The 144179-nt window shown below is 41.6% G+C and overlaps 1 protein-coding gene across 1 annotated transcript; it reads left to right on the forward strand.

Moving 5' to 3' along the window:
• The first annotated feature begins 58654 nt into the window (after positions 1–58654).
• On the forward strand, positions 58655–118610 carry DHX15 (DEAH-box helicase 15). The gene is made up of 14 exons (XM_079778470.1): positions 58655–58872; positions 65060–65498; positions 70745–70938; positions 89120–89279; positions 91388–91606; positions 97334–97501; positions 100657–100743; positions 104433–104582; positions 104972–105080; positions 105596–105787; positions 108610–108732; positions 112303–112493; positions 115748–115917; positions 117353–118610. Exons 1-14 carry the CDS (start codon positions 58802–58804, stop codon positions 117468–117470), a joined length of 2391 nt encoding a protein of 796 aa, XP_079634596.1. The 5' UTR covers positions 58655–58801; the 3' UTR covers positions 117471–118610.
• Positions 118611–144179: the final 25569 nt, after the last annotated feature.

Raw genomic sequence — 144179 nt, forward strand, 5'->3', positions numbered from 1 at the left:
TGGCCCATCTCATGGTTTGGGGGGAAGACCACAAAATGTAATATATGTTAAGGTACTTTGGTAAGTGTAATACACATGTAAATGCTATTGATATTCAATATAAGTTATTAGCTGGAAACACTCAATGAATTTCTCCTCAAAGGGCATCTGTGTTTGACAATATTCTGAACAGATTTCTAATGATAAAATATCAGGCACTTCCTTACAACGCCATGCTTTCTACTCAATGTTTCTGTTTCCTAGTAGTTACATGGTAAAAACTTCCAAAACTGCCATCACAGGGGAAACAGAGTGCAGGGCTATTGTCTGAATCTGTAAGGATGATGAGCTCCAGGATGGGGAGGAAAATGCAAACATGAGACCATTACATCTATGAGATTCAACCCAATCTGGGACAGGAAAGGGAAGGAGAAAGAGAGGCAGGGAGGGAGGCACCTGTGTTGTGTGTCTCTGGCAACAGAAATGATTATCAATGGTCCCAATTATATTATTTCCTTCAATTATTTCCTCCAAGGGAAACGCTATAGAGAATCAGGGAGAAATTCAAGGTTTAAGGACTTTCCAGTGGGGCAGAAGTAAAAGGCCTTTGTCATTTGCATGAAACTAATCCAGGTAAATTCTAAATCAAACCTTTTCCCTTTTGTGGAACAAGTTCAAAGGGCAACCTGCTGCCAAGAGTCTCAGTCTCTCTCTCTCTCTCTCTCTCTCTCTCTCTCTCTCTCTCTCTCTCTCTCTCTCCTCTTGTGAAAGGGAGGGGATTCGCTGTCATAGAAAAACACTGCTGCTGGAGCCAAGCAGAGCTGGGCGCAGACTTTTGCTCTGCCACTTATTTCTAGTTTGATTTTAAGAAAACCTATCAGATTTTTTGAGATAATTCCTGTATCAAGGGTTTGTCAAAAAGACTAGGTACAACAATATGCCTGTTGGCCTGCCTAGCACATAGTAGGTATTCAATAAATGTAAGTTTTTGTTATTAAAATAGACCAAATCATCCACCTCCCCTAGTGATTTAGTGACCGACGTGCTCATTTCTGGACAAAAAAAGAAACTTTACAAAGAGAACGCGATTTAAATATCACTGTCCCTGGGGGGGAGGGGTTTTTCCTGGCCGCCCCACCCATTGTAAACCCTCCTGGTGGCCTCAGAACTGGGCATGCATTTGTGTGCTTGGGCTTCTTTCTGTCTTTTTAACCAAAACATAAGCTCCAAGAGGGCAGAGAGCTTGCTTGTCTTGCTCATGGTGGTTCAGTGTGTGACACAGCCTCGCCTGCCACATGCTCAAAAATAGCTGCTGGAAGGAAGGGCAGGGAAGGAACCAGGGCCGCCTGAATGATTCATAAACCCTTTAACACTGACAGCCCCCGCATCCCACTGAGAGCTCTGCATCCTGAAACGCAGGTGCCCCTGGGAGAGGCCATGGTTGACTGAAATGCGTTCTGACGCGTAAAGGACTCCTAGGAGATCCCTGCTGCGGAGGAGTCTCCAGAGGAGCGGGGCTGGGTGCTGGGGGCAGCGACAGAGCTTGCCTGGCTGCCACCTGGGCACAGGAATCCAGGTGTGCAAGTGGGTTAGGAAGAAGCCCTCCCCAACCCAACCTGCCCAGGCAGAACCCAATTTGCATGCCTCACCCACGCCCTCGGTGCAGCATCCATCTTCCTTTTCATCAGCGGTTGTGGGGCAGGGAGGAAAGTACCTTTCAAGACCAGACATGAATCTTGCAGTAAACAAGCTTTACTCTGCCCTGTTGTGTGGGTTTCAGCCTTTCATAACACCCAAGGGCAGATGCAGGGGGCGGGGGGGGGGGGGGGGGGGAGGGGAGACTGAAATAATGCACAGTAAGCTTCCATGCTAGGCTGGGGAACACTCTAGCTGTAAAAAACAAACAAATAAAAACGCATGTAGACCTACATTCTTTGTTTGCTAGGCCTCCTTCTCTGGTGCCATCCCTTCTTCCTGCCAGTTCTCTCTCTCTCTCTCTCTCTCTCTCTCTCTCTCTCTCTCTCTCTCTCTCAGGAAAGGACCTGACATTTATGAAGCATCTATTATGTGCCTGGCACTGAGTTGCTGGGAACACCTACATGTATCATTTCATTGAAACTTCCCAGTTAGCCACCTAGCAGTCCTTGTCTCCACCATATACTCAGACTGAGATTTAGCAGTTCATCCGTCTGAGATCCCACGCCTAATCTCTCAGACTTGGCTAGCCAAACTGCTTAAATATTTTGAATGTCATTCAAACTGAAGATAAATGGGTATGCTATGTTCTTTCACCCATTAGTGTCATTTCCTCTGGAAATAATCAAAGATATACACAAAGACACAACCATGAGACCTAATTACAGCATTATCTTTGATGGCAATAACAGGGATTGGTCGAGTCAATTATGAAACACCTATGAAGTGAAATACTTCATGAGTAATGTGATTGTTTACCTATTGCCAATGAAACATATTGCTGACTTGTTATTTAAGAGAGAAAAAAAAAACAGGTTTCAAGCACTATGTAGAATACTATTTGGCAAATAAATATACAGGCAAATATATATGCACATAAAAATCCAAGAAAAATGTAAAAAATGAATAGTTTATCTTTAACGGTGGGATTACAGGTACTTTTTATCTTCTTTTGCTTCTCTGTACTAGTATATTTGAGTATGCTGCTACAGTGAGCTCGCCTACCTTGGGCAGTTTGTTTGAGTTTTTCCTTTTCAGGAGTAATTTTTAGAAGGATTAGAAAGCTGCTTTCTAAAACTTTTTGCTTGAGGGCCCAGAATTTGGAAACATCTCTCTTCTTTTTCAGCCACTACTGAAAGGAGAAAGAGAAATCCTAGCCAAACGCTGACAGTTGGCCAATATTGTTTCTTTTGGCAATTACACTGTAAATCGCTGATTAAAACGTAAGTGCCTGCAAACAGAAACGTGTCCTTTCTTCCGCTTTAATCCGTGTCCTTTTTGGTGATCAATGACTATGCCCGCTTGTTTGATTTCTTCCCTTGACTCCTCTGGTTTTGGTCCGGGGTGGTGGTGAAGTTTTTTGGGGTTTTTTCCTATTTTACACAGAGGTTTATTCATTTGGATCCTTTTTAATTATCATTTGTGAAAATTTGGAAAATTCAGGCAAGACTGAAAGTGATGTTTTCTCTTTGAATAAAATTTGCGTTTGTTGAGTGAAGTGTCCATGTAAGCAAATGAGGTGGGAGGGGTATATTCAACCTACTTGGGAAAATACTTTTGAACTCTTTACAAGATCCTTTTGTGCCCAGTTAATTAATGGACTGATTACAAATGATTATAATTCATTGAGTCGATTTGGCAGAATTTCCTGCTGGCAGCACTCAGCTTCCTATGAGTTTGTGCGACTTGCCAGCATCGAAAGGGACACATCTATTTCGCCTTACAAAATATTCACTAACTCTGAACCTGTCCAGAATCTGACTGGGTCTTCCATACTCTTCCCATTTTTCAAATTTTACTGTGCTTCGGAACCCAACCTACCCCTCTTTAAAACAAAACCATGCTTTTTAAAACACAAAGGTGTTTTTTTCTTCCCTAAAAAAAAATATAGAACACAAGGGATGAATGAAAGTACTGCTCGTGTTCATGGAAGAAAAACAGCACCACAGTGTAACCAGGAAGGCCCACCCACACCCAACTCTCCCATCTCCACGAACAAGAGCGAAGGACTCCTGCCAGACCTGCCTTGTTTCTGTGCAGAATAGACTCCACTTGCACTTGCACTGTCACATGTCCAGACCCATCCGCAGGCCCGGGGCTGGGGCCTCCTCGTTCAATTGATGGCGGTTGAACGCTGTTTGGAGCCTCTAATAGGACAGCCTCAGACCTTTCACGGCCACTTAGTACCAAAATGCCAATTTAATCGCCTTGTTGATTTTCTGGTTTTGCAGACTGGCTTGTTGTGTTCTGTTTGCCAAAAGCAAACTCTTTCATCGTCTTCCAGCTGACAACATGCTTATCAGGTAACGACTTCCTTCACTAAAAACCCAGCACTATCCTATCTAATAATAGAGTAACATGTAAATTACCATCACTCCGCTAAGCCCACGATTGGGCGGCGGGAGGCTGGGGGGCGGGACTCGGGGTGGCCTATCTGGCCATTGAGAGGCACGGATCTGCTGCCACTGAGGGGGGCTACCCTGCTGTTGAGAGGCCGCTGAGGGGGCCTGCTGCGGACACCCAGCTGCACCTCTCAACGTCAGGGTAGCCAGGTGTCTGCGGCAGCCCCCCTCAGCGGCCGCGGATCATCAAAAGTGGGGGAGCTGGGTGCCTGTCTGCTCCGGCACCAGGCCTTTCAGAAACCTCCGCCGAGCCAGAGGCTTCCCAAAGGCCTGGTGCACCAGCGGACAGGCACCCAGCTCCACCGTGAAAAGCGAAAGCGTGTAGGGGACCCTACACGTGCATGATTCAATCATGCACTGGGCCTCTAGTAATAAACATAAGAATTGACATTAAGAGCACGTGGAATTGAGGACGGCCCCTCAAGATCTGTACTGACCAATAAAGTAGCCAGCAACACAGGTGGCGATTTACATTTAAATGACTAAAATTAAATAAAATTTAAAATCCAGTTCCTCAGTCACACTAGCCACATTTCACATTCTCGATAACCACACATGACTCGTGGCTCCCACACACAGCACAGATGGAGAATATTGCCATCACTGTGGAAAGTTCTATTGGACAGCACTGATCTATATGAGACAAGACATGCAATATCACTCGTGAAAGGCCTCCCTCAAAATATACCCTGAGTGGCCAGATTATTATGATCTCTGAACCCATAATAATCTGGCCACTCAGTGTGTGTGTGTGTGTGTGTGTGTGTGTGTGTGTGTGTGTGTGTGTGTGTATTAGAAGCCTGGTGCATGAATTCATGCATGCGTGGGGTCCAGCCAGCCTGGCCATGGGGAGGGGACATGGGCGGTTGGCCAGCCTGCCTGCTGGTCGAACTCCTGGCCGAGGGGACAATTTGCATATTAGCCTTTTATTATATAGGATATACACTGAGTGGCCAGATAATTATGCTTTCAGAGATCATAATAATCTGGCCACTCATTGTAGATGTATGTTTTCCTAGTAAATGTGGCTACAGACACCTTCCACTTCATATAACACTCTCGTTCAGAATATAGAGCATAATTGGAAGAACAGGGGGTATTCCAGGCACCTTCCAGCCTAGTTCTCATTGTTGTGGAGCAAGTCACCCCAGAACTTAACACCTTAAAGCAACAGCAATCACTTGATTATCTCTCCAGGTTCTGGGGCTGGGCCCAGAGGCGGTTCTTGGGTCTGAGAGGCGGTTCTTGGGTCTGAGTGTGGTTGCCAATGGTGGCTGGGGCGGGAGTCAGTCTCCTCCCCAGTGTCTGGAGACTGATGTGACTGAGGGCTGGGACCTGGGCTGGGTGGGGCCTGTCCTGGAGGAAGTGGTGACACCTTTCAGGACCTGGCCCCGGGAAGGTGCCTCAGCAGCACACACAGAAGTCCTCACCCTCCCCGATTCAAGAAGAAGGACAGCAGGAGAGTTACCATTGTGTTTCGGGGTGTGGGGTGGGCAAGCTTGGGAACCACCATCTGCCGCACCTTCTCAGGCCAGGCCAAGTGTCCCTCTCTGCATCACTGCCCTCCTGGGCCCTGGCCCTGGCTGCAGATGGGAGCCCCAGCTGGGAATTGATCGCGTTCAAGGAAAACGAACCGCATAACTTCTGCAGTGCTATTTCCTGCCAAAGCACGGATTCTAAATCTTCCCTGTGCCATGGGTCCCTTCGGCAATGAGGTGGAATCTATGGATGGACTCCTCGGGATCACGTCTCCACGGGGGTAAAATAAAGCCATAGGATTGCAAAGGAAATCAGTTCTATGGAAACCAGTTACCAAAATGGTTAGTTAAATCATAATTTAGTAATATCTAGCAAGCTCTAGCAACAGGTCTAATGGGTATTATGATTTCAAAATGCTGATGAACCTGGGTGATATTTTGAGATATCTGTTACAATTATATGTGATATAGAAATATCTGTGATTTCCATTGATGACATATTCACAAATTCTGCTAAAACTGTTGTGCTTTGTTACCTACATCCATCTTTAGAGGAAATGCTAAAATCCAGGTAAAGGCTGGTGAAAATGAAGATGTGTTTTTTTTTTTTCTCTCATCAGGTTGTTGCTCCCTGAATCTGTTTTGCTTAGGAGCCTCTGAGCTGGGGGGACGGAGGGGGCAGTTGGGGAAAGGGGTTGGGGTAGGAGTCCTTTGTGTACCAGAGCACCAGAAAGAGCTTTGGGAAGTGCAAGGTGCGTACGGGCTGGATGGAGGGCTGAAAAGGGCTACCCTGCTCGGGACAAGAAAGTAACAGGAATCTGAATGGGAAGGAGAAGTTTCTGGAAGGACAGAAAGCTGGAAGAAATAGTCAAAGTGGAGGCCCGAGGGGGAAATTCTTGGCTAGGATGGCCAAGGAAACACTTAGGCCTTGACTGGGATCACTAGACTAGATTTTGCCTCCTCACCCCCAGGCCGTGGCTTGAAGTTACTTATTTGTGGCCACACCGTGAGCTACTTCCCTTTTCCTGCCAGTCTAGACTTTCTTCCAAAGTCTGCAAGCGGAGTTGTTACCACAGCACCTTCCCTGAGCCGGCTGGTCCAGTCACTTCTGTGGGGGCTTGAGGGAGCTAATGAACTACATTGCTCTTCTCGGTGCCCAAATCAAAATCAGAGAAGAGCCAGGAATGAATGAGTAGCAACATCCGCTTTGTTGCTACTAAAATCTGGAGTGGAGGGTACAGCTTAGATGTGGGCTTCCTGCTTCTCCCTGCCTCTACCACCACCTCACCCTCATTCTCAAGCTGGGCACCTGCAGGGACAGGTGAAGCCTATGGACCAGACACACCTCTCCAGGAGTGCTGCCTGGCACTGGTCTAAGGAAGGGGAAGAGGGGTATTGGCAGGAAGAGGGAAGAGGAAGGCAAATACACACACACACACACACACACACACACACACGCATACCTTTTGTATTCTTGATGGACTACTTCCTCCCCATCTAAAAACATAGACCAATGGCTGTCGTTTACCAACCAGGTAACTCACTCCATCTCCAAGGAGAGGAGTAAGAGGCATGATAAGAGGCCCGGAGTGCTTAAGGAAAACTCGTCGTGAAATCTGAGAGACGGAGACAGAGACATAACCCCCCTCCAACACTCACACTCTAAACTCTCCTACCCAGGTATACATAATAATTAAAATCTCATTATTATTTTTATTTATTGTTATTATTAAAAAAAACAAGAGAAAGATCAAGAGGGCTCCTCCCTACCTTGTGATGGGGACTGGATGAAACATTTTAATGCATAATCTCATTTAATATTTATAACGATCCTCTATCATAGCTGGGTGAACCATATGAGATTATTGACTTTAGACTTACAAAAATGGAAGTTTGGTGTCCTTTGACCTAGGGACTCCCCGTCTCACAGGCAAGGTCACTGAGATTTACAGAAGTTAAGTGACTTGCCAAGGACCACATAGCTAGCCAGGGAGCCATCTGAAACTTAACTTGGCCCTGGCCCAGAGCGCAAGGTTTGAACCGCTGCGGTAAGACAGAGGTGCCCTGTGTACCTGGAGGTGCACCTGCAGGATTCTGAGTCCCATTCAAAGAATAGCAACACCCAGCTTCTCTCTTCCAGAACTGTGCAAGGGTCTGAGGATAAAGAGGTAGATAATGTACAGGTCTGCCTTGAATGGTACCTGGCCTATAGCAGGTGCTCAAGGAATACATTTTAACAGGCTAATTAAATCCTCCAGCCTTACATTGTCCAGCCCTTTACAGTTAACAAGGCTCATTCTCACCTATTCTTGGAGCTGGTGTGCCTCTTTGTTAAGTGCCTGATGCAGGGCTGAAACTGATGACTTGGCCTGCCTCTGGAGGAAAATCTCCCCTGCTCAGAATTAAGCAGGTTTGCAATAGAAATCAAGGTCAGAGTGGGAGTAACCTTGGGCCAACTGAGAGAAAGGAAATGCTAGTGACTCAGATGCAGGAAAATAGCAGATTCCTTTTTGCATTTTTCCTGGGCATGAATTCACCCTGGAGAGCTTGTCATGACTTCAAATCACTCCTGGGAAACAGGTTCTACATCAGGTACAATCCAACTGGGGATCCACCTCCTTGGGGACTCTGGTGGCAGTAGGACCCTGGGGCACCAAAACCCTGCAGCCCAGGCTAGGAAGGCTGTGTCTGTGGCATTTCAGCCCTTCACTCCCAATTCCCCAATACTGGGGTCTGGCCAGAGGACCACCCCAGCTTGGCCATTCTGCCTCCTAAGTACCTTCAGGGTGTAGCCACTGCTATTGCTACTGTCAACACCTAAGTCCAGATGGCGATAGTCTCTACCCCACATTTTTGATCTGTTAAACAACAAAAATCAGATTGTGTCATCATCTCTCTCCAGACCCTTCAGAGTGATTCCCCACTAACCGTAGAATAAATCCAGACTCCCTCACCTGTGCCTGACTAACCCCACAGCTCACCTCTTCCTCCCCAGCCCCTTCTCTCACAGCCAACTAGGCTTCTTTTACTGCACACATATGTCATTCTCAAGAGAGCCTTTCCTCCAGGCTGCCATGCCCACTGTACCTCTGCCTGGAACATTCTGCCGTCTCACTCAGCTTAGCCACTGCAACCTCTGATACTTTCCCAGGTGCCCCTTTGGGCTCCTATGTTACCCTGCATGTCTTGCATCCTAATGCTTTCACAGTCCATTGTACTTTCTTGTTCCATTCTCAGCCTCTCTCACTGGTTTGTCTGATTCATAGGAGGGTTTCAGTATATGTGTTGAATGAAGAGATAAATAAATGAACAAATAAAGATGAAATTAAAGATCCATGCGCCAGAGGATTGAAAGGTCTTTAAAATATGTAGCCAGTTATGGACCTGAGAGAACTTTAGTTCTGCCCTGGGAGAGAGACAGACAGTACCCAGGCTCAAATGACACACATATATCTGGATGGATCCCAAAACCCATGAATGGCTCAGCACCCACCAGGCCATGAGGCATCAGGGCTGGGTTCCCATTGGTAGTGGCTATAAATCAGGATTCACTCTTCATGCTGCAGTTTTAAGCCGTTCAACAACACCAGGCCTAAGTCTCATCAGAGATGCATACGACTTCTTAATTTGCTTTTATTATTCATTTCAAACAAGGTGAAAGCAAGTTTTCCCCGATTTAAATGAAGACCTCGATTTCTTGGCTGTCTAAATGAACGCGAGATGGGAGCAGCCTTTTTCAGGGACCGTTTTGCTTTAACAACGTCATTGCTGCCGTGTCCTCAAGGGCAGAGGCTAAGGTCCTGTGTAAACCCTACGGAGACCAGTGCTGCCCACCCTGCAGAGACCAGGAGACAGGAAGTAATTGTTGCTCACTGCAAAGAATCTGGATGTTGGCATTTTTAGACAAAATCACTAAAAGCTAAGACTAAAAAGTTATTTATGCCTTAAGGACAACAACAGTGCTTTTAAAATCTATATTTAATATATAAACGAAAACTCAGGAAATAAAGTTGCATTACATAAAAGTTCACACAACTAATTTTTATGGGAATGCCTTCTACAGCCAAAAGATATGATGACTAAAGCTCTGCTGAGCCAAAAGGGAGCATTTCCAAAGTGGAAACATCCCATTAAAGACCCCAGAGTAATCCTGCCGATCTCATCCATTAGCCTTGATGTCACAGAATGAATCAATGTCAGAGAGACTGGGTCCCAAGCCACTGAGTGTTGTGAGAAGATAATAAACATGCAGTATGCATGTATTCACACTTGGCCTTGTTCCACAAAGCTTTTGGAAACAAATAAATTAAAATAGTAAGACTTAAACAAAAGAATCAGAGAAATTAGCCATGCAGATGGCATGTCAGTTTGGATTGGGGGTGAAATAGAGCATAGTTTAAAAAACCAAAAAGGTTTATGCATTATTATAGACTAGAGGCCTAGTGCATGAAATTCTGGCATGGGTAGGGTCCCTAGGGCTGGCCAGCGATCAGGGCCGATCAGATTCCCCACCTTCCCGCCTCCCTGCCTCCCTGCCTCCCTGCCTCCTCCTTCCCTCCCTCCCTCAGCGCCCCACCACCGCCATCACCGCTGATTACCTGCCATGTTCCGCGCCTCCCCCTGGTGATCAGCGCACTTCATAGCGAGTCATCAAACTCCCAGTCTCCCGGTCGAACTCCTGAGGGGACACTTTGCATATTGGCCTTTTATATATATAGGTGAGCTGCAAATTTAGTGTTGAGTTTTCTAGTGCCCAGCATGAGAAGGGAATATAACTAATGACAGTCAACATAGTACCACAAGTTGTCTTTTAGATCTGCACATCATAGGAGTAGCCCTTGCCAAAGAATATGTCCATTGTCTAAGAACATTGAAAAATTCCAGATACTAACAAGACAGGTATGATGAAGTTCTACTTTACCTTAGTGAACCGATCACTTCTTGCTGCTCCTTGTAAAGGTGACAATGTAGTATGTCCCTTGTAGGTCTGTCCCAAAGCTCTGATTGGGTTCATTCATTCAACATACATTTACAGAGAGCTCCCTCTGTGCCAGGCACTCTCCTGGTATGGTGGGCTGTGATGTGCTGCCCAAGGCCCCTTCAGGCACAAAGTGTTCTCCTTTGGCTCCCAAGAGACCTGCCAGCGTCCAGCCCTGCTGACCACTCGCTTCAGGAACTGCCTGCAAAGATGGGAAACCCCCTCACCAGGGGTGGCCCACATGGATGACTGATCAATGGGGGGATATAAAGGCCCAGCCCCCTTTTCTCAGCGTGGGACAATTATGAAGGGACATTGGGGCTTCAGAACACCCACAGAGTTGTCTGGGAGCTCCATAGAGACTGCATCACAGCTCAACTTCCACCTCTGCCCAGTCCTGCTTCCTTCCTTTCCTTGTAGAAAGGCACCAATCTCAAGAGCCCTTCCTAATAAACCGCAGGTATACTACATCCATCTTGGAGCAAACTTGTAGGGAAGAAAGAAGAGAATCTATACCTGGTTTTAGTTACTTCCTGTCCAGGAAGTCATAGCAGAAGAAAGGAGGGAGGGAGGATGCTCCAGTGTCCCGGTGTTCAGGAGCCCAGGTGGTCCAGCTTCCACTATCCTTCACCTTTCTCCCCACTTTCCTCCCTGCTGGGCACCCAGGGTTCTTGGCTCACTCCCTCATTATCAAAAACTAATCTTGGGCTAAGTTTTCCTACACTTTAAATGAGAGAAATGGAATAAATGGTTTGTAAGCTCTATAATTATGATTCTTTGCGCATTTTAAAAGAGTCACGTTCCTTTAAATCTCAACCACTTATTTTAGAGAGTGCCAATTTATGCAAATGCAAACTAAAGGACATCACAATATACTATTTATTTTTTCAATACAGTATATTTTTGTAAATACATTTTACGTCACCGTCATTGAACAACATTCAATGAGCGCCTGCCAGATGCATCGTGTTGCACTTGAAAAATCTGCAATTGTTGAGATGTTGACATGTTTAAATTTGGCTCATCTTACATGAAGCAAATGAGAGTGCATAACTTAGATTGGGAATTACATTCGTGCTACAGGGCTGTTGTTTCTTCTTTCTCGTCTTCTTTTTCTTCTTCTTTCAAGCTGCCAGATGGTGTGGATCAAATTATTCTAGGCTGCAGAGAGCCTGGGTTTCTGCAGATGAGCATGACTGTCAGTGCAGACTTCTGTTTCCATCACTGCCACTCACAGTGGTGTAATCTGCTCCCACCAAGAAACCCTAGCCATCCATGCTGCTCAGGTATGAGGGTTGTTCCGGCAACAATTTTAAGTGCACTTTGAGAATTTCTGGAATAAAACTTTTGTTTTATCTCTTTTACTTATTTTGTTAAACTCTGAGAAATATAAAATTTATCTTTAGTTTAAAAATAAACTGAACTAACAAGATGCACTAAGACTTAGTGATTAAAATCCCAGCTTGAAGTGTCAGATAGACAATGATGATAGACAAATTTTATTAAGAATTGTCTATCTATTAACTTATCTATCCTCACAATAGTGTCTGCATTTCACAGAGGAGCAAACCGAGGCACAGAGAAGGACAACTTGCCAAAGGTTGCTAATAAGAGGGAGAGCCAGGATTTTAACCCAGGCCATTTGGGTTATATAGACCATGCTCTGAACTGCTTCCCTCTACTAATATGTGGTCAATTAATATCTCTGTGACTCCACATCCCCATCAAAAAACAGGGGTACGGACATCATCTTCAATATAGGGTTGTCGTGAAGTAGAAGCAAGGAAAGCGTTTGGCTCCCTGCCTGGCACATAGTAAAGACTAGAATGCATTTATCACAATTACATTTCACGGGGGCTCTATTCAGGAAAATGCATATATCCCCTCAATATACCATTATTGAATCTAACTTGGAAACCTGATCCTTGATGAGCTCAGAACTTTGTTCCTTAATAACACTTAACCAAGAAGGATTCTAACTGTTGAGATGAGCATGGCTCTGCTGTGTGTACATGTGTGCTCACACCCTCCAGAGCAACCTGGGAGTCTCATGCTCATGTCCTCCAACCTCCAAGATACAGAAGAGACCAAAGCATGAACAAGGGCGACAGAAACATTCAGCTCCATCTTTTCAGTACTGAGTTCCTACTCTTATACTTGCTGGTGAGAAGGTATAAACTGGTATAGGATTTATGCAGAATGACTTAGCAGTGTCTGTCAACACTTTAAGTGCACACACCTCATGTCCCAGCAGTGTCACTGGAAGAAATTATATCAAATGTGTAATAGTCACTTCAGCAATATTTATTAACACAGAAGATTGAAAATCATGTTGATGTCCACCCAGTATGGTATGGCTATACAATAAAATGACAATATTTCCAATAAAAGAATGAGATAGCTCTCTGTGTTGACAAGGAACAATTAAGTGAAAATGCAAGGTGCAGAATATTATTATTCATGTAAAAATAGATATTCATATACATACACATGCACACATATGTGTATGCATAGATATACATAATTTTATATACATATATACATTTTATATACATATATACATATATATATATACACACATATATATACATATATATATACATACATATATATAATTTTAGTCTGTTTGGAGTGCTATAACAAAAATTACTCAGCCAGACATGGCTCAGTGATTGAGCCTCAACCTATGACCCAGGAGGTCAAGGTTCGATTCCTGTCAGGGCATGTGCCTGGGGATGTGGGCTCGATCCCCAATTGGCAAAGGTGGAGGAGTTTTGTTGGGCAAGAAAAACTTTCTTCCTCTCTGCTATGCTATGTCCTCCTATTTGGAGTCTGAGTGACAGTACATGAGAGCACCCCTTTCAGGGCTTCCTGACTTCATTTTAAATGAAGTTCATTTATTTTTAACTGTTTATTACATGATATATATATATGTATATATATATGTATATATATATATATATATATATATATATATATATATATATATATTACATTATATACATACTAGAGGCCTAGTCCATGAAATTCGTGCGTGCATGGGGGGAGGGGGTCCCCTCAGCCCAGCCTGCACCCTCTCCAAGCCGGGACCTCTCACAATCCGGGACTGCTGGCTCCTAACTGCTCACCTGCCTGCCTGCCTGATAGCCCCTAACTGCCCGCCCCCCCCCCCCGCCAGCCTGATCACCCCTAACCGCCTCTGCCTGCCAGCCTGATCACCCCACCAGCCTGATTGCCCCCAACTTCCCCCCCCCCTGCTGGCCTGGTCGCACCTCACTGCCCACCCTGCCGTCCTGGTCCCCCCACGCAGCCTGCTGGTCAGTCGTTTGGTCATCCCTCGCTATCCCCCTGCCAGCCTGGTTGCCCCATGCAGCCTGCTGTTCGGTTGTTACTGTGAGGGCATTGTGACCAATTTGCATATTACCTTTTTATTAGTATAGATATGCCCAGGGGATGTCTGGAAGAAGATTTAATTTTACTCTGTTTGCCCCTGCCAGAAGTAGGCTCCACAGTAATGGGGGTCACTCTAATCCTGTTCTTACTGTTTCTCCAGCATCATGAACACTGCTTGGTTCAAAAGAGGTGGTCGTTTGAATATTCCATAGTGTTGGAGAAGGAGGAGAGAAAACACAAATGATGATGGGGGGAAGAAAAGGGACAAGGCAGGAACCAGAGTGCAATGCTGTGGAAGGCACCAGCATAGCTTCTACTGCTCAGAACTGGTACGAGATGAAAGCTTTTTCCCCAAAAGGAGCTCCGATACCTTCCACCAACTCCTCCCCACCTTCTGCCAGACGCCTCCCAGAAGCTGGACCACAATTTGTGGGGTGTAACGTCGCCAGAGGGAGATGGCATCTCTGTAAATGAACTGATTTTTGATGGCTTTGTGCCCCATTTACCAGATCTGTGCACCCTTTGCCAGTGCTGCAAACAGGCAACAGAGAAAAAAGGAGTCTTTGTTTCATCACAACAAAGGCCTGCTCCCCATGAGACTGAACAGCAGAACTGCCATTGTTTGAGTCATTGCTGAGCTATACTCATTCTCCCTCCCACTGTGGATCAAGTACACGTCCCTGCTCCATGATGTTGGGCTTAGTTTCATAAGGCCAATGGAATGTGAGTTATAACATGGCTAAAGGCCTTAAATGCACCAGCCTATTTGGCTTAGTTCTTGACTCTGGTGACCCCCCAAGGAAAAGCATACCCTGCATGACCACTGCCCTTTCACCTGGGAGTCAACCTGGAGCCTGTTCCACAGAACCCACAGCCTGAAGCAGAGTCACCCACTGAATCCAGCTTCGATCACCCCAACAGCAGTCCACCCACAGGCCTGAAAGCATGAGAATAAATGCAGGTTACAAGCCATTGAGTTTGGGGTGGTTTGGTAAGCAGCATTATTGTGGTGATAGATGGTTGCTTCATTGGTAATACTTGCTCCAAAGTCAGGCATGACCTTTAATAATGGTGCTTTCCCTGCTAGCTATTTGGCCTTGGGTAAGTTAACCTTTGAGCCTTAGTTTTCTAATTTATAAAATAGAAGTAATATTAGTGTTACTCTGGGCGTTGTTGTAAGGATTAAATGAGATAATCTACATAAAGGCACCTGGCCCAGAGTAAACATTCTATAAGTCAGAGGTCACAAACTGGAAATGTGTTTTCAAAAAATTCCATCAGTGATCTCTATTGGGATCAACTCTCAACTGCCAACTGGGGGGTTGCATGTGAAAAAATAAAAAATCTAGACTGCAGGGAGTGGGGGTGGGCTTGAAGAAGTCAATGGAGGAAAGGGGGCATATGTCATACTTTCAACAATAAAGATTTTTGTAAAATCTAGACTTACATCTTCTCTAAGAAAATCAGATCTGGGGACACTGGGCCAGCATTCCTACATGGCAAGAATGGATAGACCAAGGAGAGGGGGCAATAAATCTCTGTGTGAACAGCAGAAAATCTGACCCCCGGGGCTTAAACAGATAAGGGGTCAATTTTTCTCATGCAGCAAGAAGTCCGAAAGTCAGAAATCCAGGGCTGGTGCTGAGGCTGAGCAATGTCATCACAGACTACTGTCCTGCTGTTCTGACACCTTCAGCACGTGGTGTTTGGTCCTACTTATCTTAGGGTGGCTACTGCACATCCGGCTACGGCATTTGCTCTTCAGGCAAGAAAAGAGGGTGGAGAAGGTGAAGGGACCAATCACATAATCTCTCCTAGCAAGGCCTTGTGTTTTTACATGGAAAGATCTCCCAGGGACTTCCCTTACATCTTAAAGATTGGAAGTGAGTTGTATCTACCACACCTAGCTGTAAATTTGGCTGGGAAATTGAGCATTTCATTATTGTCTCCATAGTTTACAAGGGAGGGAGCTGGAAAGGTGTTGAATAACCCGAACTGGAGTATCTCAGCTTAGCACAGACCCTTCCCAGGCAGGTTTATCATTTCCCTTCCCTCCATGGCCCCTGGTCTGTGTTTGCAGCTCCTGACATACATGGTACCTGTTCTCATTATTCCCAGCAAGTCGAGCATGGTTTCAGAGGATGCTCTTAAACCTCTCAGCTCTGCCTAGGCCTTTCTAAGCTCACAGCATATCTGAATTTCCAAGGCCTCACCCTCCCCAGATAGTTTGTCCCATTCTTCGTCTTTAGCTTCTCACTGGGGGTGGGAGAAATATACAATATGCTCAAAGAAACAGCAGAAAGTTTCTGGACCACCACTTGAATGTAGCTCTGACCACACTAGCCACGTTCTTGCCGTGGCCTTGGCTAACGCTGAGGAAGTGGTCTTTTCCCTCTACTCCATTTGTCCTATTTTTCCTTCTGATGGACTTTGATAGTTTCATATCATTTTTCAAAGCAGACTATTGAAGTTCCAGGAGGTGACCTCTATTTATGACAATAAAATTCGTGATTTATAGGAAGTCAGCATCCCACAATCCCCCACACTCCCCTTTTATCCCTAACTCCTGTCAACAAAGCACCCAGCATCCGGTACGGTTCAAAGGTCTGAATTGTGTTGCAAAATAAATCATTTTTTAAATCCCAATGGTAATGTATGGTGGGAGCACTCTTAACTTGAACTGAGCAGGGAGGAAGAGGGCTGGCGCAGCCAACCTTGGCTGTGATATTACTCAAGTTGATGTGGGGCAGAGAAGATTGGATAATTTAATGTCAGTGACACCGTGAGGGGGTATGAGGGCGGGGGGGGGGGGGGCGGTGTATGTGAAAAATTCCAAGTTCCACTAGAAAATAAAGAAGGTAAAATTTAGGTCCCATCAGCCCTTGCTTCTTTTTCCCTTCAGCTCCCCCATTGGCATTCTCCCCATTTTCTTTTCTTCTTCCTTCCCTCTCTCCCTCCCTTCCTGACTGCTGGTCTCTTTCTATGTCTACTGTTGAAGGCCTCAGCAAATGTTTCATTAAGTTGGGGCCCTATGTTATGTTCAGTGTTGACATTCTAATACTTGCTTATTCACATGCACTTGATGTTGTACTTTCGATCACAACATGCAAACCTAAATCTCTGGAGCGTGCAGAGATTTAGCCCAAAAGCTGTATAGAGTCTGCCTCTTCGGGGCAAATTGGCACATTCCAGGTGGCACTCACTCCAGGAGGCTCAGGAAAAATAGAGAAGAAAGGGTTGTCCTTAGTGAGGTAGGCTTGACTGCTCACTGGTACCAGCTCACTTCAGTTCAACCAAGTTGTTTTAGCTCCCACTATATTCAGACACAGAAGTAGGTGCTGGGGATACAACGATCCAGAAGATGAGATGGATCCTGCCCTCAGGAAGTCCGCCGTAACTGATCCCCAAGTAAATTATTTACCTCTCCAGAAGAACTCTAAGCGCCCCAGCACAATGCTTCTCACACTTTAACGTGCGCTCAGATCCCCTGGGCTCCTGTGAAGATGTTGATTTGGATTCAGTAGACCTGGGAGGGGCCTGAGGTCCTGCAGGTCTAACAAGCTCCTGGGTGATGCTGCTGGTCTGGGCCTCACGTGCTGCAGTGAGGTTGTAGGGTTGGGTATCAGCTGTGAACAGGAAGCCTCGAGGGATGCGGGGGGTGAAAAGCCCAAGGGAGCAATTAGAAGCTGCTTGTCTGCACCTCAGAAGCATGTGGCTTTCACTCGGGAAGTATAAACAGCCGTCCCGGTTTTGGCCATCCTGCTACAATCGCCTGTGTCACCACAAACCAAAGGAGCATTTTTCAGCCGTGGGCTGAGTGATAGCACAGTTTCAAGAGGCAAACATTTGAAAAGGAAGCAGCAAACCATTGTTTAGGGTTTGGGGGTTAAGTGCACTCCTGTTCTCCTTAGGACATGCTTCTTTTTTGTTTTCCTTGGAAAAGGAGTTTTTCAGTGCACTGCAAATTCTGTAGTTCTCCTGTTGTAGAAGACCGAAGAAACCCAAGCGACGCTAGAGACTTAGCGTTACACAGCTTTATTACACCAGCGGTCTCAGAGGAGTTGCCTCCAAAGTCTGAGCAAACCAATAAGGCGGAAGCCCTTCTTTTATCCCCTTTTGGTGTCTTTGTCCCCCAAATATGGTTGGGGCTTCCGGACCTTTTGTGGGCTTTGCAAAAAGCCCCGTGGGTTGGGATGGGGGTCTTGAGATCATATCTAAGGGCCTGACCTGGCGCCAGCGCTGATAACCCCCTCCGGGGGTTGTGTATTGTTCATGGTTTATGGCCTCTGTAAAATGTGAGCATTTAGGTAACAGGTCTTGCAAGGCCAGATTGTGGAGAAAGGGGAAGTGACTTAATTATAGGTTATCAAGAATGTACATTAGGTTACTGCACAGATTCAGATTGCTAGTCCCCCCAAACCTCAGGGTTACATTGGAATTAGCCTTTTAGCCTTCTCACTCAACCAACACCCTTTTCTCCGTAGTACCTCCCGCACATAAAGTTACTATACTTGTCAGAATTTATATGGCACTGCATATACAGTAGGCACTCAATAAAAGCTTTAACAGTCCTGAGCAGAAAACACATGGAGGTTGCATTTGCCATTTACTTTTTAAAGCCTGAAGCTAGACTCTAGGGCCTCTTTTGTACTTCTGAATCTCCACTTAGAAAACTTTTTCTTTGCTTTGCTTATAAAGGATTGTGACAGGAATGCACTGTGTGAAAAACCATTAGGAGATCAATGAGTTTCCTGTTCATCAGACTCCAAACGTGTACTATTGTGTCAGCTACCTATTGTCATGGCTAATGCTGTGTGACAAACAAGCCCTCAGAAGCAATATGAGTATTATTCATGCATCTGGTGGTTGGCTGGGGGATTTTGCTGATCTGGACTGGACTCAGCCACTTAACCGAGGTTATCCAGTTGTCCTGATGGACACATGGGGCAACTGGACTCTGTTCCATGTGTCCCATCTTCCAACAGGCTCTCCCAGGCATGTTTTCATAGGAGTTGTGGAGGGGGGCAAGAATGCAGAGACATGCAAGTGATTTTTTTCAAGCTTAGGCTTGCATTATGTCTGCTGAAATCCCATCTGTCAAAGAAAGTCACACGACTGGGCCAGAGTCACAGCTGGGAGGGAGGGCTCTTCAAGGTTCCATGGTGAGGGCATGGGTACAGGGAGGGGAGGAAAACCGGAGCTGTGAATGCAATCCAGCTACCACAGCTTTCACATGCAACAGAGTCACTTTCCGGTTCATAGTTAAGCTGATCCAAGCAACATCTTTGCATACAGCAAACATCTACCCTTCTCCGCCCTGGGAAAGGCCGAGCAGCTGCAGAAAGTCCAGGGAAAACAAAGGCATCGGAGAGGAGGGGGAGCAACCGCGTGTTTACTGACAATGCTCTATTCATAATCCACATTTAATTCAAACTCAAAAGGATATATTTACAATCTGCCAGGTTTTAATATTCCACCCTCCCCCCTTAAGTGGCTTCACTGCAGCCATAGAAATATCAAGCATCCTGCCTCTTTCAAAAGCAAGGGCCTGCGCTTGCCAGGTAAACAAAGGGTAATGAAACAGCAAATGGCAGAGTGTCCGGTTGTTGGAAGGTGTCTAGCAGGATGCCACGGGGACGTGGTTTCATTCTGCTCTCATTTAACATCTTCATTAATGACCTGGAAGAGGGAGTAAACAGCACATTAGTTATAATCACAAGTGATGCTAAATTGGGATTTGTCGCCTGTACCAAAGGAAGGGAGACTGAGCAATTAGAGGGATCCAGCTTGGATAAGGCCAATGGCACCAAGGAAAACATCGCAGCACATGGCTGGGGAGGGAACAAGTCATTTGGAAGCAAGGAGGCCCCAAAGCAAGGAAGCTACCTGAAATCCTTTCTGGAGCAACCCAAGGTATTCACAAATAAACCACATTTGTTGGGGGAGGGGAGGGAGTGTAGATCAAGGAAGTACATCAAGAAATTAGATACAAGCCTGGCTGGCATGGCTCAGTGGCTGAGCATTGACCTATGAACCAGGAGGTCACGGTTTGATTCCTGGTCAGAGTATATGCTGGGTTGTGGGCTCGATCCCCAGTAGGAGGTGTGCATGAGGCAGCCAATCAGTGATTTTTCTCTTATCATTGATGTGTCTATCTCTCTCTCATCTCCCTTCCTCTCTGAAATCAATTAAAATATATTATTTTAAAAAATGAAATTAGATGCAAGTAAGCTGGAGAGGAGAGGGGAGGAAGACAGTCATGGTTTAGAGCAGTGATGGGCAACCTTTTGAGCTTGGTGTGTCAAACTTCGCCAAAAAACTGAGCATAACTCGGGTAGTGTGTCACTTTGAGGAAAAAACATTATTTCACAAATGTTTCATCCTCAGGAGCAGCAAATGTTTCATCCTCAGCATGCGGCCGCCTCAGCGGCCGCGTGTCATCAGAAATGGCTACGCGTGTCAGTGCTGACACGTGTGTCATAGGTTCGCCATCACTGGTTTAGAGTATGAACTTGGGGACAGGGGTACTTGCCTGTTTTTCCTACACAGCTTCCTTCTCCCACCAGGAGAGTAGCTCCCCAGCGCATGCATTTGAGTGGATATGTTTTCTGCTATGTCCCAGCTCTTGGAAGAATGCTTGGGACATAGCAGCCACTTACTAAATACTTGTACAATGAATGCCCGAATGAATGAATGAGGAATGCGGTGTGACTTCTGAAGAAGGAATCAATAGAGGCTTTCTCTCCATAAGATACAAACCAGTAGAGACTGATTAAAACAAAGACACAAAACAAAAACTGGGTGGGAAGGAAATAAAGTGAAAATCAACTAAGCTCTCTAGAGAGCAGAGACCCTGTTGGTTTGATTTTACAGTGCTAGTAGTAGTAGTAGTAATAATATTAATAATGGTGGTTGTAGGTGTCTAGCACTGTTCTAAGAGCTTTGCCATGCATTATCTCATTTAATCATCCCAATGAAGCTATGGGGGGGGGGGGGCGTCTATCACTGCCCTCATTTTACATATGAGGTACAGAAAGATTAAGTAAAACTTCCAATGTCCTATAGGGATCCTGGTGGGATTTAATTCTATGTAATCTTAGCCCATGCTCTTTACTACTCTATTACATTGCCTGCCACACTGTTTTAAGGGAAAGAAGAGAGATGTAGGGGAGGGGACAGACGGGCATAGAGGAAGAAGGAAAGGGAGGGGGAGGGGGAGAGAGAACAAAAAGGAAAAGTAAACAATCAAAACAAGGCAGTCTTTCCCCAGCGTGAACCTGGGACCAAAGACCTAACTCGGCCCTTCTCCCTGTAGCTGGGTTCACACTGAATATCATTCTATAGTATTTACAGATAGATGTTTGGGGGGGGGGGAGGGGTCAAAATGCCCCTTAATTCTAAACTGAGTTCTTTATCTGGTGCTCAATTGAAGAAACCATCTGTAGTCTTTATTTTCTTCTTTATTACTTTATTTCTCATCGCTCTTTCAGGAGTAAAAAATTTGGACCTTTTTTTTGTGTATGTACTCGTTGTTTCTCTGTACATTATTCATTGTTTTCTGCACCTGACTACACGCTCTGTCATTTGTACATATTGAGAGTTGAGAACATAGAACCACAGATACTGTTCTATACTTTATGAGTGATTTAAGGGATCATCAGGGGTAACTTTTTTTTCCTACACTGTGATATTAAAACAAAACCCCATTGTCCTGGGCTTCTCCTCCTTTGAAACCACTCTAAGTTACTTAACATTTTTGCCATGGTTCTCATTTTTAAATAATTGTCCTTGTTTTGCCTGATGTTTATGTGACTCCTTGAAAGTCATGAATTTGACTTCTGTAATCACCAAGCATCCGTAGAGGCAGCATGGTCTGTGGTAGGACAGACTGAAGCTCAGGCAGAGACCAGTTCTGGCTGAGAGAGAATCCTGGAGGCATCAAGAAACTGGGTCCAGCCCCCAAGGACCCAACGGTGCTCTGGTTCCTGAAGTATTTCCCTCTGTTTCTACAAGCTTCTTCCCCAAATTACTGTATTTATCTATTTGTTTGTTTTTTGTCTATTCAAATTGAGTTCCTGTCTCTTACAATTAAACAGTTCCTTAATAATGCAATATTAAGTTGGTCTGTCCAATTTTAAACAGTCTATGTTTTGATTCTGGGATTCTAAAGCCAGCTTCAATGGGAGCAGGGGGTCGATTTAGAAGTGTTCCAGGTTACAATGGGAAACCATTGTTCCAGGTCATTTTCATCTGGTGTTCAACTAGAGATTACTAAGAATTGATTCTACCTCTACATTTAATACCTAAGTGGTAAAACTATGCCATCAAAAAGGAGTTCCTAAGGCTGATCCAAGGTGATTCAAAATAAAAATAATACAAAAACATTTTCCAAAGCATGGTCCTGTGAGAATAGGGCGGCCATATAATTTACCCTCCAAACAGGTCCACTCTGGGGAATGAAAGGGGGTGCCTTAACCATTATGCACGGACAATCGGTATAAAACAGAACTGGTCACCCTATGTAAAATACACCTTAACAAAGGGGGTTAATTGGCCCAAAAAGTTTGGGAAGTCTTCATACTATCGTTCCATTTTTAAGGATCACAACACCCCTTCTATTAAAAGCTCTGAGTTCTGTAGTGAAGAAACCCACTGAATGTCATCTAAAACAGCATTTTCCAACTGATTTGATTATGGAATCTTTATTTTTAACAACACTTACTACTATTCCAGGGACTCGGTGTTCCATAGAACATGCTCCAGAAAATGTTGACCTTAATCAGATACAGTGTAATCTACTACCTGCATGAATAGCCTGTATCTGGAGGCCTCCAAACCAAACATAACTTCCTTCCAGCTCCCACTTGCCTGAAATTACTACTATTATTCTCTTCTTTAAGGAGCTTTTAAAGGATATGCACAATGTAACAGGGTTAGGCATTATGTCATCTGGAAGCAATAACTCATTAGCTAGCTAAACATTCGTGATAATTAGTTTCTCTGAATAGTCACTTACCTCCCATAGATTCTGAGTGGAGAATGGATCCCCAGGAATTGTCTTCATGGGAGGAATGGGAAAAAGGGGTCTGGAGCATGGGACACTGGCCTGACCTGTGCAGTACTTTAAGGGAGGGTTCTACAGGGGTTGGCAAAAGTAGGTTAGTAATAATAATTATTATTATAATTATAGTAATAATTATAATAATTATAATTAATAACATAAGAATAAACTCTGTGTTTCACATACTCACAACTATAAACCCAATTTTGCCCAACTCTGTATATTAATACGATTCCCAACCTTTACTCCACCAAAGATCACTTTTCCTGCTCCCCCATATCCCTAATTTAAAAAAATGTTGCCTCCAAAAAAAACTGAACTTATTCAACAGTAGCATTTGTAACTTTATTATCACCTATTTTTTTTCACCTGCCCTTTACGTTCCTAATTCTTAGAATGTTCTTTCCCAACTTCACCCATGAGGTTCTAGAAAGGGCTTCCATAATCTTCTAAAACCCCACCTTTCTGGACCTACAAATTAATCTAGGAGTGAATCTCTGGACCAAGCTGGGCCAATCAGTGTCCTTCCCTGGGATTTTTGACATTTGAATCAGAATAAGCAAGTCTCAATCCCTCTTGGGCTAACAAAGTTGTTGGATGTGGGCCTGGGAGGGGCCAGCAGCCATAGTTTGGGCCACAAGGAGGTAGCCTTAGAGCAGGATTTCTCAACTACTATTGGCATTTGGGATCAGATTAATTCTTGGTTGTGGGGGCTGTTCTGGGCACTTTAGGATGTTTAACAGCATCCTTGGCCTCAACCCACTAGATATCAGTAGCACCCTCCCCCCAGTTGTGACCAACAAAAATCATCTCCAGATATTGCCAAATGTCCCCTGGGAGGTAAAATTCCTCTCCAGCCCTGGCGGAGAGCCACTGGTCCCGACAATAAAGTGCACCCATACCAAAGAGCACAGGTGACAGCTAGGGAGTGAGAGAGTGTCCTGGTGACATTTAAGGCCTCAATTCCAGCTGTCCCTGAGGCTCAGCACACCCCAGTGCTTGCTGTGGATTAATTTCATGAGCCAATTAGTTCCATCTCTTTTCCTAAGCTGGCTCAAGTTGAATTTCTGTAGTTGCACACAAGAGCACTGTGTTCATCTATAATTTCCATTTTGATTTTGACAAACTGAAAATAGCTCACTTCCTTGCTCTCCTCCTGTGTCCCCTCCCTTACCCGGGTCCATGATTACATTCAAAGACCCCTGTGAGTCTTGCTCTACATCTGTACTAGACTGAGAGGTTTGAGGCATGAGCACAGAGGTAGAAAAATGAGCCCTGTGCCGGATGTAATCTACATACAACCAAAACACTTCCTCTCCTTTCTCCAGTAGCAGTAGAAGTGGGCTTGCCTAAAGAAATTTTCTTGATTGGGAAGGGGAAAGAATTTTTTTTTTCTTTCATGGTGGGACTGAGCTAAGCGAAAGTTAGAACGACTAGAAAGCCAAAATCTCAGTACTGAAGGAAGCCTTTTCCTAGGGCTGTTACAGGCTATAGGGAATGCCCTGGGCACCAAAGCCAGTGGGCATGCCTGCCGGGCCTAGGGAGAGGCTGGGTCCTGTCTTGCCAGCTCTGAGCTCTACAAACATTGCCTTCCTGAGTCACCAGGCCCTAGGCCTCTGCAATAGAACCCCCACACCTGCCTAGATTGAGCTCACTGACTCCCTCCTCCAAAGTGCATTGGCCCAATGCAAGGTAGAGCTTTCATAGGCCCATCTTCACCCTAGCTTTGGAGCTTAGAGCCGGGTGCTTGGGAAAGGACACAGACCAGTACTCAGTCAGGACACACCAGGATAGCCACAGTCAATATTAGACTGCTTCCACACTGGTGGGGAAATAGATCCTCCAGAACTAAAGGATTAATGCTGCCCAGCAGTGGGCCCAGGACCTGCTTCTGAGCAAGGCTGCTTCCATTCTGATTGGTTCATGCTGGTGTCTTACTGGCTGTTACATATTTTGAATATTGCACTTGAAAGGGACAACAGGGGGAAAGGGTTGGGAGGGTGGCAAAGACTTCATTTATTTTCCATTTCTGCCTTGGAATGGTCCTGCACTGTTGCTTATGCTATATCGATGTGTTTCTTCTGAAAGCTTTGGATTTGCACCAGAGATGGGACAACATTGACTCCTGCCCAAGGCACTCATGGTCCAGCAGGGGAGAGAAGAGGTGCTCGGTGGGCATGGTAAGCAGGCATAGGTGATGGAGAAGGTGCTCGAGCTGAGTTTTGGGGACTCAGAGCACGGATTCCTTTGTTTCCTCTAGCAGTCGCTCTGGCCTTCTGCAGTGTCCCTGGAAGGTGGGACAATTGGTATTGTGCATCCATGTTCTGGTTTGGTCCTTCCTGATGGGCTCACATTGGCAAGCCCTTGGTAGGAATATTCAGCTACTCATCATCCTGGCCATGTCCAGGTTTTGCTGCCACCAAAGCCATGTGTGTGCCATGAGACTGATGTGATCAAATGGAGCTAAATTTAAACTGGAGAAGGTTCCTTTATGGCTATTTCCTTAGATTACTTCGACTCTTTCTAATTTAGGCATGGCAAAGTAGAGAAACTCAAGCATCCCTCCTTAATTCAATTTGTGCTCAGGTCAAGGAGAATAAACCAACCGTTGTAAGGCTAATCCTGAGAAGGCAAAGAAGAGGGTTAGGGTAAAGGTGAACAGAGTTCATTCTGGTCAAAATATAAAAAAAGTGACCCCTTCAATAAATGCTCTCTCTCCTTCTTCCTGAGCCCATTTGCCCTTCCACAGTACCACCCCATCCCTCAGCAATCTGGCCCCATTAAAGCAGGATCCTATGTTCATGCAACAGTCAACTATTAACTGATAAGGCTGAACAACTCCCAGTAGGTATTTGCATTTTAATAGAGAATTATTGAAGAGCACAAAGCTTTCAGAGCCCAAAAGAACAATGCACAGAATTAGAGGCTGTGAGGTGGATATTTGGGGACACAGAAAATTGTCCTAGTTGTTCTCAAGTTTTAGCAAGTCTATTTTGTCCCCCTTATAAGAGACACCTATTGCCCAACCTTCTTCTGAAGTTGACCCCTTCTACCCCCACCCCAGCCATGTCTGCTAACACATTAGCCATCAGTGGTTTATCTGTGGGGAATCTAAGAAAGAGAACTGTTTTTATTTAGTGAAAATTCCAATGGGCCATTCTGGTTAAGCCCTCAGCACATAGCCTGCCTGGGTGGGAGGGAAGAGAGGGAGACTTGAATTGCTTGGCTTAAGAAAATATCAAGAAGCGAGGATAGCTGGGTTGGGGACTATCTGCTAAAATGGAGGAAGTAAGAAGAGATGCAAAAAAAAAAAAAAAAAAAAAAGAATGAAGAATCCTATATAATAAAACCCTAATATGCAAATTGACCAAACAGTGGAATGACTGGTTGCTATGAACTGACCACCAAGGGGGCAGACGCTCAATGTACTATCTGCTCCCTGGTGGTCAGTGCACTCCCTCAGCCAAAAGCCGGGCTGAGGGACGCCCCCCCCCCCCCCCACACACACACCCAGTGCACAAATTTTGTGCACTGGGCCTCTGGTATTGAGATAAGACCTTGTTTCTATATGAAAGACTGACCAGTAAGTAGTTCATGGTACGAGAAAGGCCAATGACTTTTTTAATTAGGGATGTTTAATGTTTGATTTTAAGTTGGGAATATGTGTGCTCTACTGAGTTAAAAACAACGCTCTATACCTTCAAAATGTCAGAAAAAGTTTACTATCCTTGTGTCAATGTGGACTTTTAGGGAAGAACATATTTAAGTAAGCAATGCTAGCTGCGGCAACTGATACACCTTAACACAACACAGGTTTATTTCTCTGGTCACAGTCCAGTGAGAACAGGACAGTCATTTGGTGGCTATGCATCTGAAACACATGGCCTCCAAGGTCAAAGACCTGCGTGGTGGTAAGAATGAAATCAACTGGGCAACGTGGAAAAGGAACAGCGTGCCTAAAAAAGGAGGCCATAGAACGGAGATTGAGAATTTGGTGGAGGCAAGAAATTAAAGCCAAAGGTGAAGAGAGGAATTTAAAGCCACAGAGACTCGTAAAGGATGCTGGGAACAGTGCTGGTTCCCAACAGAAATGTGATAGGAATCTGAGTTGATCTCTAAATCTTAAAGGACATAATGACTGCAGGGGGAGGGAACTGGGGATGTCTAGATAGCTAACACTGAGTCACTCTGAGACAGGGTGTTTATCTGCCCCTCCCCTGACCCTACTTGGAATATGCGACTATTCCAGATATTCTGGCCATCTTTACTGTGGTTGGGGAAATAATTTCCCAGGAAAAATGGGAAGCTGAGCCCCAACATTTCCGCTCTTGGATACAAAACCACAAAAGAACACAAGCTGCAAGCTGCGAACCATTGGGCGTGAAGTGCTGGCAGCAGCAGCATCCTTGGGTAGTGGTGCGAGGCTCGTCTGCAGGAACGGGACACAGGAGGGACGTGCCAGACCTCGCCCAGAGGGAGCTCGGCTTTCAGACCAGGTTCCAGGTGAAAAGAGAGCCTTTCCACCAAAGAGGGTTCAAACACTGCTCACATGATCACACATGGGCTTGGGCAGTGGTCGGCAAACTCATTAGTCCACAGAGCCAAATATCAACAGTGCAACGATTGAAATTTCTTTTGAGAGCCAAATTTTTTAAACTTAAACTTCTTCTAACGCCACTTCTTCAAAATAGACTCGCCCAGGCCATGGTATTTTGTGGAAGAGCCACACTCAAGGGGCCAAAGAGCCGCATGTGGCTCACGAGCCACTGTTTGCCGACCACGGGGCTTGGGGAAACAGACCAGAGAGAGGGGGAGAATTATGAATACTACACAGGACTTCCAAGGCCTCTGCTCAGCTGCAGGAACCCAAGCTGACCCAGGTCTGGCCAACAGAGAGAGAATCATAGCCCAAGAAATTAGATCCAAAATGTAGAAAAACCATAGGAGAGAAGCCGAGCCTCCCTAAAGAGAATACATAAAAAGGATTTTGAGCATTGTGGATTCAAGCAACAAGGTCTATCTGCCAATAACACTAAAGGCAGGGGTTGGCCATCGTGGGATCGTTTTTTGTCCTTCCCCTGCTCTGCTCTGCATCCTGCAAGGTGTGTGTGTTAGAGGTGAGATGGGCTGACTCCTGCGCTGTGGTTCTCAGGCTGCCTGGGTCCAGCCGCTGGGAGGCAGTGGTGGGAGACAGGAGGGAGAGGAAGGGAGAAGTGGGCTTCCCTGGGCTCTGGGGAGCTCCCAGCTGCCAGCACAAAGCTGTAACTACAGTGCTGTTTGCACAAAGATCATTTAGACACCGTGTCCAAAGGTGGGGGAAGGATTAAGTAAAACGATGGTACACTCACATGATATAATATAAGGCAGCCATTAGGAGTTCGATTTTTGGGAATTTGTTAATATTATAAAGTGCTTTTCTTCTGATATTGATAAGAAAAGAAGAGTCCAAAATTAAATATATAGTATACATGAAATATATTAAGGTATGCATACAAGAAAGCCTAAAAGGAAATATAGGAAAACATCTTAGTAGGAGTTGCCTCTATGTGGTAGGATTATGTGTTTTTCCCCTTCTTTTTACTTTCCTTTGCATTTCCAATTTTTCTACAATGTGCCAGCACTTCTTTTATAGTTAGAAAATATAATTAAAAATAAAAAGAATAAGGAAAATGTCCCCATGCAGGATGAGTGACTAAGTAGGCGGTATCTCATGTTTGCTCTGCCTGCTACGTGTTTCAAACTCAGTCCCAGGTTCTGCAAAAACACTTCTTGAGAAACAAAAAGACCAGCTAAGAATGGCTTCAAGACCATATTGTAGCAAGATCCTGTACCTGGAACCCTGCTCCAGCCTCCATTGTCTATCTGTCAATATCTTATCCATCCTTTAAAGTGGATAAGTTAGCAGAGCCTGAGACAAGGGCTTTGATGCAGGTGGCCTTTTTGAAGAGGAAGGCGATAAGGCGTATGTTAATTTAGCTCAGAGCCTAAATAAATATTATCCCCACTCCCTGCCACCCAGGCTTAATCAGGTGGAGGAACAGTCTCAGAACTGTTTACTAGTAAAGGACTGGTTAGTGATTACAAGGCGCTGTAAAACCTTCAGAAGGAAGGAGAATGTTTGGGGGACTATTTGGGTTTTTGTGGGTATGGCAGTTTTTAAGTTATTTGTTTTTAAAAGTAGTACTTTTTAATGAAAACAACTTGCCCAAAAATCCATCACAGAATTACGAGACTCATTAAAACAAAGTTTAATGAGATAAAAACAAACAAAAAAAAACACTCTCACACAAGCATCCAGGAATGTAGCACGGGAACATAGCATAATCAATCGCCTGTTTTTGGCTTTTCCCAGAGATATTTTTCTCTTTTCTCATCTATTGTCTTGTGCAGGGAACTGTGGCCCCTGTGCTTTAAGAATGAAATTGATGGGATAAAAAAAAAAAAAGAAACCAATGATTTAAACCATAATTTCCAGCTCTCTGTCAAAATTGCCTATCTTGTCTTTGATATATTTGAGCATATTAAGCATAATTATTTTAAAGTTCAGACAAAAAAGGTTACTACAGACAGTCACCTGGAGCTCAGGCCCTAGGAGATCGTGGGAACAGCTGTGTAACCTGTGGGGCAGGGTAGCTCCGCTAGGAATGGGAAAGTTGGGGGACTGATGCTCGGCTCTCCACCTGGGTTGAGAGTTGCCCCTGGAGGCATTAACGCTGACACCTGCAGGCTGCCCTGCAAGAAGGTGAGCAAACTTCGACAGCACGGGAGGAAGGCTGGAGCAGGGGAGCGAGCAGCCCCTTGAGGGGAGAGGCTGGCAGGCTGCCCCCCACAACTGCGGAGAACTCAGAACTCGGAAGTGGTCCTGGTGAGAAGTGGGCCAGGCATCAGCAGCAACGGCCAAGCCTCACTGCGTGCCCACACCAAAGAAGCTTTCAAATCTCTTATAAAAGCAACACGCGCCCCCTTCACCGATACTACCAGAGCCCTTTTGCTTCTGATGCCCCTACTTTCTGTGGGCGCTTACGTACCTCTCTATGCCTCAGTTTCCTCATCTGTAAAATGAGGATAAAAGTCCCTGTGGTAGGTTACAAAAGGGGCCACAGTTCTTCACCCCTCTGGTATCCATGCCCTTGACAGCATAACTTTGCAGCTCCTCTCAACAAGAGATGGAGCCACTGCCCTAGCTGGTTTGGCTCAATGGATAGAGTGTCCACCTGTGGACTGAAAGGTCCCGGGTTCTAGCCCAGTCAAGGACACATATCTCAGTGGCAGGCTCGATCCCTGGCCCTGGGCAGGGCATGTGCGGGAGGCAACCAGTCGATGTGTCTCTCTTAGATCGATGTTTCTCTCTCTGTCTCTCCCCCTCCCTTCCACTTTCTCTAAAAATCAATGGAAAAATATCCTCCTCGGGTGAGGATTAACAAAAAGGGGGGGGGGGGTGTTCCCCATTCCCTGAATCTAGGTTATCCTCATAAGTTTGCTTTGGCCAAGTGCACATGCAGCAGAATTGATCGTAGGCCAGTTTTGAGGTTCGGCCCCCAGAGGTTTGTGTGCTTCCACGTGCTCCTTGGACTCCTGCCTCTGCCCTGAGAATGAGCCGGAGCTGGGCTGCCGGACAACGAGTGAGCCGGTGACACAGAGCCCAAGTGTCTCATCTGAGACCTTAGACCAGCCAGCCCCCAGCCACCCAGATGCACAAGAGAACCCAGCCCAGGTGCCTCAGCCAAAGGCAGCTGCCCAGAAGCACAAGCTCCCAGCCGATGCACAGCCTCATGAGCAAAAAGAAACGTTATTGCATGCCGCTGAGGTTTCATGGTCGTTACACAGCATTATGACGGTAATAGATAGCTGCTACAGCACCGATTTCACTCAGGATTAAAAGAGCAGATCAACACGGGCAGGATTTAGCACAGCGCCAGGACCATGACAGTCTTTCCTTAAATGTTAATTGTTCTTGCTATAATATTAATGCGCTGTCGTAGTGTGCCATGTTGTTGGATTATTTATGTATATGTCGGTTTCTCCTACTAAACCAGGGGCTCCTGGGTGATGGAAAACCAGGTCCAGTTCATCCCTGATGACACATTTCCCACTCAGGAGCCCATCATTCCAGAGGGAGACAGATGTGTGCCTCAAGTCTGCCGTGGGGACTAGAGATAGCCAACGTCCAGAAGTGCTGAACACAGGGCTGAGCGAGAAGAAGATGCCCAGTCATGATAAAGCCGAGCATCCCCATGTCGGGGCACTGCTGTGGAAGGTACGCTCTATAAGGACCAGGTTGACCATCACCCCCTCCTCGTGGAGCCACAGCCAAAGGAATGACGGGCTAATTTGGCCGTTTTACAGCCATAGCTGCGGCTCACGCTTTAATGCTCTCTCTGCCTCCAGAGACCAACCATCACATGATGAAAAACTAATTAGAGCAAGCCTGGTGCCCAGAATAAGCAGCCTATTAGGGAAATCGGAGTCAAATGAAAGCAAGAGGACATCGATTATAAACATATCCTTAGCAAGTATTTATTTTGGCTCCCCTCCCCCAAACTTTCCTAAGGGAGGTTATTGTTTGAGAAAAGGCCTGGTAAAAATCAGAATGTTTTTACAGTGTCTCCTGATCCCCAGAGAGGATCCCGGCATGGAGGCCCAGCCAGCTGCATGGCGTGAGCTCCCAGCAGGCAGCTCGTGCTGAGCTGGACAGCAGTGTAACAGAGACCCAGACAAATTCATCTTCATTTCATTTCTTCAACAGCCTCTCAACTCAGGTCAAGTCCGAGGCAACCCAAGCGGTTCTACTAGGGGCAGGGAGAGGTGGTGGAGAGCACGTGGGCTAACATGGATTCCATTCCCAACTCCACGACCCACCCGTGGGGGGGACTTGACCTAATTACTTAATTTCTCTGCGTCTCAATTCCCTCATCTGTACAATAGAGATAATGAGAAATCACCTTGCTGGTCCGGTCTGAAGACCGAAGAAGAGACGCCAAATGTCTGGCTTCTCATGGCAGGTGTGTAGGGGCAGGGTAGCCTTGTGGCTAAGCAGTCAAGTTCACAAGCCACTTGGCCTGTGTTTCTATTCCAGCTTTGACTCTTGTTAAGGATCCTTACTTAGCCTATCTGTGCCTCGGATTCAGTAAAATCAGTAAAGGGTGGGGGCAGATTATTGCTAGCTCTTAGACTGTTGTGAGGATTGAATGAGTCCGCATGTGTAAAGTCCTGGGAGTAGTGTCTGGTACATGGCAAGCACTTGGTGTTAGCTGTTCTTCTTCTTCAAATAGAATTAGTAAAAGAAATCTCTGATGGCCAGAGACCTCCTCCTCATCTCACTTTGGTCCAGATATCAGCTGCAACACATTAGCTCGTGGGCACAAATGGCAAGACTGGATGTAAGCAAATCGTAATTCAGGAAGTCACGATTCCGGTTTATAAGCAGAGAAGCACAATTCGATTTTATAGGCAGCTGGGCTGCTAACTAAGAGGAAGCCCTTCATTACAGCACCTAACTTAGGAGACCTGCCTCATGCTCCCTTGTTCGCCTTGTTTTTTCTCACTACTTCTCTCGCAACCTATCACCCATCCATTTCTCTGCGTAGTGTTTGTTTCCCTGTCTCTGTAGAGGGTTTGTCATTTGTCTAAAGACCTAAATACTGAAACTGCTCCCTGGCTCTAGAACTCACACATCTGGGCTTGAAGTAAAAACGGTGCTCAGCTCTCCAGGCTGCGGGGAGGGGTGGGGGGAGGGGAGGGGAGGGGGGCGGATCCTGAGGTTAAGGCAGAAAGGCTTGGGGGGTAACAGGAGTTTGGGCTGAGAAAATGGTCCGTAGGATTTGCCCAAGGGAAATGAAAACCTGTGTTCATATAAAAGTATTCGTACAGATATTAGCAGTGGCTTGATTCATGATCACCAAAACCTGGAAACAGCCCAAATGTCCTTCAACTGGTGAATGGATATGCAAACTGTGATACAGGCTCACAATGGAATACTGTTCAGCAATAACAAAGAACAAACCACCAATCTCTCTCTCTCCCTCTCTGAAATCAATAAAAAGAAAAATTTTTATAAAGAAAAAAGAACAAACCACTGGTACAAGTGCATCATGGGTGCATCTCAAATGTGATAGCTGAGAAGAAGCCAGATGCAGAAGGCTACAACTTCTGAAAAAGGCAAAACTATAGGGATTAAGCCCTGGCCGGTGTTGCTCAGTTGGTTGAGCATTATCCCATGCATCAAGAGGACTCCGGTTTGATTCATGATCAGGGTACATGCCTGGGTTTCAAGCTTGATCCCTAGAAGGGGTCATGCAGGAGACAGTTGATCGATGTTTCTTTCTCACATCAATGTTTCTCTCATTCCATTCCTTTCTCTCTAAAATCAATAAAAATTTTTTTAAAAAACTGTTTTATAAAATTAGATCAGTGATTGCCAGGGCCTGGGTTGGGGAATGGGGTTGGCTACAAAGAGCCCTAGGGAATTTTAGGACTGACTGGAAATGTTCTATACACTGAATGTGGTGGTTACACAACACATGTGTTTGCCAACACTCATAGATCTCTACACTAAAACAGCTAAATTCCACTCCATGTAAATTAGACTTCAGGAAACCTAACTGTAAAATAAAATGGTCCATAGGGACCATGGAGCAGCAAAAAAAGAACCTTAGCATTTTCCAAAGACAAAGAAATACCTTTATTTGTTCCTGTCTTTTATTTTTACTTTAGGCATTTTTTGACATTCTTGCTAGCATTCTTAAAATATGCATTTGTAAACTAAGGGCAAGTAATCTCATCACATGTAATAAACTAGCATAAGAAAATACTTATTTTCCCAAATAAAATCAGTCTTTTAGGAATAACTGAGTATAAATTCTACTGGGCAAAAGCTATTACCCATGGAAGATGATACCTAGGATGGGATGTAGGTATTTCAGACTCTGGAGTAGAGGGGATAAGGGCTGTTAACATGTTTTGTCCAACTGACTGCAATGCACAGTGACCTCAACACCTAGGGAAACTGGTCCCACAAAACTAGGGCAAAGTCAAATATAGACAAATGCCAGATGGATAGTCCTAGAAGAATAGCTTTGTCCAAGTGAAAGATGCCAGCATGGATAACAATGCAAGAAGTCCCATTCAGAACACGCCAAACTGCCCAGCGTCTAGCTTTGCAGAAAGAGACCTGGTTTTCTCAGTTCATCACAAATGAATAAAAGAGTGTGGATTGATTGATTGTTTCACCATTAAAACACTTTATCAACTTAAAACAAACTTTACAGATGAATCACTAGTGTCGGCTTTTCAAAGAACACAACAGCTCCAAAAAGCATCTGGATAAATGAGTAACCCAACGCTGGGTGGAGTAGGGAATGGCAGAGCGATACAAGCCACCAACATTGAGTGTTTGCTAAGCACAGTCATCCATGATCGGGTCTTGTCCCACCACAGTCTATTAGGAAGATGTCATTATCACCATTTTACAGACAGCAACTGCAAATGATGACTTCTGAATTAAATTCGGAGAGAGGTGAGGGGAGGCAAGAGGAGAGAGAACAAAATCATAAAGAGATGGGCAGAAGTGTGCTGTTTAACAACTTGCTCTGGGATAGAGAGGGCTGGGTTATGGCACCTCTACCATGGCCAAGTTGACCTCCACGTGTGGTCAACCAGCTTGCAAACTTCTTGACAATTTGACAATCAGCTAACCCAGTGGTCGGCAAACTCATTAGTCAACAGAGCCAAATATCAACAGTACAACAATTGAAATTTCTTTTGAGAGCCAAATTTTTTAAACCTAAACTTCTTCTAAAGCCACTTCTTCAAAACAGACTCGCCCAGGCCATGGTATTTTGTGGAAGAGCCACACTCAAGGGGCCAAAGAGCCGCATGTGGCTCACGAGCCGCAGTTTGCCGACCACAGAGCTAACCTGAGAGCTACTGGTAGGAAAATTTTTGGTGAAAAATATGTGCAGAGAAAAGCTCAAAAGAAACCTGGGTAAACTAGAACGCAGGATTGGGACAGCAGGGTGAATGGAAGAGGAAAGAGACTGAGGATATGGGGGAAATAATAGGGGAAGACAGAATTCAGGGGACAGATTTAAGACTTGCTGATGAAGATGTGAGGCCAGCGGAGGTCCTGCTAGGGAGTTAATAAAGGCAGGAAAGCCCCGAATTACCTTTTCGGTCCCATGGCCCCCAAAGTTTAAGCTGTGGGTGGACTGGGGGACTGAACAGAAGCCCCAGCTTAAGGAAAGGCCAATGGATTTGCTTCTAGTGACTAAATGCTTGTATTTATAAAATACAAGCATTATTTTTCAACATTTTAAAATTTGATTACAAAAATACTTTATACTTATAAAAAATAAGAGACCATAAAGTAAAAAGCAAAGTCTCTCATGCCTTTCTCCTCTCAGTCCGTTTCCAGAAGTGGCCATTGTTAATACATTGTGTATTCTTCCAGATAGTTTTTATATAAATGCAGTCATGTACCGCATAACCATGTTTCTATCAATGACAGATCGCATATATGACCGTGGTCCCATTAGATTACAGTATCTGCCAACCAGCAAATCTATGATGAAAAGAAAGAAACAAGCCAAGCAAACCACCATGAACACAGTTCTGAAAAGAGCGACACCTCTTCCAAGAAGAGCCTCAGGCTGGTCCTACAGGATGTGTGCCAGAACAAGGCCTCGTTACCTTAGGAGAGGACAGCTCCCTGGGTGTGATTGCCTCTGAAGGCCTTCCAGGGGACAAAGTGGAGGTGGGAGACAGTGAGTGATGCTGATGACCCTGGTCCTGTGCAGGCCTCAGCTAATGTGTGTGCCTTTATCTCAGTTTTACCCCCAAAAAAGCTTAAAAAGTAATAAAAAAAAATCAAATAGAAAAAGGCTTATAGACAAAGCCAAGTGTTATTACAAAGAGTCAAAACATTTTTATAAATTTAAGTTTATAAAGTTAAAAAGTTACAGGAAGCTAAGCTTAATTTGTTGAAGAAAGAAAAATTTCAAAAAAAGAAATTTAGTGTAGCCTAAGTGTACAGTATTTATATAGTCTACAGTAGTGGACAGTAATGTCTTAGGTCTTCATATTCACTCACCACTCACTCACAGACTCGCCCAGAACAACTTTCAGTCCTACAAGCTCCATTCAGGTGTACCATTTTTTATCCTTTACACCGTATTTTTACTGTACCTTTCCTTAGTTTAGGTAAGTTTAGATACACACATACTTACCTTTGTGTTACAATTGCTTACAGTATTCAGTACAGTAACATGTTATACAGATTTGTAGCCTAACCTAGGTGTGTAGTAGGCTTTACCATCTAGGTTTGTATAAGATCACTTTATGATGTTCGCACGACAAAATTGCCTAACAATGTATTTCTCATCATTAAGCAGCATGTGACTGAACATGCAAAGTATGCTTTCCATATATACACTCTAAAAAATTAATGGGGGGGGCTGGGTGGGAAAAGATCAACCAAAGAACTTGTATGCATATATACATAACTCATGGACACAGACAATAGTGTGGTGAAGGCCTGAGAGGCGGGGGCGGGGGCAGAGGCAGGCTAGAAGGGGTCAATGGGAGAAAAAAGGGGACATATATAATACTTTCAACAATAAAGATTTTTTAAAAAAAGAAAAGAAATGGTGGGACATATGACATAGCCAAAAATATTAACATAGATATCAAGTCTACAATCCATATAAATAAAATAACAAAATAATTTATTTGATGCAGAAGTAAAAAAATAAATAAATAAAATAAGTGGAATCATATTGTACCACTGTTCTGAACTTGCTTTTTTTTTCAATTAATGATACAATAGACACTTTTCCATATCCTTCTATTCCAGTGTGTTCTAATTGAGCTGTATAGAAATCCATTGCATAGCAGCTATATTATCCTATCTAATAAAGATGGAATATGCAAATTGACCATAACTCCGTGACAAATATGGTGGCGCCCACAGCCAATAAGGAGGGAATATGCAAATTGACGTGACAAGGTGAGAGGCGGAAGGCGGCTCTGGGCCGGAGCGAAGGCAGAAAGGCGGCTCCGGGCCAGAGTGAAGGAAGGCCTATTCTTGCCTCTAGTAGTTTAATAAATCAATTCTCTACTGATAAACATTCAGGTTGTAGCTAGAATTTATTGTTTCAAACAATGAAACAACAACAAAATCCTTAAACATATTTTTGCATGTTTGTTCTAATTAAAATTTTTTAAAAATATTTCTTTACTAGTCTCCAATGCACAAAATCCATGCACATTAAAAGGGAATTAATTAGAGGAAATATTTTAATATTGCTATTTGCCCTTTCTCTATAATAGAAGTGTCAGAGATGAAAGAAAATTAGTAAAATGTCTATAAAATCTCCCTCCTTTCAGAGTCTGGGGCACGCTGCAGGACCTAGAGTCAAGTCCCCGCCCACCACCCACACGTGCTTCGAAAACGCAGGAGATCCAGACCCGGCCAGCCCCACCTCCATTGGGTGAGACCCAGACCCGGCCAGCCCCACTCCCATCAAACCACTCTGGGCGGGGGGTGCAACCTCAGGTCCTCCAGCCCGGTGCCGGGCAGGGGGCACGGCGTGAGGTCTCCCGTCAAGTCCCACCAGGCGGGGGCGCAGCCTGAGATCCCCTGGCCCGGCTCTGGGGTGGAGGGGTGTGGCCTGAGGTCTACTGTCAAGCCCCGCTAGGCAAGGGGCATGACCTGAGGTCCCCCGTCAAGCCCCACCGGGCAAGGGGTGCGGCCTGAGGTCCCCTGTCAAGCCCCACTGGGTGGGGGAAGGGTGCGGCCTGAGGTCCCCCGTCAAGCCCCGCGGGGCAGGGGGCATGGCCTGAGGTCCCTCGCCCTGGCCAGGCGCCATGCAGCCTCAGGTTCTTGCTGTTCAGTTGTGACATTACGGTGTCCTGGCTAATTTGCATATTCCTCTGTTATATAGATAGATTGATTTCAGAGAGGAAGGGAGAGGGAGAGAGAGATAGAAACATCAATGATGAGAGAGAATCACTGATCAGCTGCCTTCTGCATGCCCCCTACTGGGGATCAACCCCACAACCTGGGCATGTGCCCTTGACCAGAACCGAACCCTGACCTCCTGTTTCATAAGTCAATGCTCAACCAGTAAGCTATGCTGGCCGGGCCTAATTTAAATTTTTATTAATTACAACAAACATGCCCCTACACCCAATTTTTTTAAATCCTCACCTGAGGTTATGTTCTTATTGATTTCAGAGAGAGAGGAAGGGAGAGACAGAAACTTCAATGTGAGAGAGAAACAGCAACTGCACCCCTTCCGGGAATCAAACCCAAAACCTGAGTATGTTCCCTGACTAGAAATTAAACCACAGTCTTTCACTGTATGGGATGAGGCTCCAACCAATTGAGCCACACTGGCCAGGGTAACTTGCCTATAATTTTATGTTTCTTTTCACCCTTTACTAATTGTTTGGGAGTGTTTATTCCCCCTCTCTGTAGTAAACATTATATGTCATCTTGCTTTTTTTTAATTTGTTAATCTGATAGGTAAAAAAGGTAATGTCATTAGTTTATTTTTATATTCTTTTATTATCTTTTTACATATTTATTAGTTCTTCCATGGATTTTGTGTTCATATCCTTTGTCCATCTCCTATGAATTTTATTGCTGTCTTTAAATTCGGTGTTTATATCCTTTATACATCTCTCTATTGGGTCATTAATCTTTTTCATATATCAGTAGATTAGCATGAACTCTTGGCATATGAAAGAGGTTAGTCCTTCATGTATTACAAACATTTTTCTTTCTGATTCTCATTTGTCTTTTGATTTTGTCTATAGAGGGTTTTTTGTTTATTTGTTTTTGCTGCATGGAAATTTCAGGATTTAAAAAAAGTTTTTTAATAATCTTATCATAAGTGGTTTCTTAATTTCATGTAATGCTTAATATGGCCTTCCTTACTATTTTTTAAATTTACCCATGTTTTTTTCTAGGGTTTTGTTGTTGTGTAGCATTTCTTTGAAATTTTAAGGCACTGAATTTCCTTCCATGAAAAAAAGTGGTGTACAGACCTTTGTCAAATGGCTTTCCATATTTTACAACATACTTTACCAGATAGGACATTTTTTTACCACTACTTTTATGAGGCTAACTTTATCGTATAATATGTTTATATATACTTCTGATCATTTCTGAATTTCCCATTCTATTTATTTAATAGAACCTTTCTGTTTCCATATTAGTTCATAGCATGTTAATTACCATAATTTAATAAAACATGTAAAAATTTGATAGGGTTATTTTCCTTCGTTATTTCTGTTTATCTGTGGGATTGTCTTCTGGTTTTTATGTCATTTTTGTTTTTACTTTGAAAAACAAAGTTTTAAGTTTTTTTAAAACCCTGCATTCTGACTGGCATTACACTGAATTTATAAATTAATTTCAGGAGAATTCCTATCTTTTTAATAATATTTATATCTTTTTAATTCCTAGGCATAAAAGAACACATGCCATCAATGACTTCTTTTTTTTTTTTCCATCACCAGCCAACACTGTCTTCTTGAACAAAGTGTTCTTGGACAAATTATTGCATTATGTTGCATATCTTTGTTTAAGAGCTTGAGGAGGGAGATCTTTTCTATTGTTCCATAATTACTATTTACATTTGTTTTACTCTGAACTAATTCATTCTATAAGCAATTATGAGGCACCTATTGCATGTACCACACACCATGTTAGGCAATAAAAAGATAGTAAAGCAAAGACATGGTCCCTGATCTAACAGCTTCTCAGGTGGTCATTTCTAGTAGAGAGGATAGTCATATAAATAATTGCAGAATAATGTAGTGACTGCCATAATAAGAACAATACAATATGTTATTGAATGTAGAATCATAGCATTTGAAGAAGAGCTTACTTTTCCTAAGAGTTGGTTAGGGGCTACCAAAACATTGTGTGTTAACTAAATTTTGAGGAAAAGAGGGTACTGGTTAATAAGACTATTATCCATTCCTGTATCTATCGGTGTGTGATGTTACTCAAAAATACTGTTTTAATTAAAATTTTTTTTAAAAAATGAATATGACAGTATTCATGAAAAATTGGATTTTATATATAAGCAAATATTTATATATAGGACTAATTCTTTAGTATAGATATGAATTTATGATGGTTATATGTGATGTAAATTCCATCCCAGCCAGATTTATTAATTTTCATGGTACAGAGATTCAAAAATTTTAGATGGTTAAAGCTGTCATTTCCCATTTAATTTCTCCTATTGTTTCAATCTTTCGAAAACTACCATCTCTACAAAGGTTTGGTAAATAGGGTCCCAGTTTGGCCACCACATTTCAGTAATCACAGGAAATTGCTGAATAGCATCCAAAAATGATGAGAAATGAAAAGTAGTTTTCCATTTTTTCGTGAGTAAAAATTAAAATAGAACAGACCAAAGAGAGAACTTGTGCATTGTCTCCAAGAATAATACAGAGCATAATGAGCAATGATTTTCCATGTCCAATAAATTTTGATGAAGAGAAAATGAGTTTACAGTTGTCGATGAATACGGAAAAGAACTTATTTACTATCAGGTTGCCAGAACAATGGAAAACACTTCAAAATAAGATGAGGGCCTCCATTCCCACAGATTTTCCTAAGATATTAGAAGTCATTTATACCAATTGATTTACAAACTGGAATTCTTACTTGGAGTGTCTTGGGGAAGGGAAGGGAAAAGGGTAAGACTCAGCAGGAGGCCAAGGACAGGAGTCTATTGGTTGAACGTAAAGATCTGGAAAAACTGGTCTATCCAGTTGACAGACAGGGTGTTGATAGGTGGGGTGCTGACCCAGCTGATAAGCTCAAGGTCTCTTCTCAGCATTGGCTGACAAGAGTAGACAAAGGGCAAGTCACATTTTTAGAAGTAATAATTTTGGTCACAGTTTGGTGATTTTGTGATCTGTATTAATGCATGTTTGGCCTTGGACAAAAGGGTTCACAGTAGACACTTTTCCCTGCAAATCCAAAATAGTCACAAATGGTTATAAAAGTGAAAATCCAAAGGCATTGAGAATATAAACATTTTAAAGGAGGGAATAAGCATGTTTTTCTGTGGTTTAGGAATGCTATGCTGGAGAGAAAGTTAGATAAAAATAGTTTAGCACACTCCCAAATTCCCAAATTAACCAAATTTCTTTTCATAGGGCAAAGTCTGGTCTTTAGTGACTTTGAAAATAGGCATAAAAAATGTATATTTTACATTTTGAAAAGTCTTTAATTGAGTAGAAGATCCATGGTAAAAGGAGATTAGTTTTTTTAGCTGCATAAGATTTTCAATGAGTTCCCTAAGGATGTGGGTGGATATCTTTAATTTTAAGTTTGGGTGGATTAGTAGAAAGGAAATGTGGTGTCAGGCATTAGAACCTCATTTTTATTATCTAGCATTTATGCAATTCATTTCCTCTGTGAATTAAAAAATGCTTTATAATATCTTAGTATGAGAGCAGTGGTCCATTTAACCAGCTGGAGCTGGAGATATTAGAGGAAGGCCAGCTGGTGGCCCAGCCAGGCCTCACAGGTTACATTATATTGATGGGGTCACCAGAGCCCAAAGTCCAGTAACTCAAGTTCATTAGATTCACTCAGACTCAGAGACATTGACGCACACTAATAAACCTCAATTCTCTGAGGTCAAGAATGGGGAAAGTGAGTACACTCATCTGCCTTTCCTTTCTCACCAAATCCTGTGAAATCAACCAAAGGAGGACTTTTAAAAAGAATAAATCTATAACAGTGTGGGGAAACAATAAAAACCTTCATGAACAAACCAGAAATTTGGAATTATTTCTGAAAGAGAAATGGGGAAAAAAATCCTGTAGAACATCACAGCTCAAAACACATGCAAGAGAGAAATCGTAGCACTGGGAAGACTGTTTTGAGGGGTGCTCCATGCTTTTATTCAACAAATATTTGCTAAGCACCTATTGAAAGATCAGACAGAGGGCCGAAAACCAGGACTACAGGCTTTATTAGAGGAGAAGGACCCCTGCCGGGCTGCCCCGCAAGGGGGAGTAGCAACACACACAGAGGGGAACTCGCCTTCTGAGAGGAGGAATGGGAAGGGATGGGGCTTAGGGTACTCAGCACGCGCTGATTGGTGGTTTCATATAAGGCACGTGATTAGGCACTTAGGTACTTAGGAATCGAGGGCTTAGGGTATTTGGCAGGTGCTGATTGGTGGTTCAATGTATAGTCCATATAAGGTACCTGGTTAGGTGCTCAGGAATGTCCAGGCCACAGGTGCAGTTTGCGTCATACTCCATCCATCAGTTGGGGGAAGGGAGGATCTATCACCTATTATGTGTCAGCCACTCTTCTAGGCATTTGGATAGTCAGATCAGTGAACAAAACAAGATTCTTGTCCTCTTGGAACTTATGTCCTAGTGGGATGAGATAGACAAAGAAGGATACTCACTAAGCATTTCAGTATATCAGGAAAGGATGACTGCTATGAGTAAATGGGGGGGAAGGGAGATATGTCAGTGTGGGGTAAGAGGGGCTGTTTATTGGATGACGTGGTCAGGGCAGACCTCATTGAGAAGAAGAGGGTAGAGTTACCAAGCAGCCATCTGGAAGAAAGACATTCAAAACAGAGGAAGCAGTACGTGTGAAGACCCCAGGATGGGAGTGGTGTGTCTATCATATTCTAGCAACTTCAAGGACGCCAGAATGGCTGTGGAGGAGTAAGCTAAGAGGAGAGTAGAAGGAGATGAGATCCACAGGTCAGAGGGAGCTGGATTGTGTAGCCCTTGTATGAACCTTGGGTTTAAACTAAACAAAATGGGGTCACTCTCAGGGGATCTGTGTAGGAGAGAGAGGGGACTGCAGATTTTTGAGCAAAGGAGTGATTTGATCTAATATATATTGTAAAGGGTTTGACTCTGGGTGTCATGTTGAGAATAGACTGTAGAGGGCAAGAACAGACACCGGATGACCAGCAATGCAGGTGAGGGAGGATGGAAGACGTGGAGAGAATGAAAGCAGTCAACTCTGACTATATTTTGAGGGTAGAACAAACAGGATCTCCTGATGCATTGGGTGTGCAGTGTGAGAGAGAGAGAAAAAAGGCACAGGTGACACATTTTCTGGCCTGAACAACCTGTTAGATGGGTTAGCTGTTGTCCCCACTGAGATAGGGACAGCGGCAGGTAGAGTGAAATTTAGGAGAGGGGGGCGGTAGTCATGAGTTCCATTTTGGATGTGTTGAGTTTGAGATGTCAATTGGACAGCCAAGTAGAGATGTCAATAGGCAGTTATCCAGGATGTGGCATTTTGGAGAGAAGTCTGGGCTGGAATATATATTTGGTAGTTATTGGCATATGTATGATGTTAAAAGCTACAATACTCGATATGGTCACTACCTGGGACAATACAGATACCGAAGAGTAAAATAAGGTATGTGCCATAGCCAGTTTGGCTCAGTGGATAAAACATCAGCCTGTGGACCGAAGGGTCCCGGATTCGATTCCGATCAAGGGCACATACCTCGGTTGCAGGATCCTTCCTGGGCCTGGCCCTGGCCCTGGCCAGGGCGCATGCAGGAGACAACCAATTGATGTGTTTCTCTCACATCAATATTTCTCCCTAAAAATCAATGGAAAAATATCCTTGGGTGAGGATGAGAGAGAGAGAGAGAGAGAGAGAGAGAGAGAGAGAGAGAGAGAGAGAGAAACCAGTTGATCATCTCAATAGATACCAAAAAGGTTTTTGATAAACTTTGAATGCTCATTCCTGGTTAAGAAAACAACTATAACAACAAAATTCTTAGCAGGCTAGAAATATAAGGAAACTTTATTTAAGAGAAAAGAAAAATACCTCAATATGTAATGAAAGATATTGTGTTCTCTAGATGGAAGACCCAAAATATATTTTTTTCTGCTTGATATTTCTCAAATCACAAAGCAATGCAGCCTTATTGTAACAAGTGAAACAGTACAATGATGTGTAAAGTAAAAGTTAATCATCATTTTATCCCCATCTAAATTCCCTTTGAAGTAGCAAATGTTAACAACCTGGCATTTATTCCTTCATATCTTTTCCATGGCTCATTCAGTACTGGTATTACAAGCATTTACAGCCTACAGAAATTGAGGGCTTTTTGTTTGTGCTTTGTTTTGACAAAACAGAATCATACCATACACATTACCAGCTTTTAAAAATTTAATAACTTATCATGAACACCCCTGCAAATATGTAGATGTAGATTCAACTCTAGTTCTTTCCCAAATATATATCATATATGTACCTATACATACATTATACATATATACTATAAATATGTGTACATATATAATGTATATACTGGTAAATGCATAATTTTGTATACAAATTATGCATTTACGCACACACTCATATACATATACTAGTTTATCACTGGGAACCATAGTATACACAATTCTTGGCATCTTGCCTTTCTCACTGAACCTCTTGTAGAAATCCTTCTAATTCATGGGCAGTGGTTCTAATTCCTTCTTCTTAATAGCTGCATAGTACGTGATGGTGCAAACACACAGTTTGTTCAACCATCTCCTTATGGGTGCATAGTCACTTTGTTTTTAGGTTTTATTACTATAATTCTGCAATAAACAAGTTTCCATTTAGCCTTCTGTACTGGTTCTTTTATTTCCACTGGCTACATTCCCAGGAGTGTAATCATTGGGTCAAAGGGTATACGGATTCTTTATTTCAATAGATGCTGCTAGACTATTTTTTTCTCAAAGGGCAATAACAACTCACATTTTCACAAGCAGTGCATGAGATTGCAATAGATGATCTCACTCTTTAATTTTGCCAGTCTGACTTGTGTAATGTCTCATTATTACTTTAATTTGCAGTTCTCTGACTGCTAGTGAGTTTGGGTACCTTTTAATATGTTTATTAGCCATTTGGATTTGCTGTTCTGTGAATTGCCTGTTTATACCTTTTGCCCTTTTAAAAATAATAATAATAATTCTTTATTGCTGAAAGTATGACATATTGTCCCTGCTATCCCCCATTCCTTTTGCCCTTTGTAAAAATAGGAAGGATTTATATTTTTCTTATCACTTGGTAAGAATGTGTTGTATGTAAAAAATATTAACCCTTTATCTGTTATCTGCATTGCATATCTTTTTCTAAATGTATATTTTGACTCCTGACTTTGTTTATAGTATCTTTTGCTGTATAAAAGTTTTAAATTAAATATGTTTACTATCTTTTACTAACACCAGAAAACTTTCCAGATTTCTGGTGTTAGTAAAAAAGGCATTCTCTGACCCCTAGATTTGCATGCAGTCACCTAAATGTTCTTCTAAGATTTACTGTTTACGTTTAAGTTTTTAATCCACTTGGCATTTATTTTTGGATTTGTTGTGAAATTGGGATGCAAGTTCATTTTGTTCTAGATGAATAACCAGTTATGCCAGCACTATTTATTAAGTAAACCATTCTTTCCCACAGAATTGAAATACTACCTTTGTCACATATTAAATTATGATGTATACTGAGGTCTATTTTTGGATCTGCTCTTCTGTTCCACTGATTTGTCTACTCTTATGCCAATACTATGTCGGTTGTATTACAGTGATTTTTATTGCAGTGCCTTTCAGTTGAAGGCAAAACTCTCATTATTTATCTTCTTCATAGTTTTCTTTGCTATTTAGGCATTTATATTTCCATATAGATTTTAAAATAATGTTATCCAATTCCTTCCACCCCTCAAAAAGAAAACTGCTGGAATAATAAATGAACATATTTATTTAAGGAAGAATTGTGTGGTTTTAATATGTAAGAATTTCTGTATTTATTTCTTTTTTAAAATGCATTGTCTAACATAATATATTTATTTTTTTATTTTTTATTTTTTGGTTAATCTTCACCCAAAGATATTTTTCCATTGAATTTTTAGAGAGAGTGAAAGAGAGGGGGAGAGACAGAGAGAGGAAAACATCCATGTGAGAAAGACACATTGATTGGTTGCCTTCCTCACACACCCTGAGCAGGGCTGAGGATAGAGCCTGCAACTGAGGTACATGCTCTTAGTAGATTCCATGGAATCTAACCCGGGACCTTCAGTCTGCGGGCTGAAGCTCTACCTACTGAGCCAAATCCGCCAGGGCTGTATCTATTTCTTTAAAAAAGAAATACCATGATCACATCTTAAAAATTAACAATTTCTAGCCCAGCTGGTGTGACTTAGTGGTTGAACGTCGACCTATGAAACAGATCACGGTTTGATTCCCGGTCAGGACACATGCCTGGCTTGTGGGCCTGATCCCCAGTGTGGGGCGTGCAGGAGGCAGCTGATCAATGATTCTCTCCCATCATTGATGTTTCTATCTCTCTCTCCCTCTCCTTTCCTCTCTGAAATCAATAGAAATATATTTTTTAAAAATTAACAATTTCTGAATATAATTAAATGTCTATTTCAGGTGAGCTGCTTTCCGTGAATCCTCTAAAGGTGACCACTAAGTTTTTGTTCTGTTAAGAACTTGTGGGCATAAACAGATTGGATGTGTCTCAGTCCAGTATAGTAATTATTTTTATGTTTCACGGCCTGTGGGAGCCTCTTCAGGTTGGCTTGTGAGGCCATTGGACACAGCCCTGGGGATCTCTGAGGTCACACCAGAGAGCAGGAAGCTCAGATGCTCCTGGCAGGCAGTGTGTTCCCTGCCCTCAGCCCTGTCACGGCTGAAATCCTTGGGGCCTGCTGCCTTCTAGGAGAAATGGGATTTAGGACAGCCATCTGGGCACTCGGTATTACTGGTTTAGCCACTGTTTCTGGACTTTTTCAGTGGACAAAATACAAAAATGGAATTTGTTGGTAAGATGACATATGTCATGAGTTTATACTAATGATTGCAATTCAAATTAAAGACCACAGTGTTTTTACTTAGCTCATTGTTCTGCTTTCTGTCACACTGAAAAATGTTGGTTGTTGGCAATCCCAACAGAACTACTGTTTACTTTAAGCCTCTGGTATAGCGCAGTCTCAGAAATAATGACTCTACACTGTCTTTAACACAGGAGATTTCTGAGCTTCAGATCTTTTCCGAAATTCTTTTTTATGCCCTTAGGGCATATCCCACTAGGGATGGGCTATCAAATTACTGTGCTTTAAAAGTCACTTTAAATTGGTTCTCCCTGTGTAGCTGGGCCACCAGCCTGATTCCAGGTGGGTTAAGTTCATTTGCTTTCTTTTACTTTTAGTGTTTAGGGAGCGCTCTTTAAAAATGTAAGTTTGATGTATAATTGTGTAAAATATATATGGTTTTAAACTCAAACCTAAAAGTGAGGTAGATAGTCAGAGAAGTCCAGCATCTGTCTCAGCTTGTGCACTACTTCCCACACAGGAAGAAAACTGCTTTATAGTTAATAAACATTGCATTTTTTAATTTAAGTTGTTATAGATTTATGCACATACACACGCTGTCTATGTGCATGTGTACCTTCTCTTTGTTATGGTAGAAAACCACATATACTTCTCTTCATCTTGTTTTCTCATATAACAAGCTGTCTCGGAAATCACTCTGTCTCCTTAATCTTTACCATTTTAGTGTTTTTATCCAGTGGAGTGCTCCTTCTTTCCCCACCCCCCACTCCTGCCAGCTTCTCAGCCTTGACTTGGCCAGATGTCCTTCCATTGGGTCTTGTGTATGTGTGTTGTTTTATTTGTTTTTTATTTTTTTCTTTATTAATTAAGGTATTACATATGTGTCCTTATCCCCCTTTTACCCCCCCCCCCCACCCCACCCCCACTCATGCCCTCACCCGCTTGGTGACTGTGTCTATTTGTTAGGCTTATATGCATGCATACAAGTCCTTTGGTTGATCTCTCCTCCTTACCCCCACCCTCCCCTACCTACCATCTGAGGTTTGACGGTCTGATCAATGCTTCTCTGTCTCTGCATCTGTTTTTGTTCATCAGTTTATGTTTTTCATTATGTTCCAAAATGAGTGAGATCATGTGACATTTATCTTTCTCTGAATGGCTTATTTCACTTCATAATGCTCTCCAGTTCCATCCATGCTGTTGCAAATGGAAAGAATTCTTTTCTTTTTTACCACACCATAGTATTCTATTGTGTAGATGTACCACCATTTTTTAATCCACTCATCTGCTGATGGGCACTTAGGCTGTTTCCAATTCCATTGGGTCTTCAAATGCACATTCCAATCTTATGTGTCCTCCCTTTCAGGCCATTAATAGCACTAGCAGCTGAGAAGTTATTTTATAAAATCAACTTTTCCCATCCAACGGCAAGGTATATGCAAATGAAAAATATTAGGGGCCAATGATCATGGAGCCATAACCCTGCCTATTACACTGGGCTTCTTAGAAACATTTAACATTTCCTTCTTAATATGCTAATTATTCTTGGCTTAAGATACCTGGTTTTGACGGTTGATTCCTTTGTCATCTTTGCTGGTTTTGGTAGTTGATTCTTCTTAGTTGCCATTACTGACAAGTGAAAGGAGGACACCAGAGCCTGCTTCTCACTCTCCTTCTCAATGTGGATGAAGTGATCTCACCTAGTTCCATGTTTTTATTTTTTATTATTTTTATTTTTTATTTTTTAAATATATTTTTATTTATTTCAGAGAGAGGAAGGGAGAGGGAGAGAGAGATAGAAACATCAATGATGAGACTCATTGCTCAGCTGCCTCCTGCACGCCCCCCACTGGGGATCGAGCCTGCAACCTGGGCATATGCCCTGACCTGGAATCGAACCCTGACCTCCTGGTTCATAGGTCACTGCTCAACCGCTGAGCCGCACCAGTTGGGCTTCATGTTTTTAAATAACATTTTTTTGCTGATGACTCCCAAATTTACATCCCAACCCTAAGCTCTAGACACTTGTTCAGCTGCCCACTTGATATCTCCATTTGGATGTCTAATAAGCATCTCAAACTTACCATGACCAAAATAGAACTCGTGATTCATTCCCTCCAAGCCACCCATCACAGTCCTCCCATCTTAATAAACATCCATCCAGTTGATCAGACATCCTATATTCTTCTCCTTTCTCTCTGCTATCCTGAACTTCTGCTGGACAACCCATTAACATGTCCTGTTGGCTTTGTCTCTAAAATATATCCCAAAACCAATTACATCTTATGTGCATTATTGACACTATCCTAGGTTTAGTCACCATCATTTCTCACTTGGGCTACATCAATAACTTATATACTAGTCTCTCTGTTCCCACTTTTGCCTTTTCCCCCCATAGTTGAGTCTCCAACAGCAATTGAAATGATTGCCCACCCAGCATAGCTCAGTGGTTACGTGTTGACCTGTGAACCAGGAGGTCTCAGTTCGATTCCTAGTCAGGGCACATGCCTGGGTTGCAGGCTTGATCACCAGAGTGGGGGGTGCAGGAGGCAGTCAATCAATGACTCTCTCTCATCATTGATGTTTTTATCTCTCCCTCTCCCTTTCTCTCTGAAATTAATACAAATATATTTAACAAGTACAACATAATATTGCTCACTTGTTTAAAATTTTCCAATGGATTTTCATCAAGATTAGTATAAATCCAGCCCTAGCCTGTTTGGCTCAGTAGGTAGAGCGTTGGCCTGCAGATCAAAGAGTCCCTGGTTCAATTCCGGTGAAGGGCATGTACTTTGGTTGCAGGCTCCTCCCCAGCCCAGGCCCTGGTCAGGGTTTGTGCAAGAGAAAGCCAATCAATGTGTTTATCTTATATTGATGTTTCTGTCTTTCCCTCTCTCTTCTACTCTCCCTAAAAATCAATGGAAAAATATCCTCGGGTGAGGATTAACAACAACAACAAAAAGATTAGTATAAATCCAAACTATTTAGATGACCCATGGGCCCTACACAATCTGGCTCCTGTCTACCGCAATGACCTCAACTTAACCCACTCCCTGATGTTCACTACCTCCATCCACTCTGGTCTTCCTTTTTTTTTTTTTTTACATTCATACTCATTTCCTTCCTCATACATGCTCTTTACTCTGCCTAAAATATCCTTCCCCAGTTCCTAAAAGGCTCAGTTCTTCTTATCTTGGCTCAAATGACATCTTCTAACCAGCTTATCAGTGTAGCTTCTCATACTTTCAGCACTTCTAGTCACTCTCTATCATCCTATCCTGTTCTATTTTCTTCATGGCACTCACCAATATCTGAAATTATCTTATTTATTTCATACTTATTATTTGTTAACCTCCACCAGAATATAATTGCTACAAGGTCAGGAACCTTTCTATTTTGTTCACCATTGTAGCCTTAGCATTCAGACTAGTTCTTGATGTATAGATGGTGCTAAAAAATATTTGTTGAGTGAATGCATGTATATATTAAACATTCAAACTTTCTGACAATTTATTGAGAATTTTTTTGGAGGCTATTTATATTGAAAATAAAGAATCCACCCTAACCGGTTTGGCTCAGTGGATAGAGCATCAGCCTGCGGACTCAAGGGTCCCGAGTTCGATTCCAGTCAAGGGCATGTACCTTGGTTGCGGGCACATTCCCAGTAGGGAGTATGCAGGAGGCAGCTGATCGATGTTTCTCTTTCATCGATGTTTCTAACACTCTATCCCTCTCCCTTCCTCTCTGTAAAAAATCAATAAAATATATATTTTTTAAAAAGAGCCGAAACCAGTTTGGCTCAGTGGATAGAGCGTCAGCCCGAGGACTGAAGGGCCCCGGGTTCGATTCCGGTCAAGGGCATGTACCTTGGTTGCGGGCACATCCCCAGTGAGGGGTGTGCAGGAGGCAGCTGATCGATGTTTCTCTCTCATCGATGTTTCTAACTCTCTATCTCTCTCCCTTCTTCTCTGTAAAAAATCAATAAAATATATTTTTTAAAAAAAAGAAAATAAAGAATCCAACCATAATATCTTAAATTGAGTTTCCCAGGAAGCAGACCCTGATACTGAGATTAACATACAGGAAGTTTATTAGGAAGTGCTCTGGGGATCAATGCCAGTAGAAGGGAAGGGAAGAAATAGAATGGGGCAGAAAGAAAAGGTTGGCTGTGAGAGTCCCCAAAAAAGCCTAAGTCAATCCCAATAGAAACTCTAAAGCTAGGATCGCCTTTTCAATTTGGCCCAGATTGTGAAGGGGACCAGAACTTATACACCCATGATGATTAGACATCAGACATAGGCTACCCTGGGAAGGAAGTGTGTCATTGGGGTCATCCACAGACACCACCACTGCAGTAGGTCTCAGTACTTTAATTAACACTCATCATCTCCCTCCTCTACTAGCCACCTATTTTACCCTCACACTCAGCAAGCATGCCTGGTGCTCCTGGTCACTTACCTTGTAGAATGACCCAGACCCTCAACTTTTAAGAGTCTGAGTCCCTGGTCACTATGCTATTCTCAGGCTATAGCTGTTACATGTGTCTATTTACTATCAAAATTGCACAAGAGAGTACTAAGAGATGCTCAGCTGGATCACCTATGTGGAAAACATATTATTTTTTTTTGCCCCCACTGTATAACCACAGCCTTACCTCCTCCTTGTGACCAGGACGAATTACTTCTATCAGCCTAGTTCTTCTGCAGTATGTGATATGAACAGTGGATCTCATAGTCATGTGCCTGTTCCAGCATTTCCTTTAATGTTAAGTTCCTTTGTCTGACACAACCATATGAGTCATTTTATACTAGAAGGTTAAACATTCTATATGCTATTGGATAATGGTACTGGCTGAGGCCCTGCAGGCAGAAAAGGCAAATCCATAGAATATGAGTCTATTTTTGTCATAATGAATGACTACCCCTTCCAGGGTAAATGGTATCTGATATAGTTAACTTATCACCAAGTGGTTGCTTGATGTCTCTGAGCAATTGTATCATCTTGGGCACTCACAGTAATTTTTGTTGCTAGCAGGTTGAACATTCAGTGATGGCAGTAGCTACATCAGCTTTGTTAAGTGGGACCCATGCTTTTGCATCAATATATAGCCTCAATCCCAGCTACCAAGCGAACAGTGGTGGATGATATGAACTACCTGCATGCTATCTGCTCTTGCAGCTTGCTGTGCCTCTTGTCTTATTGACGTTCAATCCTAGGTGCACCTCTTCCATCTGACTCTACCCCTATATTTTGGCTTGGAGAGTGTGATAGAACATAGCTCACAGAGTAGTCCTGGTGTGGCAGGCACAGGAGTAGTGGCTGATGGCAGAGGCAGGCTTGTTTCAGCTGAATAATATGTGGTTTTCTAGTGCCTCTTTTATGATGGACGCTCTCTGATGGTCATTAACATGTGAAATAAAGGCCCTCACATTCTATGCCAACTTCCATATATTCATCCACATGGTTTTACTCTTGTCTTCATTGTCCCCCGATCTTCCAAGCTTTCTGCTTCCAGATCCCTGAGAAGGTGACCTAGCTATTCAGTACTGCCCATGAGGCCCTGTGCGTTATAATTTCAGGCCACTTCCCTTTCTAGACAAAGTGGCTGACCAGGTGGGAGGAGTTCCCCTTACCACATCTTTCAAGACCGTACTGAGTAGGGCAGTAGTGCAGCTTCATCCATTTCTAGCTCATACCAACAAACCATGTTGAGCCATCGTGAATCAAGCTCAGGCTTTTTATTTCTGACATCAACTGATGATCAAGGATCCCCCCATGCAGTAAGAGATGCGAGCTGAGCAGTGATGTACTGGTAAATATTTAACAACCAGTTTTCTGAAAAGGAGAAAAATATCTAATTTGTAGCATTAGCTAATTTTCATGGTGTAGACGCTTCCACTATGGTCAGTTTCAAACTACCAATGTGATGTCAATGTCCTGAAGGTTTAGCAATGAGTTCTCATGAGCTGGTACAGACTGGCTCGAGCCCACCACTAGAGCTGAGGGAGAGGTGCTGTGTAACAGTGGTGGATGATATGAGCTACCTGCATGCCACCTGCTCTTGCAGCTTGCTTGTGCCTCTGATCTTATTGACATTTAATCCTAGGTGCACCTCTTCCATCTGAGCCTACCCGCACATTATGGCTTGGAGAGTGTGATAGAACATAGTTCATAGAGTAGTTCTGGTGTCACAGTCACTTGATGTTCTATGGTGAGGCATTTGTCTTTATCAGGACGTAGTGGTACTCTAAGAAGTGTCTTTTGAAAGGTGTTTAATTCTCTGTTGCAGTTCATATGGCTTTGAATCCTATGGATCTATACTGTGAGTCTCCTGTTGGGGCTTGCATAAAATCCACATGTCATCTTTTTCTACTACTGATACCCCTAAAGTATATGGTCTGCTGATCTGTGTGCAAGAAGTCAGCTGCTTGCCTGGCATCCTGGACCTGTTACAGAGTCTTTTCCTGCTATGTTCACCACTCCGCCCCCCGCCCCCACCCCCTAAATGGCATCCTTTGCTGTCAGGTGGTATTGAGCTAGAGAAGTACTTCTGGAAATACATTGCTTCCAGAATCTGATGAGGCCTATGTAATAGGCATTGTGCTGCCTTGCTCATGATGGAAGCAACAAGATGCAGTAATTACTCCCTTATTTTGGAGGGGCTGTTATGGCATACCCAAGATCACTGGACTCCAATCTTCAAGTGACTTCCTGTTCATTTGGTCCAACTAGCATGATGTCATCATTTTATTGAACCAGTGTGATATTCTGCGGGATGTCCAGCTGGTCTATATCTCTTCAGACTATGTGGTGACAGAGGACACCTGAGTTAACATAGCTCTGGGGCAAGGATCTAAACGTATACTGTTGCATAATCCAAAGGAATGTGAATTATTTCAAATTCTCTTTTTGATAGGGATAGAAAAAGAGTTGATTTGTCAGGTCATTGGCCATGTTCATGCTCTTGAGTCCATGCTAATCTGCTCTAGCAAAAGTAACGCAACTGACACATCAACTGCAATTGGGGACACTATTTGATTAGGTCTGTGATAGTCTATTGCAATTCTCCAGAATCTGTCGGATTATGAAGAGGACAGACTGGTAAGGTAAATGGAGATATGATGTGACTACCACCAATCTTTTAGGTCTTAAGGGAGGCAACCATTTTTACCTTTTTTTAATGGGCCAAATATATATAACATAAAATGTACCATTTTAGCCATTTGAAGTATGCAGTTCAGTGGCATTAAGTACATTCATGTTGTGCAAGCACCACCACCGTTCATTTCTAGGACTCTCAGCATCTCATTTCACTCAACATAATGTCTTCATGTTTCATCTATGTTGTACATGTGACAGATTTTAATTCTTTATTAGAGTTAAGTAATATTCCATTTCATGTACATGTCACATTTTCTTTATTTATTCATCTGTCAATAGACATTTAGGTTGTTTCCACATTTTGGCTATTGTGAATAATGCTGTTATGAACATGGGTATACAAATGTCCGTTTCAATTCTTTTGGGTATATACTCAGAAGTGGAATTGCTGAATCATATAGTAAGTCTATATTTAATTTTTTGAGGACTCATCATACTTCTTTTCATTGTGGCTTTTCATTTTATATTCCCAATAGCAAGGCACTTAGTTCCAATTTCTCCACATCCTTGCCAACACTTACAGGCTTTTTGTTTTTTATAATGGTCATCCTGATGGGTGTAAAATGGTTTTTCACGGTGGTTTTGATTTGTAGTTATCTAATGATTTGTGATATGGACTATCTTTTCATGTGCATATTGGCCAATTCTTTACCAATTTTTTTAAGTGAGTTTTTTTTTTTCTTTTCTGCCTTCCCTGGTTTTAATTGAGCATTTTATGTGATTCTATCCTATCTCTTCTCTTACCATATCAATTATACTTAAAAAGTTTACAACCCTAATCAGTTTGGCTCAGTGGATAGAGCGTCACGGGTTTGATTCCAGTCAAGGGCATGTACCTCGGTTGTAGGCTTCTTCTCTGGCTGTGGTCGGGGCATGTGCAGGAAGCAACCAATCCATGTGCCTCTCTCACATTTATGTATATCTCTCTCTTTCTCTGTCTCTCCCCTTCCCTTCCACATTCTCTTTAAAAAACAATGGAAAAATATCGTTGGTTGAGGATTAACAAAACAAAAATATTTTACATTGCCTTACATTTTAACTTATTTAAGTCCATCTAAAATAACACTATACAGCTTCATGCAATGTACAGGTAACTTAGAATATTCCAGTTCCTCTCTCATTTATCCCTTAAGACTCTGCTGTTATTTATTTCCCTTATCCATTTGCTATACTCACCCAATACATTATTCTATTATTACTTTAGCAATAAACTGTTATCTGTTAGATCAATTAAGAATAAGAAAAATAAAAAAAATATTTTACCTTTATTTATTCCTTCTCCAGTGTTTCCCTTTCTACTTGTAGATGTGTGTTTCTGACTTATATCATTTCCTTTTTCCTAAAGAACTTCTTTTAATATTTTTTTCAAGGCATTCTTCATTTCTGTTACAGTGTTTTAAAATTCTAACATTTGCTTTAAAGTTTCTATCTCTCTACTTATATTACCCATCTTCTCTTGTACTTTATCTACTTTTTCCACTAGAGCCCTTAGCATATTAATCATAGTTATTTCAAATTCTCTGTTGGATTCCAATTCCAAATTGATTGGAATTTGGATTGGAATTAGAAATCTGGCCTTAATTCCAAAATATGTCATATCAGAGTCTGATTCTATTTATTACCAGCTTTGTCCTTCAGACTTTGTTTTCTCTTGTCTTTTAAACTGCCTTGCAATTTTTTGTTGAAAGCCTGCAGGATGCATTGGGTAATAGAAAATTGAAGTCAACAGTTGGCTTTGTGTTAATGAGGTTTTATGTTAACCTGGATAGAAGTTGGGCTATGTTTAACGTTTGCTGTAACTGTAGGTGCTAAAGTTTTCAATGTCCTTATTTAATCTCCCCCCGTTGATGGTGGGTTTTCCTAGAAATTTGTCCTTAGAGTCTGCATCTTACAGCTCTTTCTGCTGTAATCCATTGTTCTTATACAGGAACCCTATTGGTGTCTGGTAAGGAGTGGGGAGGGAACGTGTTATGGTGTTGTAGACTCCTTGCTCCTAGGAACATGGCTTCTCCTTTAATCAAAGTATTCCAGATCCAAAAACTTGTTGTAGAACCAGTACTAAAACGGAGTCACTTACGTTGGGGACAAAATGGAGTTTGTCCATGCAGGTGTATTAAAGGAAAATGAAACTCAACCTTACCTAAGGAATTTACAGCTCTCCTCAGAAATCAGCAGAAGACTCCAGCCAATTTCCAATATCAAGTCTGTTCACGCCATCTCTGGATTTTCTTGTTCCTCTGACTCAGCTACCCTAATCCAAATAAGAAAGGAGACCACTAGGCAACCAATAACTAAAAAGCCAAGTAACTTCTGCATTTGTCCCATAAAAGAACCCTTTACTAGTCTTTGAGCAACTCAGAACTCATTACTCCAGCAGTCTTGAGTTTTCCAGCTTGCCGGTCAAAATCCTTGCCATGAACACATCTTTCTGCTTTGTTTTACTCTGTGCAGGTTTTTGTCATGGTTCAAGTGCAGAAAATGCCAGTTTTCATTGAAGCAACTGCTCTCAGCCTTTTGATCACCCATTCCTAACTTATTTTGGTTGTTCAGATAGAGAACTTGCTTTGATGGTTGCTCATCCAATTTGCCCCAGAGGCCATGTTCTAATTACCATCTCTATTTCCTCTGTGGGACAGGGCCCTTTGACTATATTCCCACCGTAAAGCATTCACCTGGCTTCTGATGTTTAAATGTTGCCATGTGAACTCTATGTTACAGGCCCCTATCATCTCTGCTGATCTCAAGGAGCCCAGTTCTGAAATGTCATCTTCTGTCTTCATCCTGAACTACAGGGAGAGCACTGCTGAATTTCTGAGTGATGTTGATACTTCCCTCACTAGAAAATTCCTTATTGCTTTGGTAAGTGGTATATTCTCTGAACTTTCCTGTAGAACATATTCATATGCTGGGTTTTCCACCTTTATATAGGTATTTTCACTCTAGCACATTCACTTCTTTGAGCTACTTAATCCCCTCTTACATTGTTAACCAAAGCAGTTCTGGCATTGCTGCCTAACTTGGTGTACCTGGCCATTGCTTTTGCCACGCTTCAAGATGACATCCTAAGTGTGTTTTCACCATTGCCTGGGTTCCTTGTATATGTTAAATCATGTATCCTGTGCTACTATTGCCAAATTGATAAATTCTGTCTTATTTAACTTTATGTTCCACTTCCCCCTCTCTTCTTTATCCAGAACCTTCAGAATTCATTCCCATTCATACTTTCCTGGCACCTGCTGGTACTTCTTGGTTAGGTTCTACAGCTTCTTTGTGGTTGCTTTCCAATATTATCAGCCCAGGAAGTCCCTGGAATATCCTATGTTGTGACTTAAGCCTAATTATTGCCTGGTATATCCTGAGAAAGGTGTGTTTTGTCCCACAGAGAGGAGTCCTCTGATTATCTCACACGGAAGGAGAATTAGCTTTCAACAGGGAGGAGTGGGGCATTTTGGCAGGCTCACCAGGTGGAAAGGAATCTAGGAATTTAAAAATTTTCTGGTCTAGCAAATTAAATGTCCCCATCCCATGTGTCAGAGGCCCACTCTTTCCCAACCAGGGCATTAACCTTGATATTTCATGCCTGCCTATGTGGAGAATTTCATCTTCTTTGGAAGTTTCCACTTGGCCTTATGCTACTGTTATATTTGAATCCTGGGAATGGCCATCAGATTTCTCTGTCTTCCCACCACAGCTACAATATTAAGGTTGTATTTAACCTTAGCAATTGCAGTTCTGAGGATTGGATAAGTTCCTGATTACGGTCTTCCCAGGCATCCAAACATTCATTTTCCATACTACATAGATCATCCAGCTTGGTTTGGTCAACAGATCTTTTTCTTGTGCATTTTTTCTGGGGATGAATGCAATTGAGCAAGCAGATAGGGTTTCGGGGAGAGATCCACAAAAGTCATAAGAGTCATCTTACTCCCAAAACTTGCTACGACTTTAGGGACAGCTCTGATGGCTGTGAGACTTCTGGACCTTCCTCTGCCTTAGAGTCCACATCGATAAAATAACACCTATCTTGCAGGGTTACTGAAAGAATGAGGATAGGGGTAAGGTTAAAACACCAAGGCAGTGTATTAAAAAAGCACACGGGGAGGGGCGGGGAAGCTAATTATGTCCTTACTACCAATTTTCTCTATTCCATATTAATTTTAAAATACTAATAGGTTGAGCATATGTTGTTCAGATTGGGTAAAAAAAAAAAGAAGGAAAAATGGGTTATAGCTAGTTTTGACATTTTTCTCAGCTCATTTTCTTCACTGCAATTGGGAGTGTCACGGCGGTGGCTTCAAGTTCTAGAACCGGAGTTATAAAATAGTTGGGTTCCAGTCCTGGCTCTGCCCCTCACCAGCTGTATGATCTTGATGGGTTTCTCAAACTCTCGGAGTGTCAGACTCTCCTAATGCCAGGGTACTACAGATAGATAGGGTTTCCTCACTGGGACTGCTCGTTTTCCTCTCTCAACTTCCTAATCAGAGGGGCGTGAAGGCCTTTGGGGATCACCCGCTTAGCAGCCGCTCAGGTGCCAGACGAGCCTGGAAGAGAAGCAGGGCGGGCCTGGAATTCCCGCCTCCGGTACGTGCGCGCCCACGTACGCACGTACGCACGGCACGCTGCGGAAGCGCGTACGCAGGCCCAGCCCTCGTCGCCGCCGCCATTTTACCTCCTGGTTCCGGCCGCACGGTGTAGGCTGTTGTAGCGGGAGGGGTAGGGCCCCTCCAGAGTTAAGTAGCAGCCGTTGACTGCGCCGATAAGGCCGCCAGCTTCCCTTTTTTACTCCCTTCGTAATCGCACGCCCGAAGATGTCCAAGCGGCACCGGTTAGACCTCGGGGAGGATTACCCCTCCGGCAAGAAGCGTGCGGGGACCGATGGGTAAGCCAGGCCGGGGGCGCGAGGCAGCGGCTCGGGCTTTGTTGGGCGTCCCGGCGGGGAGCGGGCCAGGGCCAGGGCCAGGGCCAGGGCCAGTTTGGCGGAGTGGGGGCCCGGAGCCCGGCCCTTTGTTTTCCTTTGGGCTCGGTTTACTAGGGCGGGTCGCGGGGAACGGCGCCACTCCGGGCACTCGGCCGGGCAAGGGCGCGGGGAGATGTGTGTTGCGCGGCCACCGCCCGGCCCAGTCGGGAGGGTGAAGAGGCCTGTGGTGGCCACGAGGGCGCCTCTCCCCGGATTGAGCCCAGCAGGAGTCACCGGGAGGGGAGCGGGCGGGAGGAGAGTGCGGACCTCGTGGCCTGGGCTCCCGGGGTGAGGCCTGATGCCCGGGGAGGGGATGGGGCGGGAGTATTGGCTTCCGAGGGCATCCGGCACTTCTCTGCCCGAGCGGCCGGGGAGAGGGCCTTGGGGGCCGGTGGGGGCCCAGCCAGGGGAAAGGAGGAGGGCGGGAAGTGAGAGCCGCGCGTGGGTTCTCGGTGGCTGGCATGGGGGTGGCGGGAGTTGAGTGAGGCCTGCCAACGGGGGAAGGGAGAGGAGAGGGCCGGCCGGGAGAGGCGAAAACGTGGAGTATACCTGATGGGCTGGGAGGCTGGTGACTTGGGGCCTGTGCTTTTTATACTTTGGCGGGAGAGCGCGTGCCTCTCCGTCCATTCAAACTGTACAAAGTAGACACTAGGCAAACTTCCGCTTTCTGCCCACGCTCCCGCCATCTCCTTTATTTCCTGCTTTGACCCAAACAGTGGCTATTGGGCATTCCTGGGATGGGAATTAGGAGGCATCGTTTTTGCCAATAAGTTATTTTATTATTATTATTATTTCTACCCCTCCCGCCTTCATTCGTAAATAGCTTTTGAAACAAGAAGACCCTTTTCAAAAAATGTTTTTAGTATTGCTGGCAGAACATCGCCTGTGGAGAGTTTGAGAGTCGAAATACTACAGAGACTCGTGGTGTTTCAGATTCCTTTCCCTTAGCGTTTCATGAAAGGTACAGATGAATTTAACAATTGCATCAAAATCATTTCTTGTTCAGCGTGAGCTTTTTATTCCTGGAAGTAAAGGTATTTATTTGGATAATTCCAGCAAAACCACAAAAGTCTGGGTATCCAAATACTTTGCATAGTTTTATGGTTTTATTGTGTGTATTTGTTTCAGAATCACTGTTTCAGGTCATCTATATAACTTTTGTGGATTTTTGTTCGCCCAAAGCCGTGTCTAGAGTATAAGCCAGGACAGGTTAAGGGTGTGCTTTTTGACACTCTCCCTTGTATTGAATACAGGAAGCAGAAGTATGTAGCATTTTAACCGTGTAAATTTCTTAGTTTACAATGTTAAACTTTAGTCTTTCCCTCCCCCCCCCCCCCCCCACAAATACACACAAAACTTTAGAGTATTAGAGCTGCTTGTCATACTGTTTAGAATTGGAAGTGACTTTAAACGAGAGTGCAATCAACTCCACTTCAGGGATGAGAAAGGGAGACCCAGAGTTGTTAAGGTGGCTTATGCACACTTACACAGTTCACACCGCTGGATTTCGATCCTTGATTTTTTATTTTCATTCTTGGCCTCTTTATTACAGCACACATCCTATGACTAGTTAAGAGTCATTAAAGCCTATTTTAGGGATCAGTATGATGGATCAGTAAAGTGGGGAACACTTGGTTTTTGGTTCCTGTGAAGCAAAATTGTCATCTGGCTCAGATGCAATTGATGTCTGTCTATATGTGCACCATTAAAATGCTTTTCTTGGCAAGTGGTCCCATTGCACATGGGTTGCTCCCTCTCTCTTGCAGAACTGGTAGCTTTCTAGGTCAAAGGTGATGACCTTATGATTGATTCTCTTGGTTATTATATGACTTCTACCTGTAATAAGGCCCAAGTTCTGAGATATTATGGAGGGACATTTGTATAGTTATTTCTGTGTCACCTGAATATCATCTCATAAAAACGAATTTTCTTTAGCAGTGAGCTTACCACGTTTATTAGTGCTCGGTTTTTTTCCCCATGTATGTTTTATAATTTAAAAGTCACTTCTGCCCTAGCAGGGATGGAGCGTCAGCCCTTGGACTGAAGGGTCCCGGGTTCAATTCTGATCTGTTGCAGGCTGGATCCCTGGCCCTGGTGCAGTGCATGTGGGAGGCAACCAATCAATGTGTCTCTCACATCAGTGTTTCTCTCTCCCGCTCCCTTCCTCTCTCTCTAGAAATCATTGAAAAAAATGTTCTCAAGTGAGAATTAACCAAAAAAACCCCACTTTTGTTGACTGTCATGCAGTCTTGCAGATTATTTTTTTTAAGCCTTAGTATTAGCAGGTGGTTTTATCTGAGAGGGTAGGCTTGTCAGTATTGTGAACTTCACTGCCAAACATGGCTGTACCATTTCCCCAGTACTGAGAAGGGAAGATGATTGATTCAGGGGAGATTTCACTCAGATTCAAGCTCCCAAACTATATACAGGATGGGGCTAAAGTAGGTTTACAGCTTTGAACATGCAAAATAGTTTATTCTTGTATTATTTATTAGTTATTGTATTATTTTCCATACGAACAACTTATAAAACTACTTTTTCTCCAGTCTATAGATTTACTCCTGTGTAGCTTTATTTATTCCTGGTATATTTTAATTTTGGGGTCAGGTGGATAAGTTAAAGGTTTATGATAGAAACTGACCTCATTTTTCCCCCATCGTTCCACAAGTTTATACATGTAACCGAAAAGACAACTTACTGTTGAAGTATGGGGGAAATTTTTTGAAAATAGGGACATTTTTCACTTTGATGTTAGTTTAGATGCTTTATATGTATAAGCAACAATCACTACAATCCTCTGATGTAGGTGAGATTAACTTGCTCCATACAGGAAGATATAAACAAAAAGACGAGTAATTCCATGAAATTTTCATCTGTCTTTAATCCTCTGATGAACTTTTTAAAAATATTGAATATTTGTTCATCAATATGAATTATAATATTTAATATCAGTGGGATGTTTCAATATATGTTTATTTATTTAGAAATATGTCAAACTATAGAATAGGACTAAATTAACATTTTCATTGGCTGCATAATATTCCACTTGTGAACCAATTTCCTGTTCTTTGAAGCTTTGGTAATTTCCCAGTCTGTCATTTTGTAAATGAAAAGTGTGATGAACATCCTATATGTACATGTTTGCACACTTACATCCTTATGAGAAGTTCCTGGAAGGAAGATTACTCTAGTACCTGTTATTCCATGTGGAATTTTAACATGGTATTGTAAATTAAAAAAACAAAACACCTTGAATGATAAGCAGTATTTCATTTAATTCTTGAAATACCCCACAGGACATATGAGTAACCACTTTTTAAAGAGGAGGAAATAAATAACTAGTCATCTAGTTAGCTTAATTGCTGAGCTAGGATTGTGCTGAGAGAGTACAGAACCACCTGTTCAACAACTGTCATATATTCCCCTTGCCAGTATTTTGGCTAAGTGATTATAAAGCACTGCTTTAATGGTTTTAAACCATTATACCTCAACTAGTGTATCTTCATAACAATGAAACTCCTTTATAATAAAAGAGCCTAATTTGGTCTAGCTATGTTGGCTTAGTGGATAGAGCGGCATCCAGTGGATCAAATCGTCCCAGGTTCTAATTCCCGTCAAGGGCATGTGATTTGGTTGCAGGTTCCTCCTGCCCAGGCCCTAGTCGGCTTGTGTGGGAGGCATCCAATCAATGTGTTTCTCTCACATCAATATTGTAGCTGCTCCAACCCCCCCCCCCCCCCCCCCCAGGACCTATGGAGTGCTACAAATGTGAATTGTTTTTACTTAGATCAGTTGTTCTTTAAAGATTCTTTTATGTTCTGTGATATTTAAAGATATCCAGTCTTTGAACCATCTGTGGCTACAGTGCTTCTTATTTTGCTGGGCATATTTCTATTATAAACTGTTCCTCATTCACATTTGGGGGACAATATAAATACTTATTTAATTAATGAGCACCTTAGACCAGAGGCAGAATGAGAGAAGCAAAGAAAGGATAACTAATGGAATATTTCAAAGATAGGCTAGGAAGCTCAAGATTTGAATTGATACTTCATCTTGTATATTTATTAAGTTTTCCTTTTTTTCTTTGAAATCCTTTTTGTGCCAAATGGGATGAGAGACTTTCATCCCAGCTTGTATGTCCTGTGGTGTGCATTGGGATATATGTATGTGAATATAAATAAATTCCCATGGAATAAACTCTTCTATACTAATAATAGACAAATTTGTAAATTGACTGTACCTCCACGACGCCCACAGCCAATCAGGAGCATGTATGCAAATTAACCCAGCAACGATGGCGGGCCTGTGGGCAGCATGCACACGTGCAGGCGCCGGGCAGGTTGGGACGTCCACCCGCCCTCCGCATAGCTGGGACGATGCAGTGGGCATCCCCGGGACCCCACCCGCTTCAAGCCTGTGGCCGGGGCCCTGGGGACGCCACTGGAGTGTCCGGTCCTGTCAACCCGGCCTGAGGGCAGCTGGAGTTCGCAGTCCTTTTGGTTTGTGCAGACCTTGGACCAGAAGCGGAAGCCCAGAGTGCAGGGAGCACCAGGAATGCTGGGAATCGTAATTCTTATGGCAGACGCGTTGTGGGATCTCCTAGACACTAGAACAAAGTGAGCATGGAGCAAGTTTCTGTTCTGGGTGGGGGATGGAGGGAAAGTAAAGGTGAGAGACATAAGTAAAGTCACAGTATCGAGGAAAAATTAAAGGGAAGATATCCTGCAACTTCTAGGAAATCTCCACCAATGGAGCAAAGAAAAAAAAGGTCTCTATTATTCTGTGAGCACCAAACCAAACTGGGTCGGGGTCTCAGACAATTCGCTCATATGATTGCAAAGACAGACAGAAACTCCCGGATTGTAGAGGGCTCCCCTGAGGGCTCCCAGATTGGAGAGGGTGCAGGTCAGGCTGAGGGACCCACCCCCCATGCATGAATCTTAGTGCACCGGGCCCCTAGTGTATATATATAAAAAGCCAGTGACAGGAACGCTGTAATGACCTGTAGCTATGACACCACTGCGGCCAGCAAACTGGCCCTATGGGTGGTGGGGCCAGCTGGCCAACCTCCTGTGGCCCTCCACCCCCTGACCAACCCCACCCCTAATGGGGCCCCACCACCCCGATTTGCCCACAGCTTCTCCTCCACTCGGCCTCCGATCAGGCAGGGCTGTCTGGCCAACCTCCTGCCGTCCTCCCCACAGGCCCGGCCCTGATCCGCCCTGATTGGGGCCAGGCTGGCTGGACCCCACCTGTGCACGAATTCCTGTACTGGGCCTCTAATTTGTATATATTTGGGAAGGACAAAATCAAATTGGTTAGTTTATTTCTATAATTGGGGAACCATCCTTCCTCCTCTTGGGTTTAGCATTTTAGCTGTATTCTACCAATTGGGGGTTACTGTTGCCCAGCTGATGTGCTGTTACAGAGAATTAATGGTCTTCCACTCTGCTTCTGACAATGAGGGTATAGGAGATTTGTATAATAAAATGTTTTAATTTTAGTTTTTCTTATACAGCAATGTATGCTTATTGAACAAAATTGGGAAAATGCTGAGAAGTATAATTCATATTACTATAATGTGAAGTGGAATTGTCTTTGTGTCTAGAAGCAGTATTCTTGCTAAATTTTGAACACAATGTTAAGTGCAAAAAATACCTTTTTACATACTTGAAGAGGACTCTGGGAGTTTTTGATGTCATCCTTTCTTTTTATCTTTTTCTTTTTTTTTGCCTGATTGGCTTCTATCTTTTACCCACCCTGCCCTCAGTATTGAACTTCTACCTAGGAAGGAATTTTATTTTACTTGCAGAAGATTGAGTTCTTGTGTTGTCTGATGGCTAAAGGTTGTGAAGAGACTGTCCCTTAACCGAATTTGAGGTGTCATCAAGAAAGGGGGAAGGATGTTTTATGCGTGAGGCATGGAGAGTCCTTGGTTATAAGTTCTCTTTTATTCTGGTACTTATGTAATTCATTGAGTTTTATATCAGTGTATTGATTTGGTTTTTGGACATTTACTTTGTGAATATAACACTGCTGTGAACATAAATTTTGCATAAAATTCAGAATGTGAATTCTATTTTTTTTTTTCTTTCTTTTTTTTTAGGAAGGATCGGGATCGTGACCGGGATCGTGAAGATCGGTCTAAAGATCGGGACCGCGAACGTGATAGAGGAGATAGAGAGCGGGAGAGGGAGAAAGAAAAAGAGAAGGAATTGCGTGCTTCCACTAATGCTATGCTTATCAGTGCTGGATTACCACCTCTAAAAGCTTCCCATTCTTCAGCTCACTCAACCCACTCAGCACATTCAACACATTCAACACATTCTGCTCATTCAACACACACCGGACATGCAGGACACACATCACTTCCACAGTGCATTAATCCGTTTACCAATTTGCCCCATACTCCTCGATACTATGATATTTTAAAGAAACGGCTTCAGCTCCCTGTTTGGGAATACAAGGATAGGTTTACAGATATTCTGGTTAGACATCAGTCCTTTGTACTGGTTGGTGAAACTGGGTCTGGTAAAACAACACAGGTGAGTTACTGTATACCATGCTACAAGTTTTATTAATGTTTAAGTTTATTAAATGATGTTTATTTGATCCTCCTGGTCATTCTCATTGTCTGCTTCCTGGTAGGGTATCTTGAAAAATGGCTGCTTTGGTGTTTCATACTTTTTAGTGACTTTCAGAGTGGGAATCCAGTAGGGAATACCTATTTTCCGGAGTCTGTAAGGGGAAATAGCAGTGCTGTGTTTTTTTCTGGTTTTGTTACATTAAGGATGGCAGAGTGGTGTTCTCCCTCCCACTTTGACTCTGGGGTAGTACAAAATTGGGGTTAAGGTTTATTTTCTAGTGCTTGGGTGAAGAAATCTGAACCTATGAAATGGTTTCCACTTTTGTCATTCTTGCTTGTTTCTTTGCATTGATTTGTGTTTTGTTTAGTAATTGTTTTGAACCATGTGATTATTATCTATTTTTAAAATGGAAGAGCTAAAGTTAAAGTCTCTTTATTCCTGACCTCCATCCACCTAGATATGCCCTACACACACACACACACACACACACACACACACACACAAAACACACACACACATCTAAAAACACTTATTAGTATCTTAGTATCTTGTTAGTAATACATCCAGGGCATTTTCAAACATGGGTGAGCCATTTTTGCTGGGTCCATGTTATTGACATCTAGGCTGCTCTAATGGTTGCTTTGTATGAGCAAGTATTATCTATAGGATAAATTCCCAGAAATGGGAGTTGCTGGGTCAGAGGATTATTTGTGTAATTGTGATACATAAAGCCAAATAGCTTTCTATAGGTAACATATCAGTTTACCTTTCCATGAGCATGCATGACAGCATATGTGGGAAACCATTAGCGTGTTCTACTGAACTTGAAGCTTTACAAATCTGATAGGTGAAAAATGGTATTTTAGTGTGATTTTAATTCACATTTTCTTGCTAAGACTGAGGTTAACCATATTTTCATATGTTCTAACTTGATCCATCAGTTAAAAATTTCAACTTGTAATTCTTGGCCATTGTAGGAAATTTGGAAAATTCAGGGAAGTGTTGAGATGAATTTAATGATTACTTACAATTATTAATATGTTGTGTTTCCTACTGGCCTGTTTTCCATGTTACGTACCTATGATACATGTTTACATTTAAGCATACTGCATGTACAAGTTATCCTTATTTTAAATTACATATGCCACAAATATATCAGTTTGAGTATTTCATGGAAGTATTTTGAAGGCCACAATAGCAATTTATGTAGGGAGCTTTTATTAAAGTCTAAGCCATAGTAATTTTTCTTTTTAAATGAAGGAAAACTTAGTGTTGATATTAGGAACTGAAACTTGGTTTACTTTTATCACCTGACAGAAATTTAAAGAATTAAATACATGAAAAGATATAACTCTGAAGCTTATTAATATCAAAGTATTTTTAATAATCAATTCAACTAGCTTATGTTATTTGCATAGTATTAGCACCCATTTAATTAGGTAAAGCCAGGCACTGTGTACTTGTTATGTATTATTTAAGTTTTTCAACGTTTCTGCAAGGAAGTTGTTAATCACCATTTTATGGATGAGCAAAATGAGGTTTAGATTTATGAGAATATTAGAGAGGTTTAGTGGATTTTTCTGGCTTACATAATAGATTTAGATGGGCTCAATATTTAACGTTTTCCCTTTGTCTCGCAGCCAAAGTTGTATTTATTTCATACTGCTATTCTGTGGTCTTTCATGGTTAAATTTTATTTCAAAGATGAGTTTCTTTAGTTTTTTTGTTTTTTTAGATGAGTTGAGAGGCAGTTAGTGTAGAGAAAGGTCCAGTCAACTCAAAACAGGTTTATGATTATTTTGATTAATTTTTTTGTTTGTTTGGAGATTTAAAATATTTGGATACTTAGGATTGCAGGGGATTTGAGGGGAAACTGAACAGTTAAATAATGAATTTCACCCAAATGCTCTTTGGTATACTCTTAGTAAACTCAGAACCATTAAGAGTAGTCAGCCATTTTTTGTTTATCTTATTGTGCCTAGCAGAAAAATGAAATTCTCCAAACAGAATCAAATAATGACTAACTTGATTGAGATTCAATAAAGACATTTTACATTGCAATTCAGTATGCACACGTGGTTCCCGTGTATAAGAAACTAAAGCTAGTTCAGCTAAGGGACAGTATGAGCAATGGCACAGGTTTAGAGAATGGAAAGCATTGTATGCCCTGGACAGAGTGTAGGATGTTTAGAGTGAGATGGGGTTGGTGAGACTGGAGCAGTAGGTTGGGCCTTAATATATCTTGCTGTAGATTGAGGCACCATCAGCTTTTCTTTTTTTTTTTAATCTTTATTATTGAAAGTATTACATATCCATCAGAGCTTTATAATCGGAGGGGAATGACAAGGATTTTTACAAAATGTCCTGTCTGGTAAGAATGTTGATGACAGACTACATAGGAGGTTAAACAAAATTTTGACTCTGTATGGGGTAGTAGAGTGGAGAATTAACGATAGCTAGGAATTAAGGTGTAACTTTTTATTAAGTAGGGGGCCTGGGAGAAATTAATAAATATTTGGAGGAAGGTGAAATAGTTTTGGTTTTAAACTTGTTGAATTTGGAATAGCAATAAAATATTCTTCAGGTGGAAATGACTACTAGGTTAGAGTTAGGATTGGCATTTGATGTATTATAGGTAGTATTAGAAGTCAGAAGAATAAGACCACTCAAGATGATATATAAAACAAGAAGACTAGAGGGTTGAGGATCTGTTTTTAGGAAGGTGGTCACACATGGAGGAAGGAAGGAGCTGAAAGAAAGAAATAGTTTTAGAACATCTGATCCCTGGCATGAATAGCCAGTAGCCTGCATATTTCAGGACCTACTTCCTTTCTCGATGCTATTCTTAGAAATATGAATAGATGGATTAACTTAGCGACTCTTCAAATATTGTCTGGGAACCTGTGAAAGTCCTTGGAACTTACAAAGTTCCTGGGATTTTATTTGTACACTTACACACAAAACAAAAGTATTGCAGAACATTCAAAATAGAGCAGATTAAAGAATCCAGTTGTCTTCTGTTAACCTAGACATTAGAGATAAATGTAAAACATGTATTCTTGCTAGACGTTTTTTGCTTTGGAAGATGTTGTTATTTTCATAGAAAATGTATGTTAACGTGGTATGAATTTTTATTAGGAATTAATATTTTAACTTTCATTTTAATTTCCTAATACATAAATCTATTAGTTGTTTGGCATCCTAAGTTATTTTAAGAGTATAAAGAGTTTCTGAGATCAGAAGTTTAAAATGGCTGAAGTAGCCAAAACTGTTTATATTTTATTTTTAAAGTGGGGGTAAGCGATCCATTTCACTGGGGTGAATTTTAAAAACCTATGAGCATTCTTGCTTTGAGAATTTTGAAGTAATTTTAAATAGCTTTAATTGACCAGTGAATTTTTTTTATTTCATTTTGTTTGGCTTTATGAAGTACTTTTTGTGTTTGTGAGAGGCTTGCTGAAATGAAGTGACCATCCGACCGGTAGCTATGATGCACAATGACCACCAGGGGGCAGATGCTCCTGCAATCTTATATCTATATCTATATATCTATATATATCTATATCTATATATCTATATCTCCTTGCAGGGAAACCATTTAAACTTTTTGGCCTGTAGGTTTTATAGACTCAGAGAGCCACTTCTCTTGTAGTTGAGTATTTTTATTCATTTACAATCCTTTAAAGATATGCATTGCTCTGTCTGGTTTGGCTCAGTGGATAGAGCATCAGCCTGAGGACTGAAGGGCCCTGGGTTTGATTCCTCTCAAGGGCACAGGCCTGGGTTGCAGGCCCGCTCCCCAGTATGGGGTGCAGGAGGCAGCCAATCAATGATTCTCCCTCTCCCTTCCTCTGAAATAAAAATATTTTTTTAAAAAAGAAATGTATTGTTGTGTTCCTAGAGAAGCAGTGTAACCACCCTTCCCTCTTTCAGATGGTCAGTAACAACACATCCCAAAGTTATAGAAGTAACCTAACTGAAAACAATAATAGTACAGCAGTCAGTATTCTTTAGATATCATTGTACAAATTCTGTATTTAAAAAAATCCTCCCACATGCTGCTTCTTTTTTTTTTTTTTTTTAAGCATTAGAGTCTGATGGGTTTTTGAAAGCTTTGATGGAGATCTATCATGTCCTTGTTTCGGTGGATTCCCATTTAATGTAGAAAAGTGCCTAGAGTTTTCCCATGTGTTTGGTGTTTTTTTTTTTTTTTGGTTGTTTTTTTTTTTTTTTTTGGTTTTTTTTTTTCAGGTAATGAGTGAAGAACCATGAAATTATAGACCTAGTAGCTTTTATTGATGATGAAATCGGGAGGAAATGCCCTGTTATCATGGCAGTCAACCAACTTGTGCTTGCTGGTTTTTCCTCCTTTCCCTTGGCTGCCCTCCTTTCTTCAGGGAAATGCTGCTGCTTCTCTGGGTCCTGTTAAATCTCTACAACAGTGACTGAAATTGACTTTTAGTATGGTACCTAAGGTGTTGCCAGTTTGCATCCCTCTCCTAGATTCTGCTGGCTTATGAAACAAATTTGAATTGAATTAAAAGATAACAGCTATATAATTATAAGTGGATATAATTTCTAGTTTCCTGCATTTTGTAACTCAAATTGTATAGGAATTTAAGTTATAGTTTCTTTGATTTTTCTTTTTTTGAAACTAACCTTTCTTATAAAGGAGAATTTTTTCTTAGTTGGATTTTTCCCCAGTGAATAGAGAAATGGTCAATGGTGGAACTATTGACACTGTACAGTAGGGGTGGGGAATCTTTTTTCTGCCAAGGGCCATTTGGATATTTATAACATCATCCTCAGGCCATACAAAATTATCAACTTAAAAATTAGCCTGCTATATTTGGTCAAACATGTAATTAACTCACCCCTAATACCTTGGCAGGGCCAGACCATATGATTTTGAGGGCCTAGTGCTGCTGTGAGCCGCATGTTCCCCACCCTTGCTGTAGAGCATATTCCGGAAAGCCTCAGTGGACCTAGCCTATTCAGGAGTACAGTTATGTCAGTGTTAGTCAGTGACCCTTCCTTGGCTTAGAGTGCTCATTCTATTATAAGTTTGAGTCATAAAAAATAATTTGTGGTGTGCCTAATTGAATTTTGTGTTCAATTATTCGAATGTGGTAAAGTACTTAATGTTAAATATACTTGATATGCAGGCAGAGTAGAATTAATTTAAATGTGAAATTATTTGATAGATTCCACAGTGGTGTGTGGAGTACATGCGATCATTACCAGGACCCAAGAGAGGAGTTGCCTGTACCCAACCCAGGAGAGTGGCTGCAATGAGTGTGGCTCAGAGAGTTGCTGATGAAATGGATGTGATGTTGGGCCAGGAAGTTGGTTACTCCATTCGATTTGAAGACTGCAGTAGTGCAAAAACCATTCTTAAGTAAGTACTATCTTTAAAAATGGACACTTTCTCTGAGTTTTCTGGTGGAGTCTCAAGTCACCCAAATTTAGAGTAGACCTTAGACTTACTAGATAGCGTTTTATTATAGATTCTGTTTCTTGGTAGTAATACATGTTCAGTAGACATTGACGTTCAAAGGTCAAATTTTAGTTGGTGCCAAATTTTAGGTGAAATTTTATATCATTTAAATGTAATAGAAAAATAGACATACCTTAGTAAAGGGCAGTTACTTTTAGAAAGAATGATGTGGGATGGAATACGATTTATTTAGGGGAGAGGGCTTCTAATGTTAATTATATAGCTACTAGAGGCCCTGTGCACGAAATTCATGCATGTGCCGGGGAGAGGGGGTGTCCCTCAGCCCAGCCTGCACCCTCTCCAATCCGGGACTCCTCGGAGGATGTCTGACTGCCTCTCACAATCTGGGACCACTGGTTCCTAACCACTCACCTACCTGCCTGATTGCCCCTAACCCCTCTTATTGCCTGCCTGATGGCCCCTAACCACCTCTGCCTGCCTGCCTGCCTGATCACCCCTAACTGCTCCCCTGATGGCCTGATCGCCCCTAACTGCCTCTGCCTTGCCCCACACCCAGGACCCAGGATTCCCTCCTCCAGCCGGTCGCAGGCACCCGGGACTCATGCTTTCCTCCCTCTGTCCGGCTGCAGGCACCCAGGACCCAGGCTGGCTTCACCCGGGCTGCAGCCGCAGGCGCCCAGTACCACGAGGCGGGTGGCTTGTCCCTCTCCTGGGCCACAGCCTGGCTGATCTCCATTCCTCTCTCGCAAGCTCATTTGTGCCTGGCTGGTCCCCATTCCTCTCTCCCCAGTGTTGAGTGTCTTAAGCCGTGATGGATTGACAATGTGAGGGCATGGTGACCATTTGCATATTAGCTCTATTATATTGGATTACCACACATGTTATGAACTAAAGGGAGGAATCTTTTGTTCTGTAATACACTCTTGGAGTCTCCTCAAAGTCCTCATTCCCCTTCATTATTGCATGACACACGATTGACTTCCACATTGAGCTTTCTAACATTTTATTTCGCTTTCTTCATATTTTGTTTTCTTCTTACTTGCGTTCTGCATAAGTTGTGATATATGTTGCCTGATGGTAATTCTTTTGAAAAATCTTCCCCTTTTATTGCTGTTTATTCTGTATATATTTGACATTTAAATCATTTTCTAAAAATGATTTGTCACCACGCAATCTTCCCCTAGAGGTTGTTTATAAAAGACAATTTTGGAACACATTATATGGGCAGTAACGTGAGTCTTTGATGGCAGAAATATCTACAGTGTTATGGGGGGGAACGTTATATATCATATAAATTTTTTAATGTATGCAGAAGTACAATAGAGTAATGAACTTAAGTGTATTTATCTTTAATCATGGCCAGTCCTGTTTCATGCATATCCCAATCTTTTCCTATCTCATAATTTGAAGCAAATCCTAGACATCATACTGTTTCATCTGTAAATACTTCTGTGTATGTCTCTCAAAGATAAGGTTTTAAAATATAGTAACTGATATCACAACTTAAAATTTTTTCTTAATAAAAATACCCAGCTAGTTTCTTTGATATATATTTTATTTTATTAGAACTTGAGATTAATGAATTCAGTATCATTTTAATAGCAGTTGAACTTTTATTTACTTAAATCAGCTTGTCTATGACTTAAACCTTCATTGAATAAACCTTTTAGTCTAGTGATAATCACAGGCTTGTGGTTTTATATTACTTTAAAATGCGATAATGTCCAGGACTTGTAGATAATAAAGGGCAGCTTTTACTCATTTTTAGGAGGAATACTCTGACATTTGCTTCACTATGCATTGGACTTTTCTTGGGAAGCCATAGTGGAGCAGGGAAAACAGAATTTGGAAAATGGGAGATGAGAAAATTATATGCAGTATTGGGGCAGAGAGAGACTGGGTGTGTGTGTGTGTGTGTGTGTGTGTGTGTGTGTGTGTGTGTGTGTGTGTGTGAAGTGGTGGGCTTTCAGATGTATACTTGTGAAAGAATCTGGTTCCATTACTAGGGATTAACAAGTAACAGATTTGATAGCTCCAAATGAAGGTATTTTTGACATTGTGATTATTTTTTTAATGGAATGGTTTCCAGAGGCTAAAACTAAACTTAAAAAAATATTTACTCTAGACAGGGTAAGGTTATTGGGATTTCTTTTCAAATCTACTGAAGAGCTAGAAGCTAACCTAGTGATGTCTTTAAGTGATGTTAAGTCCTGTTTAATAGTACTGGTCTAGTGATAGTTTTCACTAATGGTAATACTCCATTAAAAATAGTGTTTATGAATCCCTAGATATATTTTGTATTGTCATCTATCAACTCATCTTGAGAACATAGATGTTAAAAACAGTTAGAGCCTTAACTAAATGAATGAAAATTGGCTACATAATTAGGTAGGAAAAGTGAATACATCAGATAACCATCAGTACCTTCCATTAGATATTTTCATATATAGGTTTTAAATATTTATGTGAAGCCTTTAATTTTTTACCAAAGGAGGATGGTAAAGAGGACTAACTTCTGAAGTTTCTGCCTGACGGACTCAGAATTTAACCATTACCTTTTTTTCGTTCATGTTTGACAATAATAAGTACTATTTAAATGAGTTTGTTTGAGAGTACTTTAGCTAAATTAGTTTATCTTTAAGTCATCTCTATACAGATTAAGGGTCCAAAGATAGTTTCTTCAGTGTTTGGGACCCTATACATAAATTTTAGGTTCTAGGTCTAATATGTATCAAAATAAGAGCCCAGGGCAACACTGCTACAATAAGGAGCTGACTGGTACAGAACCTTTAAGGTTGAAATTGGGGAGGATTATATAGGTGTTGCTACAGCAGATTCTTTGGGGCCCCTGGAAACAAGTTTGAAGCACCAACTGCATATGGCCTATGTAGAGATTTCAGAGTGGTTTTCAACACAGCAATCTCATTTCAAAATAGGTGGCTTAAGGAAAGAATCAAAAGGAAATAGATCCTAGAACACAGGCTTCAGAATCAGTGCCTGGTTGTGTGCCAGCTCTGCCACTTATTAGCTGTGATCTTGGCTACATTAATGAACTTCCCTGTGCTTAGTGCTTTTTCGGAAGATGGAGCTAAAAATAACTATTTCATAGGGTTGTTCTGAGATCAAATATGTTAATTTGTGTACAACCCTTAAAGTAATTCCTGTCACCCAGCAAGTGCTAAGTCACCATTGCTACTCTGCTGCTGCTGATGATGGTAAATTTCCGTTGTGAGAAATTATTAGGTCTTATTACCAGTTAACTTAGTTCTCCCAATTAATTAGAAAGAGGTTTATTAAACCAACTTAGTGAAGTCCTTTTAACACAACAATTGGATTACAATTTGGAGGATTTGACTTGAATTAGACCTTGATATTACTTGTCACTATGAAATGAATCAATGAATCCAAATATTCTTTTAAGGCTGGAGGTATGATGTGGAAATAGGCCTGGTATTTTGGAGGTCATTAGTTATATAAACATTAATTTTAAACTAATTTATTGAACATCTGTTAATTAGTGGTAGGCTTTGTTTTAATTTAAGTGTAGCACTGAAGTTAAAGGTAGTTTTACTGGATATTTAGAAAGGGATTGGGGCAGAGGTAAACACTGTACTCACTCTAGAATTAGAAATCTATTGGCTTGTGTTAATTTATAGAAAGCTAAGTTGATTTCCTAAAGGTCTGCATATATTATTACACTAGAGGCCTGATGCACGAAAGTTGTGCATGGGTAGGGTCCCTAGGCCTGGCTGGCGATCAGGGCCAATCTGTGGGGTGATGGTGGGGGCGGGCACTGGCACCTGCCTTGGCTGGCCTGGGGGCTGGGGGCAGCTCCTGCTTTGAGCATCTGCCCCATGGTGGTCACTTCGCATCATAGCAACCAGTCGTTCCACCGTTGGGTTGATATGCATATTAGGCTTTTATTATATAGGATACAATTTGACCTTTGTGCTTATAAAGCTGTGCAAGATATTAGTTATAGAAGGTCTTTTGTTTAGAGTGCCAATGTCTTTGAAAATGTAAAACAACATAGCTTTCTATAAATTCTCTTGTGAGGATAGTTAGGCATTTTCTTCAAAACCTGTGAAAATTTGAGGAATGGTGGGTTGTTTGGTTGGTTTTTTGATCCTCACCAGAGGATTTTTTTTCCCCATTGATTTATAATAGAGGGAGGGAGGGAGAGAAAAACATGAGTGTGAGAGAGACACATCGATTGGTTGTCTCCTGTACACATGCCTCAGCAGAGGATCTAACCTGCAACCCAAGTATTTGCCTTTGACCAGGAATAGGTTTACAGACCAAATGCTCTAACCACTGAGCAAACCAACCAGGGCTGGATAATGCATTTTGAGGGGAAAAATTTTTTCCTTCTAACTCTGAAATACATACTTGAATGTATTTTTTTTAAAACATCTTAAAATTTTATTTATTTATTGTTGTGTTAATCCTCACCCAAGGATATTTTCCCATTGATATTTAGAGTGGAAAGGAGGGAGAGACACAGAGAGGGAAACACCGATGTGAGAGAGACACATCAATTGGTTGCCTCCTGCATGTGCCCCAACCAGGGCCAGGAAGGAGCCTGCAACTGAGGTAAATGCCCTTGACCAGAATCGAACCCAGGACCCATAGGCTGACGCTCTATCCACTGAGCCAAACAAGCTAGGGATTGAATGTATTTTAATTGCAGAAATAAAGCTGTGTGCTTTGACTGCTGTATTTTGTCTACTTTTTGTCCATTTTTTGTTGTATTAGGAATGCATTAAAACATTGAAGATTTCAATTTATTCAAAATAATTTATGTTGCCTTTCCATGTGTCTGTTTACATCTACTAGTTTGTTCTCATTGTAAATTCTCATTTTTATAGTAAGACTAGTGTTGCCTCATACTGTAATGATTTCCTAGGAATATGTCATATTGAACTTGAACCTGTGTAAATCCTTGTTTATCCTTTACCAATGAAAAGAACATTAAGTATATAAAGAAACTGTTACTAGTGTCACTGGCACTTTGCCTTGGTTGGGGAGGTAAGCTGTAAAGCAGTTAAGTCTATCCACTGAGCCAAACCGGCTAGGGCAGTGGTCGGCAAACTCATTAGTCAACAGAGCCAAATATCAACAGTACAATGACTGAAATTTCTTTTGAGAGCCAAATTTTTTAAACTTAAACTTCTTCTAACGCCACTTCTTCAAAATAGACTCGCCCAGGCCGTGGTATTTTGTGGAAGAGCCACACTCAAGGGGCCAAAGGGTCACATGTGGCTCGCGAGCCGCAGTTTGCCGACCACAAGGCTAGGGCAAGATTAGGTTTTAAATAGGGTAGAAGTTTCCATGCTTCCTTGATTTGCAGCATGCTTAATGTCAGTAATTTTTTTTCACAGTACCCTAGGTCTAAAGAAATAATTCAGAATTCTATTTATGTAGTAGTTCAGTCTTAACAACTTAAGTATTTATGTTCTAACAACTTAATAGCACTTTAAACAAATACCACACATAAGTTGAAAGAAAAACAACAATATTTTAATTTCATTCTTAACCACCATTATTTACTAATGTGATATCTGTGCCAGTGGAACACTGCAATTTCTTAAATGTTGGAATCAGATTGGGCACTGCCACCTTTATTTTCTGTACTGATTTTTGTCTCATACAGTTGACCCTTGAACAACCCCGGGGATTAGGGGTGCTGGTCTGTCATGCCCATGTCAAAAACTAGGTATCCACAGGGGATTGGTTCCAGGGCCACCATCCCCCCACCGATAGCAACAAATGGCAAAGATCACTGTATATTTTGTATCCGTGGACTCCCAACCTCAGATGGAAAATAGTGCAGGTATTTAAAAACCTGTATAAGTGGATCCATGCAGTTCAAAACTATGTTGTTCGAGGGCCAGCTACACTTTTCTTTTTAATTAAAAAAAATTTTTTTATTTAGATTTCAGGGAGGAAATACCACCACACCATGTCACTTGCCCCTTCCAATTCATCCTCAACCCAGGAGCCAAAATGATCCTTTAAAAGCACAAATATGACCCTCTTTAAAGATCCTGTCGCTCTTTAGTGATTTCCCATAGCTTGTAAGTGGTAGGGAGTGGTAACACCCAGAAGGTATAGCATGATTTGGATCTAAGACAATTTTTTTCCTTAATATGTTCTTATTGATTTCAGAGAGAGAAAGGGAGAGGGAGAAAGGGATAGAAATATCAGTGATAAGAGAGAATCATTGATCAGCTGCTTCCTGCATGCTCCTACTGGGGATTGAGCCCACAACCTGGGCATGTGCTCTGACCAGGAATCTAGGGAATCTAACCCGTGACCTCTTGGTTCATGGGTCACACTCAGCCACTGAGACATACCAGCTGGGCAGCTGTACTTGCTTTTTAATCATAGCAACTATCAAAAGTCCAGCTTTTCAAAGATGACATCTTGAAAAGGAATGTACCATGATACACAATTGAAAGTCTGAACTACCTCATGCTAGTCCTGTGGTATCACATGTTGAGTATGGGAAACTAATATAAATTGCTTTGAATCTTTGAGGGTGCAGAACATAGTTATTCTTCTCTGGAAATAGGCTATCATTTAACAGATTGAATACGTACATTTCCTTTATTGCTTAAGTAACCTATTTATACCCAAGAAAGTAGTTTATTCTCTTGAGGATGGTATAGCCTACTACATACCTAGGTTATATGGTATGTGTGGTCTGTTAACATTTTTACACAGTGCATGACTACATACATCTTAAGGTTATACAGCAATCTAAACTCAGATTGTGCTGGGGGGTTATACATAAGCATCCTTAAGATCTTAATATTGAACTACAAAGGTCTTGTGTGTTTTTTTAAAGCTGCTGTATTCACATGGATCAGGTTTGTGAAATTGTCTTAACTTCATAGACCTATATAATTGAGAAATATAGTCCTGTACCACCACAGCAGGCATATAGTGATAGCCATTTTAAATCCAAAAATAGCTAGATAACTTCATTTGAAGCTGACATGTATACTTAGATGATCAATTTTTTTTTGTACCTGTGGCCGTACAGAAGTAACATTGGAAGAAATTGTTTTGAATGAAGGGGGATAATTTGATAACTTTTTTTTTAAAATTGATTTTTTACAGAGAGGAAGAGAGAGGGATAGAGAGTTAGAAACATCGATGAGAGAGAAACATCGATCAGCTGCCTCTTGCACACCCCCTACTGGGGATGTGCCTGCAACCAAGGTACATGCCCTTGACCGGAATCGAACCTGGGACCCTTGAGTCCGCAGGCCGATGCTCTATCCACTGAGCCAAACCGGTTTCGGCATAATTTGATAACTTTTATCTGTAGTTATTGAATAAGTATAGTAGCATTCACTGTGACCATGTTTGAAATTGTTTTCTTTTTTTGGTAATCAACCATTTTATAGTGTTGACATTGTGAAGGATGGTTAGGGTGCTTAGTTTTACCATATTTAGTAGTGAAGAGAGTTGTGTTTTAAAATTCATTGTACTATACATAGTCTGTCTTCTAAAATAGTTCTTGATAAGTGAAAGCTGTTTTAGCTTTGTCGTTCTTCTGTTTCTTACTGTTGTCATTCAAAAAGTATTTTACCAGTAGGTGCTAAACACAAAAATATGTTACATGGTAGGGAAAATAAAAGAATAGTTATTATATTCTGGTGTGGTCATAGTCTCCTTCAGAAGTCTTAATCTATTATAACTTTGAAGAAATTATGAAATACAAACCCATTTGTGTAGGCATTTTAGTGTGGGTGGATTTTCTTTAATAGAGGCACTCGTGATTTGACTGGATTGTAGTGGGTTAACCTAAAAACTTAGTGGTAGATAGGAAATTTATACACACCTCAAATATTTTATTTTTCCTTTTTATCAATTTATTGATTTAGGACCCCCCTGAATGTGGGGCCTTTGTTTGGAGTTCCATTATGCGGTAAGATGTCTAGTTCTATTTTATATGTTTTTATTGATTTCAGAGAGAGGAAGGGAGAGGGAGAGAGAGATAAAAACATAGATGAGAAAAATAGCAATCGGAACATCAGTTGTCTGCTGCACATCCCCTACAGGTGATCGAGCTATAACCTGGGCGTATGCCCTGATCAGGAATCAAACTTGTGACCTCTCAGTGCATAGAATGATGCCCAACCAACTTAGCTACATCTGCTGAGCTAAAATAGTCTAGTTCTTACAGTGAAGTATAAACTTGAAACGCTTGCAAAATAAACAGGTGTTGCTTTTCTGGAATTCCAGACTCCTTTCACTCTTTTATAGTTGCCCTCATCCATTTGATAGTTTTTATTTGTGTGTGAGACTCATCTTTTTAAAACTTTTCTGAAGCATACAACTTAGGATATGCAACAATGTTTTTCTGTGCTAAGTTTGTTGCTTCATGTCAAATATAATTAATCCAACTGGTAGGGATAGAAATGTAGCTATAATACTACAGTATGTTTTATAGAGGGTAAGGTTATCTCGGTTTATTAGGTGAAAGTTAAGACTGTAGTACAGAATTCTATATTGAATACTTTCCAAGTGCCAGGCAGTTGGTATACTAAGTGCTTTATATATATTGTTTTGTTTAACACTAGCCACCATATTCTCATTTTACAATGGAGCATTAGAGAAGTTGAACTTGTTCAAGGTCAGACAACATTAAGAAAGCAGGAACTTGAACTTATGCAACAAGGATGTCTTAACCACTGTATGTGTTATTCCTTTCCATCCTTGCAAATCTCTATGTGTAAGTATTTGTAAATTTTTCCTAGGGAAGGCAGTAAACCTAATTACTCAGAATAACTGATGCCAGTCATTTATAATATATACTTCTTAACCCTTTGCACTCGCTTTTTTCTCGATTCCTTTATTCTAATAATAACCGTGTCAAGTCACACTCGACATCCGAGTGCAAAAGGTTAAAGCAGATACTAAGAATTTCTTTGCATCGTGCTGAGGCAAGTTTTAGATTATTTAAAAACACAGTTTTTTTTATCTGCATGTTTAGTTATTCAGGGTAACACCTATACTTTGAAAAGTAACCAAATCTTAACAGTATTGGAATAGCACTTCATAACTAGGATTTTCAGAAAAAAATTAACTTCAGAGTTTATATCAGGGCTGTTTATATCAAGACATACCGCTCCTGCCCTAGCTGGTGTGGTTTAGTTGCTTTGGTGACCTTCTGTGCACCAAAAGGTTGCAGGTTTGATTTCCGGTTGGGGCACATGTCCTGGTGGAGGTCTTGAGGCAGGACGGGGGGCAAGAGGATGTTTGTAGTTCACAGTGTTTCCCTCTCTCTCTAAAAATCTTAAAAGAAAAAATACAAACCGATGCTGGTTTCACTTACATTGAATTTTGGGGACTGTTCTAGGACAATAAAAATAAAGTTGCCTCATTCTTTTTAATGGCTGCATAGTTTATTTAATTCTATTGATGGAGACATAAATTTGCAGTTTTTGTTATTAAAAATTGCTGCTGCCACCATGGCTGGTTTGGTTCAGTAGATAGAGCCTCAGCCTGCGGACTGAAGGGTCCCAGGTTTGATTCCGGTCAAGGGCACAGGCCCGGGTTGCGGGCTCGATTCCCAGTGTAGGACGTGCAGGAGGCAGCCAATCAATGATTCTCTCTCATCATTGATGTTTCTATCTCTCTCTCCCCTTCTTCCTTCCTCTCTGAAATCAATAAAAATATGTATTTATAAAATTGCTGCTGCCTGTAGTACCTCTTACAATCTTATACATATGCTGTTTTTCACACATGCACAGTTGTATAACTGAAATGAGTTTATTACAAATTAAATTGGTTGGGCCAAAGGGTATGTTTGAATTTTATTAACTGTTGCCAGATTGCCCTCCATAGAGATTTTACCTACTCTGACCAGTAAGAAATGCGCAAATGGGCATCTTTTTTTGTACCCTTGCCAACACGGTGTTGTGGAACTTCTTTTATTTTTGTCAGTGTCATAATGAAAAATGGAATCTCATTATTGTTTTAATTTGCATTTCTTTTATATGAAATTGAGCGTCTTCATATATGCTTATGAGCCCTTAGTATTTTTGCAATCTGAGACTTTCTTTCCAGAAGTATTGCTGCCTGGTTGACAATCATTTGTAAGGTTCTATTTAAAATCCATCCCAGCTGGTTTGGGATTTGGCTTAGAGCATCAGCCTGCAGACCAAAGTGTTGCTTGCAGGTTCAATCCCTGGCCCTGGGGTGTGTACAGGAGGCAGCCAATCGATATCTCTCTGTCTCTCTCTTTCTCTGTCCCCCCCTCCTTACTCCCTTCTACTTTTTCTATAAATTAAAGGAAAAAATATCCTAAGGTGACTATCCTATCTAATAAAAAGGTAATATGCAAATTAACCATCACTCCATCACAAAGATGGCGGCTCCCAGTCGGTGGGAGGGGTGGGCAGCTACTGAGAGTGGGCAGCATGAGCCTCCTGGTGGAATGCTTGCTTTATCACACAACAAGGCAAGCGTTCCGTGCCCAGCCTCGGATGGGCCGCTGAGCCCCTGGGCCCCGGAGAGCCTCTGGGAGCCAGTACAGAGCGGCCAGGCCCCTGTGCACGGATTTGTGCGCAGGGCTACTAGTAATAAATAAGTAGATAGATTGCATCCCAATAACACAGAAGGTAAATTTGAAAAAATTTGTGGTATTATAGGATTAATTAAATTTAATGTCTTCCTATTTTTTTGCCTGTATATGGTTGTTTGGGCTTTTTTTTCATGATTTATAGGAGCTTTTAACAAAATTAGCATTCTGTATATAAGATGCAGTTTTTGTTTAGTTGGTATTTTGCTTTGTTTATAATACAAGGGAGGGCAAAATAGGTTTACAGTTGTGAGTACACAACAGTTTATTCTTTCTTTCTTGTTTTAATTTCTTTATTGTTTAAAGTATTACATATGTCTCCTTTCTCTCCCCTCCCTCCCCCTGATTGACCTCTCCCTGGCTACTCCCACCCCCCAGCACATGTCCTTACCACCACCACCCCCCGCCCGCCCATTATCTGTGTCCATTGGTTATGCTTATATGCATACATACTAGTCCTTTGGTTGATCTCTTATCCCCACCCCACCCCCATTCCCACTCTCCCCTACCTTCCCTCTGAGGTTTGACGGTCTGGTCGATGCTTCTCTGTCTCTGGATCTATTTTTGTTCATCAGTTTATGTTGTTCATTATATTCCACAAATGAGTGAGATCATGTGATATTTATCTTTCTCTGACTGGCTTATTTCGCTTAGCATAATGCTTTCCAGGTCCATCCATGCTGTTGTGAATGGTAAGAGTTTTCTTTTTTACAGCAACGAAAACTGTTTATTCTTATATTATTCATTATGATTAAAACCTTCTTTTGCCCACTCCTCTACTTAATGCAAGTATTTAATTAACTTTTTTTTTTAATCCTCGCCTGAGGATATTTTTCACATTGATTTTTAAGAAAGACAGAAACACATAGATTGGTTGCTTCCCACATGAGCCCTGACCAGGTCCAGGATAAAACCCTCAACCCTTCAGTTTGCAGGTCAATGCTCTAACCACAGAGCCACAGGTCAGGACAACAACGTATTTTTTAACATTGGATTGTACATCATACCCTTCTCGAGATTTTAAATCTCTATATTCTGGTATTTTGTCTTAAACATCTCTGATAAATCAGGCATTGGAAGGGTTGGTAAGTTTTAAGAGGGATTTAAGAAGGCTCACCCCCTCCCTTCCACTCCACCCCACTGCATTCCACCCCCCTGCACCAAATAGCATAGCACTAAGTTACTGCGGATTGCTTCCCCACATGGACAGTTTTTTTTATTACTCATAACTTGAACATTAGTCAATATCATTTTTAAAGTTATGAATATGTGGTGTATTTTAAAATTTTTGTGAATACAGAACTATAAACAACACATTTGTAGTACATAATGTTTTATCATGCTTTATTTATATCACAGTTGCGGATGTTTACTGGGGTCAGGGTTGGCTGTTAGCTTGTAGTTGTACTATGCTATCTGTGTGTGCCCATTGCAAAAATACATAAATTGATACTACTCAGCACACTGAGTTTCTTTTGGTTTATTCAGTAAACAGTTGTAGTTGGAAATAAAAACTCGTTCTGACTTACTCCAAGGATTTTTTTGTTTGTTTCACCTAACTACTTTGTTTAATCTACCTCTTGTTAAACTTGATTTAGACTAGTGCTTCTGAAACTTTAGCAAGCATCAGGATCACATGAAAGCTTATAGAACAGATTGCTAGGCCCTGCCTTTAAAATTTCTGATTAAATAGGTCTGGGATGAGGTCCAAGTTTTGTATTTATAATCAGTTCCCAGGACATTCAGATGACTTTTAAGTGAGTCTTTGTCCCAAAACAGTTAGAAAAACACTGGGTAGTAGGTACCCAGAAAAATGCAGACTTTGGCTATCCTATGCAATTTTTGTTTACTTCATTATTTTTTTTAAAAATATATTTTATTGATTTTTTACAGAGAGGAAGGGAGAGGGATAGAAAGCCAGAAACATCGATGAGAGAGAAACATCGACCAGCTGCCTCCTGCACACCCCCTACCGGGGATGTGCCCGCAACCAAGGTACATGCCCTTGACTGGAATCGAACTTGGGACCCTTCAGTCCGCAGGCCAACGCTCTATCCACTGAGCCAAACCGGTTTTGGCTACTTCATTATTGAAACTTCAAAACTATATAATTACAATTCTATTATTGTAACACCCTATTCTTGTGACTCGCCCCTCAGACTGGGTAAATTATTTCATTACTACTATAAAATGTAGTAAAAGTTAACTTAGGTCCATAGTCGGCAAACTGCGGCTCGTGAGCCACATGCGGCTTTTTGGCCCTTGAGTGTGGCTCTTCCACAAAATACCATGGCCTGGGCAAGTCTATTTTGAAGAAGTGGCGTTAGAAGAAGTTTAAGTTTAAAAAATTTGGCTCTCAGAAGAAATTTCAGTCATTGTACTGTTGATATTTGGCTCTGTTGACTAATGAGTTTGCTGACCACTGACTTAGGTAAAGGAAAATGACTATGGTTTTTATAGGACCACCAGTACCTGGTTCTGCCTTTTTTTCTGTGCTGTTTCAGGTTCCTTTGGTTTTTTTATTTGTGTTTTGTTTTTGTTTTTTGGCAAAAGGGTTCATGCATCTAACAGTACAGAGAATTATCAGCTTTTGCTATCTTTATATATAAAGAGGTAATATGCTCATTGGTCCTAACAGTGTCACAGTAACGACCAATTTGCATATTGACAGACCAGCAGGAGGCTGCGCGCACAGTAGGTGCGGGCGGCTGGAGCCAAGTTCTTGGGGGTCTGAGGAGAGTGCCTGACAGGAGCCCGGACTGCAAAGAAGAAAGCGGAAGTGACCACGGGGAGCTCTTCCAATATCCCGCACGGACACCCTACCCCAGCCCCCGCACTCCCGGGGGGACGGGGAGGCTGACTGGACGGTAGAAGACCCAGCCTCGGGGGAAGCTGCAGCCCACACCTGCAACTCCCGATCTCTTCCCCCTCCACCCCTACCAGGGGTGCCCACAACAATAGCATGCCAGTGACCACCCGTCAGTACCCCCGGGGCCTGCGGCCCACCACTGCCGGGCCCCCTCTGCTGGGGCCGGGCATGCCTCTCCTCCCTACAACTCCAGACCCAGGTGGAGGCAGGCCTGAGCAACCCACCAGGGTCAGACCCTTCCCCCCGCCCCCGACAGCAGCACCGCCATCTCCACAGCTGAAGCGTGCTGTACCTCACTGGGGGTGCGGCTAAACCCACCCTCCTAGCCCGCCTGGCTCTGCCCTGTCCCGGCCCCACCCTGAGCAGGTACAGCTGCGAAACAGCCATGTACAATTTAAAGAGTGGCACCAAGCGGGAAGGTTTAAGTGGGGGCAATTCGAGAATGAGAGAACAGTGAATTTTTTTGCATTATGTTTCTAGGGGGCCTCAACTACAGCGTATCCTACAAAATAAGAGGCTAATATGCAAATGACCGAATGGTGGAATGGCTGGTCACTGATACGCGCTGACCACCAGGGGACAGGCACTCAATGCAGGAGCTGCCCCTGGTGGTCAGTGTGCTCCCACAGGGGGAACGCCACTCAGCCAAAAGCTGGACTCAACACCTGGTGAGCACAGCAGCAATGGTGGGAGCCTCTCCCGCCTCCGTGGCAATGCTACGGATGTCCGACTGACAGCTTAGGCCCACTAAGCCATCAGTCCAACATCCCCCCAGGGCTCCCGGACTGCGAGAGGGCACAGGCCAGGCTGAGGGACACCCCAAGTGCATGAATATCGTGTGTGTAGAGGTCTGGTGCACAAAATTCATACACTTGGGGGGTCCCTCAGCCCAGCCTGCTCCCCGGGCCTAAGCTGTCAGTCGGACACCCTTAGTGCTGCCATGTAGGGGGGAGAGGTTCCCGCCACCACTGCTGTACTTGCAGCCATGAGCCCGGCTTCTGGCTGAGCGGCGATCCCCCTGGGGGAGCACACTGACCACCAGGGGCTAGCTCCTGCATTGTGCGTCTGCTCCCTGATGGTCAGTGTGTGTCATAGCAACCGGTCATTCTGCCGTTTGGTCAATTTGCATAGTAGCCTTTTATTATATAGGATGTGTATGTATGTATAAACACACACATATCTATCTGGGACTTTCTGGAAAGTGTTATTGTAGGAGGGGCCCAAGATTGGAATTGGTAAACTGGTACCTAGTCTTGGTAAGCTATTGAACTGGATTTGAGACCTTGGAAAAGTTAACTGCTAATAATTTGTTTTCTTCACTGTAAAGGCAACCAATTTGTATCTTAAAGAGATCTTCCAACTATAACAATGTCACTTTCTCCTGAAACTATTATAAAAATGGCAGTCTTCTCATATTAACTGGTGATGTAGTACATAAGTAGCATCTCTGTGAATTGGATCTCCCTGGGTGATGATCAATTAAATAATGAGGAATATCCAGGAGTCTGTCTCTGGAACCTAGAAGTAAGAGGGTTCGGGCTTATGCATAGTTGTTAATAAAACAAGGAAAATAATGGTGTCATTAATCTAATATACAATATGTATATAATCTACCATTTGTAACATTTTCCTTCAGAAAAGTGTAAAAATGAATATTTGGGTCAGCTCTGCTTTTGAATGCCTCTATATTGTGGTTGTCTGAAGCTTGATGAATGTGAGAAGGTAAAAGATCAAAGTAAAGAGAGTGGCTTTTTTAAAATGAGTTTTAAGGAGTTTTCAAGTTAAAGTTTGATCTTTATCAGTTGTCACTTTTTCTCACATTTTTAATATGTGAAATTTATATTCATTTTATAATCTACTAGAGGCCTGGTGCATGAAATTCGTGCACGGGGGGGGGGGGGCGATGTGTCCCTCAGCCCAGCCTGCACCCTCTCACAATCCAGGACTGCTGGCTCCCAATTGCTCGCCTGCCTGCCTTCCTGATTGCCCATAACCACTTCTACCTGCCTGCCTGGTCACCCCCTAACCACTCCCCTGCCAGCCTGATTGATGCCTAACTGCTCCCCTGCCAGCCTGTTTTCCCCTAACTGCCCTCCCCTGCAGGCCTGGGTCCCCCCCAACTGCTCTCCCCTGCAGGCCTGGGTCCCCCCCAACTGCCCTTCCCTGCAGGCTTGATCACCCACAACTGCCCTCTCTTGCAGGCCTGGTCCATCCCAACTGCCCTCCCCTGCTGGCCATCTTGTGTCCACATGGGGGCATCCATCTTTGACCCCATGGGGGCAGCAGTCTTGTGTGTTGGAATGATGGTCAGTTTGCATATTACTCTTATTAGATAGGATGGAGGCCTGGTGCACAGGTGGGGGCCAGCTGGTTTGCCCTGAAAGGTGTCCCGGATCAGGGTGGGGGTTCCCTTGGGGCTGGGGCAGCCTGGGCAAGGGGCCTGTGGTGGTTTGCAGGTCTGCCACGCCTCCCCCCCCCCCCCCGCCCCAGGGACCCAAGCTGAGGCCCTGGTATCTGGGATTTATTTACCGCCTATAATTGAAACTTTGTAGCCTTGTGTGGAGGCCTAGGCCAGCCAGGGTGTGCAGAAAGCTTGGCTTCCTCCATCGCCGGGGGCAACTCAAGCCTTCTGCTCTCTCCAGCTCCATGGTTGCCACCATTTTTGTTGGGATTTATTTATCTTCTGTAATTGAAACTTTGTAGCCTTGAGTGGAGGCCTAGGCCAGCCAGGGTGTGCAAAAAGCTTGGCTTCCTCCATAACTGGGGAAACCCAAGCCTCCTGCTCGCTCTGTGGCCGCACCCATCTTGGTTGGGTTAATTTGCATACTCACTCCTGATTGGCTGGTGGGCGTGTCTTGTGGGTATAGTGTAGGTATGGCCAATTTGCATATTACTCTTTTATTAGATAGGATGAGGGTCTTATAAACTGTTGGTGCTTTGGTTGTCACTGCCTATGAATTCTTGAACTTGATCTAACTATGTATTGTCACTTCAGTTAAATACTGTACATATTTTGAACTACTTGTTGAGTTATTTGCTAATTAACATGCCTTCAAAAATATCACACTAGGATTCCATATTGAAATAAATAGGCTTGGAAACGAAGCACAGGTTGTACATTTCATCATATTTAAGCTAATATTTGTTGGAAGAGTGACCAATTCTCTTTTTTTTTTTTTGCCATGAAAAGCAACAGTCAAGAGCTTTGTTGAATCTAAGGAAGGAAGTTACCTACAAGAAGATGAAGCTATTATGTTTTGTTATTAATGTGCAAAAGGATTGCTTAACTAACATCTAAGACAGAGGAGATTACTAAATGTCCTCAAATAGATCAAAGACAACTAGAGATTGTAATGTAACTGATTCATGCTACACTATCATTAAGACATTGAGTCATAGTTTAATTGACACTTTTTCTTGCATGGTCTTAATATAAAATAATCTTGCGGATAATGCTGTGTCTATTCCAGAAATGTGTTCAGTTGAAATAAAGAACATTCATTTCTCTTGTACATTGTCAGTTTGTTGAACTTAATGCTCCTACAGATGGCATCAGCTAAGAATATCAAGTTGGTCCATGAAAGATTAGGTTAGACTAATTTATGAAAAATAGAGCCAAAATAGTGAAGTCATAAAGATTACTTCAGATTTTATTCCACTTTTAAATCTGTGAATAAAATCATAGATTTATATTTAAAGGAACAAGCTGTGACATCGGCATTTGCAGGCAGAATTTATGTTCAGGCACCAAACTAAAGGTAGTTGTTTTGTATTAGTGACAGTAATAGAATGGAATGGACAGGAGATGGCTGACCCATACAACCATTCTGCAAACCACCCTTCAACTAGTTCCTGGATTCTATACTAGCTGACTTCTCTTGAATCATCCCCTAAGTCTGGTTTCCCTCTCTTTGGTTCATTAATCTAGCTGGTGTACATAGCTCTTCCATATACTGTGTATTTGTCATCATTTCTTTATTACTAATGCTGCTCTTCATTCTATGAGTGTATTTTTATGCTGCTTTTTTTTTTTTTCCTCTGTGCCATTGAGTGACAGCTGCCACTGGCACAATCCCAGGGCAAGGATGCAATCAAGGGTTTTCTTTCAGCACCAGCTACCAAATCCCGGCCCCACTGCCTGGGGGAGGACCTGTGAAAGTGCTGGAATTTTTATGCTTCTTTATTATTGCTTCATTGAATTGGGTAGGGCAGGAGAGAGATGGTATACTGATGTGCTCTCTTAGCCCTTTTGAACCAGGAGCCTGTTGTAGTGCAAGTGGAGAATTTTAAAGGTTTTAAAGAAATGCACGTTTGCATGTAGTAACATATGCTTCGATTTTGCTTTGGCATTTGTGTGAAACCATCTGACCATTATATTTTGTAATCAGACTTGTTTTCTCCATGCATTTCAGTATTGCAATCATACTTGACTAGGTTTGGTAATGTATTAGCTTGTTTGATATACACTGTTAAGTTTTTTTTCTTAAAGCTTAATTTTGCAAATGATTATGGAACAATAGCACATTTGTCTTGGGCAAAGGTTTTGGGCAAATTTTGATTTACTTGATGTTTTTACATTTCATTTTTATGTCACAAAGTTTAGTTTTAAAATTCCCTAAGTGAAACTTGACCAACCACATTCTTTTTGAATACAGATACATGACTGATGGGATGTTACTTCGTGAAGCTATGAATGATCCCCTCCTGGAGCGTTATGGTGTAATAATTCTTGATGAGGCGCATGAGAGGACATTGGCTACAGATATTCTCATGGGTGTTCTGAAGGAAGTTGTAAGACAGAGATCAGATTTGAAGGTGAAGTAATTTCTTTACTCATTTCATTCATAAAGCATATGTTGTAGATAGTGCTGTTTTTTTAATCTATTTTGCTTTGTCTTCATTTTAGATTTGAACGATACTTCTACTTTTGAGTAATATATTTTTAAGCCAAACCTTTTCCATTTCTAGCCCACCCAGGTTTTTTTTTTGGTTTTTTTTTTTTTTCAGTTTTTTAACAATCTAACAGCAGGGTAGTTTTATAACCCTTCTGCTCACCGTACCCTTTATTAAATACAGAGATTTCTAAGGATCAAATCTTTATCCATGTCCCAACACAGTGCTGGTGAGTGGGAATAGCTATACCCAACCCACTTCTTAGAAATTCATTTTCTTATCCTAGTGTGTTTGTTCTTTCCGTCTGTTATACCAGTTGTGCTCTACCAGTTTTACTATGTTGATAAGGGCTTAAAACTGACTAAATGTTCTGACTTAATTTTCTAATATCTGAGTATGTTTTTCTTATAAAAACTAAATTATGCTTTTAAAGAATGTATTTGAAGAACTGTGAATATTACCTTTATTGTTTAAGCTTTATTAGTTATTGAAGTTTTTGGGAGAAAGGCAAATAGAAATCAAGTAAAAATTAATTCTGTAGTGTAGAATGTTTTGGGGGGGGGGGTTCTATTTAAGTAAATTTTTAATGAGTTATATAATGTATAATTTACATAGAAGGATGGTAATTACACAGTCGTGCACCTGCACCTGAACAACCTTTTGTAGTTGTGGCTTTTAAAGAAGGAAACCTATATTTATTTTAGGAATCTATCAAGGAAATCATGCTTATTAAAAGTGATTTAGAAGAAAGGATAAAGTTTATATCTGCCACTGATTCTTTTTATTTTTATTTTTTCCCATATGCAAGGTTCTTGTGTTCTGTTTTAGTAAACGGAGCAGTAATCATACCACATATTAATTACTAGAGGCCCAGTGCACGAAATTCGTGCACGGGGGCGCGGGGCCTCAGCCTGGCCTGTGTCCTCTTGCAGTCCAAGACCCCTCGGGGGATGTCTGCCTGCTGGCATAGGCCCACTCCCCATGAAGCTGGCAGGCAGACATCCCCCCAGGGTTCGTTAGCACTGCCATGGAGGTGGAAGAGGCTACCACCACCACTGCTGTGCTCCCCAGCCATGAGCCCAGCTTCTGGCTGAGCGGCACTCTCCCTGTGGGAGCGCACTGATCACCAGAGGCAGCTCCTGTTTTGAGCGTCTGCCCCCTGCTGGTCAGTGCACATCATAGCGACCGGTCATTTCGCCGTTCGATCTATTTGCATATTAGCCTTTTATTATATAGGATGCCTTTTACAAATCCCTTTTACATATTATGTAATTTTATAAATTTTTGTTTTTAAGGTATTGCTTCATGAAGGTAATATGGTAGTCCATTTATTGGATATCAGGTTTATGTCTCATTTTATTAAATGTAAACTAGAGTCCCAGTGCATGATTGAATCATGCACGTGTAGGGTCCCCTACACGCTTTCGCTCTTCGCGGTGGAGCTGGGTGCCTGTCTGCTGGTGCCGGAGCAGACAGGCACCCAGCTCCCCCACTTTTGATGGTCCGCGGCCACTGAGGGGGGCTACCCTGCACCTCTCAACGGCCACTGAGGGGGGCTGCCGCGGACACCTGGCTACCCTGCCATTGAGAGGCGCAGCTGGGTGTCCGCGGCAGGCCCCCTCAGCGGCCGCGGATCTGGCCGTTGAGAGGCACAGGGGGCAGGAGTCCCGCCCCCTGCGCCTCTCAACAGCAGGGTACCCCCCTCAGTGGCAGCGGATCCGCGCCTCTCAATGGCCGGATAGGCCTCCCCGAGACCTGCCCCCCAGCCTCCTGCCGCCCAATCGTGGGCGTAGCGGAGTGATGGTAATTTACATGTTACTCTATTATTAGATAGGATAGCTTACTGTAGCTCAATTTTACTATATTTGATTTTTTTTTAATCATAATTTATTGGTACGAAGACTTGTAGATTTTTTTATGACTGGTACACATTATAAAGAACGGGAAACATTACTTGTTTTTTCTTTAAGACCACATTAGAATCCTTGATAACTTACTGTTTTGTTTTTGTGTGTTTTCTTTTTTGCCAGGTTATAGTTATGAGTGCTACACTAGATGCAGGAAAATTCCAGATTTATTTTGATAACTGTCCTCTCTTAACTATTCCTGGACGTACACATCCTGTTGAGATCTTTTATACTCCTGAACCAGAGAGAGATTACCTTGAAGCAGCAATTCGAACAGTGATCCAAATTCATATGTGTGAAGAAGAGGAGGGGGATCTTCTACTTTTCTTAACTGGTCAAGAGGTATCGTCATTATTTGCTTCATTATTTAGCCATTGGCATATTCTATATGCAACAACTTTTAACTTAAGAAATTGGCATATATTAACCATTTTTAAATCCCAACATTAAAATTAGTTCTTCAACATGATTGTATTTATATATCAAGTAATATAAACCTTTTTATCCATGCACTCCTAAGAATACTTTTTTATACCATTAGTGTTTGAGTTCTCGTTATCCTAAGAATGTTAAGTGCTTTTAGAATTTCAAGATTTAACAGTTTTGTCTTGGTTTTGGAAAGATTTAGATGGTCAGTAGTGTGTGGTAATTTGCACTTTTGCTGAAGTATGAATTTTAATCACAGCTGATGTGAAATCAGGTTATGATAGTTATTTAAGCTTGTGAGCGAGCGAGCTTGGGTAACTTGGGTGTCCATCCACAGTCCAAGAATGTTTTTGTCTTCTTCCACATGCTCGCTGAGGATTGGAAGGAATCACTGAAATTTCTTAGAATTTATCTCATTTTAAGATATGAATTTTAGCCCTGGTGGGTATGGCTCAATTGGTTAGGCCGCGTTCAGTTCCGGTTGCCGGTTCAATTCCTGTTCAGGGGAACATTTTTAAAAATCTTTTTTTAAAAGGTATGAATTCTCAGGTACAGCAAACTCGTTTTTTAAGGTTTTTCTTAGAGCTTGTCATTTGTTCTAATGGGCTTTTTGAATTTCTAGAATGTGCTTCTCAAACTAGTAAACATGCAGATCACTTAGAAAACTTGCAGATTCTCATTCAAAGGTCAGGCGGGGCCTGAGATTCTGTATTCTTAACAAACTTCCAGGTAATGCTGCAGTTCTCAAGGGATAAGTAGCAAGGTTCAAGAGTGAACAGTGCTGTCCCTTTAGAACTGTCTTCAGTGCTGGGGATATTCTTATCTCTGCTGTTAATATGGTAGCCACCAATGACATGGCTTTTGAGTATTTGAAATGTAGCTAGTGAGAGGAGGGACTGAATTGCAGTATTTTAGAATTTTCATTAATTTTTAAATTTAAATATCTACATGTGCTGCCCCCCTCTCTCTCCTGTTTGTATAACTACTAGTTAAGATTTGCTTTTACATTTTTAAAGAGTTGTAAATTAAAACAAGGAATATGCCGCATGGGTGGTATATGGATACAAAGCCTAAACTGTTTTAGCCCTTTATAGTGAAAGATCTGACCCCTGTTCCAGAACATTTTTGCTCAGGTGTGGTCAGTGGATTGCCTGCCTAGGAGCGTAGAGTTTGCTAAAGCAAAGGAGGTTCTTGACCCAGATCCAGACTTGCTGAAACGGGTGAAATTTGAGAGTGAAATATAGGAATCACATCTTCCACAAGCTCCTCAGGCCATTTTTATATTTCCTTAGGTTTAAAGTTCTCTTCTCCAGAGAAATGTTTTAGTGGCTTTGGTACGTTATTGCCACCACCTAAACAATGTTGAGGGAAATTGCCCTAGTTATCTCAGAGGTCTGCTGTGTTACTGCCTGTCTCCACTAGAATGTGAATTATTCATTTGTATTTATTTCTACAGGGATCCTTGATATATAATATTTGAGTAATTTTTTTGTCCATTTCTTCAGTATTGTCTGTATGACTTATAATTTGTGCCCCATTGGCTGCAGTTTCTTTTCTGTAAATTTTTTCAATTTCAACACTATTTATGTTGAAGACCAATTAATTCTTTGTTGTGGGGTGTCGTTTGCGTTGTAGGGTATTTATTAGAATATCTGGCCTCTATCCCTAGATGCAGTAACACTCCCTCCCCTGGTTGTCATAACCAAAAATGTCTACAGACTTTGTCAAATGTCCCAGAAGGGATTAAAAATCACTCTTGGTAAAGAATGAATCATACTTGTTTTGAGGGGGGGGGGCGGGGGGAGGAGAATAAGATGTGTTGCAAATTCAGTTTTTACAGATAAACCTCTGTTAATATTAGTCTTCCTTTCTATGTATTTTGAATGAAAGAAATTTTGTATATTGTGTAAGCAAGAGTACCACATGCTTTTTTGATGGCATATAAACCATATTTTGTTGAGATATTCATTTTGTCCTTTTGTGTCTGGTCTTTATAGTTTCTCACTTCTTCCAAAATGCATAGCATATTTTCTTAAATGACTACTAAAAATAATTACTTTGTTCAGGTAACCAAGCATATTAGAATTCTATCAGAAATATCAGATGTCCTCGTGGTGAGGACCTGAAAGACTTTTATATGAGTTGACTAGAGGCCCGGTGCACGAAATTCGTGCGGGGGGTACCTCAGCCCGGCCTGATCTCTCTCGCAATCTGGGAAACCCCCACCACCACCACTACCAGGGGATTTCCGACTGCTGGTTTAAGACATCCCTAAACTGGCAGTCAGACATCCTTCTAGCAATCTGGGACCGCTGGCTCCTAACCACTCTGCCTGCCCACCTGCCTCATTTTCCCAACCACTCGCCTGCCTCATCGCTCCTAACGACTCTCCCACCTGCTTCATCGCCCCTAAGCCCTCTGCCTGCCTGCCTCATCGCCCCTAACCGCTTGCCTGCCTGCCTCATCACCTCTAACTGCTCACCTGCCTGCCTCATTGCCCCTAACCGCCTCTGCCTCAGCCCCCGCCCACCATGGCAGCTGCCTCTGCCTTGCCCCCACCACGGTGGCGACGTCCAGAAGGTTGTTCGGCTGTCCAGTCTAATTAGCATATTATGCTTTCATTATTATAGAAGATATTTTGTGCCGTTGATATTTTGGCAACTTTCCTATAGCTCAGGGAGGGAAAGGAGCAAGCTCCATGGTTTTCAGTGTGTTCTAGAGCGGGAGTATAATCTGTCTTCCAATGGAGTGTCATGGTAATGACAGCCCTTTAGGTGACTAGTCTTGAAGACCTTTGGGGAGCAATTAACAAAGAGCCTAATGTACTTTGTCTCATTGATTGTGTAATAGTAGCCCTGATTTAAAGATAAGTAAAACTAGAGGCTCGGTGCAGAAATTTGTGCATGGGTAGGGTCCCCAGGCCTGGCTGGCGATCAGGGCCAATCAGGTTCCCGGCCTCCCCACCTCCTCCTTCCCTGGCACCCTCAGTGCCCCTGCCATCGCACCTGGTCGCCCGCCATGTTCTGCACCGCCCCCTGGTCAGCGCAGGTCATAGCACATGATCAAACTCCTCAGGGGACAATTTGCATATTAGTCTTTTATTATATAAAATTAGAGGCCCTGTGCACGAAATTCGTGCATGGGAGGGGTGTCCCTCAGCCCAGCCTGCACCCTCTCCAACCCGGGACCCCTCGGGGGTTGTACAACTGCCAGCAGTCGGACATCTCTCTGCAATCCAGGACCACTGGCTCCTAACCGCTCGCCTGCCTGCCTGCCTAATGCCCCCAACTGCCCTCCCCTGCAGGTCAGTTCACCGCCAACTGCCCTCCCCTGCCGGCCTGATCTCGCTCCTAACTGCCTCTGCCTTGGCCCCCACCACCATAGCTTTGTCTGGAAGGAAGTTGGATGTCTGGAAGATGGCTGGTCAACCTGGTCTAATTAGCACATTATCCTTTTATTACTATAGATAGGGTAATTATTCCTCCTGTTCTTGACCTTTTGTTATTTTTTCTTAGTTAAATGGTAGATTCTGGGAATTCATTATTCATAAACTTGAATAGCATCCATAAAGTGTATCTTGTGAAATTTTAAAATGATTTTTAAGATCATATAATTACCATTTTGACTACTTAAACAATAGTGCCTCTATAATCAGCTGACTTAATTTGGAAGAGACCAGTTTTAATTGGTGAGATATTGGGGAAAGATTTGAATTGTAGAATGTTTCTTATGTTATACTAATGCTTAAATTAGATAAGGGTGTAATTGAAATAACCAATTGTTTGTAAATGCATACTTGAAGATGTTAAAACCCTTCCTTCTTTAAGCAACGTTCTTTTTAATTTTGCTGAGTAAAACGTCTTACATATCTAGTGAGTTCAGATTTTTTTATATTAGTGGTGTCCAAATTAATTTATATATGATCCTTTTAGAAGTGAAAGTCTTCTCAAATCAGATATTTATGTCTGAAATTTCAGTATCGCTCATGACTGAGCAGATGGTTGCTTTATGTTGATGACTGAGTTTTGTGGTCTTCTGAACAGTGTGTCAACTTTATCAAAGTTGTGTAAACTTTATGAGAAAATGTTGTTGCAGTTTAGAAACGTGTTTATTTAAAAACATCAGTGGTGTTTAGAGATGTCTTTATATCCCATAAAGTAGGGATTTCATTTTAGCTCCACATATGCTTAGCAGATTGGATAGTCTAGTCCCCTCAAGTAAAGCTGGGATTATTTTCTTGTTAAAATTCTGGAATCTGCAAATTTACAATTTGTCACACTTAGCTTTCTAATATTGTATGTGAAATCTGGTGTTTGGTGACTTCTAACAATTTATTTTCTGTCCAAATATATGACTAAATTAATAAAGTTGTGACTATTCAGGATATTTTCAGCCATTTTCCCTTTTTTATTGTAGAGAATCTAGTTTTGCATTTATATTCAAACTTTTTGATTTGGAAGATACCTAATTTTGTGTTTGCATACCAGCAGGGGGCATTCTAATCTCTCTACAGCATGTGAAAACGGTACTTTTTTTAAAAAAAATTGTTTCATTTGTTACATTATTTATCTTTCAGAGAATAACATTCTTTGATTTTATTTAGAAACTTTAGGTCTCAAAGGGAACTGTTAACATTGAATCCTTGATAGTTTTCTGTTTCTATACCTGTTGTTTAAGAAAACTAGTATGCTTGAAATGATCCCAAAAATTTTTTTTTAAGTATCCAAGAATTTTGCATGCTTTAACACCAAAAGTTGCACTTTGACTTAAAATCATTTCAAGGAAAATTCTAGTTTGAAATAATGAAAATATGGAATAAGTTTATCTGATAACTTTTTTCTTTTGTAAAAATATTGCCTTTTGAATAAAAGATAATTTTTTATAAAGATAGCTTATGATTGGGCCCTTCACTGGACAGATTGCCAAATCATTTGTTCAACATACTTCTGAGTTTAACTGAATTAATGCTTCAGTGAAATTTAAAACACATCTCCCTCCTGATTTTTAACTTCCTTTGCCAACTGCTAGAGCCTCTACCTACCTTACCTTTCTGTGACTCTCACACTCTCAGTATTCATTGTGTGTCCTCTCTTTAAACCTGGATTTGAATGTAAATGTATTGAAATAGTTTTCTGTGGTGGGGACATGTTTGAAGGTGCTCTAAAGATATTTAGGTTAGCCTAGTTCTTAAATATGTTGATACTGTAAAAGGTGTATGTTCTCATTAGGAACAATGAAACAAGTCTTCCATATAATTGCATTAGTGATAACAGGACATTACAGCCTAATTGGCTTCTTTAAAAATCTAGCACATCAATTTCTTTTAGGTTGTGAAAATTGAAAAGGTTATGACTGCAGTTAAATATTCCTGAGTGAGAAATTCAATTTTAGTACAATTTGTTGAGAATTAATTAGGACATCCAACTTTGAGAAAATGGATGTGGAGTGCCAATAAGGCAGTTGTATGTTTGTTTGGCTACAGAAATCAAAGTTTTTAAATTATTTTAGAAATCCCAATGAAATTTGCTAAATTAGTTTGATTACTAAATTGAAATATGCCACATAGAAATGGGATTGTGATAAATACTTAAATTGTTTTAGGGTGTATTTGTTTTGTTTTCAGACTCAAACTTTATTTTGTAGGAAATTGATGAAGCCTGCAAGAGAATAAAACGTGAGGTTGATGATTTGGGCCCTGAAGTTGGTGACATTAAAATCATTCCATTGTACTCTACACTCCCACCTCAGCAGCAGCAACGCATTTTTGAACCTCCGCCTCCAAAAAAACAGAATGGAGCAATTGGAAGAAAGGTAGCATAGAAGTGCTCTGTATAAACATTTTCTGTATATTATGAGAATTTTTTAAGAGGTCAAACTATATTGAATTACAAAGAACTAAGTTATGGGTCATTGTGAACTGGTTTATACACTACAAAATAGTCTATAGTTCAAAAGTAAATAGAAAAAATATAGTTAGGTGGAATTTTTGTATACCTCTTGACCTGAGAGAAAGAGCACTAACTACTTTTCACCTTAGCAAATGGAGGTTGGCTAGGGTGAGTTATGGCCAAGTGCTATCTTTCTATTAAGTCACATGGCCAAAACTAAGCACTTTTTCTTCAGTGCCTTGGCTTCTGCTTAGAATTTTCTTTAAGCTCTAACCAAATATCATGTCCACAGGTATGAACTGTTGATTGCACAGATCTCTACTAACAGTAGCACAAACTACACTGTATAAATATGTGGATTTCTCAAGTGCCAGAACTGTGGATCTTACTGGCGTAGATATGTACCTGGCACTGGAAGGGAGCAAGGTTTTCCAACCCTGTTTCTGGGTGTTTTGTTGGGGATGGGAAAGGGATCTGAGTTTTCTAGTTTGAAACAGTGCAGCCATGCTTTTGTATTTTAATACACGGTGACTAATAGATTCTTTGAAAATAAGATTGTGTTGTTTGAAAAGGATTGAAAACCACTAGAAGGAAGGTATTGGCTGCCTTTTTAAGAGTCTGGTCATTGATTAAGTTATAAGATAGCTGCATGTATATTTCAGTAAGGTAATTAATCTCTGGTTTTAAAGTTTCACTTTTTAAAGTAGGTATCATTACTTTCATCACCTTGACAGATGATTGTCAAGGATTAAGTTTGGTGTATATAGTTACTAACATCAAGAACAGACTAGGTCCTCATGGTATTATCTACAAATTTCTTGAGCTTTATATGTGTAGAAATAAGTCTGCCTCGAAATATTACTCATTTATGATGTACTTGTCAAATATGATATCTACTGCTTTTCTTATTTGTGTTCAGAACTAAGAGATCCACAACTCTTTTTGCTATATTTTTTTCAATTTTTATGCTAATATTTTCAATGATTATTAACAAATTACAAAATAATGAAGATATTTAACTGTATCATGGCTAATTCTTTAACATGGCTCTATAAAAGTTAAATAAACCAAAAACACTTTTTAATTGAAAGAATTTACTGAATGGATATGTAACACCAGCCTAGTGGAATACGAATTAACAAAAAATTGATAAGGGGGCCTAGCTGGCGTGGCTCAATGGATGAGCATCAACCTATGAACCAGGAGGTCACAGTTCGATTTCTAGTCAGGGCATATGCCTAAGTTGTGGGCTTGATCCCCAGTGTAGGATGTGCAGGAGGCAGCCTATCAATAATTCTCTCTCATCATTGATGTTTCTATCTCTCTCCTCTCTGAAATCAATAAAAATAATTTTTAAAAAGTTGATGGGAGTAAAGCAGTTTTTTGAGTTTTTCATAGATCAGCAAGAGTAGTGAGCAACTAAAAAATAGTCTGATCCTAGTTTCATTATGTTGAACCTTCCAATTTCATAGTGTCTCTAGAACATGCTAAGATATTTTTCTTTTTGTTACTTTATGTGCATCCTGAACTTTGGGAGATGCTTTTAGTATAACAGTTTTCAAGTTGATTTGTTGACAAAAAAGTACTAATTCTCTGTAAAGTTTTTAGCTTGATTTTATATTAACAGAAGTATGAAACTAGCTATTATTGCACAAAATTGTTATACAGCAAGATTTACTGTTGTCTTTTCATGTAGTTCATTCTGTTTTGAGTTACTTTGAGAAGTATGGGTCCACATAGATTAATCTTATTTTACGGTGTGCCCTTCTTTGCTCTGTTAATTTAGGTGCCAGTTCAATGCATGATACTTTTTGTAGAATCTACAACTTAAGCCCATGGAGTAGAATTAGTTATTTAAAGCTAGTCCCAACTTGCTTTTTGTGTTCTAGTAAATCCTAAGAATATTGAGGAATATTTTTCACTGAAAAGAGAGATTCTTCAGCAACTGGTTGTAATACCTTAGCTTTTAGTTCAGAATCAAAGCTAAGGGTCACAATGTCATCTCGTCACCCATTGATGGTGCTTCATTCAGCTAGAGCTACAGGATTTTTTGCTGGAAAATATTTTATCTCTTGGCCTGAGTCATATTCATCTTTGAGGTTAAGAGCACTTCCATACCCTTCCTGGATGATACAGAGAGAGAGGGAGAACTTCCTTGGCAATTGATACATCATTCTTATTTTGAAGAACACTTGAAGCCCATGTTTAAGGGAAAGTGGAAAATTTTTATAGAAGGGTAGTTCATACAGGAAGATTTACTCATCAAATCATATTTTTTATGCTGGGTATGGAAGCTGTCTGAAAGGAGGTGGGAGGGATGCCAGTTTTCAGCTCAAGATAGCTGAAACACACTGGTCAAGCACTACCCATGTCTAATCTTCCTTTACAAAATGTAAAAGCTATAAGAGCAGACTATCTGGTTTATCTTCTCAAGTTTCTAACCAGTTTCCCAAATACATCTAAAATAGGACAAAACACAAAAACGCAAGCTATATTTGTATGTAGATGCTTTAATTAAAAAGTTCAACTGGTTCTTAATAATTGCTTTGAATGCAGTGATATATTACATGTTATCTTTGATATTGTATATTTACCCAAACGTCTATTTTTGATTCTCATGATCTGCTTGTTCTTCTTGTATTATAATTTGAGATTTTCCTTACATGTGCTATTTTGCTTAAAATGTTGAGTAGAGGTTTGGTGATAGAAAAATTTCCTTTGTAAATATTGCAAGATGTACTGGTGTGGAGTAGGTTATTAACCAAAGAGTGTTCTATCAGGGAGATAGTCTACATGGTAAACTGATATTGCTTTATTAGTGATTTTCTTTTTATGGTATGTTTCTTTTTGAATATTCAAAATGTGCTAGCTTTTGTTGAAAAAGAAAGTTGCTATGATGTGGTAAATGAAATTTTGAATTGTTAAATATAAGTCTTTTTATTGGCCATTGAACATCAAACCTTATTTCAAGTTTATTTACTGAATTGAAATTTGATCTCAGTGAAAGTTAATGGCTAATGTTACTGTCGTTTGAATTTTACTTGTAATAAAATTTATATACTGCTTATTTCTAAACAGGTAGTTGTGTCAACTAACATTGCAGAGACATCTTTGACAATAGATGGTGTGGTGTTTGTGATTGATCCTGGATTTGCGAAACAAAAGGTACATGTTTTAGTACGATAGTCATATACTTTATAAATTAGTATAAGCTTAACAGTATTACTACTACTCATTTACTGTCTGAAATTTACCTTTTAGACTTATTTTTTTTTAATCATTTTTAGAAAACTGCGTTAAGAACGCTTTGTATTCTACCTGGCTCTCAAAAATTAAGTCAATTTTAATGTTTACTTTTAGAATTTTTAAAAGGTTTTATTTCTCTTTAAGGTTTTATTTTCTTTGTTTCTATATAATAATGGTGTTTTGATTTGTATGTTTATTTAAGGAATATGGGGGTACTAATAGTACAGGATTATCATACTTGCAGATTAGTTACTTACCACTAAATTAAAATTTCTATGTGATGACACACCTAGTAATTGTACTAAATACCAAGTACTTTTGCAAAATGAAGTGACTACTCAATAAATACCGTATGTTTTATTATTCAAACACATTTGATTACATTTTATGGGTATGGTTGAGAGAATTCATTTTACATAGTATTCATATTTTTGATGGAAAACTTTCCCTTTCAACTGAAAGCATGTTTCATTGACTTGGACCAAGTTTAAAATATTTTTCTTGATGCCCACTTTGAACATCAGGTGTTGGAATTGACAGATTCTTTTTAAGGCAAAAGTCTTCAGCACTATTCACTATATAAGGGCAAGGTATAACTGGTAGAAATGAGGTTTTTAAATTAGAAAGAGTAAAGGTGATCTGTGTGTTAGATAAGAGCTTTTCCATGTTAGTTTGAGTCTCAGAATGATGGAGTCATAAATGGCTGGAAAAAAGTTAAGGTAAAGGATGACAGATTCTGTTTCTGCGGGAGCATGATTTATGGTGGTCATCAATACTCTGTTTATTTTGGGATTCGCTGTGGGCTTTGGGTACTTGTGGTTTTTTGTGTTTTTTTTCCCACGATTCTTTTTTATTTATTTATTTAATAAATCTTTATTGTTCAGATTATTACAATTGTTTCTTCTTTTTTTCCCCCCCATATCTCCCCTCCACCCGGTTCCCATCCCCCCTTTGCCCTTATCTCCCCCCCCCCCCCCCGCTGTTCTTATCCATAGGTGTATGATTTTTGTCCAGTCTCTTCCCGTACCCCCCACACAGACACCCCTTTCCCCCTGAGAATTATCAATCCATTCCCATTCTATGCCTCTGATTCTATTATGTTCACCAGTTTATTCTGTTCCTCAGATTTTTAATTCACTTGACTTTTAGATTCACTTGTTGATAGATATGTATTTGTTGTTCATAATTTTTTTTTATCTTTACTTTTTTCTTCTTTTTCCTCTTTTTAAAGAATACCTTTCAGCATTTCATATAATACTGGTTTGGTGGTGATGAACTCCTTTAGCTTTTTCTTATCTGTGAAGCTCTTTATCTGCCCTTCAATTCTGAATGATAACTTTGCTGGGTAGAGTAGTCTTGGTTGTAGGTTCTTGCTATTCATCACTTTGAATATTTCTTGCCACTCCCGTCTGGCCTGCATAGTTTCTGTTGAGAAATCAGCTGATGATTAGTTACCTACAAGGTGCTCCCTTGTAGGTAACTAACTGGATGTCGAGTGTGACTCGACACGGTTAGCATCGGTAGCAGCTCTGTAGGTAAATCAGCTGATAATTAGTTACCTACAAGTTACCTACAAGGTGCTCCCTTGTAGGTAACTAACTGTTTTTCTCTTGCTGCTTGTAAGATTCTCTCTTTATCTTTTGCCCTTGGCATTTTAACCTTTTGCACTCGGATGTCGAGTGTGACTCAACACGGTTAGCATCGGTAGCAGCTCTTTTTATACTCTTTGAATGTATCAATAATTTGAAATATAAAAAAATCCAAATAAATAAGTTTGTATGAAAAGAAACTCCAGTTTTTTATTCTACTGCCACGCTTTGTAAAATCTGGGGTATTTAAAAAATTAAATCCCGAGTAGAATAAAGGAATTGAGAAAAAAGCAAGCGAGTGCAAAGGGTTATGATGTGTCTTGGTGTGGTCCTCTTTGGATTCCTTTTGTTTGGGGTTCTGTGTGCTTCCTGGACTTATAAGTCTATTTCTTTCATCAGGTGGGGGAAGTTTTCTGTCATTATTTCTTCAAATAGGTTTTCAGCATCTTGCACTTCTCTCTTCTTCTGGCACCCCAAAAATTCGGATGTTGGTACGCTTGAAGTTGTCCCAGAGGCTTCTTACACTACCTTCAACTTTCTGAATTCTCTTATCTTCTTGCTTCTCTGGAGGAGTGTCCTTTGCCTCTTTGTATTCAAAATCTTTGACTTGATTCTTGTGTTCCTCTAGTCTGCTGTTGGGTCTCTGTATAATATTTTTTATTTCAGTCAGTGTATGTTTAATTTCTAGTTGGTCCTTTTTCATATCCTCGAGGGTCTCGTTAAATTTATCGGCCTTTTCCATGAAATTCTTGAAAAACCTTATAACCGTGGTTTTGAACTCTATGTCCATTCGTTTGTTCTCCATTTCTTTCAGTTGTGATCTTTTTACTTGCCTCCTCATTTTCGCTGCTTCCCTGAGTTGGTAGGGTAGCTTTGTGTACTAGGTGTCCTATTGGTTCAACGGGTCAGCCTCCCAGTTACCTGAGGTGGACACTCTTGGTGTACCCCTTTGTGGACTGTGTGTACAGCCTTGTTGTAGTTAAGTCTTGATTGTTGTTGGTGTCACTGTGAGGAATTGACCTCCAGGCCAATTGGCTGTGAGAACCCGCTGTGTCTATAACGGAAGAATTGCTGTGCTGGAGACACATTTATGGGGCAGGACTTGTTCCAGTAGGGCTTTGGTGCTCACTGAGTCTGCCTCTTGAATGTGTCCCTTATGAGAGTGGTTGAAATCTGGTGTCGTCTCACACCGACCACTAGATACGCTAGTTTCTGGATCTCCAATGGGGTGCAGGTCAGCTACTGTCTGAGGCCACCCAGCAGGAGCTACAGCAAGAACTACAGTTTTCTCCTCTTTGCTTGGGCGGTTTTGGAGCAATCTGACTGGAACTGCAGTTTATTTGGCTAAGCTTCCACAGAGCAGGCCATTTATTTGCAAAAGCCGCTGTGTGGAGCCTGGGCGGGTTTGTAGAATGTGCGGGGCGGGGTCTCAGGGCGTCACTAGGCTAGGGCTTGGCAAATGGTGATGGCTGCCGTCAGCCTTCTCTGCCATTCCGCGTTTCCAAGTCCCTGCATCCCGCGCTCCAGCGCAGTAAACAATGATTGCTGGGCACACCTCTGCAAAAAAGTCACTCTCACTTTCCAACCTGATGGCCGTGAGTCCAGCTTCTCCCTGTTGTTTCGCCTGTTGCCAGACAGGCCGGTCTCAGTGCAATAGGGAGGTTTTGTTTTCCTCCCGAACGAAAGCTAGCTGCACATTTGGTGCCACCCTCTTTGCTCGCCGCGAGTAAGGCATTCTCGTACTCAGCTGCCCGCCCTCTCCGTGCTCACCTCCGCACCTCCACAGCTCCTGAAGCTCTTTTATTCTAGTTGTAGAACATCCATTCAGCCAGCTTTCCGGTGGTTCTGGATGATGTCCGCTTTGTTTTCCAGTTGGAGTTTTAAAATTGTTGTGGTAGGCAACAATTAGGTGTTTACCTTATGCCGCCATCTTGGTTTCTCTGGCTTTGGGTACTTCTGTAGATCACAGTTTTGAGTTTAATTGAAGAATCATTCTCCTGCTTATTTATGTTCGAATAGGTGTACAATCCTCGGATCAGAGTTGAATCCCTTTTGGTGACAGCTATTAGTAAAGCTTCAGCCCAACAAAGGGCTGGTCGTGCTGGACGTACCAGACCTGGGAAGTGCTTCAGGCTTTACACAGAGAAAGCTTATAAAACAGAAATGCAGGTAAGAGATTTACTGTATCCTTCCTGTGTGTTTGGAAGGTTAAGCTGAACTTGTTACCAGAAGAAAATTGCCTCATTTATTTCATCTTCCCTTTTGGCACCATACGCTCCTTAGTTTTTTTTTCCTGAGTCAGATTATGGTGTAATCTAGCAGTGAAGCTCTTGTTACAGTTTGAAGTTGAGGTGGACAGCAGCAGTAATACTTAGAGTACTATGAAGATAGTTTACAGAAAGTGAGTGCTCTCAAGTCTGTTCCACAGGTATTTCTCTCATCTGAGTCAGTGGTGTGGGAGTAAAGAGCTAAGGAGGAAGAGAACAGATATGTTTTGTTTTCTGGAGCAAGATGATTAAGGAATGTTTAACAGAACAAACATTTTTGTTTTTTGCTAGGATAATACCTATCCTGAGATTTTGCGTTCTAATTTAGGATCAGTTGTGTTACAGTTGAAGAAACTTGGTATTGATGATTTGGTGCATTTTGATTTTATGGATCCACCAGGTATGAATTCTCAGTATATTTCATCAAGTCTTATGACCAAAATTGGCTGTCTTTCTCTGTATTCTATTTAGTACATATATTAAAAATATTTTGCCTTTTCTTCCAGTAAGCATCAAAATAAATCCTGTGCGTTAGCATTAAAATTAAAAGAGTAACAATTATATGAATCAATTTTTTCCCCTTCAGAATAACTAAATTATTCTGGGAGTTATTGACTAGGCATGAAAATGTGAGAAATTTTATAATTTATTTTTTATAAAAAAATAATTTGATGAACACATGTTGAATGAACAGTTACTTATGAAGATGACTATTTTAGCTACTATACAGGAAAGTTTTGTAATTCTATATGATTCATTGTTTGCTAGATCTCGGTAATTGAATTTGATGGCAATTTGAGTTTTTAGTTTGGTCAACTATAGAATGAAAAATAAGACTGCTTATAATGCCTTTTACTTGGTCACACTTTTGCTTGCTAAAGACAGCTTGACTAATAGATTATCTTTACCCCCTAGCTCCTGAAACTCTGATGAGAGCCCTAGAACTTTTGAATTATCTGGCTGCTTTAAATGATGATGGAGATCTGACTGAATTGGGATCCATGATGGCAGAGTTTCCTCTAGATCCACAGCTCGCTAAAATGGTTATTGCAAGTTGTGACTACAACTGTTCTAATGAGGTCCTATCTATTACTGCTATGTTGTCAGGTAATAGAGGGAAAGGAACTAAAAAAAACCCAGCTCTTCAAAGTTTGGGTGGACTTTACTTTTGGTTTTGTTTTTTAATATTTAGTATTATAGTGCATTTTATAGATGGTTTTAAGGAACTCATTTTGTTTCCTAAATATCTTGTCAATAGCTTTATAATTACATATAGTATTTAGAAAAGTAAAGTAAGTCATTGTACACAAAATATAGTAAAAACATTGGCTCCCTTTAGTGCAAATAAAAATTGAAATAAGAAAAAACTAAGTCTGAGCACAATTGTAACTGAGTTCTTTGGTAAGTCGGTCAGTTTTGCGCTTTATTACTGACAATACAAGAAGAACTTTGTTCTGTACTTCGCACTATTAAGTCAGCCTGAGACAAACCCAAACTATCTTTTAAAGTAAATTTTTTATACTTGTGTACATATGTATTTCTGTGGCAGTCAAAGATGAATTTCAAGCTTAGTATCAGATAAATAGAAATAGTAATGTATAATTTTAGCCTTAAGATCTAACCTGGTAATTCTTTTACCATGGAAGACAGACACTTGATAAAAGAAATATACATGAGATAAAATTGTTAATTTTGAAAATTGGATCATTAAGCAGAATAAATAGTGCTGTTTTAGTAGCAGTAAAGCTTAATCCACAATTGAGTAATAACTAGGAAGTTACATTTTCCAAAAAGAAGAAATATTGTTTACATACAAAGGAACACTGATTGTTTTGGTTAAATCTAGGTTTTTATTCTACTAGTTTTAGTACTGGGAAGAACTGACTTCCAGACATGGAGTGGTTTATTGGTCTTAATTACAACTTAATGCCTCAAATAATTCAAAATCTTATGGAATTAAAGAACAAATTGAAATTTTTTCTAAATATAAAATTTTGGCCTACTTTAGATCTATGGTATATTTTAATGGTGTGAAATTTGTTTTAAGAACTAGCTAAAATGTTTTTTGCAGAGTTATGACTGATCAGACTCAGAGCAGATGGGCAGGGCAGTGTATTGAATCATTTTAATTAAATTGTAGTCTCACTTGCGGAGGTGGTGGTAGGTTGTTGTCTGCCTTTCTTATTATATGTTATTTGATAGATTCTCCCACTGTGCTTATCCCAAGATTTTAGTTTTTAGGTCAAGAACAGGACAAGAGTTAACAGATTATTTGTGTATTTATTGTATATTTATTGTTCCTATCTAGTTTTTATTTTTCCTAGTTCTCTTAGCAGGCATACAGTTACCATTGTTTGAGTTAATATTAGTTCCTTTAAAAGGTGGTCATTGTGATGCAGTTGAAATCTTCCAACTACATGTCTTATTTGTAATCGGAATTCTACAAAACAGGGTTTTTGGTCGTCATCTTCAGCACATTAAGGGAGTGAATATTTATGTGCAGCAGTTATTAAGAATGGCATTTGGGGGTGGGAAATGTTGAAAGGCAAGGAAGATGTCATGGAGCAAAAAGATTGCTGAGCTTGGAATGCTTTGTTTTCCATTTAAATAGTTTCTGAAGTTTATAATGCAAATCCAGTCATGGAGTGCTTCTTATTCCCACTAACTGGTAGCTAGTTCACGTTAACTCACAATTATGCGAGGTTTATGTACTTTAATGAATTACCTTGCTTCAGTTACATTAAGCAAGACTTAATATTTACTGTGATCATGTGTCTTTGTCTCTCTTTGGCTTCTTTGGCATCTTTTTAAAGGGGAAACTGTATGGAAACAAGTAATTTGATACTGTATATGATTTCATTGTCGGTTATTCCCATTAACTTCTATCTGAACTGATAATTATTTGAATTGACAAGGTTTTAAAAGCTTTAAAAATGTGTTGACAAAGTCCCAAGCTGCTAAGTAATTTTATTTTCATATTGCTTTTATGACTATGGAATTGCTAAAGAGAATTAAGGAAAGTTGTATTTCAAAAAATGTAGTGCACGCTTTGTAACAACTTCAAGTTTCATGTGAATTAATATTGAGGCTCTAAACACTGTAGTTACACATTTTGATGACCCTTGAAATAATGACTGTTTCAGACTAATTGTCAACTTTTTAAATACTGGATTTTGCTTTTATATTGAGGTTTTTATTTAAATAACTTTTTTTTTTTTAGCTTGGGACTTTATTACTAATCTTTTTATTAAAATGCTGGAAAACTAGGCTGAATATCCATCCAAGCCTTTATGAATTTTCTTAATTCAGAGGCGGTTTAACCTTCCACCACTACTGCTATCATCAAAACCCAAGATTTCATGATATTTTTTATGTTACATATGCTTCTGCTCACCGGTGCTAATAGTGATACCCACCAGTTGGTAATAGCCACAGCACTAGGGGAAAAATTAAAGTAGAAATGTGGCAGCAGACTGGTTTGAAAGTTGTTTTTAGCCCTGCAAGTGTAGCTTCATAACTTTCATAGCCATTCAGTAGATTCATTGGATGGCCTTTTGAAAAATTACATCTAGCTAAAAGGCTATTGACACCATAATTCTGGTTATTGGTAGAGCTATCAGCACTGGTTTTTTGAAATAAGTTGAGCTTTCTAGTATCTTGATGGCCTTCAGAATAGCTGTTTTGATGCCTACTTTTAGATCTAGTTAAAATAATCAGGTACTCTGTAGCTTTGCAACCCTCTTGTCTTACAGATGTGGTTAGGTGTTGATGTACCAAATCAAGGTAGTACAGTCCAAGATGCAGTTGGAGGCCATCCTGCCCTGCCCTATGCTCTGTGAACTGACCTAGCTAGGCCTTGTTCCTCTATCTGTGAATGCGTGACTCATCGATATGGGCGTTTGTGTTGGGCCCATACCAACCTTGTTTAGTCCCACAGTGTTTTGTTCGCCCCACGGAGGCCAAGAAAGCTGCGGATGAGGCCAAGATGAGATTTGCCCACATAGATGGAGATCATCTGACACTGCTTAATGTATACCACGCTTTTAAACAAAGTAAGTGAAAAACAGGTTAAAGGCACTTTTTGTCCAAATGTCATGTGCATCATATATGTCTTCATCTCACTTTCATATATTTGAGACAACTTTACATTGGAAAGCCAGAGGTACCTTTTAGAAAAACTCCTGACTAGCATTTTAAGATAGAAATTGATTATCTTTTTTAAAGTTTTGCTTTTATTGGGGTGGGAGGACAGTTACAGAAAGCAAAGTTCAACTTTTCAAGATGCATTAATATTATTATGTACCATTTTCCTACCTGTATGTATAATTCACAAAGGCAGTTAAAAAAAACAGCTGTGTACAAGTGGGTTTAGTGGAACAGTCATACAACAGAAGTTGGAATATAAATTGTCATCTTTGTGAAAAGCAGTAGATCTTGTGTTATCAAGAACTTTAAGAAATTCACTCTTTGACCCAGAAATTATCTTTTAGTATCCTGATACGATTAAAGAATTTTAACCTCAGAATTATTTAAGATATTTTAAAAATGGAAACTACCTAAATGCTCACCAGTAGAAAGATGATACCGTGATTTATGCTACAGCCACGTGATATTCTAGCTTTAAGTCATGTTTTCAGGCAATATTTAATGACATGAGAAGCATGTTATAGTTACTTGAAATTGAGGAAACGTAGTAATAATGAAGTTATTTCTAGATGCTGTTGTTGTTACGCACCATTTTTAAAATAAGATGAGAGGAAAACCTAAAAAAGAAAAATACAGAAATAATGGTGACTGTTTCTGAAAGTGTTTGATTTCTACATATATGTAGGCTAACCTGTTGGATGACAGGCAAGACAGCCCTACATCATCATCACCATTACCAAAAATATGGGGTTCTCAGTCATGCTGAGTTTGTGGTTTCTGCTAATGTTAGATTTTTAATTTATAACATTGGTGTTCACATTTTGCACCTCTTGTTTTATTTGTAACTCATTTCTATTATCTCATGAGAATTCTATTTATACTTCTAAAGTAGTCTGTTAACTTTGGCACCTCTCTGTAGGAGTGATGGTGAATTTACTCATCTCAGGGTCCAAAAAGTGCTGGAGGGCCAGTATGTGGAACAAAGAGCGTAGCAGCCAAGGTTCTGCACATCTGTGTTTTACCTGTGAACCCTGGTATGAGCTCGATAGAATTGATGGTGTCAGGTGAGAAAAAGTGTGGAACCCTTCTCTGCCCGGGTCTGACAAATTAGGGGCAGGTAAGGGAGGTAAATGAGAATCCAAGAGATGGTCAGTACATAGTTTACTTCAGAGCATTTATTTTATCCCTCTTGTGCCTGAAGTATTAGAAATGCATAATTTTAAAGACTATCCCTTATAGGATAGGTCAGTTCAAGAAATCTCTCTTCCTGTTGTGTGCCAAGCTGTATCATACTGGTTGATACAGTGTGACCATCAGACACATCACCTACTCACAGACTGACACCTGCTGTAAAGGGAGGGCTTTGAGAAGGAGCAGACTCACTTCCATTGTGGTTCTTAAAATCCTTTGATAGTAGTAAGATACTGTTTTAAATGGAAATTAAGATTTCTAAAGGAGCAGATGGTTTCTTTAGGCTATTATTCTCACAGGATATTTTAATTCTTTTAAAATGAAGAGATTCTATTTTGTCATTAACTGCACTAAATGAAATTAGGAATTTAAGATTTAAAACTGACAACATTGCTAAATAATGCTAGTTCTTTATGCTGTATTTATACTTGGGAGATTCCTGTGAAAATATTGAATAGTAGATACCTACAAAAGCTTATTCCTACTCCTAAATAGGACCAGCAGTTAGAGGAAGTGTCATGAGTTAGAATTGCAGTATGCACTCACAAGTGCAAATATCAAACTTCTAGGTATATTTGGACATTGCATAGCTATTGAATTTGAATGTTTTCACTAATGATTTATTTCTAAACAATGCTATATTGTGTTAATTGAAACAATAAGTATATTCGAAAAACATACATTTCTGATTAGTCAAGGGGATCTATTTTATTAGATGCAATGAATGATTACATAGTAAACCTAAAATTCATTTTAATACTATTTGTTTATATAACACTTGAAAAACAACTAGATTTGAGTTATTTTGCAACTCCTTAATTTCTATGTGTGTTTGTATGATTTTATTCTGAAATTGTTTGCTTTATATCTTAAGGGTAGTTTACTGTATTGGCAAGAAATATATAACTAGAATTGTTTTAATAAATGTTTCTTTTATTTTATCCCTTCCATTTATCAAATTATTTCTCACAAGTTTAGATAATGTCTGATAGTTTGTTTGTTACTCTTTGTGTATTCTAAAACTTTAGAACCTCAGAAAAGCTATACTCCAAAGTGTAATCAACACTTTTCAAAAGTTCCCATTTTTATTGTTTTAGTTTTGACATTGTCATTGCCTTTGAGCTTGTTACAAAGCATCAACATAAGAAAAATACCTCTAAAGAGGACTTTCTCTCTGTTTAATCTGGACATATTCAGTGCTTTGTTTTAAATGTCAGTAAGTTCAGATTGGTACCTTTCATTTCTCATTCTAGATGAGTTAATTAATGGACATTTTAAAACACTTCAATTTAAAGATCCATTTTACTACCCCATCTACCCACCTATTCTGTTTATGGATGTGGCTGCATTTTATAGTATGTAAACATTTATTAACATATCTGTTGTTCCTCTGAAAAGCTATTAAGAAAATGAAGATTATAAATTGGTAGAATCCTGAAACCAAGGAGAAAAGAGTATGTCAAAGATTGATGAATATCACAGTAGCTGGAGAAGGAGCAGCATGGTTCTAATTTTTAGGTCCCCATTCCCTCCATTTTGCAATGACCCTCTTAGGTTTATTTTCAAAGGGCCTCCTTGTGATTGTCTTTGGTACATAAAGATGTTACTGTATATTTTCATTATGCTACAGTTTAACTCTTAGATGAGCAACACTAGGTTAGTGGGAAGCTTGTCAAGGATTCATCAATGGGGAAATTCCTTTGATAATAAATACCTGTAGGGAAATTACTTAGATGTGCTTAAATATATAAGCCTTGCTTATTAAACATGTGAGTGGGGGTTCCTGACATCCTTGTAAACTTGATCACTTGCATTTTAAACTCTGTCCAACACTTAAGAGGCACATTGTAGTGAAGGCACAAGATAGTGAAGGATTAAGAAGTACAACCAATTGATGATTCTCTCCCCTTCCCTTCCTCTCTAAAAATCAATAAAAACGTATTTTTTAAAAAAGAAAGACATGGAATTTTACCAAATTCCTTCTACTTACCCCCTCTTAGACCATGAATGGGAAACAATAACTCAATTCTTTAAAAAAGGTTTATTAAAAACATTGTTTTGTCATCTAATCACCTAAAGCCGTTTATTTCTGGTTTTGACCCTCACTAAGGGTTTTTAGTAAAGTGATAACATTGTGATTCATTTATAAAGATGATTTGGGTAAATCCCCTTTCTGGGTTACTTAGCTTACTCTTTATAACAACTTTCCTGTTTAATTAGATGATACACCTGTTTGGATGATTCATGTCTCTTCTTTTCCACCCCCTTTCTCTTCAACTTTGTAGATCATGAATCGGTTCAGTGGTGTTATGACAACTTCATTAACTACAGGTCCCTGATGTCAGCAGACAATGTTCGCCAGCAGCTATCTCGAATTATGGACAGATTTAATTTGCCTCGTCGAAGTACTGACTTTACAAGCAGGGATTATTATATTAATATAAGAAAAGCTTTGGTTACTGGTTATTTTATGCAGGTATGTGGAAAATACAGGAATACAATATAAATATTTACATAATATTGCTTGTTTCCTATAACAGCCCTTTGAATCTACTTAAACACAAGTCAGTTTAAGAAAGCCTATGAATATTGATCTTAAATGTTATGCCTAGAGTCTCAAATGAACTAATATACTAAGATATTTTATGTGTCTAATGAATAACAAATTCTCTAAATGGCAAATTACCAATTCAGTTAGGTAGAAATCATTTTTAGAATTCTTTATTAATGGAGTGTTTTTTATACCAAATGGATATGTTGGCTGTTTTCAGGTGGTATTAACTATTTATTCAATATAAATTTCAACCCTTGACTTTGATAAATGTATTAAAATTTCCTTGAATCTAGACCACCATTGGAGGCATATCATTTTAACAGTACCAAAAGGAAGTAGCTGTCTGGGTTGGTCCAGAAGTATAGTTCACTTTCTTCTTTATGAAGAAACTGATCACTCCAAAGTTCAAATACTCAAACAGTATAGATCATTGGTATAAGACATTTGGGTGTTACAAAAGCCAAAAATGTCTTTTGAGCTAAGTAATAAAGATGAAATAATTTTAAAATGTTTCCCTTAGTTTTAAGTGTACTATATTGGAAACTATAAGAACTGAAGTGAAACTTTTCAGGCAAATTTAGTGAACATTTATTTTAAGGAATTTAAAATTATGTTTTAAAAAACTCAAATTTTCTGGTGATAAAAGTGAAAACAAATCAGTTTATTACTTGGAATGGGATTGATTTTAATCTCTTCTGTCTCCTTATTTGTTCATTCTCTCCTGCTGTGTCTGTTTAGCAGGATGTTATGGCTGACCTTAAGGCCATATGAGCTCAATAAATAAAATGGACTTAAAATGCACTGAGTTCAAATAAAAGCATATTGGTGCCTTGTCTGTATTTGAATTCAAAGTAACTGGAAGAATGTTTATACCAGCATCCTATATAATAAAAACCTAAATGCAAATCGACTGGTGGAACGACCGGTCGCTATGATGCGCACTGACCACCAGCACAGATTCTCAACACAGGAGCTGCCTGCAGGCCCCAGGCCAGCAAAAGCGGGTGCCAGCGGGGGTCCCCCAAGCGCCCCACCAGTTGCCCCACAGATCAGCCCTGATTGTCGGCCAGACCTAGGGACCCTACCCATGCACAAGTTTTGTGCACTGGGCCTCTAGTCTTATTTTAAGATCTTATGCTTATCAGAGTTAGTTGAATAGACGAGTTTATTTTTAAAATTCTCCAGACTTTTAACTGCATAATATGTATTAGTATATACTAGTATCTTTTTTACATGTTCTTAAATTTGCTTTTAATAATTCAAAGAAGATGGACAAAGCCATATTCAAGCATTAATTTCTTAGAAGAAGGGTATGCATCACAGTAATCTTGTTATTTTTATTTATACACACTCTTATTAGAGTTCTAGAATTAGAAGGGTCATAGTTATCTGCTTTAGCATTTGTTAAATATTAGATGAAAATCATCAATCAGTGTGTTTGATTATAGACAGAAGAAATACAGGTAAATCCCACATGCATCTTCTCTTTTTCGCCCTTTGTTTTTCTGATGACTCAAAGTTGTTATATTATAGTACTAGAGGCTCATTGCACAAAGAGATTCGTGCAATAGGCCTTCCTTCCCTTGGCTTCCAGCACTGGTTTTCCTCCGGCATCCGGGACCCAGGCCTTCACGCCGGCCAGAGTCTGCCTTCTTCATCTTTGCCGCAGACTCAGGCCGGAGTCTGCCATCTTCGTCTTTGCTCCAGACTCCGGCCGGTTGTCTTCGCTGCTTCGCTGCAGACTCAGGCCAGAGTCTGCCGTCTTCGTCTTTGCTGCAGACTCTGGAGTCTGCAGTCTTGTCTTCGTTGCGGCACTCCGCTCCTGTAGATCCCTTCGCCCCCCCACCCTCCCTCTCATAGCAGACGTCCTACCCCACCTGGCCACTCTGCGCCTGGAGCAGCTGGGCAGCCGCCATCTTTGGCCTTCTAATTTGCATACTCACTCTGATTGGCTGTGGGCTTAGCGGAGGTATGGTCCATTTACATGTTTGTCTATTATTAGGTAAGATATTGCCTGGGACTGATGGGATGGGGTGGATGTAGGCACCCATTTCCCTGATTGGCATTGGATGCCCATCTCCATAACCATGAATGTGCCAAAGGTGCCACTACTCTGCATCATGGTTTTCCCAGTCCCGCCCATTGACTCCCAACCCAGCATTCCAATTTTGAGACAGGAAAAGGTGCCCCAGCCGCCATGCCCATGGCATAGCCCATCACAAAGCTGGTCATCAGGCAGTAGACGCAGCTTCTTTGCAACTATCCATAGGGACCCAGGACCACTGGCATCTCGCTCCTAGCCTTGGTGGCTCAGCTCTACATTTTTCTCCAGTCTTATGTCTTTGAGGTACTTTTTGCTTCTCCATTTTTACTCTTTTATTTTTCTACTAGGGGCAGGGTGCACTACATTCGTGCACTTGGGCGGCGGGGAGGGGGGGTCCTCAGCCCGGCCATGCCTTCTCAGAGGATGCCACAGAGGCCAGCCGTGAGCCCACTTCTGGCTGAGGGGCACTCCCCTGTAGGAGCACACTGACCACCAGGAGGCAGCTCCTGGGTTGAGCGTCTGCCCCCCTGGTGGTCAGTGCACATCATAGCAACTGGTCATTCTGCCGTTGGGTCGATTTGCACATTAGGGTTTTTATTATATAGGATTTTAAATGTGAATCTTCTAGTAATTGCTAATCTACTCCATAGTTGTCACCTGGTGCTAAAGAACCCACTCAAATAGTCTACTGCAGGGAAAAGGACTGGATAGTATATGTGTCAGGTTCTTTGGCCCATTGGTCCCTGTTGAAACTACTCAGCTGTGCCTGCTCTTCTAGTGCGAAAGCAACTATGGACAAATGGGCATGCCTGTGGTCCAACAAAACATTACTTATGGACACTGAAATTTAAACTTTATGACCTTTCCGTAGTACCAAATGTTGGTGGATTTTTTGACTCCCCTACCCTAATTATTTAAAGATGTTTAAACCATTCTTGGTTGACAAGCCTTAAAAATACAGGCAGTCATTTGCATTTGACCTGCAGTACTTTGCTCATCCCTGCTTTTATCAGGCAGTGATAAATAAGGCTAGCCATGGAATAAAAAGCAAAAAGTGAGGCCTTTACACCACTTTAGTTTTGTAACCAGCACATCAGAAGCATTGTATTAATTTACTGTGTTTTGGTTTCAGGTGGCACATTTAGAACGAACAGGGCATTACTTAACTGTGAAAGATAACCAGGTGGTTCAGTTGCATCCCTCTACTGTTCTTGACCACAAGCCTGAATGGGTGCTTTATAATGAGTTTGTTCTTACAACAAAGAATTATATTCGGACGTGTACAGATATCAAGCCAGAATGGTAAGCAACATCTTTTGTTCATTAGCATTTTGCTTCAAATGGAATCTGGCTTTATTATAGGAGAGACGTTCTTCCTTTCTCTCTTTAAAATATATATATATTTCAGAAAGGAGAGGAGAGGGAGAGTTAGGAACATCAATGATGAGAGAGAATCATCAATTGGCTGCCTCCTGCACGCCTCACACTGAGGATCAAGCCCACAACCCGGGCATTTGCCCTGACCTGAAATTGAACCATGACCTTCTGGTCATAGGTCTATGCTCAACCATTGAACCAAGCCAGCTAGGCTTTCCTTTCCCTCTTAAAGGAACTTCGTATTCTATATACTTCAGTGTGTAGTTAGTGGCATTGACCTCATAGTATGGTTGATCTCTTAAAATTTGCTTTGCTAGAATGACAGGGGGATTATTGGTACACATAAGGGCAGGATTTAGAACCAAATATAAAAAGCTATAGTTGACTAGCATCAAGAGTGTTGTTGGAGCCATTCTCCTGCTATTGTGATTAATTCAAATTACCTGGTTCCAGAAGTCAGTCAGTCATTGTATTTTATCTATCCCATTGTAATTGGCTCTCAACTATTTATTTATATGTTGGTGCTTTGGGAGCTAAATAAGCAAGCATAAAAATTATGCCTGTCTTTGTATCTTAGCATACTTGATTTTACAAAATGTAATCAACTGTGTTATTTTAAGCAAAATTAGCACCTCCCTGTCCCCCACCCTTTTTGAGTGGGTGTTTTGGGGCTTTTTTTCCCCCTCCAGGAATCCACTCAATAATTTATGATGGCAAACATCAGCCAAGAATGGTGGGACTGAAAGCACTTATTTAGTTGATGTCACTTTGCTGTATTGTGAGTCTTCTTTCATACAGTGATTTATGACTTTTGACACTTAAATTGTATAGGACATTACCATTTTATCTTACATGCTTTGTTGAGAAAAAATTATATGGCTAAACATTAAAAAGATTTCAGTCAACTATTCTTTGGGGTATCTACTTATATTTATAGTTATTAAAACTGAAAATGAAAAGATCCAATCATTTGAATACCAAGATGTTTCCTTTATAGGACCTGTATTACTATAACCTCAGAGAGATTGGTTAAAATAGTGTTCTAGAGTGAATAAATGAATGCCTTTATGTTAATAGCTTTAATGTAAAGGAAGGGTGGGGGTTTTTTATTTATCTTGATTTTATTTTTAAGTTTATGGAAAGTCCAACATTAGAAAACTTAGAGCTTAATAGAATTATACATTGCTAAAAGAAGTGTTTATAAGGATTTAGGCAATTTATAATTTTAACATTGATTTGGATTTGTAGATTTTCCTTTTCCTATACCAATCAGTTTATTCATGGGCAATGCCTATCTTATTAGCACTCCAGAACTTTAATTAAATGTTAATTTGGTAATTTTTTTTCCTCCTCTGGACAGGTTGGTGAAAATTGCCCCTCAATATTATGACATGAGCAATTTCCCACAGTGTGAAGCAAAGAGACAATTGGACCGCATCATTGCCAAACTTCAATCGAAGGAATATTCACAGTACTGAATTCAATGCTTAGAACTGAAGTTATTCAGAGGACAGCTTTAAAAGATGAATGAACTGAAAAGTTCAAGTTGTGCTCTTCACGTTGGTTCAATAATGGCCTTTATTTGAAAGCTTTTTAATTTTTCTTTACAGTAAATATTCCATTCTGATTTCATAAATTAAACATTTATGCCTCCCTTTTGTGTTGACACTGTAGCTCATACTGGAAAAGTCGATCAATGTTTTGCAGTTTATTGAAAGTAGTTCTATATATAACAATGTTATAAGCATTTCTTTAGAAATGGTTGAAAATGCTTCTAAAATGTGATTATCGACCATGGTATGCATGATCGTTGTAATTGTTGACATTCCTTTTTAGAAGTTGTGAAATGTTACAACTTGTGCTTATGTAGACACAATCTTCTGTCTCAGTACAGAGGCACTGACTTCAATAAAGTCTATTTATACTAATTTTGGCCGAAGTACTTTGATACCTTTGTTCTAATCTCTTTAAGTCTGGCTTCTTTTCTTCCCAAGTGTGGGCTTGTTTAAAAAGTGTAAGTACACTCTGATTACATATTTAGCATCTTCCTACAAAGACTACTCTTTAGATAAAGTAGTCTTTAAAGCAATAGTCTTAAACACACAGCTTTGCACTTTATTAATTGATTAGGATCTGATCTAATGGGATAAAGTATATGGTTTTTATTCAAAATTGGATCCAAAAAGGAGAGCTTTCTCTTCATCTTAAAGTGCATTTCATAAGTTTGATAATTTATTATTTTTGTTAACCACATTTTTAGCAAATCTTTTTGTTAGAGAAATAATCCAAGCACTATACTATGGAAAAAAATTGTTTATTTGTATTAATAGATAGTAGGGAATGATACTATATGGTAGATCTTGGTCTTGGTTTCAGTATTGGGTGTTTTATGTGATGTACAAAAGTAATTAGTATAGTGTGTAAAATGTGCATTTGACTTTCCATTCCTGTAACAGGCAGTAGACAAGTTACAAACTCTTTCTAAACCATAAATAAAATGTGTTTGGTGTGACCCATCAAAGGGTCTGTAATTACTTCCTTTCGCTTAAAGACTAAATACTGTACTCATTAATGCCTGGACACCCTTCTTCAACCTCTCCCCCTTTAAAAAATATTTAAATGTTAAAGGAAATTTATAAATGTGTGTATAGTTGGGATTTAAATATACTTTGAAGCATAAATCTAGTATGTGATTTGAGGGAGTTAATTGGGCAAATTAAAGAGTATTTCAGGCTACTGACATACTTTGGAGTGTAGCTAGTTGTTATTAAATGATGCCTGGTGGCTTAAAGGAGTTAATGTGCTTCCGTAAGTATCTGATTTTTGTTCCTGTGGAACAATTTACATGCTGATATAATATTTTAGATTACTTTTAAATTGGTTAACATTTTATCCTACATTAAGTATTGGCGACGTTATCTGCTAGAGTTTTTTAGAATTAGGTTAAGAAAGTACTTGGTCCATCTTTTTCACAAAAAGGCAGCTCTTGCCAAATTTACATGTTGCCTACTCACTGTTTCCAGTTTTGCAAGGCTGGCCACATCATATAAAACTGGTAATTTAATATTTTGTTAACATTTTTAGCAAATTTCTTAATCATTGATGTTATTGGCAAAGCTATGGCTTTAAAGCTCGTGTTCTTCAACCCCTTTTATAGATTTGGCAACTGATTACTAAAATGGTTACAATTTCCCATGTTCACCTAGGTGGTCACAACAAGAAAATTAAAAATTTTCTATAATGTGTAGAAAATTGTTTTTGAAGATTTTCTGAAGCAGTACCTATAAACACTTGGGATTTTCTTCTGAATAACTTTTAATGGCCATCCCTCTGCTCAGATACTTTAAAGAAGTCAATTACTTTGGAAGACAGCTTAATAGTTCTGTTAGAAATGCTGAGCTAAAAATCTCTGTTTCTAATTCTTCCTTCCAGAGCAGTTAGTAAAGTAAGACTGTTTCAGAATGCCATTTAACTGTCACCTTCCTTTATTCTTAGGCTGAATCACCTGTTTTCCCCTCAGCCTCCTCCTCTTTGACATGGTTTCTGGATATCCTAAACAACCTCTGCCAGGCATTCAGCACTGTGGTCTAAAATGGGCAGCGTGGAGTGGAACTTAAAATTCCAGGGGGACCAGACATGCCATCATTTCTGTTAATGCAACTTATGGCTAACATTATGATGAAGTTTGATAACATAATATGATTTATATTAACCTTTCCAGCAAGCACAGCACACTTTCAGCTTATATTAATCTTACTATAAATTTAAGGCATCTAATTATTACATGATAGTTTTGGATGTGGCTCAGGGCTGAGAAAAGACCCTTGGACCATGGTAATCTTTGGAGACTTCACGCATTTATTTTTTTTAAAATATATTTTATTGATTTTTTACAGAGCGGAAGGGAGAGGGATAGAGAGCTAGAAACATCGATGAGAGAGAAACATCGATCAGCTGCCTCCTCCACACGCCCTACTGGGGATGTGCCCGCAACCAAGGTACATGCCCTTGACCGGAATTGAACCTGGGACCCTTCAGTCTGCAGGCCTACACTCTATCCACTGAGCCAAACCAGTTAGGGCAAGACTTCACACATTTAAATGTATCCATAGTTCATCCAATAACCTTTAAAATATCAAAGACATTTTTAAAATTGCTTCTAAAATTAGGATAGGAATATCTTAATTATGCATAGTTTATAATGAGAAACATGCATTGTTTTCAAATTCAGTTTTTATCAATATTGAATTTTAAAATAAAGTTAACAGATTTGGTATATACTTCATTAAACATCTATTTAAATTTTATAGTTTCTTCTAATGTTAGAGAAAGTATGGGAGGAGATAGTGTTCAGAATTTTTAGTAGTGGCCTGCTACCATACCTATGGGTAAATGACCTTGGAGATAACCATTGCACAAGTGGTCAAGTTATTTAGCAAGGTTGTTTTCTTTAATTACTTATATGGGCATATTTTACTGTTTGAAAATATGCTATTTTTGTAGTCTTCATTTATAATTAATAGACTAATAAATGGAATTTGATTGAGAACTCAAATCATAAACATGGGAAAACCACATTTATGTATGGTTGGTTTTGCTTTTGATGTTTTCAAACCTATCCCCCTGACTCCAGTTTTGTTTTGCTTGTAGTATTCCTTTATAGAATTTCGGTATAAACTCAGTGATACCGATCATTGTTCATTTCATTAAGCACTAACTCGAAGGCATTGTGTGAAACTATAAAAATAGAAGGATAGCTCAAATTATGGGCTAGTTGTAACTTTAAAAAATGTGCAAAGACCTGTATTGTAAAGAAAGGTATAGTTAATGTGTTAGTGAAAAGATTAAAGAGCTATAGTAATCAGAAAGGAAAGGTGGGTTAAGATTAGGCAAATATTGAGGAAAGTGATATAAATAAGCAAATTAAACAGTTAAGTGTGAGCCATTGGACTCAGATAAGCTTACATCCCTGGTTCTAGCCAATTGTCATGTCAGAATTCCTGATAGTATTTCAAACAAAGCTGGAAATCCAAATTTATATATAAAATCTTGTTAGAAATTACAGGGTTCCTCTATTTTTTGTTTCTCAAACTCATAAAGCTGGATTCTGGGCAGCTGTTTATAACTTCTGCATTAAGTAATCGGAAAATTTTTGTGAAGGAGGTTTAACCGGACTTCAAAACATTAATTTCAACAGCACTAAGGATTTCTTAGATGATTAACAGCATTTCAGGCCATGGGCAGTTTTTAAAGTTGGGCTTTAAGTACACATACAGTATAAAGTATCATTTTTTTAGCTCTACAGACAAATGTATACAGTAGGTCCTCGGGTTACCTCAGAGATCTGTTCCTATGGCATGACGTAACGTGATTTTCACCATAAATTGGAACCCACCTGTATAAGCACCTATGTCACATGGTGCACATACACAGCAGTAATGAAGTGAAACAGTAAAAAAAATTTAAAAGAACAATTCCTGACCTTTACTTGTGATAAATCATCTATGCTAATAAAAGGGGTAATATGCAAATTGGTCATGATGCCCTCACAGTAACAACCGAACAGCAGGCTGCTTGGGGTGACCAGGCCGGCAGGGGTGTTGGTGAGGGACAACCAAAGACTGAACAGGCTGCGTGGGGCAACTAGACCAGCAGGGGGGCAGTTGGGGCGACCAGGCCGCGGGGGGGGGGGGGGGCAGTTAGGGGTGATCTAGCAGGTGAGCAGTTAGGAGCCAGTGGTACTGGATTGTGAGAGGGATGTCCAACTGCCGGTTTCGGCCCGATCCCTGGGAAACCAGCAGTCGGACATCCCCCAAGGGTTCAGGCTGGTCTGAGGGCACCAGGCCTCTAGTGTCTACTCAGCCCCCCAGCCACCCAGGGCCGGCCCAAGGCGCAGGCAAGCCTTGGATGGCGGCTGCCCAGCCACCCAGGGCCAGCCAAGGCTCAGGTAACCAGAGCCAGCCAAGGCTTGTGCTGCCGGCAGTGGCAGCAACAGAGGTGTGATGGGGTGTCGCCTTCCCCTGATCGCCAGGTCGCCTCCCACCCCGAGGGCTCCTGGACTGTGAGAGGGGGCAGGCCAGGCTGAGGGATCCCCCCTCCAGTGCATGAATTTTCATGCACCGAGCCTCTACTAAATTAAAAAAAAAAATAAAGCACATATGTACATACATCGAAATGACGGAACTTTTTTTTTTTTATAAATGGAGATGGCAATGTAACCACGAAACAATGTATGTCGAGTCCGACGTAACCCAAGGACTGTCTGTACAGTTGTATAATCATTATAATCCATATATAACATTTTCATCACCCCAAAGGATTTCTCCCTGTCTCCAAGTGCTTGGCAACCACTAAAGTTTCTGTCCTTTTCGTTTTTCCCCAGGTCATAAATGGAATCATACTCTGTATAGTGTTTTGTGTCTGGTTTCTTGGGAATAATGCTTTTAAGAGTCATCCATATTGATATATCAGTACATTCCTTTTTATTGCTGAATTAGAGGCCCAGTGCACGAATTCGTGCACGGATGGGGTCCTGCTGCCCGCCCTGATGGGGGCCTATTGGGGCCAGCCTGGCATGGGGGAAGGGAACGCAGGAGGTTGGCTGGCCAGCCACGCCCCTGATTGGGATGTGGGGGCCAATTGGGGGTGGGGCCAGCCTGGGGGAGGGGCTGTGGGCAGTTGGCTGGCTGGCCCTACCTCCTATCAGGGTGGGGGCCAGGCCAACTGGGGGGAGGGGCCGTGGAAGGTTGTGGGGGCCAATTGGGGCCCTAATTGGGCTGGTTAGCCACCACAGTGTACATCATAGCGACCAGTAGTTCAGTCATTCCATTGTTCCGGTCACTTGGCTTTTATATATATAGGTAATAGTTCCTGATGTGTATGTGTGCTCCATATTTGTTTCTGTAATTACCAGTTTCTAGAAAGGTGGACATTTCTAGCCTTTGGCTATTATTAATAAGTAATTTGTATACTGGCCTTTGTGTGAATATAGGTTCATATTGCTCTTGGGTAAATACTTAGGAATGCTAAGTTGTGTGATAAGTACATGTTTAATTTTAAGAAAAATTGCCAGGTTTAGGGTATATACTTGAATGAATGGCTTGGTGTGCCAACTGAATCTAAGCTTCAGATCATTTATTGAGATCCTAGTTGCCACCTAGGAAAAAATGGCAGAGATTATAAGTATAAAACCTTTAATAAGGGAATGGATGGCGTAGGTGAGGGGGAGACCAAGAAAGAAAACAATGTAGATAGTGCAGTTTCATGTTGCAGGGAGATAGGATGGTTGAGCGTTGTGAATCTAGAAGGCAGTTAGAGTTGGTAGTTGGTTCTTTAGCCAGCTTATGTAGGTTCAAGGTAGAGGCTGCAAACAGGTAGCCAAAAGATCCAGATGTAGCCTGACCATCTGTTTTATGGAGCCTCGTGGGATGTGTTAAATCAGAGCCACTGATTAGAAATGGAGAGCTATCACATAGTTTTCAAATTTTCCATAGACCAGGTAAGGACAGGCCTAACGGCATTGGGGTTATGGCTGTCCTCTGTACGTAGGCACATGTTCTTCAGTTTGCCAGATCCCCTTGCATACATTTATCCCACCTACCTGGCCTCTGTAGGCACAGCTAAGTACAAGGGGTTTTGAAGTGGAAAAGGCTTGCAAAGGCTACATTTTACAAGAAATTGTGTGGTTAAGACACATCAAGAAGAGGGATACTTTTTTAAAGAAAGAAACTACTTTACATTTAGGCAAAACTTCCACCAGTGTCTTAGGAGAGACTGGGGTTGAGGCCAAGCTTGGAGGTATTAACCTTGGGAATGAGAAAACTTGAAGGTAAAAATGGAAGGAAAAGTTAAAGGATTTCAACTCATGGCTTCTTGGCGGTGGGGAGGGGGTGTGTGTGGGGAGGGGGTATCTTGATCTAAGTGTGAGGCAGATTAAGTTCATCTTTAAAGGAGGGGAATAATGTCTGAATGAGACTTGCCAAGTGATTTGTGAATAAGCTATGGATTATCAAAGGGATCTTCAGGTCACGGTTGGGTTTTGATCTTAGAAGTTGGTAGTGGGTTCACTCTCTAGGGTTCTCTTAAGTGATCTGTAGCCTGGGAACTGAAAACAAGGAGCCCCGGGTTGTTGAGGAGGGGTATTGTAGACATGGAGAGAAGTGGTAAAGTCTAAGATCTTGCCATAAAAAATCATTAAGCAAAGCCAATGTTCTTTAAACTTAAGGTTTAATGCATTCTGCGTACTTAGATTTGGGTGGCAATTACACTCATTAACTCATCTAGTATCTGTGAATTCACCTTATGCCTTGTGTTCCTATGATTTGGGGTTAGTGGCATTGGTGAACACATTCTACTCAGTAATAAATGTGACATCTTTACTAAGAGGTGTCCTCAAATTATTCATAAGAATTGTTGGACAATGGAAAGAAATTTTGACTTAAGCGAAATCTGAGGCATTATCAGAATGAAATGAGGTATGCTATCATTATTAAGGAGTGACTTGTTTAAAACATTTTAATTCTTACATTTTAATTCTTACAGAGGTGTGTGTTTTAACCTAGATTATATAAAGAAGTAGGATTGCTAAATTAGATGCCGGCAACTATTACAGCTCTGACACTGGCATTATTTAGTGCATTGTCAAAGAACCTAGTATTTGACTTACAGGGAGAATTTACCAGTGCTGACATTCTGCTTTAAAAGGGAAACATTTTGCCCTAGCTGGTTTGGCTCAGTGGATAGAGCATCAGCCAGAAGACTCAAGGGTCCCAGGTTCACTTCTGGGCAAGGACATGTACTACCTCTGTTGCAGGCTCCAGCCTTGGCCCGGGTTGGGCACATGCAGAAAGCAGCCAACCGATGTGTCTCTCACATTGATGTTTCTTTCTGTCTCTTCCCCCTCCCTTCCACTCTCTAATAATCAATGGAAAAATATCCTCGGGTGAGGATTAACATAAAGTCAATAGATAAGGCTCTACAGCCAAATAAATAAATAAATAAATAAATAAATAAATAAATAACATTTTCATTTTTACAGAATGATAGATAAACCTTTGCAGAAAATTATAAATGAAATGATTAGAATTTCATCTCTGAATTGCAATAGTGAGTTATATTGTTAGTGTATTTGCTTTTCATTGTATAGTCTCAGTTCTGCTTAGTACAAAAACAAACAAGACTTTTGTAAAAAGTTTACTTAAAAATTCTTAAAGCTATATTTGGCTGTTTTGTATAATTGCTACTTCCCAAGATTAATTACATTAATGAAATTTTTGTGGTTAAAAATAATTTACATTTTGTTTTGTTATTATTTACCTTTTTACATATAAAAGGGCCTGGACTGATGGCCTTAAAAGTGTTTTTTTAAAGCAGTGAATGTCTGAGTCTGTACTTTCCTTTCTAGAGACATTTAATTACCTTAAAGAGACAGAAGTTTATGCAGAAATGCCAACTGCTTTAGAGATGTCTCCTTAAAGGAATGTAATCAGGATCTGCTCATATCAGTTTTGTACAAGGCATTTTGTCTATCAGGGATAAGAAAAGTCTTTGAAGCCCACATTTCCCCCAGTTTTTGTTTTATTACTATCTATATATATGAAAGCCTAAGTGACCGTTACAACCAGTAGACTGAACCAGTTGACTGGTCACTATGATGCATACTGACTACCAGGGGGCAGACGCTCAATGCAGAAGCTGCCCCCTGGTGGTCAGTGCGCTCCCACAGCCAATTCCCATGGCTGGCCAACCTCCTGCAGTCCCTCCCCTCGGCCGGCCAGCCCTGATCGGTCCCGATCTCTGGCCAGGCCGAGGGATCCCACCCATGCATGAATTCGTGCACCAGGCCTCTAGTAGAGAATCTATACTAATAAAAGGATAATATGCTAATTAGACCAGGTCGACCGGACATCTTCTGGATGTCCAACTTCCTTCCAGACAGTTAGGGGGCAACCAGGCCAGCAGGGGGGCACTTAGGGGGCAAACATGCCAGCAGGGGGGCAGTTAGGGGGTGATCAGGCTGGCAAGCAGAGGCAGTTAGGGGGTGACCAGGCTGGCAGGGGACCAGTTAGGGGGCGATCAGGCCAGCAGGCAGGGGACCAGTTAAGGGGCAATCAGGCCAGCAAGCAGAGGCAGTTAGGGGCAATCAGGCAGGCCGGAGGGGGCAGTTAGGGGGCGACCAGGCCAGCAGGGGGGCAGTTAGGGGACAATCAGGCCGGCAGGCAGAGGCAGTTAGGGGGCGACCAGGCCGGCAGGGGACAGTTAGGGGGTGACCAGGCCGGCAGGGGGGCAGTTAGGGGACGATCAGGTTGGCAGGGGGCCAGTTAGGGGGCGACCAGGCCAGTAGGGGGGGCAGTTAGGGGGCAAACAGGCCAGTGTCGGGGGGGGTTAGGGGGCAACCAGGCCAGCAGGGGACCAGTTAGGGGACGATCAGGCCATCAAGCAGGCGAGCGGTTAGGAGCCAGCAGTCCCAGATTGCGAGAGGGATGTCTGACTGCCAGTTTAGGCCCCATCCCACAGGGGTCCCAGATTGGAGGGGGTTCAGGCCGGACTGAGGGACCTCCCCTCCCCTGCACGAATTTTGTGCACCGGGCCTCTAGTATAATAATATTGGTGCCTTTTAGTACAGAGGACTTTTTCAAGGAACAGGTAGCTCTTGGACAGTTGTAGTCTAGTCCTGTTTTCACCAAGAAATAGTAAGGTAGACAGACTGAAGGAGTAGAAATAATGGGGCCTGGTGGAGAAAGAAAGCGATCAACAGCAACTTTTCAAGTAATTTATAGGAACTCTTCAGAGTCCTTGATCAGAACTGAACCTCATAACTCTGTGGTAGATTGCATTATTCCCATTTTTTCCGGAAGTACTGAGGTCCAAGGTCACGTGGCTGTTCACCAGCAGAGCTGGCCTTCCTCGCTCTGCCTCTAACCGCTCCTGGACTTCGTGCGTTTTCCCTGGGCTGTGTACTGGGGAGTTGGCATCTATAAAGCCTGGTTGGAGCCCTTGACTCGCTGCCTGGTTCTGAGATTGCGGTGCTCATCCGAAGTTTAGAACCTTTTACCCACATTACCTCTTAGACACCTGTGTGAGCGAGGTGAGTCTGGTTCTCCATTCTGGTTTAATGTTCACAAGAAAATGGGGAAGGAAACTGCACTGCATCCCAGGTCCGTAAGTGAGAAGGCGATCTTGTGTTACTTGTGACTTGCTTCTTTATTACCGCGTGGATTTTCAGCACAACCGTTTCTTGATTATGTTTCAGAATGGATCGGTGACATCCTAGTCAGAAGTGAGCAGAATCAGAATCCAAAAGTCACTTGTTCAGTGTTAGGGTGAAAAATACTTCCAAACCAAAACGAAGCACGTGTCTTCTTCCTTATTCACATGAAATGCCTTCCCCCAGGACTCGGCGCCTTCGCGGTGATCGCCGTGGGCTCTGCGGCTGAGCTTAGGAAGGGCTGGAGCCAGGCCATATGTCACATGTCCCTCGTACCTACCCCGAGGCCTGGTGTGCACCTTTTCAGCAGATATTTAGAAAATGCAACTGCTGTGGTTTCTTGTGTTTTCTTTTTAATAGGGCTGTTTCCTTCCTCACTGAGATGCTGGAACTTCTTAGAACTGTCCTTTTACCCAGTTGGCCAGAAACCCGTTTGCCCAAGGAGTAGGGTAGGAATCTGATGTTATGAACTTCAGAAACAAACTGATTGGTTTTAAATCCCAACTCTGCCCTTATCCAGCAGTGAGATCATGGATTTGTGACTTACCTAACCTGCCTCCTTGTTTATAAAGGGGGGATTGGTTTTAAAACATTGCCAAAGGATTGATTTCACTAAAGGAAGTAATCCATATAAGTATTACCTGGTGCAGTGGATGGATACCTGTAAGTGGGAGGTATTTCTTGGGGCCTGACTAAGCCCAGTCTTTACTTAGACTCTGAAATATTTATTGTGACCTCCATCCAGAGAGGTCTGTCTTGCTTAATCCCGAACTCTAGGATTCTTAAAGTCACCTGGAAAGAAATTCCCCTGTGTAAACAACGATACTGCTATGAATATGACAAGATTTAGGAAACCTGAATGCTTTCCTTCCCTGATTATATGTCAGGGATGCTTGCAGGGAAGTTTCCAGAGAGAATGTATTGAAGGAATCCCAAGCTTTTCGTGGATAATCCACGCTGTGTCTGCATTGACAGTGTGGTGCCCGGTGCCCGTGGCTGTTACAGATGCTGTGCTGTGATCTGATGAAGTCGGTGTCTGACTACAAGTAAGTGACCGAAGTATTCGTCTGCAGGGTGGGGGGCAGTGCAGTTAGGGAGCAGGAGCACTCGGACTTCTTGAACTGTTTGGCAGAAACAATTATTTTTCTTCTGTAGCATCTTTTTCCAGTCCTATAAGGGAAGACAGACAAATAGTTCAATGACTAAAGTAAGGACATTCGCTTATTATATTTTATACTAAACAATAATACTGATAGTGTTTACATAGGTATGATATCTAGAGAATAATTTTCTTCAAAATTCATTTTCATTGTGAGAGGGAATATTAGGTATCTTTTGCCAAATTTATCTGGTTAGTAACTATAAGCACTATTGATCATAAAGTCATACTTTTTATTATTATATTGGAACAATACAAAGACCTACTAGATGTAACCTAAACGTTGTCTGTGTTTTTGGGGTTTCCCCAAGAATTTCTAGGCCTTCTAGATTAATGTTTTAAGTTTAAAGTTTTTCTCTCTATTAAAAAAATAGGAAACTTAGAAAAACTGATAAATGGCAGTTCATCACTTTCCCACTTTTTATTTCCAAGTCATTATCTCGTTTCTGAATATGGCATTGCAACCCTAGTTTTTTTTTCTTTTTTCTTTTTTTTAACGTTTTGCACTAAAGCATTTGCGATAAGTCCTAGTGTTGAGGAAATCCTGAATCCTAGCACCCTGGGGTTAAAAGAAGTACAGTGACAGGCTGTGAAATAGTGTTGTCATAACTTATCAGTGGCTAGTAAATAGGGTAGTTGCCTTCTGACACCATTTTGAGTGAAGGCGGTTTAATTGCATTGCCTCTGTTTAGATAAGCATTTGGGATGTGTGAATGCTGTGGTTAGAGTATTTCCATTCTATGAGATTTGATTTCTCAAGTGATTTTTCTTTCTAAGTTCCACTTTACTCAAAAGTTATTTGGACAATGTCGTTCACTGTATGTGTACGTGGATAAACAGCTCTAAGAGTGTATAAATCCAGTGGCTGTAAAAATCAAAATTTGCAAACACATGATTGACAGTGGGTGATTTACCTCTATGCATCACCCCCCCCCCAATATTAAAATCCTATGAAAACCATTCTGATTAAGAATTTGTCATCTTCAGTTGTATTATTTTTCCTTGGAGAAGACTCCCTCCCTGCCAAATGAAGATCCCAGTTTCCAGGCGTATCACATCCATGCTTCCAACCTCATTGCTTCCTGTAGCATAAACAGTAAACACTAACCCACCACGCTCGTACCACTCCGAGAGGAGGACTGCAGCTATTTGAGCTAATTTTTTGCTTGCTTTGCCAATTCACATTTTCTACTAGGTTGAAAATCCACTCTGGTGTGCAGTGGTGATGGGTTTTATCCTGATGATTCAACCTTTCTGGTTTTCAACAGAGAAGAGTTTTAACCTTAGCAGTCATGAAGCACTTTAAAATGCAAAACAAGAATTTGACTCTGGCTCTTAAAATGATACTCTGCGTGCTGTTTTTGTGGAATGGGTGGGCCACATGGATGGACAGTTTTTGTTGCAATTGCAACAGCTGTCATAAAATCAGTGCTGGAAGGGACCTCTGAAGTCCCTGATTTCACAGCCTCCTTTTCAAAGAAAACCAAGGCCCTGAGATAACTAGGTTCTCTTCAAGGCCATTCGGTTTGTTATTTTTTCATTCTAAGGGCTGACTTGGCCCCCTCCTGCAGTTATATATACATTGCAGCTTTTATGTATAATTCCAATTGATTTCTGCTTTCCCCTAGTAAACGAAAAACTGTTTCAATTATGCCAGTGGCATTAAAAGAATTTGGATAATAGTTACCCAAAACATTTGTGTGTATTAATGGAGTGATTTAACTGTGGAGGAAGTTTTTTGTTTTGTTTTTACATATATATATATATTTCAGAGAGGAAGAAAGAGAGAGAGAGAGAGAGAGAAACATCAGTGATGAGAGGAAATCATTGATCGGCTGCCTCCTGCACACCTCATAGTGGGGATCGAGCTCCCAACCCCAGCATGTGCTCTGACCAGGAATCGAACTGTGACCTCCTGGTTCATAGGTCAACGCTTAACCACTGAGCCGGGGGCCAGGCTGGAGGAACTTTTAACCTTTGTTAATTTCAGCCTTTTTTTGATCATTTGATTAGCATCTGATATAGATGTGAAATCTTAGTCCTTTGCAACTAAAGAGGAAGTATATTTCTCATTAAATTTTCAGATAATACATTACCATTTCTTGACTTTCTTAAGGAAAATTGTTGAATTGTGGAAGGAAAACATGTTTTGATTTGCCCTACCATTTTTTGAACACGACTTTTATGTACCATACCAGGTACTGTGCTAATTCAGCACGTAGGCACTGAATTTATCAGTTCTTCACAACAGCCCAGCCACGGAAAGTGAGGTGCAGTGAGGTTATGTAACCTAAGTCGGGTCTAGGACTAGTAAGTGAGAGAGCTGGCTTTGAACTCTTGAAGGTGGGGGTGGAGGTGGGGAGAGTGGGGCCCCAAAGCCAACTGTATGGAGAGCAATGTTCTCTCCCTTAACCCACCTGGCCCCACTGCAAAGCTGAACCTCACTGTCATGTCTGTGCCACTTGGATGTGCTCTTCTGAAGGCTCAGGATTTATGTAGAAATTGCAGTTCTACTCCACCCTTTCCTCCCTTTCCTCCTGCCCGTCTTGCCAAGTTTGGCAGATGTCAAAAGCACACCCAGTCACACGTCCATATTTGAATTTTTAGTCCTTCCATCCTCATCCTGGAGGTTTCCCCTGTTTTTCCTGACTTGCTAAGCTATGCATTTTGAAAGATATTACATATATTTATATTTATTATATGTTACATATATTCCCCCTGCATTTCCAGGTGTTACGGGAAGTTTTCAGGTTATCTGGATCTAGAAGTTGACCACTCGCCCTTAATCTTTAAATCGAGAGAAAACATTGCGGCCACATCATAGTGCCGTCTAATGAATTATTTGTACAGATGTAGAGAAGATAAATATTTATTGATGTGAGCAGAGGAGTGAAGTTTAGTGAGCTTTCCCTGACATTGACATACATGGGCCATCCAATTCTCCCTCTTTTCACAAATCTCACTTGAGCTCTGTGGGCATAATTAAATGGGCTTGATAAACCCTCTCTCTTTTCTTTTCCCCAGATGCCTGACCCCTCGCTGTCAGGCTTTGAAACCCAAACACTTCCTTGCCCAGGTTAACTTAGAACAGTGCAGCCGGCTCTTAGCCTCATGCCTCTCACACTCTCATCTCCCCTGTGGACAGACGAGGTGGCTGAGACACTGAGCAGGGAGCCAGCAGGGCGGAGCCACACAGTCTTCAGATGAATCTAAGCTATCCCTCACTGGGACGGACCTGCCTTGAGGAGATGGGGATGCGGAGCCACCTTCTTGCTCAGTGTCCTTATTACTTGACTGTTGAGCTTTTTGTTTATCTCTTCGTCTATTGGACAAGGGATAAAGTAGCACCTCATCTTCCCTCCGCCCCCACGGGGGTCAGAATCTAAAGTCAGTCCTTATGGCGAAAATCACGATATACTAGTAGTTCAAATAAAATCTCCCCAAGAAGTGATGTGTTAGCTGCGATGCATGCTGGGCTATTTTAAGGGGAGTAGCGGAGAAGGCCAGTTTTTCCTCCAATATTGAAAGATCACAGTATTTAAGGTGATACTGTAATAGGCCATCACTCAGAGGCCATTTTACAAACAAACAGCAAAATGAGAATTCCATTCACAAGAAACACTAAGAGGCAGACAAATCTTTAGCAAATAACAGGTTCACACCTATTTCATAGACTCAAGGTGTTTTCACTCAGAATAGCGGGCAGTTATTCAAACTGTTTATATTGGGTTTTCTGTTTTTGTGGGTGTTTGATGACACCTTATAATTATCACATTTAATTAATTGATTGCTATCTTGGATATGTGAGAATTACATGGGATAATCATTGTGACAAATGCTCTATAAACTAAGATCCCTGTGGTTGTCATTAATGCGATTCTCCAACTATTTCTGGTTCCAGGCATGTGGTAGGTTTTCATATCTCCCTTGAAGTTAGGTATGGCCATGTGACTTACTTAGGCCAAAGGGACAGAGCAGAGATGACATGGTTTACACCTGAGTAGAAGCGGTAAGTCAATATCAATATCCCTTCTCCCTCTCCCTCTGCCATGGCAACATTCCAGAGTGTGGTGACCACAGATGGAGATGAGCAAGAAATAAACGTGCTGTGGGAGCCACTGAATTTGGGGGATGTATAACTTAGCCCATCCTGACGGATGTACACACACGCATGCAGGTCTTACGTGGTCTTGTGCTATTTGACACAGGGCCTGAGCCAATCAACAAGGCTTATGGTGAGGGTACAATTTGAATAGCGTAGCTAAAAGGAATACTTTTGAACTTTAACGGAAAAAAGATAGCCCCATGATCCTTCAAGGATATGTTTGAGTCATGCCCTATTTCCACTAACCCAACATGAGCATTCATATAAAAGGGGGGAAATTGCTACTTAGTGAGTCCCTTCTCTGTTCCTGGCACTAATTGCACAAATGAACTCATTCAATTCTAAGTAGCACTGGGGAGAACCTTGGGTATTATTTCTATTGCTCAATATAGAAAGTAAGCCTGAGAGATATTCAATGTCCCAGGTCACACAGCTAGCTAATAAGCAGATGAGAAAATTATTCTAGAGGCACAAAATGCTATTTTAATGTACAGTGACAACTTCAGCTTAAATCTAGAAATTGGATAGGAGTACCTGCTTGCTGAAGATGAGTTGCCCAACTTAAGGGTTAATTATTCTTATTCTGAGTTTAAAGGGGAAAATATAAATCATCCCCACTATACCTAGACCTTTCTCAATGACCTTGACCTTGCAAAAAGTCACCAAAATATAAACTTCAACATAAAGCCCTAACTCTCCTAGCAATTTGGAAGTTAACTTCCTCCTGTTTGGGTGAAATTGTTGGCTAGACGTTGTTTTTCCAGAGCTGTCTGTTTTCATCGTTTGATTCATTGTCCCAAATTTACATTATATCTTTTCTCAACAACAAAAAGCAGCAATCCAGCCCTAACTGGTTTGGCTCAGTGGATAGAGCATCTGCCTGGGGACTCAAGGGTCCCAGGTTCGATTCCAGTCAATGGCATGTACCTTGGTTTTGGGCACATCCCCAGTAGGGGGTGTGCAGGAGGCAGCTGATCGATGTTTCTCTCTATCCCTCTCTCTCTTCCTCTCTGTAAAAATCAATAAAATATTTTTTTAAAAAAACCACCAGCAATCCAAAAGGATGTGTTATCAGAATACTACATCTTTCAAATTCAGATTTTCTAAAAAATTGCTAATCAAACATAAACATGTTCACGTTTAATATAAAATAGTATGAATAACCGAGATGAACATTTAATTGCTTAAGAATGTCATTTACCACACATTATAAAGCCAGCTATCTTATTTTAGTTTGTTATATAGCTATATGAATTCATCCTTGCATTTCTGTGCATGAACGTGGAATGAGAGGTGAGCAATTTTCCAATTTTTTAATGAGGGGCTATTTTAAAATACGTTAATAGTTCTCAACCTGGCCCTCACCTTAGACCGAATAAATCAAAATCTAGACATTTGGGTTCCAAACAAATTTTTTTTTTCAAAACTCCGTATTTGGTTCTAAAGTAAATCAAAGGTTGGAAATCATTGGGTTAAAATCATGGACTCTTGCCGATGAGACAGACTTGGATTCAAATTCTGGGTCCACTGAGGAAGTTACTTAATGTTTTAGTTTTGACATCAGTTAAGTGGGAATAGTAGTAGCATCTACCCCAGACATTTGTATTGCGTAAAGAAGTGTGTAATATGTGTAGAAGAGCATAGTCTGTAGCCAAACCAAGCACCCAGTGAATTGTCAGGACCTGGGAATATGTTAACTTACATTCCAGTGGGGACTTTGCAGGTGTGATGAAGGGTTTTGAGATGAGCAGATTGTCCTGGACTAGTCAGTGGGCCCAAGGTAACCATAAGGGTCCTCATAAGAAGGAGGCAGGAGGGACACAGAAAGGGACATGATGACCGAAGCAGAGAGGTTGGAGTGATTCAAGGAGGGGGCTCGAGCCAAGGAATGGAGGCAAGGAAGCAGGTTCTGCCCTGAAGGAATGCCAATCTGTCCACACCTTGATTTTAGCCCACAAGACCCATTTTGGACCTGGCTTCCAGACCTCTCCCTCCCTCCCTCCCTCCCTCCCTCCCTCCCTCCCTCCCTCCCTCCCTCCCTCCCTCCCTCCCTTCCTCCCTCTCTTCCTTTCCTTTCTTCTTTCCATCCCACTGGAAGCACTTGCCTATTCAGCCCCAAGCACTGCACTTAGGCTCTGGATATGCAAGAGCAACTTACAGACTCAACCTGAGAAACACCTTTAAGCCATTACAATACAACATACACAGAAAGCAAAGGGAAATCAGCAAGCCAGTGGGGCCGGGGAAGCTAGGGTGAGTCCTATTTCTAAATCATACAGGTGGTGCCTGGTAAATATGAATTATTTGGTGATTGATTTGGCTCTGTTTGCTCCCCAGGACAAGCATCTGCTCTCAGGACTAACCGAGCATGTGGGTAAAGTAGTTTGTAAACAATGGAGCACTTACAAAGGTAGGGAAACGTGCCTGGGGTCACCTGGCAGGTGAAGTACCTGAAGCAATGGTGACACATAGTAGGTCTTACGGAAACAAATGTGCCTTGTGAAAGTATACCCTCCTTTTTCTTCTATTCAGTCCCAGAGCGGGTCGCAACTGCAGCCAGCCAGAAGGAGGCCATATGTTCATGAAAATTCTCCATCACCTACAACTTTTCTTTTCGGCGGGAATCTGAGGTGTACCCAGACAAGCTCGCCATTCACTCTACTTTTCTCCCACCTATATGATCCCTAGCATATTTTGTGGATTCTTCCCCTAAAGGGCTTTCCTTGTCATAAAAGATATTGTAGACAGACAAAACAGAGTTCCTGCGTGACTTTGGGTGAGTTTTTGTTTTTTTTATATATATTTTATTGATTTTTTACAGAGAGGAAGAGAGAGGGATAGAGAGCCAGAAACATCGATGAGAGAGAAACATCGATCAGCTGCCTCTTGCACACCCCCTACTGGGGATGTGCCCGCAACCAAGGTACATGCCCTTGACCGGAATCGAACCTGGGACCCTTGAGTCCGCAGGCCGACGCTCTATCCACTGAGCCAAACCGGTTTCGGCTTTGGGTGAGTTTTAAAAAAATATGTTTTTTATTGATTTTTTTTAGAGAGAGGAAAAGAGAGGGAGGGAGGGGAAAGAGAGGTGGGGAGAGAGAGAGAGAGAGAGAGAGAGACTGGGGACCCAACCTGCAACCTGGGCCTGTGCCCTGACCAGGAATCCAACAGGTGATCTTTCAGTGTATGGGACGATGCTCAACCAACTGAGCCCCACTGGCCAGGGCTGGGTGAGTTTCTTAATATGCCTCAGGCCAAATCCTTAACTTAATCCTCACATTTGTACGGTTACATACCTACCTCATGAAGGCTCTTAGGAAGATGGCAGATAACAAAGCACCTACGTTGGTGCCTACTGGATAGTAGAAGCTCAATGAAATTGTGTTCCAGCCATCTACTAATTTTTAACAAATGACCTCAAATTCAGTGGGTTATAACAACCATTGCTATATTCCGTGAATGTAGGGTCAGGTGATTGAGGGAAGGCTTGGCGGATGGCTAGTTAGTAACTCCCTGGCTGAAATGGCTTGAGGGGGCGGGCAGATCCACTGCCAAGATGGGGCCCTCACCTGGCTGACAAGGGGGTGCTGGCCCGAGCTCCACGTGGCCCTTCATTGGGCAGCTTGGTCTTCCTCACACAGAGAGGCTGGGGTCCAAGGGACTGTGCCAGAAGCTGCAACGTTTCCTAGGACCTCTCCCCAGAAGCCGCTGAGCGTACGTGCTGCCATAGCTTCTTGGTCAAGCCGGCTCGGTTTCCAGGGGAGGGAAATTAGACCACACCTGTTGAAAGGAGGAGGACCGATGGATTCGCACCTGGCTTTACCCAGCCAAGAACAGCAAGTACTTCTATCCCGGGTGGTCCTGGGGCATGAGGTCAGCACAAGCTGCCGGGCTCTGTGCTGACCAAGGTTCTACTCAGCTCAGTCCCGCAGCTGGGAGCAGCCGCTGGGCCCCGCCTTGCCTCCCGTGGCCTCTCCCTGAACCGGGGAGAGCAGACTGCAGAGCCAGCCGTGGGACCAGCTGTCCCTGGGGACACTCTGCTTGTTCTTTCCTTTTTTCCCTTCTCTCTCTCTCTCTGTGTGCTGGTAACTTTTATCTATCGATCTATTTATAGTTCTCAATTTTATTTTACTGACGATCCGTTCAGTACTGGTTTCCATTTTTTCAGTTTTATTGAGGTATGATCGAGACACAGCACTGTATAAGTGTAAGGTGGACAGCACAGTGACCTGTATTTAGCGGTAAATGATTATCACAATAAGGTAACATCGCCCCCTCATATATTTATGAAAATCTTTTCCTCCTTGTGATGCGAACCTTTGCAGTGGTTCTCAACCTTCCTAATGCCGCGACCCTTTAATACAGTTCCTCATGTTGTGGTGACCCCCAACCATAAAATTATTTTCGTTGCTACTTCATAACTGTAATTTTGCTACTGTTATGAATCGTAATGTAAATATCTGTGTTTTCCGATGGTCTTAGGCGGCCCTGCTAGCGGTTCTCAACCTGTGGGTCGCGACCTGAGAACCGCTGCTGTAGAGCCTAAGACCATCGGAAAACACAAATATTTACATTACGATTCATAACAGTAGCAAAATTACAGTTATGAAGTAGCAACGAAAATAATTTTATGGTTGGGGGTCACCACAACATGAGGAACTGAATTAAAGGGTCGCGGCATTAGAAAGGTTGAGAACCACTGCTTTAGGGTTTACACTCAGCAACTTTCAAATAGAGCGGCGTTAACTAAGTCATCATGTCATGCAGAACATGATTGGAAATTTGTACCTTTTGACCACTTTCATTCAGTTCCTCCGCCCTCCACCTCCCATCACTGGTACCACAAATCTGATCTTTTTTCTGTGAGTTTATTTTTTTAAGATTCCACATATAAGTGAGGTCATACAGTATTTGCCTTTCTCTGTTTGACATATTTCACTTAATATAATGCCTTCCAGATCCATCCATGGTGTCCCAGGTGCCAAGATTTCTTTTTTATGGCTGAGTGGTATTCGTGTGTGTGTGTGTGTGTGTGTGTGTGTGTATGTGTGTGTGACATTTCCTTTATCCATTCATCTGTCAGTGGACACCCAGGCTGTTTCTACGTCTTGGCTGTTATAAATAGTGCTACATGGACTGCACTCTTCTAAGCTATTCAAATGCACAGCCGTAGCAAAACCTCTGGTTATGTTAGTGAACAGAGCAGCTTCCTGAATAAACTCGCCTTCTGTGCTAATTCCTTAGCTCTGAGCCCCCTGGTGTGAAGCAACTTGATGGCGATTTTACTTATTTTGTCTTCTGGATTCTCTCTGGGAGTCCTGGCGAATGCTGAAATGGTTCCGCATAATGTAAAGACTATAGGTTTCTCTCCGGTTCTGGTTCAGCTTTTGTTTTATAACTTGGACTTTCCATACGTATCTTGCACGGACACATTTTTCTCTGTCCTTGAGGCATCTGTATCTATTCACTATGCAAGTGTTTAAAGTCTTATCTCGTCACTTTCATTCTGCTCCTTATTCGACAGAACCAGCGTTTCTCAGCGTGAACATTAAAGGATGTCATATGTCTGTAAAAATTCTGATGTCAAAGAGGCCGAGGAAATGCCCACTGGCTTCAACAAAATCCAGCAGACCGGTTTCTTTGCTGCAGGACTTCTCAGGACCTTTAACAAGTGACGTTGTATTTTAGAGAAAATAGCGAAGGTCACCTTTTATGGATTATATGACCCTAGACCCTTTTCAGAGAGCACCCTCCCCCTCCCCAAGGACTTATGTTCCATGGAACACACTTTGGGAAATGTAGGCCTAAAGTGATGCTCCTTTTGTGGTGATGGGGGAGATGCACCGGGCACACCATTGTGTGAGTGTGTACATTTCAGGTTTCTGCACACCTTCCCTTCCCCCAGGCAAAGTTGAGTGCTGCCCTCTCCTGGGGTCCTTGGGGGCAGCCTGGTAGAGTAAGAAATTGGGGTTCCATTGCAGTTTTTCCTCTTAGTTCTGTGATCCTGGGCAGGTCAGCTTCTGATCTCCCAGGTACGATATGGGGTTAATACAACTTCCCGAGCTGGGGCAGTGGTAATACACACACAGGTGGGGCTGGAGTAGGTGCGGGGATGTGCCACCTTCCCTTCCCAATCCTGGGACTGATCCACCACTGAGGACAATGAATGAACGCGCTCGCCCCCTAGTGGGCATTGCTGTCTCTGCCGGAGGACTGGATGGCTCCTATTGTTGGCTCCTTAGCGACTGTTCCCCATTGGTCTGTGGGTGATTCATTTTAGACAAATGAGTCAAGAAATTATTTGAATGAAGGTGATAGATTTGAGAGCAGAGATTGTAGGTTCTCTCCCCAGCAAGAGACGAAGTACTATCCCCATTTTACAGATGCTGGCCTTGAGGTCACACAAATGTGACAGACAGGGTGACTCTGGGACTCATGGATGGGCCATTTCCACACAGCTGAATGCTCTGTAGACAACCAGGGTCAAGATCCTCTTATTCCCTTTATCAGATGTGGCTCTTAAATGGGAGAGGAGAGAGGTGTGATTTGCCTGATTCTACCTGTGATTCAAGTTTATCTCTAATACCTATCGGCCTTGCAAATAGTAGGCAGTCAGTGATAACAAAAGTTATTGTTCACGGAGAGCACGGTCTGCCAGAAATCATCGCAAGTGCGTTACTTCTTTAATCCTTACAACAAGTGATGGAAGATGGCACACTGTCTCAGTCCCGCGTTAGAGCCGAGAAAACAAGCCCAGAGCATTTGAGTAACTTGCTTAAGATCACACAGCAGATGCGGGACAAAACCAGCAATCAGACCAACACACTCTGATTTCCTACCTCGGCACTCCCACAACACGCCCCCACCCCCACCCCCCACCCCACCACCCTGCCTTTCTAAACATCCCTTGTCGGCCACCTTGGTCGCAACAAGTATTTACTGGGTCCCCGCTGTGTGCCCACCCCTGTGCCAGGAGCTGTGGAGGGTACAAAAGATTCATGAAACTATTTGGTACCTATGATTGCTCCAAAATTGGTTTTGACTTCTTAATAAATGGTAAAATCCCCGAGGAAAAAACTGAATGAGGGCATTTAAAAGAGCAAGTTTTTCCAGAGTAGGAAGAAACTGGTTAATAGCAGGCTGAAGGGCAACCATGTTTGAAAAAAGAACCGACGCAGGGAAAACCAACACTGTGTTAGTGACACATGTGATCTGTGTGCCTGTGAGCAGGAGGACGGGAAAGCGGAGAAAGCCGTCTTCCCGGGGCCGTGAAGCCTGGAGACTCCCGGGGACCGTCACGCAGTGTTAAAGGAGGAAGCCCTGCCTTGGGGGCGGCGGTGGACTGGAATAGAAACCGCGTCAGGCAGGTGCAAATTGGAAGCAGGGAGATGCAGAGGCACGATCTGAGGAATACATTTACCCAAATATCAGATAAATAATAAATTATTAAATATGTTAAAAGCTAAAAGGATCTTTGTGTCTGCAAGGCTCTTACATTCAAGAGGAAGAAAATGGCACGTTGGTCTGGTCCGAGGCGGTGAAGGGAAGGGAATGGAGCCCGTCTGGCTGGACCAGTCCTTCCTCTGAAGACGGAGATCACCGGGCCCAGGCCACACGCAAGTCCCCCCGGGGAAGTGAGGGAACAAGGCAACAGCACCAGGGCCCGGGAGAGAAGGGAAGTCCCTGTCCTGCTCTCCTTCTGTGCCCAGAGCCCGGGGGAGGGAGCTCCCTCTGCCTGGCACGGGAGGTCTGGGCCCACCAAGGCCCTGTGTCCCCCCAGGCTGCCCTCAGCCCCTCTCGGCCACTCGGTTTCCACCTGCTCAGGACAGCGGGAGGCGAAAATCTTCAGATGGCTGCGCCCGGGCTGGGAGAGCCCCTTGGAAGGTGGCCTCCTAAGCTCTGTGGCCCCTCTGCCACCTCTCTCACCGGTTTCTACCCCGCGGGCAGGAAGGAAAGACTCAAACCCCATGGGCAGGAAGGAAAGACTCAAACCCCACGGGCAGTTAGGAAAGACTCAGGCCAGTCACAGCCCGGCCCCTTGGTCAGCTGGGTGACCTGGGACAAGCGACTCCACAGCGGGTTTGTAAAGGGAGAATGAGGATGGTTGCACCTCGCTGGGCCCTGCAGGTGCCGTGGCAGGTCTGCTCTCCAGGGGCTGGCTGCGCTGGACGCTGGACGGTCCTGTCCCGTGGAAGTTACAGTGTCAGGGGCTCCGCCTTTGGCCCCTCCCTACCTGTGTCTCCCCACCTGCTGGGCATTTCCTCAAGCACCCCAGCAGCTTTAGTTTAGTTCATGGTCACCCTCCTCCTGGGAGGTCATTGCTACTATGTCGCTCGGCGGGGGCGAGGGGGCACTTGCTCCAGTGGATCCCTGCCCGATGTGCTGGCTGCCCTCTCCATCCTGACTTCATACGGGACGCAGTAATCGCAGGGACAGTGTGCAGCTGTCGCCCTGAGAGTCTCGCGCAGCACGGTGGAATTGTTTTTCTCATACATCATAACCTCACATCATCTTGTTCATGTATTTGCTTACTTGTTTTTTTTTTTTTTTGCATGGCTCAACGCACTGGGCAGCAACTTCTACAACAGTAAGAATTGTATTGGTCCTCCATTCTCCTCTGAGACCAGCAAATTCCCTGCGCACAGTAGGTGCTCAGTGTGTCTGTTGGGTGAACAGAACGCAGAGTCCCAGGCAGGTCATGGTTGTTCCCCTTAATTTCTGCCAGTCTATTGAGCTTCCCAGCCTCACGTTTCTCATCTGTAAAATGGAGTTCATAAATAGACAACAGAATACTATGCAGGCATAAAAAATGATGTGCAAACCTAAGGATGGCAGGAAGAGATATTCCGATGTGGTAAAGGGAAAAAAATATCAGGCCATAGAACAGCCTGTCAGGGTGGCCCTGCAAAGGATGCGGGATATAGAAATTAAAGGCCCAGGCTGTGCTGCCAGGCTGCCTGGTCTTTAACCTGAATTCCCCGTTTGCTAGCTGTGTGCCCTTCGGTCAGTGACACTGTCTGTGCCTCAGTTTTGTTGTCTCTAAAATGAGGATGATAAGAGTCCATCAAAGTGTTGTGAAAATTAATGAGTTAAGACGCTGACTGTGTGTGAGAGGGGTATTAGCACATAGTAAGAACCTACTAAAGAGGACCTGTTGTTATTATTGACTAGAGCCGTGGTCGGCAAACTGCGGCTCGCGAGCCACATGCGGCTCTTTGGCCCCTTGAGTGTGGCTCTTCCACAAAATACCACGGCCTGGGCGAGTCTATTTTGAAGAAGTGGTGTTAGAAGAAGTTTAAGTTTAAAAAATTTGGCTCTCAAAAGAAATTTCAATCGTTGTACTGTTGATATTTGGCTCTGTTGACTAATGAGTTTGCTGACCACTGAACTAGAGGCCCCGTGCATGAATTTCATGCACGGGTAGAATCCCTAGGCCTGGTGGCGATCTGGGTCGATCTGTGGGGCAACTGGTGGGGCGATTGGGGGGCCCCTGCTAGTACCTGCCTTGGCTGACCTGGGGTCTGTGGGCTGGGGGCAGCTCCTGCATTGAGTGTCTGCTCCTTGGTGGTCAGTGCATGTCATAGTGACTAGTCATTCTGCTGGTCGTTCCACCCTTCGGTTGATTTGCGTATTAGGCTTTTATTATATAGGATAATACTACTGTTGTTTCTATGGTTATTGTGATGTATCAAGTGAACATAAAAGATTATAAAATGGCATGTACAATATAGTCCCATTATTTGAAATAGATGTGTCTATATGACTTGGAGGCATGCAGATCAAAATGTCATGTGATCTCTCTGGTAGATGTTTTCTTATTTTATTTTGCTCTTTCCTCCTTCCCTCTGTCTCTCCCTCTTTACCTTCCTTCCTGTCTTCCTCCTTTCTTTCTTTAAGCAAACAGGTATTACTTTGTGTCATGAGAAAATTAAATCAAGACAATCTTTTAATACTAAAAATAATCCTATATAATAAAGAGGTAATATGCAAATTGACCATCACTCCAACACACAAGATGGCTGCCACATGATGGCTGGAAGGGGAGAGCAGTTAGGGGCAACCAGGCCTGCAGGAGAGGGAAGTTGGGGGCTACCAGGCCAGCAGGGGAGGGCAGTTGGGGGGACCAGGCCGGCAGGGGAGGGCAGTTAGGGGTGACCAGGCTGGCAGGGGAGGGCAGTTAGGGGGTGATCAGGCTGGCAGGCAGAAGTGGTTAGGGACAATCAGGCAGGCAGGCAGGCGAGCAGTTGGTAGCCAGAAGTTGAGAGGGATGTCCCAGATTGAAGAGGGTGCAGGTTGGGCTGAGGGACACTCCCCACCCCCGTGCACGAATTTCATGCACCAGGCCTCTAGTGAAATAATAAAATGGGCAAGGCATGCTTCCCAGGCGGTAGGGGCAGTGGGCTCTGGTCTCTATGCTATCAGTATTGGTGTTCGTCAGTACAGGAGGCCTCTGCACCAGGGGACACTAAGTAACACTTTCCAAATGCTTTATAATGTGCCAGGCATTGCTCCCAGCCCCTCACATGCACTACACAATTTAACCCTTTCGGCAGACCTGCCTGATAGGTGCTGTAAATGGTGCTGTTATCTGTTACACAGATAAAGAATCCAGGGCTCAGAGAGGCCAAGTATTTTGTCCAAAAGTCCCCAGCCACCAAGGAGGCGTATCTGACTCGGAGCGTGAGGTCTAAAGCCACATCACTGCAGTCATGTGCCCCCGGCCAGTAGCACCAGCATCGCCGAGGGGCTTGCCAGAAAACGCAGAATCTCCAGCCCCAACTCAGCCCTACCAAGCCAGGCTCTCCATCCTGACACGATCCCTGGGTGGTTCCTGTGCATGGTCAAGCTTGAGAGACCCTGGTCGGACCACCACGCTGCGCGACTCTCAGGCCACCTGTGCCTGGCTCTGACGCCTTGCCCTACCTGTGGCCCCACTGTCCAGATCTCAGCAGGGGACGTGGTGGAAGCTACCTCCAACCCACTCTCTCTAGTGACTACTCAGCAGCTCTGGGATGAAGGTTTGAAGAAGAAAAGATGTTTGATTCCACAGACCTGATGCGGGGATGATCGATGGAGTGTCTAGACCCATGTTATCCCTTTCCAAATAGTGAGCTGCAAATAGGATATTTTTTGTTATTTAAAGGAAAATAAATACCGCGGGCTTCACAACCAGAGGCTCTCCTGATACGCTTCAATGCGGTTCAGGGCGCACTGATGTAAGGTTTAGCGGCAGAACAGCGAAGGTGCCTTCTCCCGGCCGGCCGTGGGTGTTTATAGATGATGATGGAATGCAAACAAGCATTGTTTGGCTCTGAGAGCAGAACCGGGGAAAACTTCATCTAGGCATTTAATTATGCAGGGCAGGGTGGAAATGCGCCTTTATTTCCTCCCCGGCCCGTGGCTGGCCACTCTAAATCAAAAGGCATTACAGTGTGTCAGAAGGAGCTGGAACATAACATTTAGCAGAAGTTTTCTGCATTTCTGGTCGTGTTCTTTCCTGCTAAGGCTGTTTGCACTGTGTAATTCATGGATGGAGGTGAATAATGTGGTTGGTGCGCGGGCTGGCGTGCGTATGCGCGTGCGCACACACACACACACACACACACACACACATCCAGATACAGGCTCTGTAGGGTTTGTGTGAGAAAACAGAAGGATCAGATATGGTAATTGGGCATTGAACCCCGCCTAGGTACAAGAAGGGTTGGAGACGAGCA

The sequence above is a fragment of the Cnephaeus nilssonii genome (assembly GCF_951640355.1).
Source record: "Cnephaeus nilssonii genome assembly, chromosome: 1".
NCBI classification, from domain to species: domain Eukaryota; kingdom Metazoa; phylum Chordata; class Mammalia; order Chiroptera; family Vespertilionidae; genus Cnephaeus; species Cnephaeus nilssonii.

Coding starts and splice junctions, on each gene's coding strand:
- DHX15 (XM_079778470.1), top strand. CDS start 58,802: ATGTCCAAGCGGCACCGGTTAGACCTCGGGGAGGATTACCCCTCCGGC. Junction 65,499..70,744: donor GGTCTGGTAAAACAACACAG/GTGAGTTACTGT, acceptor ATTATTTGATAG/ATTCCACAGTGGTGTGTGGA. Junction 115,918..117,352: donor ACAGATATCAAGCCAGAATG/GTAAGCAACATC, acceptor TCCTCTGGACAG/GTTGGTGAAAATTGCCCCTC.